Below are 144,179 nucleotides of genomic sequence, written 5' to 3' on the forward strand. Positions count from 1 at the left end.
AGTTCACTTCACCTATTTTGTGGTCTGAGTCCTCTTTGCATTCACATTGGTACTGTATGTTTAGAAAGGACATTCAGTCAAAGTGCAGGACAAGCCATTCCATCAGAATGCGTTATTGGACAGCTAGATATAACTAAATAAAATCAAATGTATCTATAAAGCCCCTTTTACATCAGCAGATGTCACAAAGTGCTTATACAGAAACCCAGCCTAAAACCCCAAATAGCAAGCAATGCAGATGTAGAAGCACGGTGGCTAGGAACAACTTCTTAGAAAGGCAGGAACCTAGGAAGAAACCTAGAGAGGAACCAGGCTCTGAGGGGTGGCCAGTCCTCTTTTGGCTGTGTCTGGTGGAGATTATAAGAGTACATGGCCACTACTTACATTTTGGAAACTAATAGATTGCAAATAAATTAAAATATGATAAATAATTGTAATCAGAAGATACTATTAACATTTAAATATTATTGGTAAAATAATAAATAACAGAAGAATAACTGCAGATTAAATAATGCTGTAAAGGGTTGCAGCGATGAGACAAGATTGAAAAAGGGGGTAAAATAAATAAATAAATAATGCTGTCATTGAAAATTGTACACTCCATGTAGGCTACTGCCTCTTTAAGAGCTATAATTGATTTGTACTCTGTTGTGATTCTCACCAAATATGCTGGTGTCTTCTCACACTATTCAAACCCTACAATCGAATAAACAGTTTATGCAGCTTTCTTAGCCTAAAGATCACATATTGTAAACAAATAATCTGAACTAAAAACTCATATTTAGGAATTTCTGTGCATCCTTGACAATCACTAATCAATAGGCCTGTCCAAAAACAGCACCCATTTTTTTCTGCCAACCTGCACATCATCAACGTCTCTCTTTTGTGGCACCAATGTGAGAGGGTTTATGGTAGGGGAAACGGCGTTGCAGTAGTCTAGTGATCACCGACAATGACGAGAGAGCCTATAGGGAGGTCAGAGACCTGGCCGTGTTGTGCCAGGACAACCTCTCCCTCAACGCGATCAAGACAAAGGAGATGATTGTGGACTACAGGAAAAAGAGCACCGAGCACGCCCCCATTCTCATCAACGGGGCTGCAGTGGAGAAGGTTGAGAGCTTCAAGTACCTTGGTGTCCACATCACCAACAAACTAACATGGTCCAAGCACACCAAGACAGTTGTGAAGAGGGCACGACACAACCTATTCCCCCTCAGGAGACTGAAAAGATTTGGCATGGGTCCTCAGATCCTCAAAAGGTTCTACAGCTGCACCATCGAGAGCATCCTGACTGGTTGCATCACTGCCTGGTATGGCAACTGCTCAGCCTCTGACCGCAAGGCACTACAGAGGGTAGTGCGAATGGCCCAGCACATCACTGGGGCCAAGCTTTCTGCCATCCAGGACCTCTAGGCGGTGTCAGAGGAAGGCCTTAAAAATTGTCACTCCAGCCTCCCTAGTCATAAACTGTTCTCTTTGCTACCGCACTGCAAGTGGTACCGGAGCGCCAAGTAGGTCCATGAGGCTTCTAAACAACTTCTACCCCCAAGCCGTAAGACTCCTGAACATCTAGTCAAATGGCTACTCTCTGTTGTCATTTATGCATAGTCACCTTAACTCTACCTACATGTACATATTACCTCAACTAACCAGTGTCCCCGCACAGTGGCTCTGTATCGGTACCCCACTGTATATAGTCTTGCTATTGTTATTTTACTGCTGCTCTTTAATTGCTTGTTACTTTTATCTTATTTTTTTGAAACTGCATTGTTGGTTAGGAGCTCGTAAGTAACCATTTCACTGTAAGGTCTACACCTGTTGTATTCGGCGCATGTGACTAATACAATTTGATTTGATAGTGTGTGGTGCAGGAATAATGACAAGCGAACCTGGGGAGCCTTGTGTTCACATTGTCCCCCAAAAAAGGGAACAGAACTCAGACCACCTCTCGAGATGTGCTCAGTTTGGTTCGCTTCAGGGGCTTTTGAGGGGTCTGAGTTCCTTTGGACTATTCACACTGCACACAAAAAATAAGCGAACCGTACGGAGTTCACAAAAATTGTCTGAAAGGAACTAAGTGTGAAAATACCCTGATACATCCCAAATGGGTAACTCGGGATCCGACACTGCAGCCTAGATTAGCAAATTGACATTTCCGAGATAACAAAAACGATGCATGAGCCCCAATAATTTATGCTGCGTTCAAATGCTAGTTGGAACTAGGAAATGCAGAATTGTCCTACTTATTGATTCATTGAACGCAGCACACGTATAACTACAACCAGTTAGAAAGTCGAACATTTCCGAGTTTCCTAGTTCCGACTAGCACATCAACGCAGCATTATATATTGGTGCTGTCACTTAGTTTTTGAACTACTGCTTCAAATACAATCGACACGGTGGCAAAAGCATTGATCCACTCAGCATTAGTGGGATGTATTAAATGTAAAGTGTTAGTCCCATGTGTCATGAGCTGAAATAAAAGATCCCAGCAATGTTCCATACGCACAAAAAGCTTATGTCTCTAAAATGTTAGTGAGTATTTCTGTCTGTAATAAAGCCCTTTTTGTGGGGAAAAACTCATTCTGATTGGCTGGGCCTGGCCCACCCATGGCTGCACCCCTGCCCAGTCATGTGAATCTATAGATTAGGGCCTAATGGAATTTATTTCAATTGACTGATTCTCTTAAAATGAACTGTAACTCAGCAAAATCTTTGAAGTTGTGTTCATATTTTTGTTCAGTTTAAGGAATGGTTAAGAATGCATATGACATTGATAACACATACAAAGTGAGCCTTGAATGTATGTCTTTATTAACCAGAAAATAAGAAAAAAAAACAGCCCTCTTGCACTCCACAACCATACGGAGTACCAGTAACATTTTCCTATGAAATCTGTTTGTATCAAAGTGTATGAAAAACATTTAGCAATTTCAAGACCGCCGCAACACACAACTAAATTGTGACTGGCAAAAAGTTAAATGCAATTAAGTTCTCTCCAAAAATAAATGTAATACTGAGAGTACATAACACAGAACACTAGAGTGTCTTCCCAATATGAGAAATCACAGTATTTTGCTATAAGTACTTTTTGGTTTCCTGTACTTGGCAAAAGGGTACCAATTTCTGACATGTGGCAAGACAATGCGTTGTAATGACATAAAAATGAAATTAATGCTCAAATTTAAACAAGCAATCATTTGCTACAGAGTGATCCTCATAAACCTTTCAAAAGATGCCATTCTCAATCCCATATATTTACACCTGATTCCATGACTAGAATACACACCACACATATTCCCCCCCCCCCCTAAAAAATGAAAACAAAGGGGAGGAAAACTAGGAATTCAAATTTGTACATTTTGGCTCATATCAACAAGTCACCTCACAATACAGTAAAGGATAATTAATGTGGATTTACAAAGGACTTGAAGTCAAAGGAGGGTGAAGTGGATTAGTTTTGTCTCAGTAAGTGTGCTTGGACTGAAACCGCCATCCTGGAAATGTTTATTGTCCCTACCTACTCTAGCTCCCAAGACTGAATGGCTGAGACTACAGTAAACTTAGTTGACCCCTGAGTTCCTAATGTGAAACTAGTGTATGAAATACCTCTTTACAGTGTGTTTCTTAGTGCAAGCCAGCAAAATATGCTTGATTAAACAGAGGTATATTAAGATAGCACCCAAGCTGACAATGCTCCCCCGAACAGTTATTTAGCTGGCCAAATCACAAAAGCAGAATGGGAGGTGGTTTGCGCTATATTTTATAAACTACTTTTTTTTTTTCATAGAAAATATAAATATCCCTGAATGAAACAGATTCACAGCATTTCCTCTTGAAAAAGCTCCAGTGCTACTACCTTTAATGTTGCGATCAAGTGTCTTCAAGGTCTCCAGTTAGTCTCTCTCGCTAAGCCTCTCTTGCTAAGCCTTCATTCGCTGTCGTGATATGTCACCGTTCGTTTGCCACGGTTTCGGGTCTTGATACGCGTTCCACACGCTCCTCTCTGGAATTCTGCGTACGACTGATCACTGTCTGCCTCAGAGGGGTCCCTCCGGCGTTGTCGGGCGGCACCCTTGTCGCTGACCCTTGACCTCCTGTTGTGTTTTTTTCTCTTTGGACTGCTCTGGGACCCTGAGCTGGCAGAGGACTTTTCGTCCTCCTCGCTTTCAGAGGCAGAACTGTGGGCACTGCTGCTGCAGCGTTCCTTTCGCTTGCGTTTGTGTCGCTCCAAACGTCTCTTCCCCCTTGGACACTCAACTTCCTTCTCCTCCTCTGACCCTTGGTGAGAAGAGGTGTCTTCCTGACTACTACAGTCCTCGGGTTCAGACTTGGATCTAGATTCCTTCTTGGGATACTTGTAGTTGGATCTTTTTGTTTCCCTCTCGTCCTCATCTTCGCAGTAGCTCTTAGCCTTGGGCATGCACCGTTTCTTTTCATAAGGGTTGTCTGAGGCTGTCTCTTATACACATCTAGATGTGTATAAGAGACAGGTTGATATCCTTTATGTGAAACAGTTTTGCTCTTCCCATTCTTACAACTGCCTTGCATCTCAGAGTTCAAGTCCTCCTCAGAGTCTTCATTGATGTATTTCTTTTTTGGTTGGGCTCGAAGGCAAGGCCGCCTGCTAGGGCTATGCTTCTCCTTCCCATCAGATTCTTCCTCTGAGGAAGCATGCAGTTTTCTCCTTGCTCTCCTGTTGGGTACAACTTCCTCCTCGCTCTCTGAAACAGAGTCATTGTGACTCTGTCTTTTGGGTTTGTTGTTGTTTCGCAACTGACGTTTATTGGATTCTCCCTTAGATTCATTATCTGAGTGGTTGCTGTCTTCTTCCTCCTCCTCTTCAGACCTCACTCTTTTTTTGCGTGAGCTTGATCTCTTTGGAGTGTCACTGAGTTCCTCTGATTCAGGGACATCCTGTTTGTGGGTTGAGGCAGATGTTTGTTCTTGGCTTTTTGAATGTAATTTACTATTTTTCTCAGAGCCTTCAGCATGTTCTTTCTCCACCTTTCTCCCGTTTTGGTGAGGGTGCTTTTGAGCATAGTGTTCTCGGTATTCCTCGTCAGAGCTTGCCAGAGATTTGGGCTGTCTCTTTCTGGAGCCAGTCTTCTCTTCCGCCATATAACTGGTAATGCAAGTTCTAATTTTGCTCACTGCAGCGGTTGTCAAGCTTCTGGAGGACTGAGACCTAACAGCTTCTTCCTCTATTTCTTCCTCTTCTTCACCATCAGAGCACTCCTCCTCCTCAGAAGTACTGTCATGTTTTGTGCTGTGCCCATTTACATGAGACATATCATCTGAAATAGAGATAAATACAAACATTAACACTACAGCAACACATGACTGAACTTGGAGAAGGCAGAGAAAGTAGCCATGACTGAAAGCATCTACAGTATGCCTGTAGCTCTTACCCTTACCACCCGTCTCTGCAGCTTGTCTGGTCGTTTTGCGGCTGCTGGAGTTCTTACTCTCTCCATTCTGATGGCAACGAGAGGATGAAGCTTCACTCTCAATACTGTCCTCATTGTTCTCCCAATCACCCAATGAATCCTTGTCTTTTTTAGAACCTAGGGGAAAGAAAGTGTATGTTACCCAACAGTGTTAAACGTTTTTTCAATGAACGCCCCCTTTTGTGGCTCTGGTACAGTAGATCCATGATCAATAAAAGTTGATTCAAACCAGTCTAAGCTGACTGTGCTCACACTGTGCTGATGACTGCTCCTCTGATTCAGAGCTGCTCTGGATCACGGCAATGCGTTTGCTGACTCGGGTCGCATGGTGGCTGCTATTCCTCCTATGTTTATCCTCTTCCTCAGAGGCTGAACCATAGTTTTCCTCAGAGGCTTCCAGAAGCTTCATCTTGTTGACGGCCGCCCTGGCAGTCTTCCTTTTCATTGTCCTGCGGCCAACATTCTCCTCCTCATCCTCCTCCCTGTAAGTGTCTGTACCCTGGGATGGTGATCTCTCAGATTCGCTGCTTATCTCTCGCCCAGATTTTCTGCTGTGACCATTCATCTGGGCACCCCTCTCTAGATACACACAGAGCAGCAACAACATTTTAAGTGGCTAATAATCATAATAACTAAAAAAAGATCTGCTCCTACGGGCAGTTCAGACCTTTAACCATAAGGGCAGTTGTCTGTCTATTTTTCATAATTTGTAAGGGCATTTGCCTGACCACTCCCTGCTCTAGTTACCTCTCCTTTTCCCTGCTCTATGGTGTGATGGTGTTTACCTGGCTGTTTGGTGCATTTCCTATGGGCAACAGCATTGTTCCTGGTCAGCCTGGTGCTCCTGCTGCTGGTCCTGCTTGGGAATCGACGAGACAAAGAGTTGGACAACTTCCCGCCATCCTCACTCTCCTCCCCCTCATTGGAAGACTCTTCCTCGCTCTCGGCAACTGAAATAAAACGTCAAAAACAGGGATTTTATTAGAGGGACAGAGACTAAGGGATGTCTTGCAAACTGCCTTCTACCAGATTTATGTGAAATCCTAACTTTTTTTCTTCTTTGCCCCCTTGTTCCTGGTGACTCTTCTGGTTCCCCTGGTCTCTCTGCTGTGATGGTGCCGTGAGGACCCCAGGCATTTCTCCTCTTCAGAGTCACTCATAGATAACTCACTCTCAATCTCAGAGTCTGACCCTGAGGAGGCTTCAGAAGAGCTGTGGCCTGAGCTGTCACTACTGTGGCTCCTTCTCCTGGTTCTCTCAGGAGCAGACACTTTGGCTGAGGTAGATTTGGTCGTTGACGCCGCTTCCACTTTTTCCTGAGTTTTTAGAGCAGCCCTCTTTTGGCTGAAGGGAAAGAACAATATCATTAGTAGTGCTGTAGGTCCTGTGGACCACACATGTACATTTCCTTAAGCCCAATGAGGTCTGTGGGCAGTAGAAGTGAGGTCTACCTTGTGGTGTTAGTGCTGGGTACAGCAGACTCGTGGTGCTGAAGCTTCTTRCGGAACCTCTGGCTGCGGCGGAGCTTCTCGCTGCTCTTGACAGAAGTTTTGTATTGCGATATGATTGTTCTGATTCGCTCTTCGAAGAATGCAGAAAGCCGCAAAGTCATACTGTAGATCTGGGGACAGAGGAGATAAAAATATGTAGAGCACAGCAACTTGGCATCAGGTCCTAGTCCCTACATTGATGACAATCCAGAACCTGACCAATGTCAAATCAACTCAATAGAAGATTGCTGAATTTCTTACACTGGAATCGCTTGTATGGTTTGGAAATGCAAGAGCGGAAATACCTTTGAGCGTTTGTTTGGCGTGAAGGCTTTAGCGTTGGCAAATATCAGACGTATGTCTTTGCAGAGCTCCATGGGGTTTTCATAYCGGTCCTCCTCAAGGGTCCCCTTCACAGTCCCAAAGTCCATGGGAGTGTCAATGATGCTAAGGTAGTCCTGCAAACAGACATGAGCCACATTAGATCAACAGTTGTCAAAGCCAGAGTCATTATTACAGTAGAACTCTGTGTTCTCTTACTGGGTAGGAGGTAGGATCCACAGGCTTTCTGAAGGGCTCGGAGTCCTCACACTCAAAGACATAGTTCATCAGGCGCTTGCACTGCCCCTTCCAGGAGTCCTGGTCAGGTACCTTCTCCACAGAGCGCTGGGGTGAAGGGAGACTCATACATAAGATATAAGACAACATCCCAGCCACTTCCCTACATTTTCATTGCTGATTTTAAGACAAAGATGTTCTGGTTTTTACATCATCATTCATTACTTACCTGGCGCAGTCTGTGTCCAGAAGAGGGGCCTGGTGCCTCTTCCAGGTCCTGGGAAAGACATTCAAATCAATATCAGTTCAACCCAAAAGTTACACAGCAAGGTTTGAATGATTTCATGATCAAACCTGATTTACCTCGTCATCCGTATAGTCCATGTCTTCAATAGCACTGTAGATCTCCATAATATCTGTACAGCTAGGTCGACTGAGGAAATAAAAAAAATCAACATAAGTTGTTAAATACAGATACATTTATCTGTGTAAGTTAAAGCTCAATAACACTTGGCCAACTCACTTGATAAATTTTAGCAGGACATCTGTGATAAGTTTTGCTGAATGGGCTATCTTGCTCCTTGGCTCATTGAAGGTCCGGGCGTTGTGCACAATGTATCTGGCATCCCAAACTAAAGAGGACAGTCGCCTGTAGAACCTATTTATAAGTCTCAGTCTGATGGTGCTCAGGTCTGTAGGGAAGGCTATCACCGTGCAGTAGGTTGGGTACTGAACTATGTCCACCGGGCCAGAAAATGGGGCTACAATATCTGTAAATAAAAAAAACAGAAGTACTGTGAATTTGAAATTCAAAACCTCACTAGCCCATCTAGGAATGGTATACAATCCGAGGTCTGCTGAGGAGGAAATAGTACCAAAATGCAGTGGTGAGGTGAGTGTTCTTACCGACGGTGATGAGTTGCTCAATGCCTGCTATGATGCGTTCACACTCGTTGTCTCTACTCCTCTCACCCCACTCTCCTGTCTGGGGTTTATACATGACCTCTCTCATCTCCTCTYCTGTCACTGGAACCCCTCCACCTACACACTCAGGTTGCTGGGCTGAAGAGCACAGACACACACCATTGTTACCATACAGTACTTCTGTCCTAGAATGAAACATTTCCAACAACAGAGTCTGTTAAATTACCATCCTCTGGAATAGCTTCCACATCCCAAGGACTTAGCTTCTCCGTTTCWCCATTGTCCCATCTGGCAACAAAGCAAAACCAAGCAGGTTAGAAGCATGCAATCCACCGCAGAAGGCATCAACCGTTGGGAGACCATTTTGACTGGTTTCCAACAACGCAGACCCAATCATACATTCTCACCTGACTTTGAAGCACTGGAAATGACTGTCCGGATATTCAAGCTGATATGGCTCCTGACAAACAATGATCCCAAACCACCAGGCATCATCTATTACAGACCGGAATCTGTCATCTGCAGTGAGGAATACTACCATTTTAGATGGGGGAAATGCAGAACATATTGCTTCGAAATGTTGACCCATTCATCTCACGCATTACTGTACCTTGAGTAGTTAACTTACTTGGCTGCCAGACTCTACTGCGTGCTTCGTCATAACTCTGCCGAAGCACGAGGAAGTCAATCACATCCGGCATGTCATGGTACCTGAGGGGAGGCGTACAGAAGAACAAAGTTAACAAATGTCTCTGGTAATGTCTGTAAAAACGTACATGTATCTTCAATGTTAGACACTTTGAAGTGGTTGCATCATTTACTTGACATAAAATGATTTGTCTGTGATTTTGCCCGTGCCATGGTCAATGAGCGTCAGTTTCAGGCGGCACAGTGTCGGAGGGCATACTTCATACTTGATCCCAGTTATTTTAACAAACTCTTGGTCCTGTAGCGAGAAGGAGAATTTCAAGTTACTCTTCAACAATGTCCTTTCAGACACTGGCCCTCTCAACACACTAACCCATTTTCTACTGCATCGGCAGAAGACAGATTTATCTGTTTCCTAGTTTGGAGCAGAGTGGATATGATGTTCTTACCCTCAGCTCCATCTTCCTCCAYGGCTGTTTCTCCATGTTAATGGGGTACAGGTTGTTCCTGTTCACRGCCTCCACATACGCCTCGTGACCCTGGCGGAAATAGATTACCTGAGGGAGAGAGGGTAACATTAATTAGACCAGAGGGGGCTGGTGGGGGGAGCTATAGGAGGACAGGCTCATTGAAATGGCTGGAATGTAATTAATGGAACGSGGTCAAAATTGGTTTCTATATGTTTGATACCGTTCCATTTAATCCATACCTATAGCTCTTCCCACCAGTCTCCTGATTTCAACCCCAAAGATGCACACAACAACAGTAGGGAAGCCATATGGTCTAGACAGTCACGTACCTCATCACCCATCTGGGGAACAAAGGGAGACTTCCTGGGAACGACATCAGTGATCCACGTTGAGGGTCTGAACTCATTGGAGACTTCTCTGTTGATCGACGGCCTGGCTTTAGGCCGCTGTGATACACATGTACAATTACATAAGATTGATTTAATATTCAATATGGAAGTGAAACTACTTTTTGTCATACGAGAGCAGGATACAAGCATTGACAAACAAAATATGCAGGTTAGTACAGTGGCTAACCTTGGGCATCTTGCTTTTGGGCTTCTTGGATTTCTGCTTGCTAGTCTGAGGAGGTCGTTCTTCCTCGTCACTTTGCTGCTTCTCCTCTTCCTCCTCATTATCTTCCTCCGAGCTGCTAAGCTGGCGGCGAACTCGTTTCCGTGATGACACGGGAGTGGAGGGCTGCAGGTTAATCCCAGCYTCTGCTGTCCAGTCAGAGTACTCACTGGACGAGTGGCTGTCATGGGAAATGCAAGTTATGTTAGCATTAAACCAAGGGAAACAACAATATGACATATGTCATGTACCTCTTGCAAGGAATCAAGAGAAGCAAAGAGCTTATCTGTACCTTGAACTGTCACTTTTCCATTCCTCTTCCTCATTGGATGAATCCAGTTCACTGCCCTCCATCTCATGGTCCTAGAGGAGGGATAGGAGATGGCAAGATTGACCTCTTTCACCAATATTCCAAATAGCTTGTTATTCTCTAACGGACATGTCAAAAGCATAGAATGTACCTCTGATGTTGTGGTCCCTTCTCCCTCCTCACAGGAGAACTCGATTAATTCCTCCACAATGCCATCTCTGCTCTGCTGGAAGACTTTTTGCTTTTTGCGGGACTGTGCTCGTTTGATGCAAGGCAGTTCATCTTCAGAATCATCCTGAGGCAGAAGCAAAGCAGAAATGCAGGTATGACGTCAGTATCATTTAAAAGTTCCTGTGGTCAGTCATGATCTTTAAAAGTAATAAATATATGTCTACTTACTCTACAACTGCCGTATGTCACACGGCGTTTCTTTGCATTGTATAAGGCAATCTCCTCCTCTCCTTTTGTAATTCGGAAGTCATCCTGGTAACTAAGATCATTTACACATTTAATTTAAACGTGCATTACAGGAATAATGTTCTAGAAATGAACCATTCAGGAGTAGACTTGTTAATATACATGACATCCTTTGTGTTATATAACTAACTATACAGATTATCTCCCCCTGTTGTTTGAGGGATGTCGGTCTCACCTGTAATTGCTGGATGAGAGCTCAGGTACCACCACCCTGCGTCTCCAGGCCTGCAGGTCCCTCTCCGTGGCCATCTGGCTGCGAGGGGCATTCTGGTGCATCTGTCTKACCCCCTCCACCTGCCCACTGCGCCTCAGACCCACGTTAGGGGATGACTGCACCTCAGCTGCACCTCGCTCATTCACTGATGCTGGGTACAGAGTGGGAGAGAAGGGAACACAACATCACTGCTTGTCCAGGACCCAATCATTCATTCAACCATAATGGATGATAAATTATTTTCCATTTCCAATAGAGTCCTCGACCATTAACATGTAGGAATACAAAGTTTTTGAGCATGCCCCAGAGCAATGGTAGCTTGTAGAAAGGAAAATAGCTAGGAATATGTTATCTTGCATGCCACCACACAATACTGCTAGTAGAACTGACAGTATGGGTGTGTTCCGGTACCTCTGCGTGGGGTGCTGGGGGCTGGGGCTAGTGTCCCTGGTCTGCTCTGCCTGTCTTGCTGCTCCTGCAGCTGCCTGATGGTGTCGTCCAGAATGCTGCGTCTGGCCGTGGCCTCCTCATGGTCTGTGGTCAGCTGACTGATCACCTGCTCCATCACCTCGCCATCACCTGAGGGGGACAACATGGACACAGTCTTAAGTAACAGGGTCTTAAGTAACACAACCACTTACTCAAACAGATTCACACATCCACCCACTCACAAACTCTCAGAGAAACAGATGGTAGTTGCACTGGTCAAACAAAATCCACCCGTGCCCAACTGCTATTTTAGTGTTGTTGTACTGGTCCAATAAACAAAAGGATCATATTGCCTTACAACTGTCTCGTAAATGCTAGTTTACATACTTGTGGCAACATATCCCAGCTGAGGCACCAGGTGTTCGTCTGCAATGTTCTCCCTCCCGGGGACCAGCCGCTGGTATCTAGGGGGGTGGGGGTTCCCATCCACATCCACCAGGAAGGGAGGGGGCATGAGGTGGGGTGCCTGCTGGGTCTGCTCATCCAACACAAAGCCGTTGGCATCCCGGATCAGTGGCCGATAGTCGGTGTGGAAAAACACCTGATCTGGAAGCTGGACAAAGACAGACAGGCAGTCAATCTCATACCATTGAATAAAGGACTCTTTCCTATGCATAGATGTAGTAGGAGCTCCAGCCTTACCTTCTCGTATGGCTTGGAGCTCCCAAAGCCGAAAATGACCAGATGACCGTGGGAGTCTGTGCAGGCAAAGCGCTGGCCGTCGGGAGTGAACTTGCAGTCAAAGACAGCACCATGACCCTGGCCCTCAATCTGTAGGGCAGACAGAGCAACCAAGATGGAGTCAGTCATAGTTGGAGAGAATGGATGTTACTGTCTTCTGTGGTGCATGGCTCCTCCTCACCATGTTGAAGTAGTGCTGTGTCTTTGTGCCCCGGACGATGTCCCAGATGAAGACGTTTCCGTCGTGGCCAGCAGACAGCATGATCCTGGGATCTGAGGGGTGGGGCTCCAGGACAAACACCTCAGCCTCATGGCCCTGCACAGAGCATCACACAGCTGTCAGGTCAAATCACTGTCGGATGCTATTCCGCTATTTTACCAAGTCACCGGACAAAATATTTTGAGGAAATGCTCCTGAAAAGCATGCTTACAGTGACAAGCAGTGGCAAGGGGAAAAACAGTACAACTATAATGTCCTCCTGACTAAGGAATCTAGGACTATCCCTCAACAGTTCTTTATATACAAATAGTTGAAGGATGGAAATTCATCTACACTACTAGTAGTCATAGATACAAAATCAGCTATCTTCGTGAGACAGCACTGTTCATGAAAATAGAATGTAAGACAATGCAGTTGCTCCTACTTTAAGGATATGTAGCAGCTGGCCCGTGTAGGAGTTCCACACTTTGAGGATATGGTTGTTGACCGCTGTGATTACTGAGTTGTCATGGCGATCCCACGCTACCATGGTGACCTTGGGTTTGAAAAAGCTTTCCTCATTGGTCGCGTGTTCTGAGCTGCGGAGAAAGTTGATATGAACGGATAAAAACAGATACAAGCATGTGTAGGTGTATGTAATGGTGCCGGCAAGCTGTTCATTCCTTACCCTGGTAGAGTGGCATTCATGTTGAGAAGAAGGCTCCTCCACTGCTGACGCTGAGTCAGCCTCCAGATGCGTGCTGTGCCATCTCGACTGCCACTCACAAACCTACGAGACGAGGCAAACCAAGACAATGGACTCTAGGCAATCCTCATGAAAACGGTTGGGCTAAGGTGAGTGCTTCAACTAATCACACTGCTCATACCTTTCTCCTGAGTGGCAAAATTGGATGCTGTCAACCTTGTCCTAAAAATTAGAACATATATTGACAACAATGGTTAGAATATTACATCAACGTTGTTTGTATTTGTTGTAAATTAAAGCTTCAATGGATTTAATTATTATTTGTTTTAGGAACTCATTATTTTCTTGTGTTCAGCTTTTCGCTGCTATGTGATGGTTTATCTGCTCTTCAAAAGGATCTTACCGTGTGTTCATGAAGCTCTGATATTTTTTCAGGGTTCCCACCTCCCAGGTAATATATTCTGATGACATCGTCAGTACTTCCCGTCGCTAAGAACATGCCACCTAAAATGTTTTATAAAACAAAAAAACGACTATCAATTTATCCCAGTTTGGTTCAGCCGTTAAATACCCATGTTAGAATAACTTGTTGGTGAGGTAAAAAGTTGAATCAATACTTCTGTTAAAATCGTATCAGCTATGGTTAGTGTAATAGTATGATCAATTTGTAGAAATGTATTTAAAGAGCCAAAGCATTCTTTTACACTAAACTGCCATCTTGACATCGTTACCTGGACTGAATGATGAGCACACCATCTGAACTCCCGGCCTGGGTCGCTCTGTAAACTTCTGCGGGCGATCACTTTACAAACAGAGTGTAAATGTTTCAGATTTATGTCATTTTCAGGATGCAATTACTATCTAAATCAAATTACCAGTAGTTGAAACTCACCTGAAATGTATGTTATTGACATCCCACTGCCAAAAGCAGATTGTTGCATCAGTTCCAGTGGACACCAGGTATCTCTTTGAGCCCTTGGCAAACGGTGAGAACTGAGACAGATGTAATTCACAAAGTTAAATGCTGTTCCAGATATACTTATGCAGCCACATCTATACTGGGGGATGTCTACGGTACAGACAGCAAATCACACTAGTGGTCAAATGTGAGCTGCTGAAGCAATAAGGTTTAGTATGTACATCATGAGTTAAAAAGTGCTGTGTGCAGTTAACGCATTACACTGTTGCATGGTGTCCTACATTTGCAAAACTGTGTACAGCATTAGCTTACATATTATTTGCCCGGCTAACATTACAGTCGATCATAATAAGGGTGTTGGAGGAATATGGAAGCTCCTACCTGTAGGGAGGTAATGGATCCACTGTGCCCCTGTAGGACAGCCATAGGGGCACAGGTACGAAGGCACCACACTCGGATGGTTTTGTCACAGCTGCCAGCTGCCATCAAGGTATTCTCAAAGCTGACAGCCAGGTCTGAGATCTCAGCAGAATGTCCTCGCAGGGTTGAGTGAAGCCTCCCGTCAAACGAAGACCATATCTTCACCAAGCAGTCGTCCGAGCCCTTGAAAGTGGGGTTTGATAAGGTAGATAAAGTGATGAGCCTCGGGTATACCACCTAACATGATTTCCCCCAAGAACTTGATCTTTATGACGACAAAACTCACGGTGAAAATCCTGAGACCGGTCCGATCAAAAGCAATGCAGTAGACTGCAGACAGATGACCCAGAATCCTCCTGTGCATCCGCATGTGCTGATAGTTGCTCACAGGGTTCACAGTGCTGAACCGTTGAGTACCTGTTAGCTCCCTTCCTCTGTACACCTCCACTGTGAAGGACAAAACACTATGACTCAGAGTCCAAACATGATAACAGAATCATGTTAACAGAAAACAACACAGAATGCGTTGAGTTATAAGCACACATTGAATTTACTGCACCGGCATGAATAGAAAATAATGTGTGAACATGTCAATCCTGTGTCAGGGAATACCCACCTAGATTTGGAGGATCCTTGCAGGTCAAAGGCATCTCTGGTGGTCTCCCTCTGTGCAGGGCAGCAAATGATGAGCCTTTCCTCCGAACATTGCCGTAACCTGGAAGAGATGGAAAGAAATAAGTAATTGAATCATTTCATCTTACAATTGMATTTCAGAAGGAATAGTTGCTGAAGTATACATTTAGAATGCACGCTCAATCAAGATGCATGTAAAGCTTTGCACCTTTTGATGTTCTGAGTAAGGACTGCCTCCCAGTTCCCAGTAGGGAATGTACGCCTGGAACACATGGCACTTCTTTGTCCAGAATCGGCCCAATCTGCTTACAGATCTGCAGCAAATGGTCAGGTGCAATGTGTCCGTTGGCTGCAACCTATGGGATCAAAAATAGTGTTGATGATGAGCAGAATGACTAATCCAGCTTTCATTGTTAAACCATTATGCATGCTTTGTTCTTTCTTCAATCAAGCCATCACAACATTTGTACATTTATATTTGGGTAGCTGTTAAGAGCGTTGGGCCAGTAACCGAAATTGTCGCCGTTTCAAATCCACGAGCCGACTAGGTTTAGTCGTTCTGGAGCGTCTGCTAAACGAAAAAAAAACAAAAAAAACACCAGGAATCATGAAACTACAGTACTGCAACCACACGGTCTATTTATTATCATTTAGGTCATCGTAGTCTTTCTGTCTTATAGACTGTCAGCCAGTGGCACTGTAAGAAAATTGCATTTATTTTTCTAGGGGGTAAAAAATGAATCACTGACATAACTTGGGTTCTTCATGTACATCGGATCTCATTCCACCAGTGTGCTGTATTCTTTGTGGGCAGAACGTTTTATGTAAAACACATTCATCAACCGACGAATCACAACACAGGTCACAAGGAAAATAACGCAACTACAGCCTTTCTAGGACGTGGATTGGTCAACAGTGGTGTCCTGACGTAGCCAGAACCCCAAGAGTCCCCACCCTATCTGCAGTACAACAGATACATTTAAATGTGTTAAATGTGTTTCTATACTACAGCGTTAAGCTTTCGAAACATACAACAATAAGTAATCCTACATACCGGTAAAAGTTTAAAATCAGGTTATTATGTAACAAGAATGTAACAACGAATAAAGCTGAAAAGAACAAAGAGTAAATGGCCCATGCATGGACACAACGTGGCTGTCATTCAACAATAACAGATATTCGACATTTAATTTACATCTATAGATTATAGACTTACCAAATCTTCGTAAGATCTTGGATGTTCATTTCCTTGCCAGTCTAATCTGCAAGGCAAAAGCTATCCAAAAAGGTGCGTGTTAGTGTAAATCTCAACACTCAAGATGCTAGAAATACTGCCAGAAATTAAGTTAGTAAAAACATGTGATGTCAAACGAGTGAGGCGGTCAGAGAAGCATTAAAACTCGTGAGTGATACAAGTTCTACGTTCCAGTCCATCGGGATAGCTAGTAGCTACATACACCGACGGCAGAACGCCGCTGCTACCGGAATACACACCTGATATTCTTCTAGTTCGCTCGCTAGAACCTGCAATAGATACAAAAATAGGTTTTTCGAATGTGTTCATTAACTTTTCGCCAACAATTTTGAATAGTAAGAAAAATGATGTCAATAAGGCACGCCAATTTACCTCAGCCGCGCTCTGACATGGACCCGTTGTTAGAAAACGTGAAATTAGGTAATATAGCTCTGTAAGTGAATAGAATAAAATAGTGAGCACAATTGGATATCAATTAAATCAAGATTTATATATAATTTAAGCAATGAATTAGGCAACTATATTCGCCTTACCTGATTCAAGGAGCGAAATATTCCGACTTTTGGCCATTGAATCGGCCGTGATTTGGTGGGTCTACAATTTTAAACTAACTTTATGACTAGTGAGAGTATGATATATTTATTTAATTTCGGTTACACTGCTCTGACCCCCTCCACAGTTGCTCCCGCTTTCTAATCAGCCTGTTTTCAGTCGCCATTGGAAGGATGAGGCCTCAGCAATACGAGTTACTTCCGCCACAGCAGAGGAAATAGGGGGTGGGGAACAACTCTTTATTTTTTGTTCGACTACAACAAAGACAAAGCGAAGCTCGCCCTATAAATGAACTGATATTCTATTTGAATACATTAGAAAGCTTTTGGTCAATGTAACGAAAGAAAGCTATTTATATATGCGAAATTATAGTATAAAGACGCATTGTTGTTGTCTTTGACAAGGTCGAGTGTCTTGTTGATGACGTCATATGTGATGGCAAAACAAAAATGTCAATCTGTCACATTTAATTTTACCCGGTGCAATTTGTCTTTGATACACTCACTTAGCTACACTAGTTAGGCTTTGTTTCAATAACTCAACTGAATAAAGAAGAACATCCATGCATCCATTTGAGAACAATGCAGTATTAGCCTGTGCAGTGCACGATAGGCTTCAATTGCATTGGRGAAATATTAGTGCTATGACAATATCAAGAATATTATCTTTTTATTTTTAGACATTTGTCTGGAGATATGACATGATAGACCCACATTTCTTACATCATGTAAATACACTACATGACCCAAAGTATGTGGACACCTGCTTGTGGAACATCTCAATCCAAAATCATGGGCATTAATATGGAGTTGGTTCCCCCTTTGCTGCTGTAACAGCCTCCACTCTTCTGGGAAGGCTTTCCACTAGGTTTTGGAACATTGCTGTGGGGACCTGCTTCCATTCAGCCACAAGGGCATTAGTGAGGTCGGGCTCTGATGTTGGGCGATTAGGCCTGGCTCGCAGTCAGCGTTCCAATTCATCCCAAAGGTGTTCGATGGGTTTGAGGTCAGGGCTCTGTGCAGGCCAGTCAAGTTCTTCCACACCGATCTCAACAAACCATTTCTGCATGGGCCTCGCTTTGTGCACGAGGGCATTGTCACGCTGAAACAGAAAAGGGCCTTCCCCAAACTGTTACCACAAAGTTGGAAGCACAGAATCGTCTAGAATGTCATTGTATGCTGTAGCGTTACGATTTCCCTTCACTGGAAAAAAGGGATCTAGCCCGAACCATGAAAAACAGCCACAGACCATTAGTCCTCCACCAAACTTTACAGTTGGCACTATGCATTCCGGCAAGAAGTGTTCTCCTGTGCACTGCACAGTAGGCTTCAATTGAATTGACAAGTAGGTGAAATATTAGTGCTATGACAATTTCAGGAATATTTATTTTTAGACATTTGTCTGGAGACATTACATGATATACCCACATTTCTTACATCATGTAAATACTGCATATTGTTTTCTAGTCTCCATGTGGTGTCTATCCTGCACTTGCATTTGAGGGATCTTGACTAGATGGGATATGCAGCTAATGTCAGAAGTGACTTTTTGTAGCAGGTCAGGAGAATTTACGCTGCAGGTTTGGAGAATTCTGTTAAGGTTAGTTAAAACGCAAAAATCCTCCCCGATGCTATTCAAATATGAAAGTTTTGATGTCACTGTTATTAGCGGCATCCCTTCAAGACACGACCCATTCTGTATTTACGGTACAACAAATGTCATGTGTTAAAAAAAAAATCATATTGAAAAAAGAATGACATATGCAACAGATATGAAAGTTTCATAAGTAGGTATAACTGAGTAGTTACTTATATAAAAAAGCATAACTTTATGGATAGTTATAACTGTTATTAATAGGTAACTAATTGGTTTAAATAGTTAATGGGCCATCAATTAGATCCAGCTGATTTTTGGCCGATTTTTTCCTGAGCGGATGGTCGGGACCGGAACATAAATATAAATACTGTGCACTCTGCAAATTTACACAAGAAGCCCAACGGATCATTGTAGGCTATTAGAATTTATTCCGAAAACTTGGGGGCGGGGGAATAAAATCAATAACGGGACGAATTCGGGCCACAAGTTGACAATCCCTGAAATATTGTGATTGTCATGCAGCTACTCGTCAAATAGCCTGAGGTGGTGTATGGCTACACTGGCCTAATAGAATTAGACATATGCTCAATATTTGGCAAGCACCAAAAAAAAAAATCACACATTTTCAATCAATATGGTATAAGAGATATTACAGAGTATTTAATCAATGCATAGTAAGTGTCTGTGAATTAGAATATCACGTGTATACAGGTTTTACTTCACTTGTGATCAATAAGAGAACAGAGAAAACAGAGAAATTACAACCATTTAATTAAATTGGCATGTTTATATCAATCATGACACAGATACAGCTACAAAAAAAAGGAGAAATACTGTACATAAAATCCTAAAACCACATGTAAATCTTGCTACAGCTGCTATGTTCACTTGAAAGATTAAGTGAAAGTACAGTCATGTTTATCAGTATCCCCAAAAGGATAAGCTACAACCAGTATGTTTAACACTGTAATGCATTTCATGTTATTAGCTTGGCTAAAAACACATGAACCATCCCCATTCCTCACAACGTACCATTACATACTGCATAGAAATTATGAAAAAACCTTAGTTTCACAGCAGCTATATCAAATGTTATTGCAATGCCATCACCGAACAGAGTCAAACAACATTTAACATAATGCACAGGCCTGACGAAAAATCCAGTACATGTACTAGGGAGGATGATGATGAACCATAACTGTGGATTCATAAAACAGTTAATATTCATAGAGCACAGCTTAAACAGTCACCACCTTCCTACCCATTATAAACAAAAATCAAACAAGTATTATTGTGTATAAACCCCCCAACCCTTCCCCATACAATACAGGTTAAATAAACTGTCCCTCATAAAGCCAATGGAATGTTAGTGTCAGACAAGCTCTCCCAGTTGAATAACAAATTCCTGATATTGACATGATTGCATGTCATTGCTGCAAACCTGCCCCCCTCCCTCTGACAACTGCCCCAGACTACAAAAGAAAAGGGAAACACACAATGACCATAACTTTTCTTCCAGAGGTGTAAAAAAAAAAAACAGGGGGGAAAAAGTGTTTATACAATCTTACTACTACACAACCTGCCTTTTCTTAAGAAAATAGTTGATAAAAATATTCCTCTGCATTGTACAAGAAAGGAGGTACGGGGAGCACTGGCAAGTGTAAGCATATTATTCTGCCTCATCCTCCTCTTTCTCAGGCTCATCTGCATCAGCCTCTTCTGCTGCCTCCTGGAGGATGAAAAAAAAAGAACATTCTCATATTATAGGATAGTTATTTTAGGTCTTGTTGGTTACACAATATTTCTGTGTGTGGGGGACAAACAGCTGTCAATGCCAATTATAATAGTTGGCCTGTTTGTAATACCTAATACTCCTGATTTTGAATGCTGTATATATCAGTGGCATGGTATATCGTATAATTGAAACTAAACCAACAAGTCTTGCCTCCTCATCTTTGGTCTCTCCATTTTCTGCCGGTGCTGCTTTTTCCTCAGGATCTTCTTTCTTCTCCTCAGGCTTGACCTTCTCTACTACCTCCTTTACTTTTTTGGGCTTGGCTGCTGCCTTGACTGGTGTCTACAAGAAACAGACAAACATGAGATACATGTCAATGTAAAAATGCATAGTACGCATAATAATTGGGTGCTTTTTGGTTTCAGCAAAAGTTGACAATTACAACATTTGTTTTTACCTTTGTCTTAGGCTCAGGTTTAGCCGGAGTAGTGGGTTTCTGCAAAATAATGAATATTTGATAATTAGTCCAATTACAAATAGACAATAGCATCTATTAATCGAAAACATCATAAATAGGCTATACAACATATAAATATTATGATATATAGTAAACTTACGGATGACAACCTCGTGGATCGCCTTTTTGGCTGGTGAGAAAAACAAAAAAGTTAAATCAGTTATTGCAGAAAAATTATTGATTTATAATGGACAAATATAATAGCATGAAATACTAACCTCGACTTCAGTGTCATTACTTGCCTGTGGGGGTGGGGGGAGAGAGAAAATAACATGTTAGTAAAAACCAAGAACAACAATCCCACATTCATGGATCGGGAGCGGCCGGGAGAAGTGGGAGTGTAATGCTTGGGGAGGGGGATGGGCTCACATGCTGTACCCCCGCCGCTCCACCCCCAAATTAACGAGGGAATTATGTAATCTGAAACTGTGTGGGGGAGGGTAGGCTAACGTATTTACATTACTATGCCATTTGACTTTTCCTATTGTCATGATGCAAAAATAGAGCCTTTGTGGTACCAGTTACCGGGAGAGCGACAAGTAAAACAGTATGTTATAGTCAGGCTTTAGTAGCCTGTACACATAAAGGGCAAATAGCAGCCCCCCCAATCCACCAGCAACACACGGAGATTGTGTTACATGAAGGCATCCATCCACCCGCCATGTCAACCAGTCTACTGTATGTTCCCGCCATTAGTAATATCTATAATTTCCTGATCCACCCTTATACGATCCCTTATGCGCTTTCGTGCATGTCCAGAGAAATTAAATAATGCAACATTGTTGCATTATGTAAGACAAGAAATACGCACGAACAAATATCAAAACATTTTTTTTATTACCGTGACCACCTATAATTTAGGTGGTCTTTTTCTTAAAAAAAAAAATATTCTATGACCCCATTTAAGTGATACATAACGCTGAGTTGTCGATGTCTTTCGTACTTCCAAGGGCTGCCATGACACTCCAAAGACTGTACCTTTCCATGCCATAGGGTGTCGCGCATTACACTACGCTTTACTGCACACAGGACACAAAGTGATAATATAGGATGCCACACGCGTCTGTTTTTTTTGGATTAAAACGGGGCTATTAAAAGTATTTGAATACAAAACGTGAACTTAATATGTAGGCGATTAAAGCACTTCCAATATTCACAAAATATCCTATAGTTCATGCACGCATTTCTGCAATGGCAACATGTAGCTAGCTTACTTACATCGCTGGTGGGTTACACCCCTTTGTCTGATCTCATTGCTGAGAAGGCTATTAACCTACTTTACATGAATGAAATACCCAATATATGCGTCAAATTAAATGAGATGATTACGTTACTTAAATAAAAAGCACAAGCTGCGATAGTTTATCATGTACGGGTTATTAAAAGGAGAAAGTGAGATCGAATGGGAAATGTTACCGCACTAAGTAAAAAGGCGCCACTTCCATATCAACAAGACAGACACACAAAAACACATTCAGACTTTAAAGCAAACGTGTTACATTGTATCAACCATATTTTAGCGTACATACAATTGTTGCAGCTATTTATAAAACACCTGTGTTAAATTATATATTGTAAAATAAGGTTTAAATTAAAGATACACAATCCAACTTACTTTGCTTCTTTTCGGCATGGCTGCTTTACTTGTATTGTCTAGATAATAAATTAGCCTTCTCAGTTACTGAACATTCAGTGCAGGCTTCTGAAAGTGTTCGATGTAACTCAGTCAGCACCTTCAGAACACACTGTAACTAACATAAATGTGCCATCAGTAGGCCTACGTACAGAAACGAGCTGAAACCGGATTGGATCCCCCTCTCTATATTATATTCCTTATCCTACCAACCTGACGGCCAATGCATTCTCCGCCCCTTGTTGCCATTGATTGGCTTTAAGGTCCAGGCAACATATTTTTAAACCATAGCAAGTTACCTGTGTGGGTATGTTTGTATGCCAATCAGTCGTTCCAACTTTACATTTTTATTAAAGGGGTGGGAATAGCTGGATTCAAAATTGTGTTATTTTCGTTGATATTATATTAGAATAATATACACATACTGTAAATGACCCTTATAGAATTGTCAATATTATTTTATTGAATAAAGTAATTTAGTAAATTTAGCCTATGTGGATGAATTGATATATTACATCTTCTTATGCATATATTTTGCACATTCTCATAATGATTTGAAGTTAATAAAATATGCTGTATTTGAATAAATAAGAGTTTCTAATGTGAAAATCAGCCCATAGTTCAGACTGGATGTGTCTTCCATTTATGATGAGCGCAGCAGCAACAAAGGTTGATAAGAAAAAATGGCTGCCGGGTGCGCTTGGTTCCTGGTGCTGGGATCTGTCTTTTTGTGCAATCTCTTCAAAATACTGTTGCCGACCATTTCCTCTTTCGTAAGTAGGGGTTATTTAGGCATTGGTAGTGTGAGAAATGCAGGGTTGGCTTGTAAATCATGTAATGTTTTGGCAGATTTGCACAGGTTAAATTAGCTAGCTTGCTATTTCACCTCTCGCGCCCCTCAAACAACGAAGCTAACCAACCATTCCATCCTGTTGGCAAATTGTTACATTGGATCATGGAAGGTGTGTTAGGCTGATAATATTGCCGGGTAGATAATGCCGTGTAGTTATCTATTGGGTACAGATTCAAATAGCAACCATAACATGTCAATACATCTGAGGTTATTATGGTATTTCTAGCCTATAGGCAAAGAATATGGGTTGTCATAATCTGGGTGGGTCGAGCCCTGAATGCTGATTGGCTGAAAGCCATGGTATATAAGACCATATACCATTGGTATGACAAAACATTTATTTTTACTGTTCTAATTAATTTTGTAACCAGTTTATAATAGCAATAAGGCACCTCTGGGGTTTGTGGTCATGGTATGACACATACCATGACTAAGGGCTGTATCCAGGCACTCCGCATTGCATCGTGGTTAAGAACAGCCCGTAGATGTGATATTTTGGCCATATACCACACCTCATTGTGCCTTATTAAGCAATATACTCTTAAACCAGGTGTTGCATGTTCTCATGCAATAAACCATAAATGACCCATGGAGGCAGAAAATACTTGTCACTTGCCAAGGCAATTTCATTACAAAGAAAATAGACTTTACAATTAGTAAAACATTTGGTATCCTACATGTGAATGCAATTCACGAACATCATTGACTATCAGAACAACACATTTATCAGGATGACGTACAGTGTTTATCGGACATAGTACAACTTTCCAATAATTTTGCACTTTTGTTGCACTAGCTCACAAACTCTAGGCGGCATTCTGCCTTCTCCCTACAGTTTTCAGCCATTAGCTTTGTCCATGACTACCTCATGTGAACTACAATCCTGACACTGTGTTTTAATGTTTAGGAACATCAATAATCATCACTTGCGATTCGGCTTTCGAAACATATGGCCCTTATCTTTCACCAGGGAGAAAGAATGTTTCAAATAAAAAATCTACACTTACTGTAGCAGTTTTGCACAGATACATACAGCTATGGGGGCCTCCATCCGAAGAAACTACACTTCCTCTACACTTCCCGAGTTACACTTACACACAGGTGTTCGGAGCATGCTAATTAGCACTGGTGGCCTGCCTCTTGGCTGCCATAAACAAGCGCTGTAATATGGAGATATGGCCGCATAGGAACACTAACCCTAAACCTATCAAGGTGTGTTTAAATTGACCTTTATTTCTCGCTGATATAAAAGATAAGGTCCTTTCTTATGCTTCCAAAACCGTAGCTTAAGCGATGCGTGTTAATGTTCAGATTGAGCGTCGGGGCTCTTAACAAAGTTCCACTGTATAGAAGACACCTTCGTCCAATGAATTATGTGTAATGAAACTGAGTCATGATCAAGGGAAAACTGGTAACAATCCCAAAGTTATCTCCTATCAGAAACCAGGCTAAACATGTAGTGTATTAGCCCTGCTGCAGCAGATGGTGCTTTTATTCCTTACGTATTTTGTCATTTCCCATTGAAAATGACAAAAAACATATGGAATAATAGCGCCATCTGTTGGCAGTAGGCCTAGTAGTGTGTTTTTGCAAAATATAAAATTAGCAAAATATAAGCAAAATATAAAATTAAATGTTTGTCTGTTGGGATGTGAAGCTGTCGAAGGTCCTTCAGAACGATGCTGAGCAGGAGAGGGATATGAGGGCTGAGATCCAGGAGATGAAGAAGGAGCACAACTCCGTTAGCATGATGGATGAGTTTGCCAGATACGCCAGACTAGAGCGCAAAATCAACAAGATGACTGACAAGCTGAAGACACATGGTAAGAGAGACACACAATTTAAAGTGGGTTTAGGTGGTCAGTGTGGCAGGGGGCGTGGTCGGGCCAGTTGGCTCTGCTGAATTTCTCTACACCCCTATCTTGGCCATGTAGAGAAATTTCCTGCAGTTCTACACATTTTCTCCATGGAGCTGAGATAAATTTACTTTAAAACTGCAAAAATGTAATGCAATTCCACATTCTGCAATGGAGCTAGGAGAAAATTGTTTTAAAGCTTATTTCTTGCAATTCGCCATTGCTAATACTGCTAAATTCATTGCTTTGGAATTTTCAATTCCACCTGATATTCTAGCTTTTATAAAGGTTATTTAATTTAAAAAGATATGTCTTTTAAATTTTCTACATACTTTATAGCTGGTTTTAGTTGTTTTAAGTTTACACTGAAAGTGTTTTTCCATCCCAAAAATGTATTGTATTATTATCATTTTTTTTAAATTTAACACTGTTCGGAATTAGGTGGCCTGAAAAAATGCTTAGGCTGCCCGGCCAGAGATTGCAATGGCAGAAAAATCCCTGATAGTGAGTAGGGTTGCCATTTTGGGGAATATTCAGAGGTGGAAACTCTCCATGGGAATATATGGGAATTAACGGAAATACATGCAAATTAATATTAATATAATTTAAATGTAGATGTTTTTTGCATTGGATATATTTACCATATCATATGGAGACAGAAACATAAACATTTTACCTTATCATAAGTAGACATAATTGCAAATTATTACATCCTTCCAATAGAAATAAAAACTATTTAGTTACAAATTGAACTTTAATTAAATGAGTTGACTCTTCACATGAGATGATTTCACTGAAGAACAAAAGAAAGGGGATATTGAATGATCCCCAATGATCCATCGCATCACCCAAAAACGTTTTCAACATACATCTGTAAAATGATAACCAAATCTTTCGTTTCTAGACTGTCTTCCTCTCAGGCTTCCATGTCTTCTCCCTGGACCTCCTTAATGTCCACCTCTTGAACATCAGACTTTGAGGCCTCATCTTCACTGTCTCTTTCCAACCTTGTTGAGGATGACTCGTTGTCAGGCTCAAAAAGCCTCAAATTTTCTCGGATGGCCACCAATTTTGCAACCCTTGTATTGGTCAGCCTGTTGCATGCTTTGGTGTGTGTGTTCCCAAACAAGGCCCAGTTGCGCTCTGAGGCGGCTGATGTTGGTGGGATTTGAAGGATGATGGAGGCAACAAGGGAAAGAGCCTCACATCCACAAAGTCCTTTCCACCAGGTGGCTGATGAGATATGTTGGTATGACTGCCATATTGCATCTCCATCCCAAAGCCCTTGCTTGGAAGTGTACTTTTCCAYACTGCCAAYAACCTTGCCCTCATCCAGGCCAAGGTGGTGAGACACGGTAGTGATGACACCATAGGCCTTGTTGATCTCTGCACCAGACAGGATGCTCTTGCCAGTATACTTGGGGTCCAACATGTACGCTGCGGCGTGCATGAGCTTCAGGCAGAAGTCTTCACCCTTTTTGATGTATTTCAGAACTGCAGTTTCCTCTGCATGGAGCAACAGTGAAATGGACAGGGCAGCAAGGATTTCTTCTCTTACATCTGCAAGCAGAGTCAACATCAGACAGGATGGCATTGTCTCCCTCAATCCGTGCAATGGCTACAGATTTCAGGAGTTTCAGGCTGCTTACCACTCTCTCCCAAAATACATAATCTAGGAGGATCCTCTTGATGGGGCTGTCCATATCGGCAGACTGTGATATGGCCATTTCTTGGAGAGACTCCTTCCCCTCCAGGAGACTGTCAAACACGATGACAACACCACCCCAACTGGTGTTGCTGGGCAGCTTCAATGTGGTGCTCTTATTCTTCTCAATTTGCTTGGTGAGGTAGATTGCTGCTATAACTTGATGACCCTTCACATAGCTAAACATTTCCTTGGCTCTCTTGTAGAGTGTATCCATTGTTTTCAGTGCCATGATGTCCTTGAGGAGCAGATTCAATTCATGAGCAGCACAGCCAATGGGTGTGATGTGAGGGTAGGACTCCTCCACTTTAGACAAAGCAGCCTTCATTTCCGCTGCATTGTCTGTCACCAGTGCAAATGCCTTCTGTGGTCCAAGGTCATTGATGACTGCCTTCAGCTCATCTGCAATGTAGAGACCGGTGTGTCTATTGTCCCTGTCACACCCTGATCAGTTTCACCTATCCTTGTTATTGTCTCCACCCTATCCAGGTGTCGCTTGTTATCACTGGTGTATATATCCCTGTGTTTCCTGTCTCTCTGTGCCAGTTTGTTTTGTATGTTCCAAGTCAACCAGTGTGTTTTTCCTGTGCGCCTGCCTTTTCTATCCTCTTTTACTAGTCCTCCCAGTTTTGATCCTTTCCTGTTTTCTGGACGTTACCCGCCTGCATGACAATTATGCCTGCCCTGACCTTGAGCTTGCCTGCCACACTGTACCTCCTGGACTCTGAACTGGTTTTGACTTTTTGCCTGTCCACGACCATTCTCTTGCCTACCCCTTTTGGATATAATAAATATCAAAGACTCGAACCATCTGCCTCCCGTGTCTGCACCTGAGTCTCGCCTTGTGCCTTTATAGTACGAACTGGCCATGACAGACCCAGCAGACTTGGACCAGCTCCGCCATGCTGTCTCCTTGCAGGGAGCCACCATTGGGTGGCATGAGGATCTACTGTTGGACCTTTTGGAAGGGCTTCGTTCCCTGACGGAATGTCACGACCAAGGGTTCAAGGCTATCATGGTGCGAATCAGTGAGTTAGCTCATAGGCAACCTGCCACCTCAGACCTCCCAACCACCCACTAACCTGTCTACTATCAGTGGTGGGTTTGTACAGCCTACCCCGGCTCCCCGAGAACCCCGCTTAACACCTCCGGAGCGATATTCTGGGGATCCTGGAACCTGCCGGGGTTATCTTTCTCAATGCTCCCTTATTTTTCAGCTGCAGCCATCTTCATTCCCTTCGGACCGGTCGAAGATAGCGTATATTATTACGCTAATATCAGGAAGGGCGCTCTCCTGGGCTACGGCAGTTTGGGAGCAACAATCCGCCATTTGTTGTCATGTGGAGGATTTCATTGCGGGGTGAGGAAGGTATTTGATTCTCTGGTATCCGGGAAAGAGGCGGCCAGTAAACTTCTTGAATTACTTCAAAACTCCAGTAGTGTGGCAGACTACGCGGTTGATTTTTGCACGTTGGCCGCCGAGAGTGCCTGGAATCCGGAGTCTCTTTTCGATACCTTTCTTCACGGATTATGTGAGGTGGTAAAAGATGTGCTAGCTGCTCGGGAATTACCGGTGGACCTCGACTCCCTCATCTCCCTCACCATTAGAATTGATGGACGCCTAAGGGAACGCAGGAGTGAGAGGTCTGGTCTCGGGCACACTTGTTGATCCGCTATGGCTCGCTCACCTTCGAAGGAATCCGGAAGTTCCCAAAGGCAGTTTTTCAGAGAGGATACGAAACCCCCCGAGTTCCCTCGTGAATCATCAATGATGGGTGAGTTGGATACTCCTGAGCCTATGCAATTGGGAAGAGCTAGGTTATCAGTTGGGGAACGCTCACGTAGGATGAGTTCAAACTGTTGTCTGTACTGTGGAGGGGCAGGACATTATATACTGTAGCTACCTGCCCTCTTAGGAAACCTTTGTCTCAAGTACTCTGGTGAGGCAGACTGGGAGTTCCCTATTTCCCATCACCCGCGCACCTTTTTTTTGTGCTTTTGCTGTGGGGAGACCAGTCTGTCTCTCCGATTGCTCATTGACTCTGGGGCTATATATTTCAGGTAACCACAGTGAGACCATACAGTTCCTCCTTATTGCATCTCCCCATGTTCTGGTTGTCTTGGGATTTTCATGGCTCCAAAAACACAACCCTGTTATTGACTGGACCACGAGCTCCATCCTGGGTTGGAACCAATTTTGCCATTCCCACTGTCTTCAAGCTGCACAGCCTTCCCCCAGACGTCTTGGTCAGGATGTTAGCAAGGCTTTGGATGTTTCTGCCATTCCCACTGAATACCATGACCTCCTTGAAGTTTTCAGTAAGCCACGTGCTACTTCCCTTCCCCCCGCACCGTTCTTATGATTGTGTCATTGATTTTCTCCCAGACACCACACCACCTCAGGGTCGGCTATATTCTCTATCCGGGCCGGAGACCAAGGCTATGGATGAGTACATAGAGGAGTCTCTGGCTACTGGGGCCGTCCGTCCGTCTGCATCTTCTGCCGGCGCAGGGTTTTTCTTTGTGCCCAGGCCCTAGGACCATGCCTCAGGACTACCTGGCATGATGACTCCTTGCTGTCCCCAGTCCACCTGGACGTGCTGCTGCTCCAGTTTCAACTGTTCTGCCTGCGGCTATGGAACCCTGACCTGTTCACCGGACGTGCTACCTGTCCCAGACCTGCTGTTTTCAACTCTCTAGAGACAGCAGGAGCGGTAGAGATACTCTCAATGATCGGCTATGAAAAGCCAACTGACATTTACTCCTGAGGTTCTGACTTGTTGCACCCTCGACAACTACTGTGATTATTATTATTTGACCATGCTGGTCATTTATGAACATTTGAACATCTTGGCCATGTTCTGTTATGATCTCCACCCGGCACAGCCAGAAGAGGACTGGCTACCCCTCATAGCCTGGTTCCTCTCTAAGTTTCTTCCGAGGTTTTTGCCTTTCTAGGGAGTTTTTCCTAGCCACCGTGCTTCTACACCTGCATTGCTTGCTGTTTGGGGTTTTAGACTGGGTTTCTGTACAGCACTTTGAGATATCAGCTGATGTAAGAAGGGCTATATAAATACATTTGATTTGATTTGACCCTGCATCCGTGCATTGACTACTGGGGACTGAATGACATTACGGTTAAAAATCGGTACCCCTACCACTCCTCTCCTCGGCTTTTGAACCTCTTCAGGGGGCCACCCTTTTTCCCAAGCTGGACCATCGGAATGCCTACCACCTGGTTTTGATACACGTAGGGGATGATTGGAAAACAGCCTTCAACACAGCCAGCGGACATTATGAGTACCAGGTCATGCCGTTTGGTCTCACCAACGCCCCGCTGTCTTCCAGGCTTTGGTAAACGATGTGCTCCGGGACATGCTAAACCGTTTTGTGTTCGTCTACCTTGACGACATCCTGTTTTTTTCCCGGTCTGCCCAAGAACATGTTCTTCATGTCAGGCAGGTCCTTCAGCGCCTCCTGGAGAACCAATTGTTCGTGTGAAAGCTGAGTAGTGTGAGTTCCACCGCTCTACAATCGCCTTTCTGGGATATGTCATTGCTGAGGCTAATGTCCAGATGGATTCTGGTAAGGTGAAAGCAGTGGTGGATTGGCCTCAACCTAAGTCCAGGGTGCAGTTGCAACGATTCCTAGGCTTTGCTAACTTCTACCACCGTTTCATTCGGGGTTACAGCACCCTGGCGGCCCACCTCTATGCACTCACCTCTCCCAAAGTACCGTTCACATGGTCTCCAGCTGTCGACAAAGCCTTTGTGGACCTGAAGCATTGGTTCACAACAGCACCCATTCTCATCCATCCGGACCCGTCTCGTCAATTTGTGGTTGAGGTTGATGCTTCTGATGTTGGCGTGGGGGCCAGACCAAAAGCTTCATCCCTGTGCCTTCCTGTCCCATCGTCTCAATCCTGCAGAGAGGAACTATGACGTAGGCAACCGAGAACTCCTGGAGGTCAAGATATCATTGGGAGAGTGGAGGCACTGGCTGGAAGGAACAGAACAGTCATTCTTGGTCTGGACCGGCCATAAAAATTTGGAATATCTCCGTACAGCCAAGCGCCTTAACTCCAGGCAGGCTCGGTGGGCTCTCTTGTTTACTAGATTCAACTTCACCGTTTCCTACCGCCCAGGGTCCAAAAATGTTAAGCCTGACGCTCTCTCCCGCCTATACAGTTCCTCTGCCACACCCTTGGTCTCCGAAACCATTATCCCTACCTCAAGCCTTGCAGCCACAGTACGTTGGGGTATTGAGATCCTGGTTCGCAAGGCACAATGCTCCCAGCCTGGACCTGAAGGGGGCCCGGCTAACCGGCTGTTGGTCCCTAACTCAGTCCGGTCCCGGTTCCTGGAATGAGCTCATTCCTCCAGGCTAACCTGTCATCCAGGTTCCCGTCGTACCCTAGCATTCCTCCGACAACGTTTCTGGTGGCCCACAATGGTTCCTGACGTCTCTGCCGTTGTCACCGCATGCATGGTGTGCGCCCAGAATAAGACTCCACTGCAAGCTCCTTCTGGCCTTCAGCCACTACCGGTTCCTCATCGTCCCTGGTCCCATATCTCTCTGGACTTCGTTCACTCGGCTTCTCCCGTCTGATGGCAACACCGTCATTCTGACAGTGGTGGATCGGTTCTCTAAGGCCACTCATTTCATCCCTCTCCCCAAACTTCCCTCTGCCAAGGAAACGGCCCAGCTCACGGTTCAGCACATCTTCCGGATCCATGGACTCCCGGTGGATATGGTTTTCGACTGGGGTCCTCAATTCTCATCTCAGTTTTGGAAGGCGTTCTGCACCCTAATTTGGGCGTCGACCAGCCTATCCTCCGGATTCCACCCCCAGTCGAACGGCCAGTCGACGCGAGCTAACCAGGACCTTGAGACCACCCTAAGATGTCTGGTCTCAACCAACCCCACTACCTGGAGCTGACAACTGGTCTGGGTGGAGTATGCCCGGAACACCCTTCCCTGTTCAGCAACGGGACTCACCCCATGGAGCACTCAAAAGGGGAATCAACCTCCGCTCTTCCCAGAACAAGAACCGGAAGTCAACACCCTCGGCCCAGATGTTCGTCCGCCGCTGTCGACGTACCTGGAGAAGAGCTCGGGTAGCACTTCTCAAGACCAACTCGAGGTATCGTCAATAAGCGGACCTCCACCAGACTCCAGCTCCGCACTACCGCATTGGCCAGGGGGGTATGGCTGTCCACACGGGACCAGCTCCTTCGGGTAGAGTACCGCAAACTGTCCCCCCGTTTCATTGGTCTGTTTCCATATCTAGAGTCCTTAGTTCCACTGCTGTCCGTCTCCTTGTTACCCCGTACCCTCCATATTCACCCTACGTTCCATGTGTCTAAGATTAAGCCAGGGTCTCACTGTCCTTTGTCTTCTGTCCCCATGTCTCCACACATCATATAGTGCCCATGGCATTTTCCTGTAAAGATTAAAATAAAAATGTAAAAATCCAAATACAATTCCATGTACAGATAAATAGTTAAGCAGTTAGATTAAACAAGTCCAAACAGCTGAATTAACACTCCTCAGTTAGCAGGCTCAAGCAAGCTAAAACCCACATGGTAGCAAAAACTAACTAGCAGAAGTTGTTAAGTTAGAAATGATTTAAACACACTTTGCCATAGGCTACTAGTTTACAAAAAATCATGTATCTCATTATAAAATATATTCAACCCTCCCAGTATTGTAATCAAAACTTACCAGAAAGCATGTAGTCCTTGGCTCAGACAGTGTAGTAGTGTGGACTCATCATCTTATTCCTGTGCAAGATCTTGAGAATCAGCTGTACATGTGATGGAAGAGTGCACTGTACATGTGATGGAAGAATGCACTGTGCATGCAGAGGGTTGCAATTCCATTGAATTGGGGATAGTTTAACCAAAATATGCCACAAGACCTAGAGTTGCCTTATGTGTATCCCACAAAAAAACGTCACTGTTATAAGCTAACTTTTTTGATGAATTTAAGCAAAATTCCCGGGCTTAACATCCCATGGTAAATTTCCGACCCTTTTTGGAACCCTAATAGTGAGACATTATCACACCTTTGGGGGGGTTAGATGAAAGTCAGACTTTTACTATAGCTCAGTGCAGGCTGGTGGGAGGAGCTATAGGCTGTTTGATACTGTTACATTGATTCCATTCCAGCAGTTAAGATGAGCCCCTCCTGTAGCTCCTCTCAAATCAGCAGATCTCACAAAGTGCTTATACAGAAACCCAGCCTAAAACCCCAAACAGCAAGCAATGTAGATGCAGATGCTATAGCTCCATCATTTACCTTCTATATAAGATAAGGGGCAAAAAGGCAGGAAACCAAATGATCCATACCTCTAGGTTTTTCAAACTGCTCTCTGCTGCCTATAGGGGACTTGCATGTTAACGCACCATGTGTGGACAGTGGGAGGTGGGGTTTAGATAACAGACTGAGTGTTCACTTGGGGGCCTGTTGTTGCAGTTGCTGCTTGTTGCGCTCCTTCATGTCCAGGCCATAGCTCTGAACTCTACAGAGGCAGGAAGCATAGTATAGAGCTCCATTACGAGTGTGTCATACAGACACACACTCCATTGACTATCAGACAACAACCACATGTCTCCAACAGCCATTTGACGAGTTAATGTCATATGAATGACAGCCTTTGCATTACACTATGGCGCCTGCCCTGTAACCGTAAGGGCTATGACCAAGCAAACAAGGAAATACAATACTCAGATGGATTTTTTTTTTTTTTGGAAAAATTATGTTAAGGACAAATTCTCAGGAATGAGAATTTGTTTGTTTGTTTGGAAAACATTCCTCAGTGGATTTCTGTTACAGTATTATTTTGTTTTTGTACAGGGGCAAATACAGGTTGTGGCAAAAACCCAAAGGCAATTTTTGGGGTTCTGTTTAAAATAACTAGTTTTGAATTTGTCAAAATGGCCAAAAAAGTCCACACGTTCACTCTTTACCACATTGTTTAAATGAGTCACAACGCAGGTGACCTTGATATATGGTGTTTTATATGTTGTCTCAGTTCAGGGCCACTGCCTATCAATCAACATGCCTTCAAGTTCAAATCCTGTTGTTCAACGACAGGAATATTTCACTATTTTGGAATCAAAAGCATTTTCACATTGAAATGCACCACATGTATTTCTCCAGTCATACCCGAGTGGCGCAGCGGTCTAAGACACTGCATCTCAGTGCTAGAGGCGTCACTACAGAGCCTGGTTCGATTCCAGGCTGTATCACAACTGGCTGTGATTGGGAGTTCCATAGGGCGGCGCACAATTGGCCCAGCGCCGTCTGGGTTAGGGTTTGGCTGGGGTAGGCTGTCATTGTAAATAAGAATTTGTTCTTAAATGGCTTGCCTAGTTAAATAAACAGACTTTTTTTTTTTAAATGCACTGTATACACTGGTCACACATCAGTCTTATTTGTCCATACCATACAAAGCAGGTTCTATTCCAATGCATGTTGTGTAGTATACACTGAAATTAATTGTGAAGAACACACAAGGCAACTGTTATTAGATCTGCCAAAATTCCTAACATGTAATGTATGTCTGTAGGCATTTTAGTGGATATTTCTTTGATATTTATAGAATGGATACCAATAATTAATTTAGATAGTTCCTGTGCAGATTGGTCATTTTTGTTTTTTCTTCTTACAGTCAAGTCAAGAACTGCTCAACAAGCCAAAATGAAATGGATGGTGAATATAGGTTTTTATATCCTGCAGGTTAGTTAAACATATTTAAATGAGAAATACAGTATGTCCTATATTCTTTAATAGGTACAAAATATACATACACATTTTAAAATGTCAGTTGTCACCACCAGAAGACATGCACAAGTAATTCTGATGCACTGAATCAGGCTGTTTTCTCGTGTCTCTCTAGGCTGCTCTGATGATCTCACTGATTTGGAAGTATTATGCTGACCCAGTGACTGTTGTACCCAGTAAGTGGATTGCCCCCCTGGAGCGGCTGGTGGCTTTCCCATCTAGAGTAGCAGGTAAATTGTGTGATTTCAACACCTGAGAATTGAGGCCCACACTTGCTTTCACTGTGGGTAAATGAATTGTAATCATTGTAAAGTTTAGTGTTTAATGTGTAAAATACCTAGTCTTGGCTAATTATAGACAACTACTGAATGTCCCTTTTATTCGGTCTCTATAAATACTGAAGATAGAATCACATGACTCTTTTTCATCTTAACATGGAATTCAAAACTCTGTTGTATCCAAATTACACTTTCTTTTCTTTTGAAAACTGTTATCAAATACTGCTAACCGACAACTCTGACGAAACCTATTTGAAACCAGTCTTTTTATCCTTTCAGGTGGTGTTGGAATCACATGCTGGCTGGTGGTGTGCAACAAAGTGGTGTCTATTGGTCTACATGCTGTTAGCTAAGGAATGGTATCTTCTCATGTCTTATTTATTCCCCAAATGTTCTGAGAATGAAGTCAGGCAGTGTTACTCAGCGCTTTGATATTAAAGTTTAAACCGGTACTGTTGGTAAGCACTTTTTTACAAAGCACTCCATATTCAAACGTTGCCTTACATTGCCAGTGTTATTGCACATATTTGACGGTCTCTCATGTTGGCTTTGGAATTGGATGTTATTTCATAAGTTGCTACTCTGCGTAATGATTGTATGAGCATGTTTTAATGACCATGTATTTAAATCTCATTCCAACTTATTGAGATGAGTTGAGCAAGAAGTGTGAAAATTGTTTAATTGTTATGTCATTTTGTTATTCATGTTAATTGTAGGCATGGTATGTGGCACATTTTCATTTGCTGAACTAATATCACAAAGTTTACTGTTTGGGTTTTGGAAGTGTTGAAGTTTGCATGAGAAAATATGCGTACTTCAACACAATAAAGAATTTGAAATCCGAAGGCCTCAAGTGTTGGTTGTTCTTAGCATCTTGGGTATTTTACAGAAGCTGTTACAAAATTGTACAATGTACCATTGTGGCATGGGAATGGTCTTCATTGAATGTTGCTTTCATTACAATCTGATTTCAAGGGAGTTAAGGAATTCGTCATGAGCAATAGTGTCAGAGAATGTTTGATGCTCTAATTATAAACAGATAGCTTAATATTACCTCTGTAACAAATAGTTAAACAATACTTTCCAGGTATATAACTCACTATAAATATCACGTATACAAATACTCCATTTAGCAATGCGTTGAGTTGCCATGGCAGATGAAAGATTTATTAAAATAATCAACTTGTGAAAATAGATTATCATTTTGTATTGTTCTTGGGTCAATCAAAAATGATCTTGGTCTCTCCCAGGTGAGACCGGGCTAGCATCTCCTGTATGGTGAGATGACATTCTGTCCAGGTCTGTGCTTTGAACTCTGGATCTGCCTGTCTTCGTGGCAATTGGATCAGTGATTGGGGCCTGGCCGAAAAGCTCTTTCATCAAGCTGCTCTTCTTGCTGCGGACTACACCATCCTCCGGTTGAGGGCCCCTGGTGTCACGCCTTTGCCACTTCTCTGCTGGTAGAGGGACAAAGGAGGGCTCATATGCCCCAGACCCAAGGTTCTCCACCCTGGCCTGGCTCTTGATGTATCTAGGAGGGCTCTTTCTCAGGCTGTGGGTATGGCTGGTATAGGCAGGCTTTCCACTGTGTAGGTTCTGGATGGTTTCTTTGAATTTGTAGAAGCGTTTGGTCCTGGGAGAGGATTCAAGGGCCTTGTTGGCACGTTCTGTATTCAGAAAATCCTCCAGAGTGTACCGGACCTGGCTTTCAAATGGCTCTGTTTGATCTCCTGAAGCCTTCAGGGAACTCGCTGCCTTCTCTGCAATGCAATCCTCCTCACCCTGAAGCTGAGGATCCTCCTTGTCAGAATCACCATCCAACTCTCCATCCTCTGTGGATAAATATGATAGTTGCTTGCATTTGCGGTTGTTATTCCCCCAGATTGTTTTGGGATATAACATGACACAGGAAAGGTTATTTCAGTCCTGTTAATTACTATGACACGTGAGCTTGAATTATTCCCAATATTGGAGTTTTTTGTGTTTGCATATACTGTGACTGGAGAGTACATACAAGWCTCTTCAGAATGTAATTAACCATTTATTTCCCCAATATCCCCTTCGCTTTGCAGCTGTCCATTGGTTCTCCCAATAGTCTGTAGTAAAGTTTAAAAAATCCTTACCAGCAAAGTCTTCATTATTGTTTGATCCTCTGTCATCCACTAACGTGTCTGCTGCGTCACTTCTGTCTGTGAAGTTGATGGCAAAGGACTCCTGAAAAAAACAACCAGATATCAGCTTTACACTGGAACTCACTACACAAACTTTTATCAAGGAGTTACTCTCTTGCTTTTATCAGTCAATATTGAATAAAAGTTTTATTGACCATTACCCATTTATACAGCGTTCTGCACAGAATGTGAGAGAGAACGAAATCCATTTACATACCCAGCTCAAACTCTTCTGCTTCTCCAACTCCAGATGTTGGAGTGAACAGGCATATTCTAGTTCAAGTTGGCATGGAGCCTCAATGGGGAGAGAGGATAAGTCATCTGTTTGAACATATTTAGTTTCTCTTGCCCCTGTAAATGTGAAAAGATATTCAGCCTCAAGTAAAAACAAATAGTTTGATCTGGATCATGGGTTGAACATGTTAAAAGTAGCTCATAATGTCTTTGTACCTTTTCCGTTCCAGCCATTTGGAAATCTATGTGAGTAGATATTGTGGATCTCCAATTCTCTCTCTTTTTCCTATATTTCATGTTAAATGCGTCAGTAAACCATTTCTCAAGAATGCAATATGTACAATAAATGTTACTTTCTCAAATGTAGTGTAATCATCCTGATATCTGTTACCAGGCTGGTTTGTTGCCAGTTGACTGACGACTCAAACTGAATTAGTCCGCTTCTCTGATTACTTTGTTTTGTTGAACAAAACAAAGTAATCAGCGATTGGATAATTTCTTACCAATTAGATTAGAGTATCAAAGCCAATGACACATTTTCAAAACGCTGCCTTACCCATGTGTGTTCTGGCTCTGGCCCAAACCATCGGTTTCTGGGACCAATCAGAAGGGTTAGAATGTGTTTGCGTTCTAGAAATCGTCGGGGAGGTACTCAGATCCAGGTTCATTGRGGAGAAGAAACTAACGTCTATGGGTGTGGCATAGCGTTTGGGTAGCCAGGCAAGTTTACAAGAGGGAAAATGGGTATTTCGCTTCATTAAATTATGGCTTTTGAAATACAGCTGTATTAGACACCCTCTTGTGTTTACATTGCAGTACTGCGAGTTAAATGACTGTCACTCTTTCAAACAACAGTACTGTTCCAAATCTACTCAGATCTGGAACAGTTTACCTACACTGATTGTACAAAACATTATGAACACCTGCTCTTTCCATGATATAGACTGACCAGGTTGCGGGTGGGGTGGGGTACAACTCAATATTAGGAAGGTGTTCCTAAAGTTTTTTACACTCTGTATGTTGCTGCTCTCAAGTACTTATAAACTTACTTTGATTTTTTGGGTCAACAGACTGATCTGTGCCTGGAGGTAATCAGACATCTTTCTGGCCTCATTCGTCTTCCTTGTTTCTGTGGCAAGATGGCGATTGAAGGATATCTGGCTCAGCTCAAAATTTCTTTCCAAGTCCTGCAACACACAATATATGTAAGTTTCACTACAGATATAACATTGTGATACTATGTGTACAGTATCAATCTAGCATAACTGTATTGACCCTGTCCACCTATATTGGTTTCCCCGTAGAAGACCAATACAGATGGACAGAGTTGAAAACCCAATCAGTTTCAATACAGACATCCACCTGGCCTGTGAACATGGAGTCAGCCCTGCCTTGTGAGTGCATGTACTGTACCTGTATCCTCTTGTTCTTCCTGTTCAGGTCCACACTGATCAGGGCCAGCCTGTGGCTAAGCTCTTCCCTCTCTTTCAGGCTGCGGTCCTCACTGAGCAGCTGCAGCCTGTGCAGAACGTCCTTGGTACGCAGCAGCTCCTCCTCCGTGCCCCGCAGACGCCTGGACAGACTGTTGCGGCGGATGCGGGCTTTGCGCAGGAGCTCCTGCAGACCGCGCACCTCATTGCCGTGCTTGGCCAGGACCTGAGGGTGTGGGTGGGTGCAAAACATTATGATCTTAGCCAATGCTACAAGATCAGATTAATGTTGTTAGCTGATGAGTTTGTTATAGCTGTGTTACAGATCAGAGTTTGTTATAGCTGTGTTACAGATCAGAGTTTGTTATAGCTGTGTTAGAGATCAGAGTTTTATTATAGCTGTGCTACAGATCAGAGTTTTATAGCTGTGTTACAGATCAGATGTTTGTTTATAGCTGTGTTACAGATTAGAGTTTGTTATAGCTGTGTTACAGATCATAGTTTGTTATAGCTGTGTTAGAGATCAGAGTTTGTTATAGCTGTGTTAAAGATTAGAGATTGTATAGCGGAGTTACAGATCAGAGTTTGTTATAGCTGTGTTACAGATTAGAGTTTGTTATAGCTGTGTTACAGATCAGAGTTTTGTTATAGCTGTGTTAGAGATCAGAGTTTGTTATAGCTGTCTTACAGATCAGAGTTTGTTATAGCTGTGTTACAGATCATAGTTTGTTATAGCTGTGCTACAGATCAGAGTTTGTTACAGCTGTGTTATAGATCAGTTATTAAAGCCCCCAGAAAAACTGTAGCGTACCTGAGGAAGGCCACTCTGTGAGTCTTGGAAGCGCTGTAGCGCCACCGTGTGGCGGACCTGGAGCTGCTTTAGCAGTTTGTTCTCTGTGGCGACACCACTCAGCTGCTGCTGTAGCTCCCACACTTGGCTGTTGAGCTCCTTGATGCGGTGCCTGTGGGCAGACCTAATGCGGTGGTTTGGGCCCTCCAGGAGCTTGATTGGAGGGATGAGAGAGGCCTTGCGGTTCCTTAAATTAGTGTTTTTCTTCTTTTTGCACCACTGCCCTCCCTTGTTTTGCGCTGAGAGGAAAAATGTGCCTAAGTGTGATGCGTACATGGGAATATGCTGCAAACCATCTCTGCCTATAGGCCTACACTTACGGTACATTTGGAAAGTATTCAGACCCCTTGACTTTTTCCACATTTTGTTACGTTACAGCCTTATTCTAAAATGGATTAAATTGTTTTCCCCCCTCATCAATCTACACACAATACCCCAAAATGACAAAGCGAAAATAGGTTTTTAGAAATGTTTGTATTATGTATTAGAAATAAAAACTGAAAAACTTTATTTACATAAGTATACAGACCATTTGCTATGAGACTCGAAATTGAGCTCAGGTGCATCCTGTTTCCATTGATCATCCTTGAGATGTTTCTATAAATTGATTGGAGTCCACCTGTAGTAAAGTCAATTGATTGGACATGATTTGGAAAGGCACACACCTATCTATATAAGGTCCCACAGTTGACAGTACATGTCAGAACAAATATTAAGCCATGAGGTTGAAGGAATTGTCCGTAGTGCTCCGAGACAGGATTATATCGAGGCACAGATCTGGGGAAGGGTACCAACAAATGTCTGCAGCATTAAAGGTCCCCAAGATCACAGTGGCCTACATCCTTCTTAAATATAAGACGTTTCGAACCACCAAGACTCTTTCTAGAGCTGGCCGCACGGCCAAACTGAGCAGTCGGAGGAGAAGGGCCTTGGTCAGGGAGGTGACCAAGAACCCAGAGTTCCTCTGTGGAGATGGGAGAAACATCCAGAAGGACAACCATCTCTGCAGCACTCCACCAATCAGGCCTTTATGGTAGAGTGGCCAGACGGAAGCCACTTCTCAGTAAAAGGCACATGACGGCCCGCTTGGAGTTTTACAAAAGGCACCCAAAGGACTCTCAGATCATGAGAAACAAGATTCTCTGGTCTGATGAAACCAAGATTCAACTCATTGGCCTGAATGCCAAGCGTCACGTCTGGAGGAAACCTGGCACCATCCCTAAGGTGAAGCATGGTGGTGGCAGCATCATGCTGTGGGGATGTTTTTCAGCGGCAGGGACTGGGAGACCAGTCAGGATCGAGGGAAAGATGAACGGAGCAAAGTACAGAGAGATCCTTGATGAAAACCTGCTCCAGAGCACTTAGGACCTCAGACCGGGGCGAAGGTTCACCTTCCAACAGGTCAACGACCCTGACCACATAGCCAAGACAATTCAGGAGTGGCTTCGGGACAAGTCTCTGAATGTCCTTGAGTGGCCTAGCCAGAGCCCGGACTTGAACCCGATCGAACATCTCTGGAGAGACCTGATAATAGCTGTGCAGCAACGCTCCCCATCCAACCTGACAGAGCTTGAGAGGATCTGCAGAGAAGAATGGGAGAAACTCCACAAATACAGGTGTGCCAAGCTTGTAGGGTCATACCCAAGAAGACTTGATGCTGTAATCGCTGCCAAAGGTGCTTCAACAAAGTACTGAGTAAAGGTTCTGAAAACGTATGTACATTTTTCCTCCCCGTTTTTTATGTGTTTTTTTTAAACATTTGCAAAAAATCTGTTTTCGCTTTGTCATTATGGGGTATTGTGTGTAGATTGATGAGGGGAAAAAACGGATTAAATCCATTTTAGAATAAGGCTGTAAAGTAACAAATGGTGGAAAAAGTCAAGGGATCTGAATACTTTCCAAATGCACTGTATGTCATTAAAGCTAGGCTGTCTGTAGTAATGAGAAGATATGAAATATCAGATATCACATACTTCGTGTTTTAGCTGTCTTCGTGCCTAGACCTGGCTTCTTGCTTGGTGAGAGGGCAAAGGTCCTATTTGCAGTAGTGTCAGCCTCCTCCTCGTAGTCTGACTGGGTGCATGACCCCTGAGAGTCTACCCTGCTGCCTGTCCTACTGCTGTATCCCCTGCTTGACCTGGAGGGGGTGGACTGGCCTGAGGAGCAGCTTGAGTCTACATCCCCTGCTCCAACTTCATAGTTAGCATCGTCCTGCTGCACTATGCCTCTGGTGTGGTGTCTCAGACCCAGAGACATGTCTCCCATGCAAAAGATGAGCCTGCACCAGTTTCTGTAATATAGCAGAAAGATATCCAATTAGTTGAAGTAGTTCATTTAGCCACACTGTATGTTAAATTATAAGAATCAAAGCAATCTATACTTCCAACTATAGCGTACTTACATTATTTAATACTATAATCCGTTTAGCTAGCTATCTAACGTTATCTAGCTAGGTCTAGCCAATTGAAGACACAGAGAGAGTGAAGACAATCATAAGCTTGATTGAAAACCTTTCCTGACTTCAACTATTCTACATAACTAACAACCAAGCATAATAATTCCCCATGCCAAGGCTATCCCTACATTCAATTATTAAAATATCTCAATGTTTTTCCCCCCCTACTCGCATTCAGTTGAGTTATTATTTATCTTCAATAGCAAGAGACAGTCATTGACGATTATGTTGCTGGCTGGCTTTCTCTGAAAATGTATTTTTGGTTGCCCTAGAAACAAGCGTTCTCATAGAATAGAACAATGGGAAATGTAGTTGTCTGTCTACTGAACCGCTTTGGAATACGTTCTAATTATATGGTTAAATCACAGCTCATAGGACATTTATTTGAACTGACAGCTTTTGGGAGAATTTAAAAACACGCCATCCTAATTTGTAAATAAACTCAAACTGTTTTCAACTAAACCAATTATATTAGACTTAGTACAAGTTAGTACTTAGTACAATTGTTGTTTTGATCAACTTTCAGGATATACTACAATAAAAAAACGACACACTAGCCTATAATAAACATGCACACTGTAGATCTACAAAAATAACTGTTAGGCCTATAGATAATCATGGTCCAACAGCATACATTTCACCTGCCGCTTTAACTCTTGGTTTTGTTTTCACTAGTTGCTCTGTTGGGCAGTGGCTATTTCTGTCCATATATGCACTATGCATGTAGCTGCGAACTAACTTTGTGGTCCCCATGCCGACAGACAGCTGAAGTTGCCAATCACTCGGTCAGCGCTGCACCCCTAAAACCTGGCCCACCAATCCTGCGGTGATGGAGAGTTCGGGGACAAAAATAGCCTCAGTGGTGTGGCTTGGGTGCGCTCTACTATTAGGGGAGGCAGCCTTTATCTTTACTAACCTACGTTAGTACCTCATTCTACAGAACACATTGTAACAAAATGGTTATAAAAGTATTTCTAGCTTCTTCATCAGGATCGACAGCGGTAAGCACTTACCCGAGTCTTTGTTTTTAAATGCTATTAACTTCGTGGCCGGTTTACCACGACTATTGTTCAGCTCTTAATTCATGCGTTTATGTGACTGGCAAACAGATTCAAATCGCTTGAAGTTATTATAGGCCTAGGCAATTTAGCGGTTTGTCAACGTTTAGTACCGTTATTTGCGTCTAACTTCACATTTGAGGAGCACTAGAACTACCCGAGTTCCTTATATATATCTACCGTCGCTGAGATCATATTTCTAACCTGCAACAGCAATCTGTTGAAGATGAATCACCATGCATTCACTTGCAGAACCTTCTGGAATATATTTGGATTACCTCAAACCTAATCTACAATATCAAAGGAAATGTACACTACATGACCAAAAGTGTGTGGACACCTGCTTGTCGAACATCTCATTCCAAAATCATGGGCATTAACATAGAGTTGGTCCCCCCTTTGTTGCTATAACAGCCTTCACTTTTCTGGGAAGGCTTTCCACTAGATATTGGAACATTGCAACTGGGACTTGCTTCCATTCAGCCACAAGAGCATAAGTGAGGTCGGGCACTGATGTTGGGCGTTTAGGCCTGTCTTGCAGTCAGTGTTCCAATTCATCTCAAAGGTGTTCGATGGAGTTGAGGTCAGGGGTCTGTGCAGGCCAGTCAAGTTCTTCCACACGGATTTCGACAAACCATTTCTGTATGGACCTTGCTTTGTGCACGAGGGCATAGTCATGCTAAAACAGGAATGGGCCTTCCTCAAACTGTTAACACAAAATTGGAAGCACAGTATCATCTAGAATGTCATTGTATGGTGTAGCGTTACGATTRCCCTTCACTGGAACTAAGGGGCCTAGCCCGAACCATGAAACACAGCCCCAGACCATTATTCCTCCTCCATCAAAGTTACAGTTGGCACTATGCATTGGGGCAGGTAGCGTTCTCCTGGCATCTGCCAAACCCAGATGCATCAGTAGAACTGTCAGATGGTGAAGCGTAATTCATCACTCCATAGAACGCGTTCCCACTGCTCCAGAGTCCAATGGCGGCGAGCTTTACACCACTCCAGCCGACGCTTGACATTGCACATGATGATCTTAGGCTTGTGTGCAGCTGCTCAGCCATGGAAACCCATTTAATGAAGCTCTCGACGAAACAGTTATTGTGCTGACGTTGCTTCCAGAGACAGTTTGGAACTCGGTAGTGAGTGTTGCAACCGAGGACAGGCAATCTTTACGCGCCTCGGCACTTGGCGGTCCCGTTCTGTGAGCTTTTGTGGCCTACCACTTCGCGGCAGAGCCCTTGTTGCTCCTAGATGTTTCCACTTCACAATGACAGCACTTACAGTTAACCTGGGCAGCTCTATCACGCCAGAAATTGGACAAAATAACTTGTTGGAGAGGTGGCATCCTATGACAGTGCCACGTTGGAAGTCACTGAGCTCTTCAGTAAGGCCATTTTACTGCTAATGTTTGTCTATGGAGATTGCATGGCTGTGTGCTCGATTATATACACCTGTCAGCAACAGGTGTGGCTAAAATAGCCAAATTCACAAATTTGAAGGGGGTGTACACATACTTTTGTATACAGTTGAAGTCGGAAGTTTACATACACCGTAACCAAGTTCATTTAAACTCAGTTTTTCACAATTCCTGACATTTAATCCTAGTAAAAATTCCCTGTCTTGGGTCAGTTAGGGTCACCACTTTATTTTAAGAATGTGAAATGTCAGAATAATAGTAGAGAGAATGATTTATTTCAGCTTTTATTTCATCACATTCCCAGTGGGTCAGAAGTTTACATACACTCAATTAGTATTTGGTAGCATTGCCTTTAAATTGTTTAACTTAGGTCAAATGTTTCAGGTAGCCTTCCACAAGCTTCCCACAATAAGTTTGGTGAATTCCGGTCCATTCCTCCTGACAGAGCTAGTGTAACTGAGTCAGGTTTGTAGGCCTCCTTGCTCGCACCCACTTTTTCAGTTCTGCCCACAAAATTTCTATAGGATTGTGGTCAGGGCTTTGTGATGGCCACTCCAATACCTTGACTTTGTTGTCCTTAAGCCATTTTGCCACAACTTTGGAAGTATGCTTGGGGTCATTGTCCACTTGGAAGACCCATTTGCGACCAAAGATTTAACTTCCTGACTGATGTCTTGAGATGTTGCTTCATATATCCACATCATTTTCCATCCTCATGATGCCATCTATTTTGTGAAGTGCACCAGTCCCTCCTGCAGCAAAGCACCCCCACAACATGATGTTGGCACCCCCGTGCTTCACGGTTGGATGGTGTTCTTCGGCTTGCAAGCCTCCCCCTTTTTCCTCCAAACATAACGTGGTCATTATGGCCAAACAGTTCTATTTTTTTTCATCAGACCAGAGGACATTTCTCCAAAAAGTACAATCTTTGTCCCCATGTGCAGTTGCAAACCGTAGTCTGCTTTTTAATGGTGGTTGTGGAGCAGTGGCTCTTCCTTGCTGAGTGGCCTTTCAGGTTATGTCAATATAGGACTCGTTTTACTGTGGATATACAATACTTTTGTACCTGTTTCCTCAGCATCTTCACAAGGTCCTTTGCTGTTGTTCTGGTATTGATTTGCACTTTTCGCACCAAAGTACGTTCATCTCTAGAAGACAGACGCGCCTCCTTCTGAGCGGTATGATGGCTGCATGGTCCCATGGTGTTTATTTTGGTATATACGTGGTATTTTCAGGCATTTGGAAATTGCTCCAAGGATGAACCAGACTTGTGGAGGTCCACAATTTTTTTTCTGAGGTCTTGGCTGATTTCTTTTGATTTTCCCATGATGTCAAGCAAAGAGGCATGAGTTTGAAGGTAGGCCTTGAAATACATCCACAGGTACAGTACACCTCCAATTGACCCAAATGATGTCAATTAGCCTATCAGAAGCTTCTAAAGCCATGACATCATTTTCTGGATTTTTCCAAGCTGTTTAAAGGCACAGTCAACTTAGTGTATGTTAACTTCTGACCCACTGGAATTGTGATTAAGTGAAATAATTTGTCTGTAAACAATTGTTGGAAAAATTACTTGTGTCATGCGTGAAGTAGATGTCCTAACCGACTTGCCAAAACTATAGTTTGCTAACAATACATTTGTGGAGTGGTTGAAAAACTAGTTTTAATGACTCCAACCTAAGTGTATGTAAACTTCCGACTTCAACTGCATATAGTGTATGATATGTGAGTAGATTTTTGACAACTATAAAACAAAAAGTAAAAAGCTTTCATTAATGTATTAGCCTTCTACTCTGCTCTCCCAACCTAGTGATAGAAAAGAAATCTGCCAAACATGTTCTCATGAAGAAGAAGCCTATCTATACTGGTGTTGTTGTCTGTCTGTACACCTGTGTGATGGTCCAGATCAAAAAGAAGCAACAGGATGTGCTTGGGTTCCTGGAGGCCCTGAAAGTGGACTACGCTCCATTGGACATTGCCTGCAATGAGGACAACCGCATGTGGATGAGGGAAAATGTCCCTGTGGAGAAAAAGCCCACCAACGGGATCCCCCTACCCCCTCAGATCTTCAACGAAGAGAGCTACTGTGGGGTGAGTATAACAACATAATATAGAAGGTGTGGTGACCAATAAGCCTACTCCCTACTGAATGGTTCAGGTAAAGGTGAGGGGAAGTGTCCATTCAAATGCTGAGAGAACGATTGGAGAATAAACTGAAATGTCTAATTTGCCTTTTACCTTAGGACTATGAGACATTCTTTGACGCCAAAGAAGACAATGCGGTGTATGCCTTCCTGGGTCTGCCACCTCCTCCAGGTTCCAAGGTTGGAATTCAACMTTCACTTAATTTTCTAAAATATAAATTGTGATTATATAGCTTTTTAGCTATAGAATTCAACCACACAATGTGTTTTCCACTCAATGGATTTTATTATGCAAATAAACTCACCCCAATATTGTTCATCTCAATGTCAGAGACAGGCTGTTTTAATGTTTGTTTAGCTGAAATGCTCAGGCATGTATTGTCCTCCTAATTTGTTTTTGCTCAGGTTGAGACGTGTCTGAGTGCACTCCACATAACATATTCCTTTGGAGGGCAAGTAGGAGTTAGTGAGGTTAATTGTGTGAGAGGGATACGATGTGACATGTAGGCTAACGTAGTTGAGCATGTTGCAACTTTGTTAATTGAACAACCTGCCAATTTTCCTTGGTGCAGGAAGCGAAAGAGGCATTTATCCTTGAAAATGGGCCTGTTGAGAATGGAACCGTTTTAAACGGAACTGATGATGCTGAGGATGAAGAGAACCTTGAAGCTGAGGAGGAGAACCTTGATGATGACACACTAGTAATGTCTTTCTCTTATCTCTCAGTCCCTGTCTCACCTTTACCATTTCTCCCCTGGTTTCCTCCCATCCAGCATAACCTTAACCATTTCTCCAGTTAACTCCTGTTGGATTCATTTTCCAGTTACCCAGTTAAATCTTGTTGGTTTAATTTTCCATGGATGTTTACCAAGTTTTAGTTTTATTTAACTAGGCAAGCCAGTTAAGAACAAATTGTTATTTACAATGACGGCCTAGGAACAGTGGGTTAACTGCCTTGTTCAGGGGCAGATCGTCAGATTTTTTACCTTGTCAGCTCTGGGATTCGATCTAGCAACCTTTTGGTTACTGGCCCAACGCTCTAACCACTAACTGGGCTACCTGCCGCCCCAAGTAACCAGTAATGTTGCTAATCCTCTCATTGCATGGATGAGTGGCAATTTAGAGTTGGTTTAAAAACAGTGTACCCATCTCTCATTAATTAACATGTGTACATTTCTCAGTTTTTATAGTGTTTCATTGTGTTTATATTTCATCTGTAGTTTTTGCAAAGCATATAAAGTATTTATAATAATTCTATGATATTATATAGGATTTATACTCAATAGAAAGCAGACGATTGGGAATCAGTTAATTATTTTTCTAATTAATTATTTGTATAATAGGACTATTCTTATAGAAGAACATGCTGATGCTGTTGTAAAAAATTATATGAACATTTAAACGTAGATATATTAAGAAAAAACTTAAACTTCTCAACTCACTTTGGGATGCTGCCAAACTGTAGAGATAGGCCTGGTGCATGAGCATCAGAGAAATGATTTGTATCTTTTTTCCAAAAAGGTGACAAGGGACAGCAGAGAAAGTATTGCCCAGCTGAACCTGTGATATTCCTCTAACAAATCCCACAGGCTTTTAGAGGGTGCTGTTTCAAGAAGGGTGCAAATTGAGTTAATTTTACTGGACCAGCTTCATGGGTATTTCTGGGAAAAGAGTTCAGACGCCCTCTGCTTTCGCTGTTCTCCAGAGTACCAGGCCGGTTTATTTTCCATTTAAGTTGCAATGTTGTTGGAATGACAGTTTTTTTTATTGATACTGTTGACTGGACTGATTTAGCTGGCTCCCGGCAGTGTTATAATATGCAGTCTTCCTCGCTACAGCATACATCATTGAAAACCTCTAATTTATCTCCGCAGCACCACTATGCTGCTATTCATCACCTTGCAACCATATGTAATTGCCCTTCATTTATTCATGCATTTTACTTTACTCAGAGGGGCTGCTGATGCTGATGCCTTACTCTGTGATGTCTTTGAACATGTGACTCCAGCAGTAGGGCTGCCCCCCTCCTGGTGTTTGATGTGTGCCCATGACAGCTGCTGTGTCATTATTATTCTAACACGTCGTTTTTTCCCCCTTGATGGCACATGGTTGTTTTCACTCTAGAAAAGAGAGGTTCCGATGGAGGAGTGCAATGGAGATGAACACACAGAGGAGGTGGGAGGAGAAACAGGAGAGGAAGCAGCAGAAGAGGCCGCAGAAGAGAAGGTGGCAGAGGAGAAGGAGGCAGTCGAAGACACAGAGGAATCCTTAGAGGATACTGTAATTGGCTCCCAGAATCCCATGCTGTGTCCTCCCGTGACATCTCCTCTCTCCATCTCTTTAACGTTTTCTTTTTCTCGACCTCAGGGTTTTGTTTCCCTCGAGCTCCTGTTATTCTTGTATCCTCCTCAACTCTGGACCATACTAACCCACCTGTATTTTGTTATATTGACTGTCCCATAACTGTTTCAATTGACTGTTCTGTTTGTTCCTTAGATCTGTTGGATGTTCAACCACTTCTCTGTTCTGTAGCAGTTAACTGTAATGTTGTCTCAATGACTACATAATCGTTGGTCTTGATTTTCTTTGATATGTACTATGTCCTTTGTTCTACAACTATGTCTAGGTGTGTATATGTTGTATGTTTCCATGTCTAGGTGTGTATGTGTCGTTCCACTGTCCACCCATGTCTAGGTATGTTAAATGTGTCGTTCGCTGTCCATCCATGTCTAGGTGTGTATGTGTCGTTCCACTGTCCACCCATGTCTAGGTGTGTATGTGTCGTTCCACTGTCCACCCATGTCTTGGTGTGTATATGTTGTTATGTTTCCATGTCTAGGTGTGTATGTGTCGTTCCACTGTCCACCATGTCTAGGTGTGTATGTGTCGTTCCACTGTCCACCCATGTCTTGGTGTGTATGTGTTGTATGTTTCCATGTCTAAGTGTGTATGTGTCGTTCCACTGTCCATCCATGTCTCGGTGTGTATGTGTCGTTCCCGCTGTCCATCCATGTCTAGGTGTGTATGTGTCGTTCCACTGTCCACCCATGTCTAGGTGTGTATGTGTCGTTCCACTGTCCACCCATGTCTTGGTGTGTATGTGTCGTTCCACTGTCCATCCATGTCTAGGTGTGTATGTGTCGTTCCACTGTCCACCCATGTCTAGGTGTGTATGTGTCGTTCCACTGTCCACCCATGTCTAGGTGTGTAATGTGTCGTTCCACTGTCCCCCATGTCTTGGTGTGTATGTGTTGTATGTTTCCATGTCTAGGTGTGTATAATGTTTGTATGTTTCCATGTCTAGGTGTGTATGTGTCGTTCCACTGTCCACCATGTCTAGGTGTGTATGTGTCGTTCCACTGTCCACCCATGTCTAGGTGTGTATATGTTGTATGTTTCCATGTCTAGGTGTGTATGTGTCGTTCCACTGTCCACCCATGTTCTAGGTGTGTATGTGTCGTTCCACTGTCCACCCATGTCTTGGTGTGTATGTGTTTGTATGTTTCCATGTCTAGGTGTGTATATGTTGTATGTTTCCATGTCTAGGTGTGTATGTGTCGTTCCACTGTCGCACACCATGTCTAGGTGTGTATGTCGTTCCACTGTCCACCATGTCTAGGTGTGTATGTGTCGTTCCACTGTCCATCCATGTCTAGGTGTGTATGTGTCGTTCATGTCCATCCATGTCTGGTGTGTATGTGTCGTTCCATCGTCCACCCATGTCTAGGTGTGTATGTGTCGTTCCACTGTCCACCATGTCTAGGTGTATGTGTCGTTCCACTGTCCACCCATGTCTAGGTGTGTATGTGTCGTTCCACTGTCCACCCATGTCTAGGTGTGTATGTGTCGTTCCAACTGTCCACCCATGTCTAGGTGTGTATGTTGTCGTTCCATGTCCACCCATGTCTAGGTGTGTATGTGTCGTTCCACTGTCCACCCATGTCTAGGTGTGTATGTGTCGTTCCACTGTCCACCCATGTCTAGGTGTGTATGTGTCGTTCCATGTCCACCATGTCTGGTGTGTATGTGTCGTTCCCGCTGTCCATCCATGTCTAGGTGTGTATGTGTCGTTCCACTGTCCACCCATGTCTAGGTGTGTATGTGTCGTTCCACTGTCCACCCATGTCTAGGTGTGTATGTGTCGTTCCACTGTCCACCCATGTCTAGGTGTGTATGTGTCGTTCCACTGTCCACCCATGTCTAGGTGTGTATGTGTCGTTCCACTGTCCACCATGTCTAGGTGTGTATGTGTCGTTCCACTGTCCATCCATGTTCTAGGTGTGTATGTGTCGTTCCACTGTCCACCCATGTCTAGGTGTGTATGTGTCGTTCCACTGTCCACCATGTCTAGGTGTGTATGTGTCGTTCACTGTCCACCCATGTCTAGGTGTGTATGTGTCGTTCCACTGTCCACCCATGTCTAGGTGTGTATGTGTGTTCCACTGTCCACCCATGTCTAGGTGTGTATGTGTCGTTCCAACTGTCCATCCATCGTCTAGGTGTGTATGTGTCGTTCCAGACTGTCCATCATGTCTAGGTGTGTATGTGTCGTTTCCACTGTCCACCCATGTCTAGGTGTGTATGTGTCGTTCCACTGTCCACCCATGTCTAGGTGTGTATGTGTTGGTGGGGGTCCTCTGGAAATCCCACCATGTTGTTGTTCAATGTGCGTAATCTGTGAGATCTGTTCAAGTTACATGACCTCCAATGTAGAAGTGTCTCATCCATGTTTGAGGAGAGGTTCTCTGTTTCCCATAAGCCTCCTTGAGGTCATGCTATCATTCTAAAAATCCTGATACACAATCTTTTCTATTTTCTCCCCTTTCTGCCAGAAGGCCCCCGTGAAGGAGGAAGAAGCCCAGGTAAATTGTTTTTACATTTCTGAAAAGTATTGAAATCAAATAGAAATTTCGGAGTCATGTCCCAGTCTCACTGTTTTTCTCTCTTATCCTAAACAGGAAGAAGTAGATGATGAAGAGGCTAAGGTAACAGGCGACACTGTGTCCACCGGAGTAATGACTGATATGAAGGGCATTGTCATTAATAACAACAGCCACTGCTCGCTGCATTGTGCCATCTGCCCCACTAAGAAACGATCTTAGCCTGGATCTCATAGACCTGACACATGGTTTCATACTACATTGTGCCTTTATTGAACTCTAATATTCTGGAATTAAGTAAATTATTAACTTGTAGATATTTTAGTCATCCAACTATTCTAAACAAAGCACATACATGTACGTCTAAAAGGGACATACAGATCTTAGGTCTATGTTTTCCTGGCCATAGTCACTGATTATCAGTACTATGAAGTTTCTCTTCCAATGCCCAGGCACAGCTATGTCTGCTAGCCATTGTAACAAAACATGATTACATCATACATGCTATATACATTTGCAAAGTTTCACAACTCACCAGTAGCTTAATTAATCAATAAATGCTTTTATTGTGACTTGAGAGCTGTATTGAGAATGGTAAAGGTTAAAGGAAGGCAAAAGCCTGACTGATCAGCAAAGGTCAAATATCACATTGTTTTAATGTCTCATACCACTGTTGTGTTCTTTTGGGCTCAGAAGTGGCACAGAAGCTAGCTAATGCTGGTATTGAATACAAAGTGCTGTGGTACAAACAAACAGACGCAGAGTAAACCGAGACGGGTTAGTGTTACCCAGGGCACTATTGTTCATTACAGAGTGAACCACTATCAACTCTTTATTGATAAGATATAAAGTTATAAACTTCTGAACAAGTTCATCTGAATATATCCATCAGACTTATGTGCAATGTGTCAATAGATAAAGCACTTGTGATGTTATTGGAATGTAGTAATAGTCAATTTGTTAAAATCTCTATTTCTTAGTTACAGTAACCTGGTGAAAGCTAGTGAGTTGATCCAAAGCTAATCATTGCTATTCATTGTTTTAGGGAGAAGACGATCAGCCGGTTTCTGAGGTAGATCTACTTATTTTTTTTATGTTTTTTTTTTTTATCCCTTTTTCTCCCCAACTTCGTGATATTCAATTGGTAGTTATAGTCTTGTCCCATCGCTGCAACTCCCTAGCGGACTCGGGAGAGGCGAAGGTCAATAGCCATGTGTCCTCCGAAACAAAACCCCGCCAAGCTGCACTGCTTCTTGACACACGGCTCGTTCAACCCGGAAGCCAGCCGCACCAATGTGCCGGAGGAATCACCGTACAGCTGGCGACCGAAGCCAGTGTGCATGCGCCTGGCCGCCACAAGGAGTCGCTAGAGCGCAATGGAACAAGGACATCCCAGCCGGCCAAACCCTCCCCTAACCCGGACGACGCTGGGCCAATTATGTGCCGCCTCATGGGTCTCGCGGTCGCGGTCGGATGCAACACAACCCGGGATCGAATCCGGATCTGTAGTGACGCCTCTAGCACTCTAGCATTGCCTCTAGCATTGCCTTAGACCGCTGCGCCACTTGGGAGGCCGAGGTAGATCTACTTTGAATTGTGTTCCATGTTCTATAGCTGTAGTGTTCAGTCCTTAAATCGAATTCATTATATACTGTTTTCTCAATTTCTGTGCTAAGGGCCTTGGGTTTTCAGTTTTAATGTGTGGTTTGTTTGCATCCTTGTGATTGTGGTCTGTGTCTGATTGTCCAGACAACTAACCTCACATATTCTTCTTTGTTGTAGCTTTTCTTGTGCAGTATTGAATGCTTGAAAACCCCTCTTCCTTCGTAATCCCATGACTTGCAACTCCAGATCCACTTTTATCGTTTTTGCCCCCTTCTCATTTTCCACAGGTCTCCTATGGAGGGATTTCTGTATGTTTGGATGCATTTCATCTTAATCTTTGACACAGTTTTAGAACACTACTGATCTTTTCTATGGCATGCCACCTTAGAGATATAATCATTAGATACCCTAGTCATCAACATTCATTACCTTCAGAAAGTATTTAGACCCCTTGACTTTTTTCACATTTTGTTACGTTACAGCCTTATTTTAAAGTGGATTACATTTTTTTAAATCTCAGAAATCTACACACAATACCCCATAATGACAAATTGAAACAGGTTTTTAGAAATGTTTGCAAATGTATTAAAACATTTTTTTTTTTTTTATATCTTATTTACAGAAGTATTCACACCCTTTGCTATGAGACTCAAAATTGAGCTCAGGTCCATCCTGTTTCTATTGATCATCCTTGAGATGTTACTACAACTTGGAATCCACCTGTGGTAAATTCAATTGATTGGACATGATTTGGAAAGGCACACACCTGTCTAATATATGGTCGCACAGTTGACACTGCATGTCAGAGCAAAAACCAAGCCATGATGTTGAAGGAATTGTCCGTAGAGCACCGAGACAGGATTGTGTCAAAGCACAGATCTGGGGAAGGGTACAAAAAATGTCTGCAGCATTGAAGGTCTCCAAGAACACAGTGGCCTCCATCATTCTTAAATGGAAGAAGTTTGGAACCACCAAGACTCTTCCTAGAGCTGGCCGTCCGGCCAACTGAGCAATCGGGGGAGAAGGGCCTTGGTCAGGGAGGTGACCAAGAACCCAATGGTCACTCTGACAGAGCTCTGGAGTTCCTCTGTGGCGATGGYAGAACCTTCCAGAAGGACAACCATCTCAGCAGCACTCCACCAATCAGGCACTTAAAGACTCTCAGACCATGAGAAACAAGATTCTCTGGTCTGATGAAGCCAAGATTCAACTCATTGGCCTGAATGCCAAGCGTCACATCTGGAGGAAACCTGGCACCATCGCTACGGTGAAGCATGGTGGTGGCAGCATCATGCTGTGGGGGATGTTTTTCAGCGGCAGGGACTGGAAAACTAGTCAGGATCGAGACAAAGATGAACGGAGCAAAGTACAGAGAGATCCTCGATGAAAATTTGCTACAGAGTGTTCCAGACCTCAGACTGGGGCAAAGGTTCACCTTCCAACAGCACAACGACCCTAAGCACACAGCCAAGACAATGCAAGAGTGGCTTCAGGACAAGTCTGAATGTCCTTGAGTAGCCCAGCCAGAGCCCAGACTTGAACCTGATTGAAACATCTCTGGAGAGACCTGAAAATAGCTGTACAGCAACACTCCCCATCCAACCTGACAGAGCTTGAGAGGATCTGCAGAGAAGAATGGGAAAAACTCCCCAAATACAGGTGTGCCAAGCTTGTAGCGTCATACCCAAGAAGACTCAAGGCTGTAATCGCTGCCAAAGGTACTTCAACAAAGTACTGAGTAAAGGGTTTGAATACTTGTGTAAATGTGATAGATCACAAGACACAAGACAAGCTATCTGCCGTTCGTTCCCTCATCAGTAGTCCATGTTCACTCCCTCTGAACCTCTCTTTCTCCCCTCTCTCTTAGCCTTCCTCCTCCTCATTTCTTCCCTAGTTTGTAGCTGCTTCCTTTCTGTCAGCCTGAACTATCCCTGTAGATAAAAATTTTAAACACAGACTTTTCCTATCGCGCATGCTTCTGGTGTCACCTCTGACCAGACCAGACCATCCACACCACTGACACTCAATCTCATCCTTTCTAGGAGGAAGAAGAGCTGCGACAGCTTGAGGTAGATTGATAAGTGTTTTTTCCAACTACACTCATCCCCCCTCTGCATCTTCACCATTCTATCAATGCTGCTTTTCTTGCTTCCACATCTTGCACAGTTTATTCAGCATTCCTTCAATTTCCTCCTTCACTACTTTTTGTGTAGATGGAACAGACCCTGTCTCACCTATGGCATCTGAACAGACTGTAGCCCTTTACTATATTTCTTTAGCCCTCTGTCTCATGCCAGATAATGATATCTCAATCACATAGTTGGATGAGCAACATGGTAACTCTGGTAGCCATCAGAACACAGACCATGATAGAGAAACCCAGTACTGTCATTCATCCTGATTTTAGAATTTCTCTCTCACACACTCACTCACTCACTCACTCACTCACTCACTCACTCACTCACTCACTCACTCACACAGAGCCTCTCCAACATTCCTTACTGCCCCTGCCTGCCCTCTCTTCTCTTCCACACAAGCTTCACTGCTTTTGCTCTCTCTGCTCTTATTCTTTCTCCCCTTTCTTGCTCTCCTCCACCTCCTCCTATACCTTCTTGCTCTCCTCCACCTCCTCCTATACCTTCTTGCTCTCCTCCACCTCCTATACTTTCTTGCTCTCCTCCACCTCCTCCTATACTTTCTTGCTCTCCTCCACCTCCTCCTATACTTTCTTGCTCTCCTCCACCTTCTCCTATACTTTCTTGCTCTCCTCCACCTCCTCCTATACTTTCTTGCTCTCCTCCACCTCCTCCTATAATTTCATTGCAGGAGCAAGAAGAGTCAGTCAATGAGGTTGAGAGTTTCCTCTGGTTGTAATTTGTGGCGTCTTCTGTGGATCTTAGATTGGAAAGACCCTCTCTCTGTCTCTCTCTCTCTGCTGCATGGGTGGTGGTCTCTGTGGTACAGATAACTGATGGTGTGCAGCATGGCAGACACAACATCGCCAACACCGTCATTCGGTTCACTTATGGTAATAATAATGGGAACATTAAGTAACACAGGGTTTTCCTCCCTCTTGTAGTCTCCTTAGTGACATGCCGATTCGCTTATCTCAAATATAGGCTGTTGTATCTCTTGCGTTTGTTCCCTCTTTGACATTGAAATGCTTAAAACCCCTGATATCCCCTACCTTAGGAAGAAGAAGAGGCCCCAGAGGTAACAGAGGTATATTCTGGCTGTGCTCCAAGCCCATTGCATGGTGTGGCCCCTGACGTGGAGTAAATGGATCTTATGCATGACCCTACTCCTTCATATGTGGATTTAGTGTGGGTTGGTTTGTGAAGAGCTCTCTACCCTCTTATTCTTCAAGGCTGCCAGCATCCCTCCTGTGGTATGCTGTCTTTAATTTGGGGAAATTATTGAGCTCTCTCTGGACTCTGGTTGTGGTTTTGATGCTGTGTGACTGGGATGACGTCATTACCCGTTGGTTTACCTGGAGGCTTGAGGATTCTGCAGCATTGTGCCAGTGGATGTTTCATAACAGGTGACATTCATTGTTTGGTGTCAAGATCTGCCTCTGCGCACATGAGTACAAGTCTGACACAGACATGCTTGTGAATTGGATCTTACAGTGTTGCGTAGGGATCCCTAGTGACTTGACCAGAACTCCATGACAACCAGGATGTTTAAATAGCCATTGGCATGGCTTCACTTTGCGAGGAGAGTCTTGAGACTGAATGTGGACAGGACAAGCACAGCAGAAGATTAATGGACTGTTTGTTATTGTGTAATGCTCCCCCACAACAAGATCTTGGCAGTGTCAGATATGTTTCACCAAACTACACTGCTTTAAATAATGTGTTAATYTGGACATCATTTATCAAATCTTGAATACATAGCAAGCACTATATCCACAAGCAAGTTTTCTGTAAAACTTAGTCATTAAAAACAGTGAATTAATTGGTCACAGGGCTAATTAATTGCACTTCACCACCTGTTTTAAGTGTAGCATATAGGGTAAAGGCTTTTTACATTTGTAGAAATGTATCTAATTGCAACACCATGCTCAACCCAACAGATGCACCTCGGAGTGAATGTGGTCTGATGATTTGAAGAATGCAGTGCCTTGCAGTTTCACGTCATATGATACCACCTCATAGAGGGCCTTGCTTAAAGGCCCACACTACTCTTACTACTTCACTAGCAGTTAAGGGAATGGTGCACTATCCCTGTGGCTAACTTGTTCCATTGACCTAAGTAATGGTGATATTCCTAGTGTTCCTAGTGTCTTCCCAGTCTCATCTCTACTACCTGTTTTCTTGATGCCTCCCCTGGATGGTTTAACTCCCTTTTAACCCAACTATACACGCTACTTTTTCCTTTTCCCCTATGCTGGACTCTTCCCTTCACAAAAAAACAACAACAAAATTGTCTTTTTTTTTGCTATGCCAAGGAGGAAGAAGAAGAAGTGACAGAGGAATCAGAGGTAGTATATCAACCAGCAAACACACTGATGTTCTCACCAGTGTTCTCCTTGATACAAAGACTCACCAGTGTTCGCCTTGATGCAAAGACAAATTGCCTTATCGAATGAAATCAGTTTCTCCACTCCTCAGTAATCTTGTTCAACTGTAATCAAGTACAGCTGAGAGATAACACTTAATTGAAGAGGAAAGCTTTGTTCTGGCTGCTCTATTAAACTAGCACTGTAAGATGAGTTATCTGTGCTCTTTTTTAAAATGAAACTAATATGGATTTAAACAACGGTCTGGCTCTTATATTCTTATATTGATAGGACTGAGTGGGATATCTTGGTTCTCCTTTCTTCTGTTGTCTTGCTTTACTTTGTCATCAACGTTGTCATTACTCAGTTTTATTTTCTCAGCAGGAAGAAGAGGATGAGTAGTTACAGCCAAGAAAGGTTTAGGATGTGATTTACTACTGCCCAGGTAAAATACACTACTTTATTACTTAATCAGAATTCTCTTCTCTGCCACTGAGTGGCAGTGTTAGAACAGTTAATTTGCCGTGAACTGATGGCTGCATTGTAAAACTCGTAAACATATCTTGTTACTGAATATCTTTCTAGAGTCATTTAAAAAATACAACTATTCAGTACATGTATTACTTTGTGCCTTTTTGACCCTTTTATCAAATGTCTCCTCATACTGGCATTATTAAACCATTGTATTGTTTAGTGCCCTACATGTACCCAGATTACAGATACAAATCCTAAAAAACACATAACCCAACCAGTGTAAAGTGAGGATATAATCCCTGTATTTAATGTACACTGTGTTGCTGTTCTGTATTGGTAGCTGTGTGTTTTCAAGTGTTCTATCAGAGAAGCTAGAGAGAACAGAGCATTGGGCATTGGGCATTGGGACTGTCACCAGTCTCTTTACACCGAAAGCTTCAGTGAGCACAAAATGCCTGAAGGATCAAGTGAACAGCCATATAAAACGATATCTCATGAACTGTCTTTTATTTTCCTGCGGCAGTGATGATGATGATAATAATAACCGTAATCTTCAAAGCTGCGCTCTTCGCCCCTCTCTAGTAGTGTAGAAAAAGGCGCTGCAGGAGATATTTGGGTTGAGGAGAGGGAACAGCCTGAGACTTTGATCGGATGGCACAGCGCCCCCCCCCCCCCAAAACAAACCTGTCACGCCCAGTTAGAGAAAGCAGTTAAGTGAGCTACTGAAGGGCCTCGAGAGGGACCGGCACTCAGGATGGCATGGGCAGTTTGGGCACAGTGGTGACTAGAAGCTTAGGACCCACAGCCACTAGCAGAGGCCCATTGGTGACCTTTTTTTTGTCTTCCAGCCTAGAGAGACCCCTTGTTCCGGCCCTTCCTGACCCCTCTGATCCCTCAGACCGTCCACCACCGGACTACTCACATTGCCCCCAACTGCTCATTGGGAACGCACATGTCCCCCTGCTGGAACCTGCTGGCTGAAACCTGCCAATTACACACTGTCTGTACGGCCCACCCATACTCCAGAGATACCCCCTGTTTTACCAGATGTTTATATTGCATTCAGTGTGTAGCTCAATTAAATAGTGTTATCAGTTTGTCGTTTTTAGCAGCTTTTCTAATTGTACATACACAGTCATATGTTAAGCATTTAAATATTTCAGACATACTTCTCATGTTTCAAATTGAAAAGGGTAGTTTTATACCACAGTTTGTATAGGATGATGAGCATCTTACCACCAACACCTTAGCAGTCAATGACCGACAGCTTTAACCCTGCGAGTATCTGAGTGAAGATCACTCTACTGTGAACTGCAACCAGTGAATGGACTCTCGGACTGAAACTGATCTATCAATGCAGTGCCTCTCACTCGATGCCGGCAAAGATGTTAGATCTATATGTGTGAATGCAACCCAGTGACTCTCAATGCCTCAGTCCAACATGAGAAAGACCCTCATGTAGGGTTTCCACTAGCTTCCATAGCCACAAAGTCAGATTCCACAGCCACAAAGTCAAATAAGGTTAGGGTTAAGGATAAGGTTAGCCGTGTGATTAGGGTTAGGTTTCAAATAAAATGTTAAGAAATTGTAGAAATGGGCGGGGTTTAGCCATAATGTGGCTATGGAAACTAGTGACGACCCTCATGTAGTGTGCCTTATGACAGCTACTGGACACCATTCACTGAACATTACTGTTTGCTGATTTACTCTGCAGTTTGTTGAATGTAAAAGGAAGTGGATGACTAAGAGATCCTCCCTAGATGTAAGAGAAGTGAAATGCCAATAAAGTTACATGGCCTATTATGTTCTATTTTCAATTCATTGGGTTTTGTTTATAGATCAGTGTGCAATGTTAGGGCTGGGCAGAGCAAGGTCAAGTCAACAGGATGTAGCTCTGTGTAAAGCCTTTCTCTGGGGGACTGCAGAAAGAGGTATGGAGGAGGGTATTGCACAGTGTAAAAGTACGTTTATGTGTACATTTTGAGAGAGTATTATTAGTTTTGTGAATTTGTCCTGAAATGTGATATTTGGTGCTCTCCTTTGAAGACATACCTATATTGAAAGATATATGCATTTGAATGGAAGAGACCTGAGAAATCGATATCATCTGTGGTCTCTCCCTTGGAACACAGCATACTTTTGGTCGGTTGGCATTACAGTGATCAATGCTCTCCCTCTAAATTCACACACAGGTCATCATGTCTGTCCAGACCCATTCTCCTGAAGAGGGAGGGGAGCTGCCATAAAGCCCCTGTAGACTGGGGGAATTTCAATGGCATTGTTCTCTCTGGGACTGTGGGAGTGAATCATGATGTACAGTTGAAGTCGGAAGTTTACATACACCTTAGCCAAATACATTTAAACTCAGTTTTTCACAATTCCTGACATTTAATCCAAGTAAAAAAATCCCTCTTTTAGGTCAGTTAGGAGCACCACTTTATTTTAAGAATGTGAAATGTCAGAATAATAGTTTAGAGAATTATTTATTTCAGCTTTTATTTCTTTCATAACATTCCCAGTGGGTCAGAAGTTTACATACGCTCAATTAGTATTTGGTAGCATTGCCTTTAAATTGTTTAACTTGGGTCAAACATTTAGAGTAGCCTTCCACAAGCTTCCCACAATAAAGTTGGGTGAATTTTGGCCCATTCCTCCTGACAGAGCTGGTGTAACTGAGTCAGGTTTGTATAGGCCTCCTTGCTCGCACACGCTTTTTCAGTTCTGCCCACACATTTTCTATAGGATTGAGGTCGGCTTTGTGATGGCCACACCAATACCTTGACTTTGTTGTCCTTAAGCCATTTTGCCACAACTTTGGAAGTATGCTTGGGGTCATTGTCCACTTGGAAGACCCATTTGCGACCAAGCTTAACTTCCTGACTGATGTCTTGAGATGTTGCTTCAATATATCCACATAATTTTCCATCCTCATAATGCCATGTATTTTGTGAAGTGCACCAGTCCCCTCTGCAGCAAAGCACCCCACAAACATGATGCTGCCACCCCCGCCCTTCACGGTTGGGATGGTGTTCTTCGGCTTGCAAGCCTCCCCTTTTTCTCCAAACACAACGATGGTCATTATGGCCGAACAGTTCTATTTTTGTTTCATCAGACCAGAGGACATTTCTCCAAAAAGTACAATCTTTTCCCCATGTGCAGTTGCAAACCGTAGTCTGGCTTTTTTATGGCGGTTTTGGAGCATTGGCTTCTTCCTTGCTGAGCGGCCTTTCAGGTTATGTTGATATAGGACTCGTTTTACTGTGGATATAGATACTTTTGTACCTGTTTCCTCCAGCATCTTCACGTCCTTTGCTGTTGTTCTGGGATTGATTTGCACTTTTCGCACCAAAGTGTGTTCATCTCTAGGAGACAGAATGCGTCTTCTTCCTGAGCGGTATGATGGCTGCGTGGTCCCATGGTGTTTATACTTGCGTACTATTGTTTGTACAGATGAACGTGGTACCTTCAGGCGTTTGTAAATTGCTCCCAAGGATGAACCAGACTTTTTTTCTGAGGTCTTGGCTGATTTCTTTTGATTTCCCATGATGTCAAGCAAAGAGGCACTGAGTTTGAAGGTAGGCCTTGAAATACATCCACAGGTACAGTAACACCTCCAATTGACCCAAATGATGTCAATTAGCCTATCAGAAGCTTCTAAAGCCATGACATCATTTTCTGGAATTTTCCAAGCTGTTTAAAGGCACAGTCACAGTGTATGTAAACTTCTGACCCACTGGAATTGTGATACAGTGAATTATAAGTGAAATAATCTGTATGTCAACAATTGTTGGAAAAATTACTTGTGTCATGCACAAAGTAGATGTCCTAACCGACTTGCCAAAACTATAGTTTGCTAACAATAAATTTGTGGAGTGGTTGTTAAAACGAGTTTTAATGACTCCAACCTAAGTGTATGTAAACTTCCGACTTCAACTGTATGTTTGCCGCCATTTGTTCGAGGCAGGGAGCAAAGTTGCCACTGGTCTGTTGTAATGTTTAACAGGCTGATTTTGGGTGACAGCCTGTGGTGCAGCTGTCAGCCTGTGGTGCAGCTGTCAGCCTGTGGTGCAGTACCTGTCAGAAATCCCCAAAGTCACACTGAGGTAAGTGAAATAGATACTGTAAAAAAAGAAGAAGCTGTATTTAGTTCAACAATAAATTCACCCAGTCAACATATTTCTGTGGTATCGACCATATACAGTACAATAGGAGGACAAACATAGCATATTACCATAAAGATCCTGTAATTAATGAATAGTAGGATATTAATGTTATTACAACATATAAATTTGAGAAGTTGCATCGAGATTATTTTTTTAATTTTATTATAGTACCAGTGGTGTAAAGTACTTAAGTAAAAATAATTTAAAGTACTACTTAAGTAGTTTTTGGGGGTATCTGTACTTTACTATGTATATTTTTACTCTTTTACTTCACTATATTCCTAAAGAAAATATTGTACTTTTTCCTCCATACATTTCCCCTGACACCCAAAACTACTTTTGAATGCTTAGCAGGACAGGAAAATGGTCCAATTCACTCACTAATGCCTGGTCATCCTGACTGCCTCTTATCTGGGGGACTCACTAAACACACATGCTTCATGTGGTACCGTCTGGTTTGCTTAATATAAGGAATTTGAAATAATTTATACTTTAACTTTAACTCTTGATACTTAAGTATAAAACCAAATACTTTTAGACTTTTACTCAAGTAGTATTTTACTGGATGACTTTCACTTTTACTTGAGTCATTTTCTATTAAGGTATCTTTACATTTACTCAAGTACTAGAATTGGGTACTTTTTCCACCACTGTATGGGAAATATTGGTGTGTATCTCTTGGGACTTACTTATTTTACTATGATTGTTTCTTCTCGAGCTATACCATAGGGAAATGTTTGTTTAATCCTTGTCAGTGCACATAAATTCAGGTTGGTTGAAATATAACTATTCAAAGGAACAATTAGAAAATAACATTTTGCGATCTGTTTTTCTTATTTGAGATAATTAAGTCAATTTAATTGATATGCAATAAATATACTCTGAAGCGGAAAAACTGTTTGAATTACCTTGATTTATTTCTTGGTCCATTTAATCAGAGGTAGTAGGTGTTTACATTTGAATAACATTCATTACACAAAATAAATTCTGTTTTACCTTTTACCATTCTGTTTTAATTTAGAAAAGAAAGCAAATCAAGATTACTGCCAAAACGGTGGGCATAAGTGTAAATGTAACACACTCCTACATTCCTGTAATGAGTAAGGGTTTACCATCAACACGCATTGAAGGTTTACCATCAACACACCCACCCACCACCACCACAATGTGCTTGGTCATTGTACCCCTTGGTATTAAACCTACAGCCACACTAATTAACTTCCTAATGATCTATGTGCTCTGCATAATTAATTTCCTCAAAAGGGCTGTGTTTCTTGTTAGTGGGAGGATATAGTGGTCAGGAACAAGAGTGTCACTGAATCCCATCTCAAATTAGAGCATGAAAATGTTCATTACTTCATTCATTCTCCTATTTGGAGGAAAAGTATGAGCTACATAAGCTGCCCTAGATATTTCTCAGACCTAATTTCCTAAACGGATACATCATTTATGACTCCACACAGGCCATATCGGCTAACACAGTTAGCACTGCACAAACAATTTATAGATCACCCAGATTACTTGGAAACGAGCATATTACGATATTATATTCCAAAGTCGCACCTGACCCACAAATATTCTCCCCTTTCACCTCCATCTGTCAATGGAATTAAGCTCTATGAAGCACCACTGAAATCCAATTGGGGGATGACTTTTCTAAAGGAGGAGTGTAATGTAAATGCCTCACAACAGGGTATAGATCTTCTCTCCTCACAGACTATACAGTCTATCTATTCTTAATCAGGTACATGGTCTTGTGGGCTATTAAATCTAACATGGCACTTCAGCTGTTAATGTGTTTGTTTAACCATCCCAGCGCAGTGCTACTTATAGAGCGCCCACCCGCTGCCTGCTGCTGCTATGGGCCCTAATTTACTCAACCCTTTTGGTCTGTACTCTACTCTGTAAGTCCTGGTTCCCGAGACAGATCCTGCTTGCCATCTGGACAGCTCGGCATAGATTTAGAGTTGCTCTCCTCATTTGGACCCACTGGTTTAACATGTGTTTGTCACACTGATTTAACATGTGTTTGTCTCACTGGTTTAACATGTGTTTGTCGCACTGATTTAACATGTGTTTGTCTCACTGGTTTAACATGTGTTTGTCTCACTGGTTTAACATGTGTTTGTCTGGAGCTGACAAGCATGTGACTCATGTTTTACGTCTGTCGGCAATCAAAACAGATTTATACACAGATTTGGGGTAAGACGAAGAGAGATAAGCTTGAGTAGGTCACATTTCAAAAGTCTTCTCGACTCAGTTTTATGTAATGTTTTCAGAGGATGAATCTTACAGTCAGATCGTGCATGTTTCTAACAGCTTCCCAATCAACAAAGACGGTCACACCTCATGTACCATACCAGAGAATAATTCAGTGGAATTCAAACACTTTACTACTCCTTTAGGTTAAATGGAAATGTGTCATTGTTTTCCATTATAACTCAATCATGATTTTATCACAACACCCCAATGTCACCCACATTCCCCGACCACCATGCTTCTGARGCCCATGTCTCTATGTCTGTCCCTGTCAGTGCTGGAGGCCCGGGTGCAGCTGGAGCCCAGAACCATCCCGGTGCTGCGAGGTTTGGAACCTCAATGGTGGCTCTGTGTTGACCATTTCAGCCCAGTACGGTATTCTCTCAAACAACTCCAATGCGACTGCCATAAACCGCTCCACCAATCAAGTCTTTAGCTGGGAATTTGTCCTGAAGAGAGTCCAGTGCAGCCACCAGGGACAGGTGACCTGTGACCTCCAAAACATCCAGAGGCAAACTGATGATCTGTTTGTTCAAGTTTTGTGTGCTTTTCTCATTTGGCTGTCCTTGAGCTGGCTGCCTACTGGCAGGCTGACAGTATTCAGTATGGCAGAGAAACTAAGGAAAACAGAAAGGAAAACGCGACACACTGCTGCTCATGCTCCCAGGTGATACTTATTTATAACGGTCTTCATCAGTTATCCACATCCCAGGTGGGGGTGGAAGGTCCTATATATAGGGGCAGTACTTAGTGACAAAATGTCAAAATTATTGTGTGCCCTAATTGAATATATATTACTGTAAATATTGATCACATTCCTTGTGTATGATCATATATTTTGATGAATTGAATGTTAATAATGTGAACCTATGTTAGATATTTTTTACCTCCTGTTTCAGGAAGTGATGTCACTAAGTACTGCCCCTATATATAGGACCTTCCACCCCCACCTGCGATATGGATGCCTGATAAAGACCTAAATATCACCTGGGAGCATGAGCAGCATGCAGTGTTTTCCTTCCTGTTTTCCATGAGTTTGCCTACAACTCCAGCACCTGCAGAAAGTACCTGGATGTGTGTATGTTGTTCAGCTTTTGTAGAGAAACAAAGGAGCCACAGTACTGCAAAGGTTTTTCAAGAGAGGATTTCAAAGGCCAGCTGGGAAGTAGGATTTTCATTTCTTATGGATTCTCTCTCTCTCTCCTTGTTTCTCACACATGTATCCACACTCACATGTACACGTGCATACACACACAAAGAAAACAAAACAGGTGGAACCACTTTTGAAAATAATGGCAGAATGAAAGAAGACAAAAAGGGGGAATTTAACCTTGACTAGGAGAAGAAAAGCAGAATAAACAAAAGTTTAACCTAATCCTTGATGATGCCACCCACACACTCCCTGACACTAGAGATAAAAACTGTTTTCCTAAGCCATATTGGCCTGTTGCTTTAATTGAAAACCTTTGTTTAAATCTGTTTGAGGTTTCATGCATGCAGTAGATTTTCTCAAATTTTTCTCAAAGCAGCTGATTTAGTTGTTGGGCATCGATCCAGGTGTATATCAAAGAGGAGGACTGCTGCAGTGGCTGTTTTGATGGGCTGTATGACATTGTTGATGCAGGGCTGAAGGGTGTGGGATGGGAATCGATTGGGCCAGTTATAAATACAAAGTGGAGGGAACTCTCCTGAGCACCAGTCACACACCACCCGGTATTTAGAGTCTGTGATCCCTCACCTGATATGCCCTACTGTCACGCCCTGACCTTAGAGCCGTTTTATTTCTCTATTTGGTTAGGTCAGGCTGTGATTTGTGGTGGGCATTCTATGTTGTCTATTTCTTTGTTTTGGTCCGAGTATGTTTCCCAATCAGAGGCAGCTGTCTATCGTTGTCTCTGATTGGGAATCATACTTAGGCAGCCCTTTTTCCAACTTTCTGTTGTGGGATCATGTTTTTGTTAGTTGCTGGTTTAGCGCTACAATACTTTACGTATCGTTTATCTTTCTTGTTTTTTTGGTGTTCATTTAATACATTCAAAATGTACGCCTACCACGCTGCACCTTGGTCTCATTCCGACGACAGCCGTAACACCTACCTCTATCCCTGAATTCCTCTATTGCTCTATCCCTGCTTCCCTTTTCCCCCTCTATCTCTCTTTCCATATCTTCGACTTGGATGTCGATTAAGGCAGCCCCCCGCACCTCTCTGATTCASAGGGGTTGGGTTAAATGCGGAAGACACATTTTGATTGAATGCATTCAGTTGTACAGCTGACTTTCCCTTTTCCCCTCTATCTGTCTGTCCATGTTTCCCTGTGACCCTGTTTCCAGTATGCAGATAAACTCTGTTCCACAGGGGCTAAAGGTGTGGAGAGATTCAGTGTCAAAATAGTTATCTGAAATTGTTCTCTCTCCAAGCCAAAAGTATCCCAGTGAATCATCTCCGAGAGTTTGCTGGGGATACCCTGCATGCCACAAAGAATACTCAACTAGAAATGAAGAAAGATGAAGAATGATTACAACCCATACACTGCCCCAGAATTCACCAAAACTGATAAGCTGTTAAGACAGTAGCAATGCTAGGAGGTGTTGCTCATATCTCTTCTACATTTTTCATATAATCTTATTTTAAACTCCACTCATATTGGAAAGTTGGACCGAAGACAAATAGGTTGTAAACAACACAAGCTGAGAAATGTATAATTCATTTTTTGATAAAAACATAAGTATTGTATTAATGATGTTAACTCTGGAACGTTTTAGCATAAAAATTAATGAGATGGTTATGATGATGATGTGTAAAAAAAATAGCATGATGATGACATCACTGGGTGATGAATCTTTATTACACCATAGAGGATATTCACGTATTCCCCTTTCCTCTCATTATTCAGCTAATTTCACCCTGCTGCAAACTGAGAGCTCAACTAAAAGCCTGAGCAATGTCCTCCATGCAAAAAGGAGGGAACAAAGCAATGACCCATTGCCTTCAATATATTACAGGAGGAGTCCTCCTGTATTGCCAGAGCTACACATTATCACTGACGTACACTGAGTATATCAAACATTATGAACATCTTCCTAATATTTAGTTGTTTCTCCTTTTCGTTCAGAACAGCCTCAATTTGTCTGTGCTTGGACTCTACAAGGTATCGAAAGCGTTCCACAGGGATGCTGGCCAATGTTGACTCCAATGCTTCCCACAGTTGTGTCAAGATGGCTCGATGTCCTTTGGCTGGTGAACCATTCTTGGTACACACGGGAAACGGTTGAGCGTGAAAAACACAGCGGCATTGCAGTTCTTGACACAAACCGTTGTGCCTGGCACTTATTACCATACCCCGTTCAAAGGCATTTAAATCTTTTGTCTTGCACATTCACCTTCTGAATGGCACACATGCACAATCCATGTCTCAATTGTCTGAAGGCTTAAACATCTTTCTTTAACCTGTCTCCTTCCCTTAGGGCTCCCGAGTGGTGCAGCGGTCTAAGGCACTGCATCTCAGTGCTAGAGGTATCACTACAGACACCCCTGGTTTGAATTCAGGCTGTATCACAACCGGCCATGATTGGGAGTCCCATAGGGCGGTGCACAATTGTCCCAGCGTCGTCCGGTGTATGCCGTCATTGTAAATAAGAATTTGCCTAGTTATATAAAGGTTACATTTTACGTGGATTTAACAATTGACATCCATAAGGGATCATAGATTTCACCTGGTCAGTCTATGTCATGGACAGAGCAGGTGTTCTTAATGTTTTATATACTCAGTGTATGTAACCACTACCCATTAACAATAGTGCATGGTGGATCAAGCCCTCCAGTGTGGATGCAGAGGATCTCAGAGCCTTTGAATTAATTGTGCATCTAGGCCTTTTCCAGTTAACCATCAGCAACTCTGCTGGTGATTTGTGGCCCGTTGGTCCAAATATTCCATTGGAGGAGAACCACAAATCTACACTGGAGACTGGTCTCACTCCTTCGTTCTAATTGTCTAATATGAGTATGATGCAAACACGCCCACACAGAACATACACACACATACTGCTTGCAGACACACAAACACACATACATGCATGAACATAGTGTTCACACTCACACTTTTTAACATGAAGAAATCAATATGTCTGTATGGGGTTGTTGAATATGAACAGAATGTGCTGTAAGGGCTAGAGCCGAGGATGAGGCCACTTTGATGTAAATCAGAGGCGAGTGAGCGTGCCTTTGGTGATTGGGCTGGAGAGGCGCAGTGTGCTGTTCATCAGAATAAATGCACTAACACGCACACATGCACACAGACAGACACACATAGACAGCTACTAGTGCTGTTGGAGAGAGACAATACTGCTCATCCGAGTAGAAGGCGCCCATACTTTTTCCAGATTAAAGGCTGTCCCTCAGAGTGGCAATTTCTCTGCCAAGGGCCCTGTTGAAAAATCACAGGAATTAAAAAGAGTTGTACTCCTCACCAGCATCTTCTCAGGGAACAGTCACAAAGCCTGTCTTAGATGGCTAGGCTTACTGTGATTAATGAACCATATGAAACCTTATTTCAGAGATCACTTAGATTGGAATGATGGGGGAGGAGCCTAATGTTGTAAGGGACTGACTATCTTTCCTCAAATGTATCAATTTTCCATCCATGATTAGTTGCAGTAGTTTATTAGTCCATGGAAGTGAGATACTGTTTTCTTCTTCTGATCCTCTTTACTTTATTGCACTGCTGAGATTTTCAATGGGGAGACAGCAAAATAAAAGTTATCAACTCATATGACACCAAATCAAATATCAAGATGCAGCCTATAAGGAACAAGGGAAGCCATCATTGTGCACAGAACATTGAGAGCTTTGATCCTGAATCAACATAGACATGTAATTTGGTTAGACAAAGCGACAAAGCTTCAGTAATTATCCGTCTATCTATAGCAATTCTCTACTGCACCCTCTGCCTTTCACTCTGCCAGACAATAGACTTCACAGAAGATAACGCCCAGTCTAAGTGGCTTATTTGGCTGCCAGTGTATGAGATAGGGGAAAAGAGGCTTTCTCCCATCAGTCTTTTGAGACCTCGAGGCACACGATTGATCATTTAGGAAGAGTAAGAAGCCTCTAAGTGAGCAGGTCAATTCCGATCAGAGAATCCCTATCCGTCTCAGGATACACTTGGCATGCATACAGTACACACTCATATGGCGTACTACACACAGCGCCTTCCTCTAATCCAGAAACACACAGCTATGCATGTGACCGAACCAGCTAAATACTACACACACTCTTGCAAAATAGCACAATGGACTAGAATGACCTGGCAAACTGTAAGAAATACATACAGTATCCCAAAATGCTTTCTCTTTTATTTCCAGAGAAGGGTAACGTGGTGAAGGGGAAGAGGTCCTGTTCCAGTACCTGACTGTAGGCTGGTACCCAGAGCTCAGTCTGACTTGGCTGGTGAATGGCAGAGAAGTGGACCAGGGTCAGTACAACATCAGGGCTGAAGGGACTGTTGATGTGGAGTGCCTCCACAACCTGATCAGTAACTTCAGCGTCCAGGCAGCAGAGAGCTCTCATGTGGAGTGCCTAGCCTCTGTGTCTGCCCTCCCCATGCCTCAGTCCAGCAGTGTGCATCTGACAGTGGGTGAGAAACACAAAATTGCTCGCTCTCTCTCTTTCCCTCTACTCAGAGCTGAGATTTGTCTACATCCTCATATTCATCAGTGAAAACAGACTGTGGGGGTTTGTTATTGTTGATGAGAGGAATGACAAGAAAGGCATTGCAGGAGAGACATCTTTTATCACCATTGAAGTCATCCTACATAAATAGAGTATTGGGAGCAGGATTTGGTACGCTCACTGTGTTATGTTGCATACTGAGTTTCCCCTCTGTGGTTTGGGTAATCTTGAATTACATTCAATAGTGTAAACAAAAGACAAGACACTCTCCCTGCCACAATCACAGCAAATGCTGATAATAGATTTGATCGATTAAAATATTAAATGACGAATTACATTTTTCGGCTTCTTTGGGACTAAACCTCATAAATGACCTTCTTTGTTTAGTTGCAGAGGTGATGGTGGAGAATGTATGCGACGACTGCACTGTTCTAATTGCAGATGACAAAGGAGATGATTGTGGACGACAGGAAAAAGAGGACCGAGCACACCCCCATTCTCATCGACGGGGCTGCAGTGAAGCAGGTTGAGAGCTTCAAGTTCCTTGGTGTCCACATCACCAATGAACTATCATGGTCAAAGCGCACCAAGACAGTCGTGAAGAGGGCACGAACAAAACCTATTCCCCCTCAGGAGACTGAAAAGATTTGGCATGGGTCCTCACATCCTCAAAAGGTTCTACAGCTGCACCATCGAGAGCATCCTGGTATGGCAACTGCTCGGCCTCCGACAGCAAGGCACTACAGAGGTTAGTGCAAACGGCCCAGTACATCACTGAGGCTAAGCTGCTTGCCATCCAGGACCTCTATACCAGGCGGTGTCAGAGGAAGGCCCTAAAAATTGTCAAAGACCCCAGCTACTCTAGTCATAGACTGTTCTCTCTGCTACCGCATGGCAAGCGGTACCGGAGCTCCAAGTCTAGGTCCAAGAGGCTTCTAAACAGCTTCTACCCCCAAGCCATAAGAGTCCTGAACATGGCTACCCAGACTATTTGCATTGACCCCACCCCCACCCCCCTCTTTTACACTGCTGCTACTCTCTGTTGTTATCATCTATGCATAGTCACTTCAATAACTCTACTTACATGTACATAATACCTCAACTAACCGTTGCCGCGGCACATTGACTCTGTACCGGTACCCCCCTGTATATAGTCTCGCTATTGTTGTTGAACTGCTCTTTAATTACTTGTTACTTTTATCTCTTATTCTTATCCGTATTTTTTTTTTAACTGCATTGTTGGTTGGGAGCTCGTAAGTAAGTATTTCACTGTAAGGTCTACAGCGGTTGTATTCGGCGCATGTGACTAATAAAATGTGATTTGATTTGAGTAACAGCCTCAGTGTCCACTGTCCTCCTGCTCCTGTTGCTAAGCATCTGCATTGTCCTCTGTTACAGACGGAGGAGAAGAGCAAGTAAGCGCCTTTCTTTTCTTTTTGTACCGCTCAGTGAAAAATGTCCAACCCCCCACCCTCACGGGAACAATTATTAAAGTATAATGAAGGAGTTAGGCGGTCACGCGCAGTGATTCTGCAATGTGTTCCACGCCTGCGTCGGCAAGGGCATAGGGTTTTTGAACGTATACAGAACTTCCACTGTCAGCAGAATGATCCAGTTCTAAAGTGCTGGCTTGGCCTAACCCCCCACCTGTCCACAACACACAGGAGCACCCCCATGGAGAGACAGTTGTCCAGAAGAGAGACACACCTGGTGGTCACTATATGGAAATGCAGTTATTCTGTCACTAAGTAACACAGGTAGACATACTCATGAATATGGGTGAGAATGTCATTAGGCAGAAATTAGCATATTCAGTTTACTTTCCATTTGCTATGTTGAATAATCGGAGAGTTATGTCAATCATCAAACAGTCTTATGATCTGGTGTTACAAATACCAAGACAGATTCATAATGACTCTAATAGGGGCCACAACCCACAAACATGTCTCTGAAGTGACCCCCAAAAATCTTAAACTTCCCACCTCTGGGATTAATGTCTTACTGGGTTACCAGCAGACAGTGAATAGAAGGTTTTGTGAGTCTTTGGCGGCTTTCAGAGTAGAGACGGATGGTGAGGAGTTTCTGGAGAGCCATCTCAGAGGGGATCGTTGTTGTGTGCGACGAGGCGTCCGTCTGGCTGTTTGTGTACGATAACAAAACCTGCCCCTGAGTCATGCATTAGACTGCTCTAATCCCTGTGACTAATTTCAGACCAGTGCAAACCAGGGCCATGATTGGGAGCTGTAGGATTATCTTAATAAAGCAGGTGTGCCCTCCTTTGTACATTTACAGTATTCACCCAATAGTCTGATATCTTTTTCACTGTCCTTGATTTGGTCCAGTTCCTTTCCCCGCTTTCCTTACTATAACTCACAGGCAGCAAAGCATCAAATCAACATAATCAGGATTTTTCACATTTAACAAAATGGCATGACTCCAAGTCAGTACTGCTCTCAGTTGGCTAATCCAACACACTGAAGAGTAATGCATGCATTGCAATTATTCGTACAGAATGGGGATTAAATATATTCACCTTAATAACGTTGGACAGTATGGGTTTAAAACATCAAGACAGAGGCAATTTCTCCTCCTGTAAAGAGTCTGGTTTATCCTTCTCCTGGGCTGGCACCATCTGTACCGCCATTGTTATAGGATTGTTTTGGCTCTGGCCAGGACCTTGGGCTAAGAAAGGTAATGATGCTGCGTGATAAGATTCATTAACAATCAGCTCAGGCTTTCACTCTAACATTTCTAAAGTGACCTCAGGCTTGAGTGAGTGTGTGCTGGCCCAAAACTAATTAACGCTGCATTTACAGCTGTCATACATACCTTAGAAAAAAGGTTCTATCTAGAACCTTAAAGGAACACATTTTGGTTGTAGGTAGAACCCTTTCTAAATGGAACCCAAACCCTGTGCGGACAGCCGATGCTGTGGTCTATGCAACCACAAGGAAGGTCAGGATTACTCTATTAATCTAGATTGAGCATTGAGACAGTGAAAATCCTGTACGATAGCTGTAATATAAATTCACATAAGATACTGACTGTTGTAATTTTCTGTATTTGGTTGTCTTTCAGAATCAAGCCAACTGGAGACAATAAGGTGAGTGTTTGACGCTCTTTGTACCATTCTTTCCAACCTCTCAACTTGCTTGTTAATGTAGGATTATACAATATTTGAAAAGGTACAGACCTTGGCATTTTTTTATTGGCAAGAGCTGCCGAATGAAGATCCAGGATCAAGTATGGCTACTTTAGAGGATATGACTAACCATCCATGAAATGATTCATTGGAAACATTTGTGAGAGGGTACTAATACAGTGTCATCCTATTCATTCAAAATTCCATTAGTCCTTTARATAAGTTACTGCTGGCACTCGGCATAAATCTTAGTAAATAAGTCTACCCAAAGGCATGTATTTAAATGTCTCCGAGTCTGCCTTGTGTCTGAGAAATATACTGGGATTTTAGAGTTAATTAAAATAAAGAATTGAGAATAATTATTTGGAACATTAGATGGTTATTAGATTATAACATCCACATTAAGATTGAAACTCTAGTTTACCCCCCAAAACATTCAACTTGAATGTGTTACTGCAATGTATTTCTGTTTCATTGACTGCATTAACTTCCATGTGGATATCAGTAAAAACAAGTGAAATTCATGACAATATGTACAGTACATTCAGAAGACTCAAATAAATTTGTATAGGTATGGAATGGGACACTTTTTATATTTGTCAGTCCTGGCCTGTGGAATTGAAAGCAGGTGTGTGCTGTGGGTGGAACTTCCTAACACTTGTCCCCAGCAGGCAGGTTACCAGTCTCTCAAGGGGGACTTGAAACAAAGTCCAGTCACAGTTTCTCTCTTCTCTCATGAAGTGAGGGCAATGATAGTGATGGCAGAGCATTGTCGTATCCAGGATATGCCGTGCCAACAATGATTCTGCAAGTACGCTTCTGTATGCTCTCGAGATGTTCAGAGAGGGCTTGAGTCAAGGAGCTGTGCCAAGCTGGTGCGGTATACTCTAGGCAGGGTCAAGCATTGCTAGTAGATCTAGTTTTATACCATTTGTCAGCAGTTTTAATGTCCCTCATGATACGATTTTACTATTGAAGCAGTGAACACACTGACTTAAGAGTGGTTAAGTCTAAATTAATTGAATAATGATGTTGGATTTTTCGTAGGTATCAGCTTGTACACCGGCAAGACAATTGATAGTACCAACATAAAGCTCCCAAAACTGTTGATTCTTTCAAGGTTGCACCGTTTTCCTTTTGTAGGGTAGGAATTGGTCATATTTTCTATTGAGCTGTTACTCTGGGTTTCCACAGGATAGACGAATCACAGAGTGGGAGAAGCTCTGTTGCCAAGGCAACAGGGGGGAGGTCAACCTGGGATACACCACAGAGGGCCACTCAGGTGAGAGTCAGTGTGACAAATACCACTGCTCCTCATTAGGACACATTATCTTCAACATCTAATGAGATCAGTGAGGTATGTTGGCATAGAAAACCAGATTGGATAGGCTATTTTATTTTATGTGATTTTTTTTTTTTTTAAGTATTATAGGCTACTAACAGCATTAGAGGCTATAATTGACTATGATGTAATCATAATGCCATGTTCTATGTTGGAGCCGCTGTACTATACTTCCTCCCCTGAGCATACAGTGTGGTCCAGTGAAAAGGTCAGGTCAGATGATGTCAGGTCAGGTAAACACCTATTTCTCTCTCGACAGAAGCTGGCCGCAGTGACCTCATCATCACTGGGGGAACCCACAGCCAGATGAGCTCCATCAGCACTCACAAGGTAAGGAGAGGGAGAGAGCAATTTACCGCAGTTGAATAATGCAGTCAGTCTCCATTCTGCAGCCGGAGCCCCTGACACCTCCCAGGCTCTCACTGACGGGGACTGCAGGGATTACCAAGATCCTCCCCCTACCGGGGGACAGTTAACTCTCAATGGCTGTATTCGAAATTACATCCTATTCACTATATAGTGCACTAGTTTTGACCAGGGTCCATGAGTCACTCATAATGCTGAACTTGACACATTTATGAAATTGCTTATTCCAGTTACTAATAAGCATGCACCCATTAAGACAATTACTGTAAAAACTGTGAAATCCACTTGGATTGATGAGGAATTGAGAAATTGCATGGTTGAAATGGGATGAGGCAAAAGGTATGGCAAATAAGTCTTGCAGCACAACCGATTGGCATACGTACTGCAAATTGAGATATCATGTGACTAAATAAAAATAAACTATACTATGAAACAAAAATAAATCATATAAAGAATGATAGTAAAAAGCTTTGGAGCACCTTAAATGACATTTTGGGAAAACAGGTTAACTCGGCTCCATCATTCATTGAATCAGATGGCTCATTCTTCACAAAACCCACTGATATTGCCAACTACTTTAATGTTTTTTCATTGGCAAGATTAGCAAACTTAGGCATGACATGCCAGCAACAAATGCGGACACTACACATCCAAGTATATCTGACCAAATTATGAAAGACAAGCATTGTACTTTTGAATTCCTTAAAGTGACTGTGGAAGAGGTGTCAATCAACAATGACAAGCCACTGGGGACTGACAACCTGGATGGAAAATTACTGAGGATAATAACGGACGATATTGCCACTCCTTTTTGCCATATCTTCAATTTAAGCCTACTATAAAGTGTGTGCCCTCAGGCCTGGAGGGAAGCAAAAGTCATGCCGCTACCCAAGAATAGTAAAGCCCCCTTTACTGCCTCAGATAGCTGACCAATCAGCCTGTTACCAGCCCTTAGTAAACTTTTGGGAAAAATTGTGTTTGACCAAATACAATTCTATTTTACAGTAAAACACTGACAACAGACTTTCTGCACACTTATAGGGAAGGACATTCAACAAGCACAGCACTTAAAAAAATTAATGATACAAATATTGTGGGGGCTGTTTTTGTTAGACTTCAGTGCAGCTTTTGATATTATCGATCATAGTCTGCTGCTGGAAAAAGGTATGTGTTATGGCTTTACACTCCCTGCTATATTGTGTTACCTGTCTAACAGAACACAGAGGGTCTTCTTTAATGGAAGCCTCTCCAACATAATCCAGGTAGAATCAGGAATTCTCCAGGGCAGCTGTTTATGCCCGTTATTTTTTTCAAACAACATGCTTTGAGTAAAGCCAGTGTGTCTATGTATGCGGATGACTCAACACTATACATGTCAGCTACTACAGCGACTGAAATGACGGCAACACTTAACAAAGAGCTGCAGTTAGTTTCAGAATGTGTGGCAAGGAATAAGTTAGTCCTAAATATTTTTTTTAAAACTAAAAGCATTGTATTTGGGACAAATCATTCACTAAACCTCAACTAAATCTTGCAATGAATAATGTGGAAATTGAGGAAGTTGAAGTGACTAAACTGCTTGGAGTAACCCTGGATTGTAAACTATCATGGTCAAAACATATTGATACAACAGTAGCTAAGATGGGGAGAAGTCTGTCCGTAATAAAGCACTGCTCTACCTTCTTCACAACACTATCAGCAAGGCAGGTCCTACAGGCCCTAGTTTGGTAGCACCTGGACTACTGTTCAGTAGCGTGGTCAGGTGCCACAAAGAGGAACTTAGGAAAATTGGCTCAGAACAGGGCAGCACGTCTGGCCCTTAAAGTACACAGGGAGCTAGCATTAATGATATGCATATCAGTCTCTCATGCCTCAAAGTGGAAGAGAGATTGACTTCATCACTACCTGTTTTTGTAAGAAGTGTTGACAAGCTGAATGTACCAAGCTGTTTGTTTAAACTACTAGCACACAGCTTGGACACCCATGCATACCTCCCTTGACATGCCACCAGAGGTCTCTTCAAAATACCCAAGTCCAGAACAGACTATAGGAGGCGCACAGGTAACTGATGCAAGCAGTTTTTTTTTAACTGGTAAAAATACACCTTATGGAACAACGGGGAATGTGAAGAGACACACACGCACAGGTACAGCCACAAGTATATGCACACAAGCGCTAGCACACGCACTCTACACACACGCACATTGTAATATTGTTGTATGGTGGTATTATACATTTAGTATTGTAGATATCTAGTGGTGTAATAATGTTATATGATGTACTGTTTTATATTTTGTTTGATACTGTATGTAATGTAAGTGCCTTAATGTGTCTTGGCAACAGCTGATAGGGATCCTAATAAATACAAATACACCTACTGTACTGTATATGATAACTAACTGACTGTTGAAAATGTGATTTGCTGGATATATAGATTAAAGTTTGTTAGTCGATAATACACTGCTCAAAAAAATAAAGGGAACACTTAAACAACACAATGTAACGCCAAGTCAATCACACTTCTGTGAAATCAAACTGTCCACTTAGGAAGCAACACTAGAGATGTGAGCAGAATAAAAATTCGCTTCATACATCACATGCACTGTATAGTGGCCAAAATCGCGAAAATGACAAACAGGAGTGGAAAATTATAGAGAGGGGCTGTTAAGTTTAGCTAAAAGACACCCACCATAAAAGGTAGTGGTCTCCTTCGGACTGCAGATGGTCTGACCAGGCAGACCACTTTCATTCCTTAATGCTTCCCGGCTGGCTGATGTTTGTTTTTGGTTACACTATTGATCGAGAATGCTGGCGGTGCTTTCACGCTAGTGGGAGCATGAGACGGAGTCTACAACCCACACAATGTCAGGGCTCAGGTAGTGCAGCTCATCCAGGATGCACTTCAATGCGAGCTGTGGAAGAAGGTTTGCCGTGTCTCTGTCAGCGTAGTTCCCAGAGCATGGAGGCGCTACCAGGAGACAGGCCAGTACAACAGTACAGGAGACGTGGAGGAGGGCCGTGGAGGGCAACAACCACGGCAGCAGGACCGCTACCCTCGCTTTCGTTTAGTGCAGAAGGAGAGCCCTGCACAGCCCTGCAAAATGAACCTCAGGCAGCCACAGGCACAAATGTGCATGTGTCTGCTCAAACAGTCAGAAACAGACTCCATGAGTGTGGATGATGAGGCCCGACGTCCACAGTGGGGGTTTGTGCTTACAGCCCAACACCGTGCAGGACGTTTGGGCATTTGCCAGAGAAAACCAAGATTGGCAAATTCGCACAGTGCCCTGCGCCTGTGCTCTTCACAGATGAAAGCAGGTTCACACGCACATGTGACAGACGTGAAAGAGTCTGGAGACGCCGTGGAGAACGTTCTGCTGCCTGCAACATCCTCCAGCATGACCGGTTTGGCGTGGGTGTCAGTCATGGTGTGGGGTGGCATTCTTTGGGGGGCCGCACAGCCCTCCATGTGCTCGCCAGAGGTAGCCTGACTGCCATTAGGTACCGAGATGAAGATCCTCAGACCCTCTTGTGAGACCATATGCTGGTGCGGTTGGCCCTAGGTTCCTCCTAATGCAAGACAATGCTAGACATCATGTGGCTGGAGTGTGTCAGCAGTTCCTGCAAGAGGAAGGCATTGATGCTATGGACTGGCCCGCCGTTCCCAGACCTGAATCAAATTGAGCACATCTGGGACATCATGTCTCGCTCCATCCACAACGCCACGTTGCACCACAGACTGTCCAGGAGTTGCGGATGCTTTAGTCCAGGTCTGGGAGGAGATCCCTCAGGAGACCATCCGCCACTCATCAGGAGCACGCCCAGGCGTTGTAGGGAGGTCATACAGGCACGTGGAGGCCACACACACTACTGAGCCTCATTTAGACTTGTTTTTAAGGACATTACATCAAATGTGGATCAGCCTGTAGTGTGGTTTTCCACTTTAATTTTGAGTGTGACTCCAAATCCAGACCTCCATGGGGTTGATAAATTTGATTTCCATTGATAATTTTTGGGTGATTTTGTTGTCAGCACATTCAACTATGTAAAGAAAAAAGTATTTAATAAGAATATTTCATTCATTCAGATCTAGGATGTGTTATTTTAGTGTTCCCTTCATTTTTTTGAGCAGTGTATATTGGATATTAGTTAATCAATGTTGATGAGTTAATGGAGCTTCTTTAGATATCTTATAAAGATTTGTTTAAGAAATAAAAACCAGTAACTGATTGGTATATTGGATCAAAGGAAATGTTCAGAGTTGTTGCATGATCACTAATGGTGATGGGAGAAACGATATGGCAACTACACCGTCCTTAGATTGTGCTGAGTTTTCTTTTGCCCCCTTGCATTGTTCTTGAAGTAACTTTGCACAAGGTCTCGTTTGACTGTGGATATAGATACTTTTGTACCTGTTTTTCTCCCAGCATCTTCAACAAGGTCCTTTGCTGTTGTTCTGGATTGATTTGCACTTTTAACATTAAAGTACATTCATCTCTAGGAGACAGAACGTGTCTCCTTCCTGAGCGATATGACAGCTGCGTGGTCCCATGGTGTTTATACTTGCGTACTATTGTTTGTACAGATGAACGTGGTACCTTCAGGCGTTTGGAAATTGCTCCCAAGGAGGAAACAACTTGTGGAGGTCTACAATTTTTTTTCAGAGGTCTTGGCTTGATTTCTTTTGATTTTCCCATGATGTCAAGCAAAGAGGCACTGAGTTTGAAGGTAGGCCTTGAAATACCATCCACAGGTACACCTCCAATTGACTCAAATGATGTCAAATTAGCCTATCAGAAGCTTCTAAAGCCATGAATCATTTTCTGGAATTTTCCAAGCTGTTTAAAGGCACAGTCAACTTAGTGTATGTAAACTTCTGACCCCACTGGAATTGTGATACATGTGAATTATAAGTGAAATAATCTGTCTGTAAACAATTGTTGGGAAAACTTGTGTCATGACAAAGTAGATGTCCCTATCGACTGCCAAAACTATAGTTTGTTAACAAGAAATTTGTGGAGTGGTTGAAAAACGAGTTGTAATGACTCCAACCTAAGTGTATGTAAACTCCCGACTTCAACTGTACCTTCGTGTTCATCGATGAATGATGCCAACATTAATAATGTATGCTATCCCCTCCAGTGAAAATGGATACAAGAGACATTCAACAAAAAGGAAGACAGAAATACATTTTTATTACATGCAATATGCAGACGTGCTCTTCAAAAGCTGTCTATGATATAAAGCATGTCCTATATTATATGAGAGGAAAGCTATGTTACACAATATGATCATGCTGGAACTCAATAATCCAATAATGTATGTATTCAATACACACTACTGGCATGAATAGGAAGAACATTCACTGTCTCTATCTACCCATTAATAGAGCTAAGCAACCAAGGAGCAACCAAACCCCAGTAAACTTGCAGAAAAACAGTGTTTGGTCAGTCGGTGTCCCTAAAATATTCAATGAGGAGGAACCAGAGTGTCATAAAACATTTAAGCCGAAATAACCATTTTCCCCAACAATAGCTAGTCAGAAAGGATTGTTTCCCCCTGTTCCCTTTCCTTCATAGAATCTTTTTTTTTTTTTTTTACAACTAAACCGTATTCCAATATGTGTCAGCACCTCTACCCCAGCCTCCTTTAATTCCCTTATGAGGAGAGGAAACGGCTACAACAGCCATGGAAAAGCTTTGAGTGGTATGCTGCTGCTGCTCCTGTGAGAGAGAGGCTCAGCAATGCATTGGAAAGTGGATATTCTTCCAGAAGGGAGGATATAACATCAGCATATTATAATGGTGAAGGACAATAGTCGCGAGTGGTGGAGGTATATGAACCTGTCATAGCAATTCTATAGTCACACATACGTTGCTGTCATTTACAGAGTCGGTATGCATAAAAATAATGACATGCCTATGACTTCTATCTCAGAGGTAGAGACGCTTGATTTGCTACATCTTTTAACAGCATGGGAGCAGAAAGTGACAAGGAATGCAATTCAGTGGCTTATGCGTTGTGAATAGAAAATACGCCGACATCTCAGTGTATGTAAGCATTTTTAAAGACCTGTTTAGCACATTGATTTGACTTATCAGTACCTGTGACCTTGGTGGAGAACAAGGGGCCTGAAATCTTTGGTGAGTGGCGTAATAATGACCAAGACTATCAAATTGTAAGTGCTACCTCAACTGGACCTAAAAACACAACAAAGCAAAATGTTTGGGCCCTGACCTTAATACCTCTATTTGCAGATGAGGGGTTTCTAGTCTACATTATCTATCTGTAAATGGTACAGTAATTGTATCTGTGCTGCCTGCAGCTGGAAGATTACACTTAGTGTCAGAGAGTGAGTGAGAACTTTTAATAGAAAGTAAATGAAAAACATAACATCCTTATTGGGTGGCGTCTGAGGGAATATGTTTCCCCTATTGTCAATTATGCAGTGACAACATCCATTGCATTATTGAAGCATATTCCCTCAGACACCCCCCAATAAGGATGTGACAATGGCGCCGGAGGGGGTGGCTTCCGTTTTACGGTCTCCTAAACAACTGTGATACTTTTTTTTTTGTTCACATTGTTTGTAACTTATTTTGTGCATAATGTTGCTGCTACAGACTCTTATGACCGAAAATAGCTTCTGGATATCGGCTACGAGGGATATACTGCAGTCACCCGACCAGGCCCGATCCCCGTGATTCGCTGGAGAAGGAAACTGAGATTGAGGCAAAAGATCCAGGTGCCTTGAAAGGATCAGGCGACGAGTGGCTAATCTGCCCTTGCCTTCCATTCTGCTAGCTAACGTTCAATCGCTGGAAAATAAATGGGACGAACTGAAAGCACGTATATCCTACCAACGGGACATTAAAAACTGTAATATCTTATGTTTCACCGAATCGTGGCTGAACGACGACATTAAGAACATACAGCTGGCGGGTTACACACTCTATCGGCAAGACAGAACAGTAGCCTGATTTTCAACACCGACACCCCGGTCAACCAGGTATGCGCCCAGGTAGGACGCATACCTGGTGTCCACATCACCAACGAACTATCATGGTCCAAACACACCAAGATATTAGAGAAGAAGGTACGACAATGCCTTTTCCCCCTCAGGAGAATGAAACGATTTGGCATGGGTCCCCAGATCTTAAAAATAAATCTACAGCTGCACCATCGAGAGCATCCTGACCGGTTGCATCACCGCCTGGTATGGCAAGTGCTCGGCATCTGACCGTAAGGTGCTACAGAGGGTAGTGCGTACAGCTCAGTACATCACTGGGGACAAGCTTCCTCACATCCAGGACTTATATACTAGGCAGTGTCAGAGGAAGGCCCAAAATATTGTCTAAGACTCCAGTCACTCAAGTCGTAGTCTGTTCTCTCTACTACCGCACGGAAAACGGTACCGGAGCGCCAAGTCTAGGTCCAAAAGGCTCCTTAACAGCTTCTACCCCGAAGCCATAAGACTGCTGAGCAATTAATCAAATGGCCACTGACTATTTAAATATTTTATTAACTCTATTTCTTGAACTGCATTGTTGGTTAAGGTCTTGTAAGTAAGCATTTCACGGTAAGGTCTACACCTGTTTTATTCTCCGCATGTGACAAATATAATTTTAATTGATTTGAAATAACATTTTGTTCACCGTAATTCTATTTCACCAGATGGGTGATAGTACAGATCTTCTCCATCTTAAAAATCACATAGTGCCTGTGCCTGAGAGGAAAGTCGCCAAACATACCAAACTCCTGCCATACCGTCAAAGCGGCAGCTATTAAATAAATTAAACATCCTCCAGTGACAAAGAGAGGCGTGATATAAGAGGCCTATTACATGACCCTGTTCTGTGTTTTGTTTTCCAGACTAACGTAACCCTTTCTGGAACTCACTTGAGCTCCAAGGTTTTCAGTTACCCTTCACAAACAATGTATTCATTTCGCTGTGAGCCATCTAAAACACCAAGAGTTTTTCAGGCAAGGTGTGCCTTTCCAGCATCAACGTCTTGGCAGTCTCTTAAAACCTCTCTGGGATATGTGGGACGGTAGCGTCCCACCTGGCCAACATCCAGTGAAAATGCAGAGCGCCAAATTCAAATAAATTACTATAAAAATTTAACTTTCATGAAATCACACATTCAATATACCAAATTAAAGCTACACTTGTTGTGAATCCAGCCAACGTGTCAGATTTCAAAATGCTTTACGGCAAAAGCAAACAATGCTATTATCTGAGGATAGCACCCCAGCTAACAATCACAGACCATCATATTTCAACCCTCCCGGCGCGACACAAAATGCAGAAATAAAGATATAATTCATGCCTTACCTTTGACGAGCTTCTTCTGTTGGCCCTCCAATATGTCCCATAAACATCACAAATGGTCCTTTTGTTTGATTATTTCAGTCGATATATATCCAAAATGTCCATTTATTTGGCGCGTTTGATCCAGAAAAACACCGGTTCCAACTTGCACAACGTGACTACAAAATATCTCAAAAGTTACCTGTAAGCTTTGTCCAAACATTTCAAACTACTTTTGTAATACAACTTTAGGTATTTTTTAATGTAAATAATCGATAAAATTGAAGACGGGATGATCTGTGTTCAATACCGGAGGAAAACAATGTGTAGCATGCTTTCTGGTCACTCGCCTCTAACAAACAGTACACTTCACTGGAGCCTCATTCTGAACATGGCTACTTCTTCATTTCTCAAAGGAAAAACCTCAACCAATTTCTAAAGACTGTTGACATCCAGTGGAAGCGATAGGAACTGCAGGAAGGTCCTTTAGAAATCTGGATTCCCAATGAAAAAACATTGAAAAGAGAGTGACCTAAAAAAAAAAAGAATCTGAATGGTTTGTCCTCGGGGTTTTGCCTGCCAAATAGGTTCTGTTATAGTCACAGACATGATTCAAACCGTTGTAGAAACGTCAGAGTGTTTTCTATCCAATACTAATAATAATATGCATATATTAGCATCTGGGACTGAGTAGGAGGCAGTTTACTCTGGGCACTCTTTTCATCCAAACGTGAAAATGCTGCCCCCTATCCTAGAGAAGTTAAAAGCCATCTCTGTCTCTCCTTCACTCATTCTCCATCTCTCCTCCTTCCTTTGTTAGCTCTCCACCTGCTCAGGTTCTTGTGTGAGGCGGTCACGTTGCACAGTCTCTCTCAGGTGCCGTCCTGTCTCTCAGCTTTTGGGTGTAGCTCTTGCGTAATCAACACTCCTCTCTTCAAGGGGCTTCTGTAATTTCGGCAGTTGTTTTTCCCCTCATACTCGAACAGAACACAGGAGATCTCAGCAGATGTTCCACAATTAAAAGCAACCAATGAGGAGAAGCAGTGATAAGGGTTCAGCTCCCAGGTTCCTTTCATAGCTTACCCTCGCAATTACCCAGGGTGCCCAAGACCTTTCCTAATGTATGAATCAATAAATAGAGCCTTTGATAATGGCTCTCTGAAGCTTTTTAGGTTCTCTCCAGTGGCTTGTTATGTGGAACTTTTACTTCCTGTAGGACTGCTGTGTCCATTATGGAGAACTGAGTCAGTGAGGAGGGAGCAGAGACGAGCACTGATGCAACAGAAAAACAGAAACAGGTGACCTCAAAACGCCACAGTACCATTTAGAGCTGTGTTTACTGCTATGTCAGGCCAGTTTAAACATTGTACATACAGTAAGTATCTCCTTAATCTTGAACTGCTGTTGCCTGAGAGAAACATGGCTTGCACAGATATAGGAAAACAGATTATTCTATTGAGTCAATACAAGGCAAGGTGGCACCAGATTCATCTCTCCTTATTGATCCATGAATGTAGATAAGAGTGCAACTCTGTCACTCCAATATTAACATAATACTAGGGTATAAAGCCTGAGTTCTTCACCATTTCTATAAACATGTATTCATTCATATTAGACCACAGCGACATACAATACTTTGTCTCTTCAGGATGGGTCCTGAGTTTATATAATTGACTTGAATTAAATGGGCCCTCTTGGCATTGGTCAGGGCAAATAAAACAATCGTGCTCGGTTTGTGCCTCTCAGGGCCAATGCTGATGAATAACTTAGCACGCCCTCCCTCTCCTTATTGAAAGCCAATGCTCTCAAGTGCGTCTTTCACTGGCCTGGGCACGAGTGAAGGGCTTCCAAAACCAGCCCTTTGCTACTGTATTATGTGCCTGGGCTATTAAAGGCAACTGGAGCAAAACATCCTTGACGTGACCCTGTTAACATAATCAAGTCTCTCTTAATTAGCTGATTAATGCAATTTAGAAATAGATGCGGCAGCCCTTTACCGGAGTGCAACAGAGTGAGAGCTACATGTGGTGGTCAATTCTCTGTGAGAGATCTCTGTGAGAGATCTCTGTGAGAGGCAGAGTGGTACACGTCTCTTCGCTTCCCTCCAGGCCCCAGTGGCTGATTGAAGGTGCAGTCTGGGATCTTAAGCATTTAGGAATTTGTAACATATCATACGAATTACAAAAAAAGTTTACAAAAAATTAGAACGGACCCATTTTGGCTCATGAGCACTACTTTCAAAACTACTGGCTGAAATTATACAAAAGCTCTGGAGCATCACTTTAACTGGTTGTGGCTGAATTTGGAGCAGGGTCAAGGGATGGCCACAATCTGATTTCTAGCTAAGCAAGGCACTTCCACTTTTAAGTCTGTGAGGCATCTCCAATCCTCCCCAGCCTTCCCTCTACATCCAGTATGTGTCTCTGACTCACAGTGCTTTGTCAGATTCAATTTCATATCCTACCATTAACATTAGCCATAGCCAAACACACATTTTTAGCTGCATGAGGGTTATCACCAGAATAAAAACAACAAGCCCTCTAGTGGGATGCATCTTGAACGAGCATGGGATGAATGTCAAGGTCACCTTTTAGCCATTCTAGGAAGAATATTAATATACAGTATACATACAGTATAGTGCTCCCTATACTCTAATGGTACATTGCTAAATCATAGCAATATCATTGCATGACAACTCTTTCATCTTAGCTTTGTTTTTCTCCTTTTCCTATGTGTCAACAGACTTTAATCACATTAATGACTCAATGGTAGCTGGCAAGAAAGCGCTATTCGACTTATGTGGTATCGTCCCCAAGTTAAGCCTTGGGAACGATTCATGTCATGTGCACTCAAATAATTACTTGCAGTCCAAAATGTTCTGGTTCATTTCTTCAAGAGTGCAAGTTATTATTTATTTTTTTGCAGCATGTTTTTATATTACCCCTGGCGATTCTCTGGGAAGCATAAGTAAACTGGATAGAAGTATTTTGTTTCTGTAGACAAAAATATAAAATAAATACAGTCCCTAATATCTTGATTTTGGGGAATTGCTTTGTAGTGTGTTGCTAAGGGCAACCTGATGTTTCAAACGAGGGTGTAGAATCGATTATATCACCAGCCAACCAGGGATGGATATCATTTTTATATCAGTGTAGACTGCATTTGATTCACATTTTTCTGTTGTTTTTTATCACTTGAATTTCACCCGTTTTGGGAAAATAAGAACATATTTTATCTAACAGATGTTATCTCCTTATGTCCAGTCTATTGTATTTGTTTTACCCTGTACACATTTGAATATTAACACAGTGAGATTGGGTGCATGGACACTTCACTGAAATCTCATTTCATCATACCACCCATACTTACATTGAGTCCACCCAGAGTTGCTCCGATGAACTCTCTGCAGATTCTGTGGACCCTTTTCCATATGTCCTGACCTGCTCATCTGTCACTGCTGGGCTCAGATGGCAGGGACTTTGGCAGAAAGTGGGCAGCAGTTCACGTACCCTGACAGCTCTCGTCCTGATAAATGACACCCAGGTGTCACTGGGCAGCAGGCAAAAGACATGCAATACTAAAGCCCCTGACAGAAAGCCTTTTCATAACAGATCTGCATTGACTCATCATTGTTCACTCCACATCACAGAAGTAACTTAGTAAAACAACTCCCAAATGGAGACCTACAGCATTAGGTAGAATGTTAGACCTCATACAGTATGTGTGGATTAGTTTGCTAACTCCGGTATTAGCCCATGAGCAACAGATTAAAGACACATACCGTGACCAATAATGGCACCTACCGATACCTGGATTGGAATTATCTAGTACAGGAGGTTATGAGAGAGTTCACCTCTGGCTCTGCTAGGAAAGTGAACCTCTCTCACAGACTATGTTCTGTCACATCAAACCGAAATGAAACCGTGAAGGCAGCTGGGCAGGACACCCCCTGTAAAGTCTTGTCAAGATAGGGATGCATACATGCCAGTACAGTACATTGGGTACCAATCGAGGTGACAGTTTTCAAGCGTTTTTATGAATTTACTCTATGTTCTCTTCCTGAACTTCGAGTGCTGTGTCAGGTATTTTAAAAGGTTCACACTGGTCTGGAAAATGTTGATGTTTCTGAAAGAAGCTTTCCAGGTTTATCACAACATGCTAGCAGAGCTTAGCAATGGGCAGTATTTTATCAGCAGCCACAGCTGTCCATTTTGATGATCCTCTCTGCTCTCCACTTGAGCAGCACATGCCCAAAATTCATGTTTGTCAAAACCCAAAGCCAAGTTTGCCCCACCCCCCAATTAGAAGCACCTAGACGGTAGCCATGCCCTAAGGTTAGTGCGTTAGACCGGAACCACTCTTCTGCACACCAACACCAATACTTCATTTGAAGTGCATCTATTTTAGCTGTAAATGTAAATTTGTCCGGTCCGCTAAAATTACGCTCTTGACTAACCACTGGCATTTGTTTTGGTTCAGCAGCCTAAACAATCTTTAAATCCCTGATCTGAATGATCATCATTGCAAATCATAATGTCAACGCCTTGCATTTTGAGTAATCTGCATGGGTTTATCAATGACAGAAAGCCTAGATACTGCCAAACCGCAAGGCTGTGTGGAATTAGTGTGTAAGGGGTTTTTCTCAACACTGCTTAATCATCAATAAATCAAATCAAATGTTATTGGTCACATACACATATTTAGCAGATGTTATTGTGGGTGTAGCGAAATGCTTGTGCTCCTAGCTCCAACAGCGCAGTAGTATTTAACGCAAATCTAAAAGTAAAAAATGGAATAAAGAAATATATAAATATTAGGATGAGCAATGTCGGAGTGGCATTGACCAGAATACAGTATGTACATATGAGATGAGTAAAGCAGTATGTAAACATTATTAAATTGACTAGTGTTCCATTATTAAAGTGGCCAGTGATTCCATGTCTATGTATATAGGGCAGTAGCCTCTAAGGTGCAGGGTTGAGTAACCGGGTGGTAGCTGGCTAGTGGTAGCTATTTAAATGTCTGATGGCCTTCTGTCTCTCAGTCCCAGCTTTGATGCACCTGTACTGACCTCGCCTTCTGGATGGGAGCGAGGTGAACAGACTGTGGCTCAGGTAGTTGATGTCCTTGATGATCTTCCTATGACATCGGGTGCTGTAGGTGTCCTGGAGAGCAGGCAGTGTGTCCCCGGTGATGCGTTGGGCAGATCGTACCACAATTGTGCATCTGTAAAAGTTTCTGAGGGTCTTAGGGGGCAAGGCGAATTTCTTCAGCCTCCTGAGGTTGAAGAGGCAATGTTGAGCATTTGTCACCACACTGTCTGTGTGGGTGGACCATTTCAGATCGTCAGCGATATGTATGCCAAGGAACTTTAAGCTTTCTACCTTCTCTACTGCGGTCCCGTCGATGTGGATATGGGCATGCTCTCTCTGCTGTTTCCTGAAGTCCACGATCAGCTCCTTCGTTTTGTTGATGTTGAGTGAGAGGTTATTTTCCTGGCACCACTCCGCCAGGGCCCTGCCCTCCTCCCTGTAGGCTGTCTCCTCATTGTTGGTAATCAGGCCCACTACTGTTGTGTCATCTGCAAACTTGATGATTYAGTTGGAGGCGTGCGTGGTGACGCAGACATGGGTGAACAGGGAGTACAGTAGGGGGCTGAGCAGGCACAATTGTGGGGCCCCTGTGTTGAGGATCAGCGAAGTGGAGGTGTTGTTTCCTAGCTTCACCACCTGGGGGCGGCCCTTCAGGAAGTCCAGGACCCAGTTGCACAGGGCGAGGGTTCAGACCCAGGGCCCAAAGCTTAATGATGAGCTTGGAGGGTACTATGATGTTGAAGGCTGAGCTATAGTCAATGAACAACATTCTGGCGTAGGTATTCCTCTTGTCCAGATGGGATAGGGCAGTGTGCAGTGCGATGGCAATTGCATTGTCTGTGGATCTATTGGGGCGGTAAACAAATTGAAGTGAGTCTAGGGTGTCAGGTAAGGTGGAGGTAATATTATCCTAAACTAGCCTCTCAAAGGACTTAATGACGACAGAAGTGAGTGCTACGGGGCGATAGTCATTTAGGTCAGTTACCTTTGCTTCTTGGGTACAGGAACAATGGTGGACATCTTGAAGCAAGTGGGGACAGCAGACTGGGATTGGGAGAGGTTGAATATGTCTGTAAACACTCCAGCCAGCTGGTCTGTGCATGCTCTGAGGTCGCGGCTAGGGATGCCGTCTGGGCCGGCAGCCTTGTGAGGATTAACACGCTTAAATTACTTACTTGTCATTTCGAAAAGGCGAATAGCAGTGATCTAATGCTTTTCCTAAGCGAGTACTACAATCAATGTGTTGATAGAACTAGTTAAAAATCTGACATTTCCAGCTACAATAGTCATTGACAACATTAACAATGTCTACCCTGTCACGTTCCTGACCTTATTTTCCTTTGTTTAGCTTTGTTTAGTTGGTCAGGACGTGAGCTGGGTGGGCAGTCTATGTTATTTGTTTCTTGTGTAGGTTCATTGTTAATTAGCCTTATATGGTTCTCAATCAGGGGCAGGTGTTTGACGTTTCCTCTGATTGAGAACCATATTAAGGTAGGCTGTTCACACCGTTTGTTGGTGGGTGATCGTGTTCCTGTATCAGTGTTTGTGCCACACGGGACTGTTTCGTTTGTGAGTTTGTTCCTGTTCGTGTGTTCTTCGTTGTCTGTAAGTTCTCATGTTCAGGTCTGTTTACTTCGTTTGTTATTTTGTAGTTTCTTCAAGTGTTCTTCGTGTTCGTCTTAATTTAATAAATTATTATGTCTTCACAACACGCTGCGTTTTGGTCCGATCCATGCTCCTCCTCAGACGAGGAGGAGAACAATCGTTACAGAATCACCCACCAACAAAGGACCAAGCAGCGTGGAGAAAAAGCAGCAGCAGCGCAAGAAGGAGGAATGGACATGGGAGGACGTTTTGGACGGCAAGGGTTGCTACACATGGGAGGAGATCCTGGCTGGAAAGGATCGCCTCCCATGGGAACAGCTGGAGGCAGCTAGGAGAGCAGAGGCAACCGGAGAGAGGAACCGGCGTTATGAAGGTACGCGGCTAGCACGGAAGCCTGTGCAAGTCAAGCCAAAAATTTCTTGGGGTGGGGCTAAAGGGTAGTGTGGCGAAGCAGGTAGGAGACCTCGCCAACTTCCCGATCTTACCGTGGAGAGCGAGAGTACGGGCAGACACCGTGTTATGCGGTAAAGCGCACGGTGTCTCCTGTACGTGTGCTTAGCCCGGTGCGGGTTATTCCACCTCCCCGCACTGGCAGGGCTAGAATGGGCATTGAGCCAGGTGCCATGAAGCCGGCTCAACGCGTCTGGTCTCCAGTGCGTCTCCTCGGGCCGTCATACATGGCACCAGCCTTACGCATGGTGTCCCCGGTCGCCAACACAGCCCAGTGCGGGTTATTCCACCTCCCCGCACTGGACGGGCTACGGGGAGCATTCAACCAGTAAGGTGGGCAGGCTCAGTGCTCAGGGAGCCAGTACGCCTGCACGGTCCGGTATATCCGGCGCCACCTCCCCGCCCCAGCCCAGTACCACCAGTGCCAACACCACGCACCAGGCTTCCGTTGCGTCTCCAGAGCCCTGTCCTCCCTCCACGCACTAGCCCTGTGTGTCTCCAGCCCGGTACCACCAGTTCCGGCACCACGCACCAGGCCTACTGTGCGCCTCAGCCGGCCAGAGTCTGCCGTCTGCCCAGTGCCTCCTGCACTGCCCGTCTGCCTAGTGCCGCCTGCACTGCCAGTCTGCCCAGAGCCGCCTGCACTGCCGTCTGCCCAGAGCCTTCAAAGCCGCCCGTCTGTCCTGAGCCTTCAAAGCCGCCCGTCTGTCCTGAGCCTTTCAAAGCCGCCCGTCTGTCCTGAACCTTCAAAGCCGCCGTCTGTCCTGAGCCTTCAAGCCGCCCATCTGTCCTGAGCCTTCAGAGACGTCCGTCAGTCAGGAGACGCTAGAGCCGTCCGCCAGACAGGAGCGCCAGAGCCGCCGCCAGACAGGCGCAGCCAGAGCCGCCCGCCAGACAGGAGCAGCCAGAGCCGCCAGCCAGACAGGAGCAAGCCAGAGCGCCCGCCAGCCAGGAAGCAGCCAGAGCGCCGCCAGCCAGGAGCAGCCGAGCGCCCGCCGCCAGGAGCAGCCAGAGCGCCCCGCCAGCCCAGGAGCAGCCAGAACGCCGCCGTCCGCCAGCCATGACCAAGCCAGAGCCGTCGCCAGCCATGACCCACCAGAGCCGTCAGCACCATGACCAGCCCAGAGCCGTCACCAGCCCATGACCAGCCCCAGAAGCCGTCAGCCAGCCATGACCAGCCAGAGCCGTCAGCCAGCCATGACCAGCCGCCAGAAGCCGTCAGCCCAGCCATGACCAGCCAGAGCCGTTAGACAGTCCGGAGCTGCCCCTCAGTCCGGTGCTCCCGCAGTCCGGCTGCCCTCAGTCCGGTGTTGCCCTCATTCCGGTGTTGCCCCTTAGTCCGGTGCTGCCCTCTTAATCCAGTGTGGTTAATTTGGAGGGTGGTCAGTAGGAGGAAGCTACGGAAGCGGGGATTGACTATGGTGGGGTGGGGACAACGTCCAGAGCCAGAGCCGCCACCGTGGACAGATGCCCACCCAGACCTCCCCTATAGGTTCAGTTTTGCGCCGGAGTCCGCATCTTGGGGGGGGGGGGGGGGGGGGGGGGTACTTGTCCCCTGGACCTTATTTTCTCCTTTTTAGCTTTGTTTAGTTGGTCAGGACGTGAGCTGGGTGGGCAGTCTATGTTATTTGTTTCTTGTGTAGGTAGGTTCATTGTTAATTAGCCTTATATGGTTCTCAATCAGAGGCAGGTGTTTGACGTTTCCTCTGATTGAGAACCATATTAAGGTAGGCTGTTCACACCGTTTGTTGGTGGGTGATTGTGTTCCTGTGTCAGTGTTTGTGCCACACGGGACTGTTTCGTTCGTGCGTTCTTCGTTGTCTGTAAGTTCTCATGTTCAGGTCTGTTTACTTCATTTGTTATTTTGTAGTTTGTTCAAGTGTTCTTCGTGTTCGTCTTAATTTAATAAATCATTATGTCTTCACAACACGCTGCGTTTTGGTCCGATCCATGCTCCTCCTCAGACGAGGAGGAGAACAATCGTTACATACCCTGTATTTCTGATCAATTTGGTGTTATTTTAATGGACAAAAAAAGTGCTTTTCTTTCAAAAACAAGGACATTTCTAAGTGACACCAAACTTTTGAACGGTAGTGTATATTGGAAATGTATAGTTGATCCAGTAGTTACCTATTGCACTAACCAGAGAGGGTTGATCAATTGCTGTTGAAGTCATTGTCGATGTAGGTATTGGTTTCAATACACCTCCGCTAAACTATGCAGACCATCATCAAGGATCAGCCTAAGTGTGAGGCTGTAGGGGAGGGGCTGGGGTAATCCCGTCTCTAGCCATTAGCAGACAGAAAGAGAGATAGAAAGCAGCATCCCTGGGTGAATCCCACTCCACAGTTAATCATCGGCCTCAATTATTAACACATAGTTAAATAGACAATTTGTATGCATCACCCTAGCCATAGACTGTTCTCTCTGCTACCGCACAGCAAGCGGTACCGGAGCGCCAAGTCTAGGTCCAAGAGGCTTCTAAACAGTTTCTACCCCCAAGCAATAAGGCTCATGAACATCTAATCAAATGGCTACCCAGACTATTTGCATTGCCCCCCTCCCCCCTCTTTTACACTGCTGCTACTCTCTGTTGTTATCATCTATGCATAGTCTCTTTAATAACTCTACCTACATGTACATAATACCTCAACTAACTGGTGCCCCCGCACATTGACTCTGTACCGGTACCCCCCTGTATATAGTCTCTGCTCTTTAATTACTCTTTACTTTTATTTCTTATTCTTATCTGTATTTAACTGCATTGTTGGTTAGGGGCTTGTAAGTAAGCATTTCACTGTAAGGTGAAATACACCTGTTGTATTTGGCGCATGTGACTAATAACAATTGATTTGATTTGATTCTAGAGGTGAGTACCTTAGCTTAGGCCTCTCCCTTTAGCATCACCTCTGGCTCCTATGCTAGGTGTCAGCCCTGGCTCTGAAGACATGCATCCCTATAGCCTTTCGTCCACAGATGAGCGGACAGAGCTGTTGAAGACAAGGGCTGAGCAATGGGGCAAGAAGGACTTGATTGACTCCCAAATGTGACGTTCCTTTTACAGGACCCACTGGAGCCATTGATTCTCTGTGTTGCTCCTTTCACCGTCTGAGGTCTCATTCGGGCTAAATAGACTAACCTTGTTTCTAGAACGTATATATTATCTCCTCTTTTTTAGCGAAAACAATTGTCAGGGCAGCAGGGAATGAGAAATGGCTAATGGCTATTGGTAGACCATCAGTCATATAACCTCTGCTCCCCAAGGCTTTTTAACTCCTGGTCTGGGTCTTTGCTTACGTCAGTATTTTCACATCTCATAAAAAACTGCTTAAGGTAATCTTCAGAAACATTTTTCAATAAAGCTATTGGGATAGTGGAGAAACCCAAGGTCTTCTGACTGGGCAGTAATTAAGCATTGACCCATCTTTCACTTTGATCTCACTATGCTGACTGGGAGATGGCAGTCATTGCTTCTCTCTGTCAGCACTGCATGGGCTTTGTGTTCAGCTGTACCAGAACTAAAAGTAGGAGGATGAGATAGGTAGATTGTCTGAGGTTTCTTCTCTTCATCTATTACCTTCTCTCTCTAACTTAATAGCACACCTCCATAGCTACTCTGCCTGGACTATCCAATTCAACATGTACATTTCACACCCAGACCCTTCATGGAGGAAATTAAAAGCAAACACTGGAGCCATTCCCTGGGTAAAAGTGGATGAGCAGACTTCCTCTAGTCTAACCTTTCCCTCTCTCTCCTGCTCCCTCTCTCCTGCTCCCTCTCTCCTGCTCCCCCTCTCCTGCTCCCTCTCTCCTGCTTGGTAACCTTAAAGGCTCACTTCACAATCTATTGTTATCTCCAAATTTTGTCATCTTCCATAAATTGTGGCCGCCAATCCACCATAAAAATATAATAGTTAGAAAGAATAATATGGTTAATTAATGAACGATATGGGCTAGACATGCGGTTTTATACATTGTAATGGACAAGGTGCAACTTTTGGTTGGCTGCTGGTAGGATATTTGGCTGCAGTACTGCAAAGCCAAGTCAGCCAGTACTCATGGTTCCCACAGGGGAAGTGAAATGATAGGCTACAATGACTTTGCTCATGATGCACACTGCTCAAATGATATGTAATAACACCCTGAGCGCATCGGACAAAACACCAATAAAAAATGTAACAGCACAACAAAATATAATTTTCCTTCACGGGTGCCTTTCATTATAAGATCAACAATCATGAAATAGTGCTTTCTAGCTGCTCCAATGAAAGCAGTGGCGTGTGTAGAGAAGCAAAACTGGAGTGGTCAAAACCATTCTTCTTGGGGCGACGGGGGAGCAGGGTTACAGAATGCAATTATTTAATTTAGTCAAATATCATTTTAATACAGACTAGCTCAAAAATAAGTGAAAATTAAAAAATTATCCAATGGATTATGTTATGTTAATTATCTGGTAAAAAGTGCAGGTGAAAAAAGATGTTTGCACCCCCTATTTTAATCTGCTCCAGGGCTCATAAGCCAAAGTGAACTTCGAAAGGCTGTTTGGCTCAGCTCAGTCACAGATAGAACAATGAGACAGATATTTCACTGGATGTATAAATGTGAAGCATCCGCTTGGCGTTTCCACTCACTACCAAATATGGTAGTGAGAGGAAACCCACTGGGCGGCATTGGGAGAAGATGGAAAGAACTTGATTTTGGCTGACATTCTGCAAATTTTCTCATCGATTAAATATTTAATCTCAATACAGTTCTGTTCCTAAACTAAAATCTTTATGAACAGAGCGGACTAAGTTTTTAAAAAACGCGTTAAATTAGGAGTGCAAAGGCTTAGGAAACGCCTACACTTCACAGAGTAGGCGTTCCCTAACGTAAATATGCAGATGCTGCCAATAGGATCTCGCTAGCTCGTGCTCYGCTCTGCCCACCTCCTTGCTTGTTCTGCACACCATGACTCATTTGTTCCCATTGGAAACAACAGGTTGTGGTCAATCTTGGTTTAGTTATAAAAATATTTGACTCAGTCACAACTTGCAAAGAGGAAGAATTTTGCATGTGTTTCTGATTAATAAACAATGACATGCTGGTGGGTGGTGACATTCAAATAAAACCCAGGCCTAAAAAGAAACGTAGTCTGAAAGGTATTTGCACGTCATCTCATAGGGGAAACACATAGCATTGACACAGATATCCACAAAGTTCCCACTTTGGATTCCCACTTCAAGCCCAAATACTTCATACTTTGACTAAAACAATGACCTATCAACTTAAATTGTTGCCCAACATCAAGCTCTGGGTATGGTCTTTCCTCTGGAACTTTGCTGTTGTGGTACTTTAAAAGCTGTTCGGACACTCAACAGTGGTGGGTGTTTGTTTACATCTAAAGGGAACACTGTCTGTTTACAGTTAGACAATAATGTAGGGGCAAGGGCTGATTTATGCAGACATCAGTGCTGTTAGGGTATGCATAATGCATTTCATTTCGAGGGAGAACAATAGGGGTGTCTTTATTTTAGTTGGTCAGGGCGTGAGTTGGGGTGGGCATTCTATGTTGTTTTTCTATGTTTTGTTCTGTTGTTATATTTCTATGTGTTTGGCCTAGTATGGTTCTCAATCAGAGGCAGGTGTCAGTCGTTGTCTCTGYTTGGGAGCCATATTTAMGTASCCWMTTTTCTATTGTGTTTTGTGYGTGGTTGTTTCCTGTGTTAGTACCATACGGGACTGTTTCGGTTGTTTGTTTGTACTTTTGTTATTTTGTTCAGTGTTCTGTGGATTTATTAAATATCTCATTATGGACACTTACCACGCTGCACATTGGTCCGATCCTTGCTACTCCTCCTCAGACGAAGAGGAAATCCGTTACAAGGGGAGAGTGGGGTAAGTTGACCCACCCCTTGTTTCTAGGAAACCATACACAAAATGTATAATGTGACCAAATATTTAGGAAGATGTCATAATTTCATGGAGTCTGTGGAGGAAGAAACCAAATGGAAAAAGTTGTAAGTTAGGTAAAAAAACAAAACAGGTTATCAGGATAAGGTAAGACCCAAGTGCAGACTGTGTGAAGTAACAATGTTTATTGTAACACCAGGGGCAGACAAACGACAGGTCAAGGCAGGCAGGGGTCGATTATCCAGAGTAGGAGCAAAGGTACAGGATGATAGGCAGGCACAGGCAGAGTTCAGTAATCCAGGGGTGGAGCAAAGGTACAGGACGGCAGTCAGGATCAGGGTCAGGCAAGGCAAGAATCAAAACCAGGAGGGTGAGAAAAGAGAAACTGGAAAAAGAAGGAGGTGAGACAAACCGCTGGTAGGTTTGAACAAACAAGATGAACTGGCACAGACAGACAGAAAACACAGGTATAAATACCCAGAGGATAAGTGGGGAAGATGGGCGCCACCTGGAGGGGGGTGGAGACAAGCACAAGGACAGGTGAAACAGATCAGGGTGTGACAAGGTAGATTTAAGATTGTTTAATACATCATTTGGGGTCTCTGTAATCTACAATATGAGGTCCTAAAACGAGCATTAAAGTGCATCCTTGTAGCTGTGTTGACTAATATAGTGAAAATGTTTGCCATGGGGTAAGTTGAGCCAATGGCCACACTTTATGATTACATTTGGTCAGTTTTATGCATAATATGCATAGTAGTTTTGCAATGTCTCATGCATATGAACTCAAGATAGTGCATTTTTATTGTTACAAAGTAGACAATCATTCCCAGTGTATACAAACGTAAAAGAAGCAGGGGTCAAGCCCCCCTTAATGTTCTTGAGAGAGCAGCCAAGGAAGTTAGAGAAATGAAGAAGTCCATTCGAGCAGCAGGAAGGGATGAAAAAAGACAGAATGACACTGAAGAGGTACATTGACAAAGGAAAATGAACATGTACCTGTGTGAAAGAGAGGCTATAATAGGCACTTATGTGCAAGGCACATAAGGTCTTATATGATGACATGGAGTCTGAGCTTGCTAAATATACAGTTGAAGTCGGACGTTTACATACACTTGGAGTCATTAAAACTCGTTTTTCAACCACTCCACAAATTTCTTGTTAACAAACTAGTGTTGACAAGTCAGTTAGGACATCTACTTCACGCATGACACAAGTCATTTTTCCAAAAATTGTTTACAGACAGATTATTTCACTGTATCACAATTCCAGTGGGTCAGAAGTTTACATACACTAAGTTGACTGTGCCTTTAAACAGCTTGGAAAATTCCAGAACATGATGTCATGGCTTTAGAAGCCTCTGGTAGGCTAATTGACATCATTTGAGTCAATTGGAGGTGTACCTGTGGATGTATTTCAGGCCTACCTTCAAACTCAGTGCCTCTTCGCTTGACATCATGGGAAAATCAAAAGAAATCAGCCAAGACCTCTGAAAAAAAATGGTAGACCTCAACAAGTCTGGTTCATCCTTGGGAGCAATTTCCAAACACCTGAAGGTATCATGTTCATCTGTGCAAACAATAGTATGCAAGTATAAATACCATGGGACCACGCAGCCGTCATACCGCTCAGGAAGGAGACGCGTTCTGTCTCCGATGAACGTACTTTCACGCGAAAAGTGCAAATCAATCCCAGAACAACAGCAAAGGACCTTGTGAAGATGCTGGAGGAAACGGGTACAAAAGTATCTATATCCATAGTATAACGAGTCCTATATCGACATAACCTGAAAGGCCACTCAGCAAGGACGAAGCCACTGCTCCAAAACCTCCATAAAAAAGCCAGACTACGGTTTGCAACTGCATATGGGGACAAAGATTGTATGTCAGGAATTGTGAAAAACTGAGTTTAAATGTATTTGGCTAAGGTGTATGTAAACATCCGACTTCAACTGTATCAAGATTTGTGCAGACTAGTTTCATGGGCTTAGTAGCCTCAAATGCAGAGAATTTGCTTATAAATTGGCACATTGAAACAGCATCCCTGTCTCAGACAACTGGTCAGGAAATGGAAGGATAAGTGATATTTAACAGAGATATCTATATCTGAATGTAGACATACATTTCAGATATACAATATACCACACCCCTATTCTATGAATTAAACTTTAACCAACCAGCACTATCACCCACTTACCTCAAGGCGTCTCAACTTACGCTGTACGCATATGTGGGAACTCCTTCAAGACTGTTGGAAAAGCATTCCAGGTGACTTCCTCATGAAGCTGGTTGAGAGAATGCCAAGAATGTGCAAAGCTGTCATCAAGCCAAAGGGTGGCTACTTTTGAAGAATCTCAAATCTATGTTTTTTAAAATTGTTTAACACTATTTTGGTTACTACATGAGTCCATACCATATGTGTTATTTCTGTCACGTTCCTGACCTTATTTCCTTTGTTCAGTCTTTGTTTAGTTGGTCAGGACGTGAGCTGGGTGGGCATTCTATGTTATGTGTTTCTGTTTGGTTTAGGGTTGTCTAACTAGCCTGATATGGTTCTCAATCAGAGGCAGGTGTTTTACGTTGTCTCTGATTGAGAACCATATTTAGGTAGGCTGTGTTCACTGTTTGTTTGTGGGTGATTGTTCCTGTTCGTTGCGTTCTTTGTTTTGTAGATTCACATGTTCAGGACTGTAGCGTCGTTGGTTTCGTTTTGTTTATTGTTTTGTTCGTCTAGAAAAGTATTCTAATAAATATGGATACATACCACGCTGCATATTGGTCTGATCCTTGCTCCTCCGACGAGGAGGATTACGACGATTGTTACAATTTCATAGTTTGATGTCTTCACTATTATTCTACAATGTAGAAAATAGTAAAAATAAAGAAAAACCCTTGAATGAGTCGGTGTTTCCAAAACTTTGACTGGCACGAAACGAAACAGTCCTGTCTGGTGAATTACACAAAGACAGAAAATAAACACCCACAAAACACAGGTGGAAAAAGGCCACCTAAGTATGATTCTCAATCAGAGACAACTAACGACACCTGCCTCTGATTGAGAACCATACCAGGCCAAACGTAAAACACAACATAGAAAACGGAACATAGATAACCCACCCAACTCACGCCCTGACCATACTAAAACAAAGAAATAACAAAAGAACTAGGGTCAGAACGTGACAGCTGGTCTGTATATCGTACTTCCGGTTTTTATTTTCATTGCTGATGCAATTTGCATGTGACATACACTTGCACAATATGGCCTAACCAAACCACAGACCAAAAGGCAAACACATCCAGCTGATTGCAAGGAAGCTTGTTTTGGTGGACTACGTTCGGTTACATTCGGCTGTTTTTTACATATTGTGCATCACATGCAATGAGTCAAGAAGAGATTTAAAAAATACATGCGACAGAAACTACAAGCGCCACAAAAAGTTGGGTAAACAACACTTTCCTGTGGATACCCTATCTCCACCTCCTAAAGCCAAAAGGACCAACATCATGTACAACCGGTAATGTAAGTAATGTCAAATATAATTGTATTGAACATTCTGGCTTATAGATACTATTGCGATACTTTTGTCATTACCAACATTTCCGTGGTTGGAACGTTAACTTGAAAAAACGACAAYCGAGCAAGAGTTTGAGAGTTGCAGGTGTAAAATGAAAGCAATCAATCCAGCGAGATTTAAGTGACAAGTAGATTTTTTTTACCCCTCAAACACAGGAAATAGATGTCTGAAAAAGACAGATCCTCAGGTGGGCGGGGTATGCGCGTTGCTAATTGAAAGGACGTGGAAACAACATTGATTCAACCAGGGTGTGCCCTGTGGGTCGAGCTGCATTCAAATTCTGAAATATCTTCAAGATATGTTTTGAGTTTCTGTGTTAGATATCATGTCTCTCTAAATTGTTGTTTGCATGCTTTTGTTCGGGTTTTTGTTGACCTGAGTTCTCATTGGATGTATCAGGCAACTCAATATCATCACTCAAATGCAATCAGAAAATGTCTATTGACCCCGTTAACAATCCGCAAGACATACACACTGTAAGGACCGACGCTGGAGAAGAGAAGCAGGTACGTGGAGTTGAACATTTAATGTAGAACAGACATCAAACAGGACAGGAACAGCGTCAGCACCGGGAAACATAACGGCATACGAACATTAATCCTGAAGCAGGGAACAGAGCTTGGGAATAGACAGATATAGGAGAGGTAATGACACAGGTGATTGAGTCCAGGTGAGTCCAATAATTGCTGATGCGCATGACGGGCGACGGAACCTGTGCGTAATGATGGTGGCAGGAGTGCGTAATGCTGGGGAGACTGGCTCCTTCGAGCGCCAGGGAGGGGGACCAGGAGCAGGCGTGACACACACAACAATAATCACTGATATCGATGCATTTCCTGAATGAAACCGACATGAAATGGATCCAATTACAATTTGAGGGGTTTTGCATGGAATGACTTAATGAAAGCCAGCTGCCATTTGGATGGGGGAAATACACAGCTTATGCCAATATTTCTGGACACATCAATCAATACACAACTGCTGACAGTGCAAATAAGCTTGGCACTGCTCCACTTGTGATACAATTGGTATTGATCATGAACTCAGGAGGGAAGACAAATTGCATTGCATTAAAGCCACCCTACTTTTCCTTCAATGAGCTTTGAGGTAATGGGAGCAGATGCACCCATCCACTTAGAGCGCCAAAGAACAGTTGTTAAGCCAATCACTGTGCACATTCTGATGAAGAGGATTCTCCAGAGAAGGGACTTCGCCCAAAAAACACTTGGGCTTCACTGACCAAACGGGGTCTATCTGACTGAACAACAGTGAGGCACACGACTAGCAATTAGGGAACACAACAGGCTAGGATGAAGGGAGGCAGAGGAAGAGCGAACGACAGAGACAGCAGACAGCCCACAGAGCCTTAAAATAGTTCTGGGCCCAGCATGGCCCAGGGAAGGCTGTCAGGCTTTCCCTGTGTGAGGTTTCATTAGGTTTCATTATGCTGTCTCGGGGTTGCTGGCAGTGCCCATGCTCACAGGATTAAATTAAGTTTCCTGCCATAGTCATGAAAACACTAAGAATGTCCCCAGGCTTTTTGGTCACATTGTTTACTTGGAGAGTGCACAGATAGGCACACCAGTGTTGGATGTAGGATCTCTGGATGCAGGGCAGTATACAGAGAGGAGAGAGGTTATGTAGGGAGGGTAAAGGTTAAGGCACACACACACAAGACATGCACAGACACGTGCACATAAACGCACACAAACACCCACATACCATCCTCAAGGTTATGTGGAAGGCATGGAGAGAAAGTGCATGGACATATTACCAAGCTCAGCTAATACCGGTCTAACTGTCCCGATATTGAGGACGACAGAGATAGCAATAAGGCCTGGACTGTGTACATCCTGTCTCTTATACACATCTAGATGTGTATAAGAGACAGTATGTAGGGAGGGTAAAGGTTAAGGCACACACACACAAGACATGCACAGACACGTGCACATAAACGCACACAAACACCCACATACCATCCTCAAGGTTATGTGGAAGGCATGGAGAGAAAGTGCATGGACATATTACCAAGCTCAGCTAATACCGGTCTAACTGTCCCGATATTGAGGACGACAGAGATAGCAATAAGGCCTGGACTGTGTACATCACTGTGTGTCAATCCATATGGAGATGTTTTTCCTTAAATGTTCAGAATTTTATCAATCAGTGTTCTAAGGCACTGCATCTCAGTGCTGGAGAAGTCACCACAGACCCTGGTTCGATCCCAGGCTGTATCACAACCGGACGTGATTGGGAGTCCCACAGGGCGGCGCACAATTGGCCCAGCGTCATCCGGGTTAGGGTTTGGCTGGGGTAGGCCATCATTGTAAATAAGAATTTGTTCTTAACTGACTGGCCTAGTTAAATAAAGGTTAAATAAAAATGTTATTAAAATCATTTAGGTACAACAACAAAAAAGCATTTAAATGTGATGTTAAATTATCAATGAAATAAATATTTGCATGTAGCAGTAACTAATCTACCCCTTGACCTTTAAACATCAGCATTACATTAGATCTAGAATGAACATTGAATATTACCATATAAGTAAAACCAAAGCGATTAAGCCAACAAATTAAACTCTCATTATGATGAGAAAAACAACAACAAACCATTAAGATCCATTCCACGATCGATGATCGAGCTAGGTAATTTCATTGCTATAGACCAAATGTCCCCACCATATTTGCAGTGGAGATACATTTCCATGATAAACTAATCTAAATGAATGAATTAAAGGAAGATAACATTAGTGGTTAATTTTGGTTAATCAAAGACAAGTATTTATCTGTGAGAAAAGCCAAGAGCATTCCCCTAATGATGTCACTGATTAAACTCTCTTCTGTCGATAACTACATACGTAGGATCTTAATTTGATCAGCCTGTTGCAGGATACATTTTCTGAAATGCAGGAAATCGAAAACGTGTGGTGTATTTGAGGTTTGAAAAGCCTTCTGAAYTTTGTAATTTCCACATGAAATTTCAGACTTGATTTTCGCATATGAAAAATGTATCAGCCCCTACAAAAATGTCCATTGAATATAATCCATGTAATAATTCACATTTCCTGTTGCTGCATGATCATTTTCCTGCTGTGGCAAACTGGCTAAAATTCAAATAAAATAAAATTGTATTTGTCACATGCTTAGTAAACAATGGGTGTAGACTAACAGTGAAGCGCTTAGTTGCAGGCCCTTCCCAACAATGCAGAGAGAAAAAATAAATTAAATAAATACACAATGAGTAATGATAACTTGGCTATAGACACTATATAACTATTTATGGCTTGGGGGTAGAAGCTGTTCAGGGTTCTGTTGGTTCCAGACTTGGTGCATCGGTACCGCTTGCTGTGCGGTAGCAGAGAGAACAGTCTATGACTGTATGAGGTTTGAAAGACATTAAAGTCACACTTATAATGACATTTCATGTGCCAGAAATAGGGTCTGAAGTGCTGAACTGGTGTCACCAAATCTCATTCTCTTATCGCTCCTGATTTATTGTGGGAAGCCTTATATCCTTATATCCTATATTCTTTCCCATCATTCCATGTGTAGTTTATCTTGTAACACTTTCAAAATGGACACCGACAGAAATTCAGAAAGATGTTAGTTCAGATAAATTCAGCTAGATGTTGAGGCCTTAACTTTACTGAGAGAGAGAGAGAGAGAGAGAGAGAGAGAGAGAGAGAGAGAGAGGAGAGAGAGAGAGAGAGAGACGAGAGAGAGAGAGAGAGAGAGAGAGAGAGAGAGAGAGAGAGAGAGAGAGAGAGAGAGAGAGAGAGAGAGAGAGAGAGAGAGAGAGAGAGAGAGAAAGAGAGAGAGAGAGAGAAGAAGAGAGAGAGAGAGAGGAGAGAGAGAGAGAGAGAGAGAGAAGAGAGAGAGAGAGAGAGAGAGAGAGAGAGAGAGACGAGAGAGAGAGAGAGAGTGAGAGAGAGAGAGAGAAGAGAAGAGAGAGCAGAGAGAGAGAAGAGATGACGAGCGAGAGAAGGAGAGAGATGAGGAGAGAGAGAGAGAGAGAGAGAGAGAGAGACTCGGTTAGCCTACCATTTGCAGTATTTTATTAGGCCTATGTGGTCTAAAAAGGAAGGAAAATACAATCATGAGGGTCCACTTTTATATACAGTATACCAACGCACAGACAGTAGATTGCGCAAACAAATCAACCCTTGCAACATCAACTGGAATTACATGGGTCTATTATGGAACATTTTGTTGAAAACAAATATTTGAATGAGAAGAGACTGTCACTGGCAAACATGGTTACAGACACAACAACATTATATAGTATCTCTTCCTCGTCAAGAAAAGAACATGAGCTAATTATAATACACAAAGTAAGAAAAACAATTAAATAATTCCAACATTGCCTAAAATTATGAAAAAGGTACTAATGAGATTATCCTATAGAAGCAATAGGCCTATAACAATTGAGATGTACAAACTATGACAAAGGGAACGATGAGCAGATAAGAGGCAATCTGTCATTTAGATTAAGACATTAATGAGCGAACTAAAATGGATGTAGTCAATATAGCTATTGGTCCATCACTTTTGAAATGTACAGTGACATAATTCAGAACATGGGCCGTTCTTACAGTAGTCTCTTTGTACACTAAGCCAGAACCGTAGGATAAATAAAGGGGGCATGTAAGCAGACAAAGTAAGCCCTTACAATATTTGATGATGACATTTTTCTAAAACAGACTATAGGCTACATGTGCACCACCAAGTCAGAACAGTAGGCTAATTTCAGAGGGGGATCAGAACCAAATTAATATGGTGAGGCACTTGGGCTAGTAACAGCTTACAACACAACATACACTTAGTATTACTTTCTTAGCTACAGTATACATATCTCCCTGGCATATTACATAATTTATGCAGCAGCATACAATACCTTTTTGGACTCACCGTTGTTGTGCTGTGCTCACTTGAACAGGAAGGTGGCGTGGCGGATCAAACTAGTGTCATCAAAGTCTGGAATTTTCTGGATTTATGGTGCTTTCAAGACAACTGGGAACTCGGAAAAAAACAAGGTCGAATCATTATGTCAGTGATCTTCAGGTCGGAGTTCTAGAAAGAGGCCCGAGTTCCGGACTTCGAATTCTGAGTTGGATGATCGTTCAAAACTCATTTTCCCAGTCAGAGCTTGTTTTTCCGAGTTCCCAGTTGTCTTGAACTCACTGAAGTCTGAGATTTCCTAGTTCCGAGTTTCCAGTTGTTTTGAACGTGGCAGAACGTCATGCTGGATTGACAGCATGGCCAATGTATTCAACCTTTTCTGGCCCATGGTGTTGCATATAAATGTTTATTCATTTAACCTTGGAAAATAGACCCTTTCAGACAGATGTTTTAAATCCTTAAAACCAGACTTGGACCACACATCCTCTCCACCGAATAGCAGGCAGGGGAAGCAAAATAGTGATTGCTTTGCAACTCTTCCAGTTAGCCGCTGACTCCTTCCAAACCACTCAATGTTGAATTTGCGATTTCCAACTTGTTGTGTAATATTTATGTCTATTGGCCGATGAGCACCGATACGTTTTATCTATAATTTCTCTTCATATGACAAGGATTGAAAAGGATTTGCCAGTAGATTGTCGACGTGATTCATTATGATGGGTCCGTAATGTGTCCGCTGTCAAACGACCACCCCTCATCACTGTCAAACGCTCCCTAAAACACTTCAGCGAGCAGGCCTTTCTAATRGACCTGGCCCGGGTATCCTGGAAGGATATTGACCTCATCCCGTCAGTAGAGGATGCCTGGTTATTCTTTAAAAGTGCTTTCCTCACCATCTTAAATAAGCATGCACCATTTAATAAATGTAGAACTAAGAACAGATATAGCCCATGGTTCACTCCAAACTTGACTGCCCTTGACCAGCACAGAAACATCCTGTGGCGGACTGCATTAGCATCGAATAGCCCCCGTGATATGCAACTTTTCAGGGAAGTTAGGAACCAATATACACAGTCAGTTAGGAAAGCAAAGGCTAGCTTCTTCAAACAGAAATGTGCATCTTGTAGCACGAATTCCGAAAAGTTCTGGGACACTGTGAAGTCCATGGAGAAAAAGAGCACCTCCTCCCAGCTGCCCACTGCACTGAGACTAGGAAACTGTCACCACTGTCACCACTGATAAATCTACAACAATCGAGAATTTCAATAAGCATTTCTCTACAGCTGACCATGCTTTCCACCTGGCTACCCCAACCCCGGTCAACAGACCTGCACCCCCCGCAGAAACTTGCTCAAGCCCCACCCGCTTCTCCTTCACCCAAATCCAGATAGCTGATGTTCTGATAGAGCTGCAAAATCTGGACCCCTACAAATCAGCTGGGCTAGACAATCTGGACCCTCTCTTTCTAAAATTAACCCGCCGCAATTGTTGCAACCCCTATTACTAGCCTTTTCAACCTCTCTTTCATGTCGACTGAGATCCCTAAAGATTGGAAAGCTGCCACGGTCATCCCCCTCTTCAAAGGGGGAGACACTCTAGACCCAAACTGTTACAGACCTATATCCATCCTGCCCTGCCTTGCTAAAGTCTTCGAAAGCCAAGTTAACAAACAGATCACCGACCATTTCGAAACCCACCGTACCTTCTCCGGTATGCAATCCGGTTTCCGAGCTGGTCACGGGTGCACCTCAGCCACGCTCAAGGTCCTAAACAATATCATAACTGCCATCGATAAAAGACAGTACTGTGCAGCCGTCTTCATCGACCTGGTCAAGGCTTCCGCTATGCAATCTGGTTTCCGAGCTGGTCATGGGTGCACCTCAGCCATGCTCAAGGTCCTAAACGATATCATAACTGCCATCGATAGAAGACAGTACTGTGCAGCCATCTTCATCGACCTGGCCTTTCGACTCTGTCAATCACCGCATTCTTATCGGCAGACTCAACAGCCTTGGTTTCTCAAATGACTGCCTCGCCTGGTTCACCAACTACTTCTCAGATAGAGTTCAGTGTGTCAAATCGGAGTGGGTGTTGTCTGGACCTCTGGCAGTCTCTATGGGGGTGCCACAGGGTTCAATTCTCGGGCCGACTCTTTTCTCTGTATATATCAATGATGTCGCTCTTGCTGCTGGTGATTCTCTGATCCACCTCTACGCAGACGACACCATTCTGTATACTTCTGGCCCTTCTTTGGACACTGTGTTAACAAACCTCCAGATGAGCTTCAATGCCATACAACACTCCTTCCATGGTCTCCAACTGCTCTTAAATGCTAGTAAAACTAAATGCATGCTCTTCAACCGATTTCTGCACCTGCCCGCCCGACTAACATCACTACTCTGGACGGTTCTGACTTTGAATATGTGGACAACTACAAATACCTAGGTGTCTGGTTAGACTGTAAACTTTCCTTCCAGACTCACATTAAGCATCTCCAATCCAAAATTAAATCTAGAATCGGCTATTTCGCAACAAAGCCTCCTTCAATCATTCAAACATACCCTCGTAAAACTGACTATCCTACCGATCCTTGACTTCGGCGATGTCATTTACAAAATAGCCTCCAACACTCTACTCAGCAAATTGTGTGTAGTCTATCACAGTGCCATCCGTTTTGTCACCATAGCCCCATATACTACCCACCACTGCGACCTGTAAGCTCTCGTTGGCTGGCCCTCGCTTGATATTCATCGCCAAACCCACTGGCTCCAGGTCATCTATAAGTCTTTGCTAGGTAAAGCCCCGCCTTATCTCAGCTCACTGGTCACCATAGCAACACCCACCTGTAGCACACGCTCCAGCAGGTATATTTCACTGGTCATCCCCACAGCCCATCTGTAAATAGCCCACCCAACTACCTCATCCCCATATTGTTATTTATTTTTGCTTTTTTGCTCCCCAGTATCTCTACTTGCACATTACCATCTGCACATCTTTCACTCCAGTGTTAATGCAAAATTGTTATTATTTTGCCACTATGGCCTATTTATTGCCTTACCTCCCTAATCTTACTACATTTGCACACACTGTATATAGATTTTTTCTATTGTGTTATTGACTGTACATTTGTTTATCCCATGTGTTTAATTTATTTTATTTTTTATTTCACCTTTATTTAACCAGGTAGGCAAGTTGAGAACAAGTTCTCATTTTCAACTGCGACCTGGCCAAGATAAAGCAAAGCAGTTCGACACATATAACAACACAGAGTTACACATGGAGTAAAACAAACATACAGTCAATAATACAGTAGAAAAATAAGTCTATATACAATGTGAGCAAATGAGGTGAGATAAGGGAGGTAAAGGTAATAAATAGGCCATGGTGGCGAAGTAAATACAATATAGCAATTAAAACACTGGAATGGTAGATTTGACAGTAGATGAGTGTGCAAAGTAGAAATACTGGGGTGCAAAGGAGCAAAATAAATAAATAAATACAGTAGGGGAAGAGGTAGTTGTTTGGGCTATTTACAGATGGGCTATGTACAGGTGCAGTGATCTGTGAGCTTCTCTGACAGCTGGTGCTTAAAGCTAGTGAGGGAGATAAGTGTTTCCAGTTTCAGAGATTTTTGTAGTTCGTTCCAGTCATTGGCAGCAGAGAACTGGAAGGAGAGGCGGCCAAAGGAGGAATTGGCTTTGGGGGTGACTGTCACGTTCTGACCATAGTTCTTGTGTGTTGTGCTTGTTTTAGTGTTGGTCAGGACGCGAGCTGGGTGGGCATTCTATGTTGTGTGTCTAGTTTGTCCGTTTCTATGTTTGGCCTAATATGGTTCTCAATCAGAGGCAGATGTTTTGTGTTGTCTCTGATTGGGAATCATATATAGGTGGCTTGTTTTGTGTTGGGATTTTGTGGGTGGTTGTTTCCTGTCTCTGTGTTTTCTCTGCACCAGATAGGGCTGTTTTGGTTTGCCACGTTTGTTATTTTGTTTTGTAAGTGTTCACGTTTATTCGTCGTAATTAAACATGTTGAGCACTGGCTATGCTGCGTGTTGGTCCGATCCTTGCTACACCTTCTCTTCTCTTGAAGAGGAGGAAGGCTGCCGTTACAGTGACAAGTGAGATATACCTGCTGGAACGCGTGCTACGGGTAGGTGCAGCTATGGTGACCAGCGAGCAGAGGTAAGGCGGGACTTTACCTAGCAGGGTCTTGTAGATGACCTGGAGCCAGTGGGTTTGGCGACGAGTATGAAGCGAGGGCCAGCCAACGAGAGCGTACAGGTCGCAGTGGTGGGTAGTATATGGGGCTTTGGTGACAAAACGGATGGCACTGTGATAGACTGCATCCAATTTAACTCTGTTAAATAAATAATAATTAAATAACTCTGTGTTTTTGTCTCACTGCTTTGCTTCATCTTGGCCAGGTCGCAGTTGGAAAGGAGAACTTGTTCTCAACTGGCCTCCCTGGTTAAACAAAGGTGAATTATTATTTTTTTAACAATGACTGCTTGTCTAGCTTGCTAGCTAAGATTTTGAAAGTATGTTGACATGATCCGTCCAATCAAAGCTACGGTTGATATAACGTTATTTGACGTAATTTTATATGTGGCCAATGACCTTGGGCCTTCTTGGATGGGAACTTGTAATGTAAATCTATGGCAGCACTCAAGGGGGCTTGAACTGGCTAGCTCTTCCTGTAGATTTTGCGGTGACGTAGTATCCCCATGAGTGACAGAACACTGAGCCAATCCCGGCACAACTAGAGAAGATGACCAATGCCTACGGTCTGTATTTTCTGCTGGCTGCCTCTCTACCATACAAAACACTGAGTTAGGCTGAAACACCTACATTTTGGAGCTGCCTTACTCACGAAAGCAAGAAAGAGACCATGTTTGTATGCGGCTTTATTCAGTCAATAAATGTGTTTTTACATTGTTCGCTAACTGATATGTGATACGAATTAATGCCAAATTATCTTGCAAAACAGAAGAAAAAATTTGAATTTAAAAAATCTATATTTTTTAGCTAAAGTGCCCCACCTAGCCTGAATGACAGGTTGCCGCTGTATAGACAGGGAAGCTATGACCAATTACGATAGTAATAAAACAGCATATGGGTGTTCATTCAACTGTTTTCTACAGTATTTAAACTCAGCTCATACTGTACATGCATGAGTCTGGTTAGACCAGGAGGTTGTATTATGCAATAACATCCCACACAGTCAACAAGGGCATGCAGTTACATTTCAGGCATARGTACCTTGCTCAAAGGAATATGGACAGAATTTATACTTAGTTGGCTCGGAGATTCGAACCAGCAATTCTTCGGTTACTGGCGCAACACGCTTAACCGCTAGGCTACCTGCTGCCTCTCTCAGTTAGCTCTTGTCTTTGTTCCTCTGTTCCTCCACTCTTCTGCAGCGTAAGGTGAGCTCTTTCTGCTGGAGATAAAAAGAGAAGCTGTCTATTTATGGTCTAATAGCTTCCTCGGGCTCGTGTATTAAAGAGGAGATTGATTCTGAACCGTGTCTGAGCCAGGAGCACCTGACTTGGGACCAATGCTTTTATCTTACCTGGGAATGAGAGGAGCAGTGCTCACACGCACGTACAACGCACACGCGCATACACGCACACACACATACGTACACACACACCTCTGAAATAGACACTCTATGCAACCCACTGAGGGATGAGAAATGCTCAGAACTAACGAAGCAAATACAATCAAATACAATGCTATCCCTTAAAAGACACTATGGAGGTCACACTTCATGTTTACAAACATAAAGATAAGTATACAAAGTTATTAATGAAGAGCTAAGTCTCCTACATTATCATTATAAACTCATTGTGGGGTGCAAGACATTTAGTACCTTTAAGATCTGGGGTTTCTCATTGGCACATAGTGAATATGAATGTCCTTTGGCTTCTCTTTTCATGTATGATAATAAGGACGATATGCATATTTACAATGACAGCCTACACCGGCCAAACCCTAAAGACGCTGGGACAATTGTGMACCACCCTATGGGACTCCCAATCACAGCCAGTTGTGATACAGCCTGTAATCAAACCAGGGTCTGTAGTGACACCTCTAGCCCTGAGATGCAGTGCCTTAGACCGCTGCGCCATTCGGGAGCCCATATGGGTCTCACTGGATGGAAATGGATAGATATTTCCTCTAGATGAGGTGATGCCCTCATCAGAAGGACACAGACAAGAGGCCTAGGCTACATTTGTAATCATTCTCCCTTCCATCTGTCATCACTCTTCAGAGACTTCACTGGCACTCTGATGACAGTCCCGGTCTCAGGATGCTACAGTATCTATAGGAGGACAGACTCATTGTAATGGCTGGAATGGAATTAATGGAACTGAGTCAAACACACGGTTTCCATATGTTTGATGTGTTCGATACGGTTCCATTAATTCCATTCCAGCCATTACAATGAGCCCATACTCTTATAGCTCCTCCCACCAGCCTGCTCTGCTGTACACCCTTACAGTGAAAACCAACTACAAAGGCACTGAGAATATCGCTCATCCGCAATTCCTCCTTGTCCAATATTATTTCTGTTAAAGAAAAAGATACAAAGAGATGAGTGTGAATGGGGAGCATGCTAAATGTGGGTGAAATCTTTCCTTCCCTATTGAGTGAATGGAATTTGCCATTGCTTAATTTCTGTCCATTATGTTCAGAGATAAACATTTACAGCTTTGAAGCAAATTAAATGATTATAAAGGGGGGTGGAGTAATAGTGGATGTTTTCATGCCAATAGGCCTATATGCAATGACATGCAATGGCGTTGAGGACTAGCCTACTAATAATCATAATAATATGACAAATAACATCTGAGTTTTTCAATCCCTTAGCAGAATTGTTTGGGGAAATGTCCTGATTGTCAAACAGTTGATATAGCTCGTCATAATATGAATTACCATATCCTTATAACACCAAGAAAACTGTCCTAAAGAAAGATCCCTTTAAACACAATTGTCACTCTGACTCTACCAATTTAATCTAAACCCTGTGACTGAGGATATGCCAAAGGAATTCTAATTGATTCTGAACAAAAAAGGCAAATACAGTTTTATGTCTGAGTTCACCTCAGAGATTCTGTAAAGCCATAAAACTCAAACACTCACGCATGGTGAGATCATGCGGAACTTTGTACAATTTACTCTCATTAGCTCTCTGATGCAAGTGTTCAAACCTCTCAACACAACCTATAGCCTAGTCTTGAAATCAAAGTAAAAGTGTGAAAAGTACTAGCCTACATACAGTACCAGTCAAAAGTTTGGACACCTGCTCATGTACTCATGGCAGGGTTTTTCTTTATTTGGACTATTTTCTACATTGTAGAATAATAGTGAAGACATCAAAACTATGAAATAAGACATATTTAATCATGTAGTAACCCAAAAAGTGTTAAACAAATAAAAATATATTTGAGATTCTTCAAAGTAGCCACCCTTTGCCTTGATGACAGCTTTGCACACTCTTGAAATTCTCTCAACCAGCTTCATGAGGTAGTCACCTGCAATGCATTTCAATTAACAGGTGTGCCTTGTTAAAAGTGAATTTGTGGAATTTCTTTCCTTTTTAATGCGTTTGAGACAATCCGTTGTGTTGTGACAAGGTAGAGTTGGTATACAGAAGATAGCCCTATTTGGTAAAAGACCAAGTCCATATTATGGAAAGAACAGCTCAAATAAGCAAAGAGAAATGACAGTCCATCATTACTTTAAGACATGGTCGAATTGCTGCAAAGAAACCACTACTAAAGGACACCAATAATAAGAAAAGACTTGCTTGGGCCAATAAACACATGCAATGGACATTAGACTGGTGGAAATCTGTCCTTTGGTCTGATGAGTCCAAAACACACCTCCAGGCTGTGTAAGGGCTATTTGACCAAAAAGGAACCTGGTGGAGTGCTGCATCAGATGACCTGGTCTCCACAATCACTCAACCTCAACCCAATTGAGATGGTTTGGGATGAGTTGGACTGCAGAGTGAAGGAAAAGTAGCCAACAAGTGCTCAGCATATGTGGGAACTCCTTCAAGACTGTTTGAAAAGCATTCCAGTTGACTACCTCATGAAGCTGGTTGAGAGAATGCCAAGAGTGATCAAAAGTGTCATCAAGGCAAAGGGTGGCTACTTTGAATATGTGTTATTTCATAGTGTTGATGTCTTCACTATTATTCTACAATTTAGAAAATAGTAAAATAAAGAGAAACCCTTGAATGAGTGTGTGTCCATACTTTTGACTGGTATTGTATGTGTCAAGATAGTCATATACATTGTCGTTCCTGCGCTCTGTATATGATGCGATGCGCAATGATGAAATAATGACTTCTATGTAAAAAAATAAAACATTCATAAAATGCCTCCCCCTGTTTTAATTCATGACCTGACGTTTATCAGAAAGAATCAGAAGCCCTGTTTTTTTATTATAATTTTTAAAAAGCTTTCACACTCTATGAATATTTCAAGAAGTTGGGTGGTGACTTTCGAGACAAATTTGCCGACGGCATTCCTATTGGTTTAGTGGGAACGTGATGACACTGAGGACTTCGGCATAATATTTTATAAAGCTTCTCTGTCCGTGGTGAGCCATTGCGAAAAATACGACAGTTAACTCCTAATAGGTGAACTCAAGCGTTGGAAACCGAGAGCAACCTCGAGATTACTACTGTACATCATGAGTGAGGTAGGATAATTTTTTATTTTGAATGAACATTTTTAGAATGGAGAAGTATTTACACACGAGCACAGCTCTTGTGTGAATAGCCTAGTTATGAATAAATTGAAATACATAAGATAGGTATCTTTCAATATTCCTCATGCTCCATAACCGACAGATTGCTACAATACTACCAAATGATGTGGTTTATTTACCTTGAATCCACTGATGCTGCGAACAGACATGATTCACGTTTGCAGAATTGGATGCTGCACCATAAAAGTCTGTACTATTCTCAACTCACCTGCCGTTTACAAAGGTTTAAATGGGTTTACGAGTGGACTAAAAAACTTTAGCCTAATCTTCATTCATGGGCACTGAGTTGCAATATGACCACGAAACTCTTGTTTATGACTTTACAATAGATATGTCAGAAGCTTAATTGTTTTTCGATTAAATGTGACATATAAGCGGGAACTGTACCAATTGGAACAGGTTTTAAGTAATTGTTGGATGGACAGGTGAATTCCGGGTGCCTAGAGTATAGTAATTAATTTCCAGTCTTAGGCTAATGAGTGTATTGAGAATATCACAGTTCAAAATGTCTTATGAAGAATAACTTTTATTAAGATACAATGTCAATGATTCCTCACCATGAATTGCAATGGCCAATATACTATAGCACCATGTAAACATGTCTTAACCATTTCCTTGAGAAACAAATAACTCGATGACTGCCATGAATAGGTTTCTTATCATTCATTCAAGAACGAATGATCTTTTCCTCTCAATTCATATAAGCTACTGTACCACTGGCAGTCTATATGTTAGGTGATTATTGAGATGGTTACTAGCTACTCAATATACAGCACGGTCATAGGCAACAAGAGCACTTCCAACTTCACAGGGGTTTACAGCTTGGAATGGGAAACTGCTGTTAGGTTTTCCCACAGCTAACTGGCCTRTGATCCTTAGTCACAGATGTTCTGGCTTGATTCATTTCAAAGTGGTTGGAGGGGGATATTAATAGCCATTTTTGCTGCCAGAGCAAGAACATTTTATCAGGCAGAGTTTCAAAAGTTCGTTATTGAATATTCACACTGGTGGAGGTCACCAATCCCTTTTGCAGCTATGGTGTTAATAGCTTGCCTATATGTAACAATGTCATAAACTTTAGTGTTAATAGAGTGTCATAATGCCATAAACTTTGGCACTGTGCACATTACAGTGTTAAAGGTCCAATGCAGCTGTTTTTATCTCAATATCAAATTATTTCTGGGTAACAATTATGTACCTTACTGTGATTGTTTTCAATAAAACATGTTTTAGCCTTTATTTAACTAGGCAAGTCAGTTAAGAACAAATTCTTATTTTCAATGACAGCCTAGGAACAGTGGGTTAACTGTCTTGTTCAGGGGCAGAACGACAGTGTTTTACACTGTCAGCTCGGGGATTCAATCTTGCAACCTTTCGGTTAATAGTTAAACGCACTAACCACTAAATGCTCAGTACTGTTGAGCGATTAGTGCTTTCTGAGGTCGTTTCTGTTGAATTATGCAAAAATAATTACGGTTTTTGATTTCGGTATAACATTTTATTTTTTTACATCAAAGGCATGAAATATAGCATTTTTTTTAGGTAGCATTCAATTGCCAAAACTTTGAAAATATTACATTGTCTCTGTTAGGTCTACATTGGGTAGACATCAATAGGAAAATACTATAAAATAATACAATATTTCAGTTGTGTATTTTACTTAATTTTTATTTGATTACTTTATTATCCAAAAATTCCTTAAATTCATCTCATCTCTGTTCAGGCAGTAGCAGTCTGCCAGCCAAACCTAACGTTATCTATGTGCTCCCCATACTGCACTGTCTTTAGTCATCCTATTTAGCTAGCCTGCCTAATTAGCCTATGCTGCAGAGCTGTCAATGTACTTTTTTGAATTAATTCTTCAAAGTAGAGAAGGGATACTTTCACGAACCGTCTCTGTCCCTCTCGTTGTTGTGTACATTCATCTCTCATGCGGTCTGTGTGTTTCTAACCTAATATAGCAGGCATAAACGTGTATCCGTCCAGAGATCTGTATATAATGATGGGATGCTCATGTCTCCGCCCTAAAAATGGGAGTCGTTGTCCCAAAGACGGGAAGGCAGGCGACAAATGTAGTTCCAAAATAAGCCTATAGAAACGCATTGGGCTTATTTTGGACAGATTTGGGCGAGAATGAAAGCTCTCGTTTTGTCTCTTTCTCTCTGATCCATCTCCGGCCGAGACTGAAAAACTGGTTAATTAGTTAATTACCACGTTTCTGAGCTGAACTAGGTTGAATATTTGCTTAATGAAAACTCCCTTCAGTCCAGCGTCCCACATAGTTCTTGACTTGATTTCTGCCGTGAATGATTTGATTTCTCTCTAGAGCTCACAAAAAAACAGAACTTAATGGAATTGAAGTAATTGAACAGATGTCGGTCAATTAGTTGTTTGATAACCCCCAAAAAACGAAATGTCGGTTAATCGCTCACCAGAAATGGTAAAAAATAAACCAAAATAGCTTCTTAGCAAGAGCAATTTCTCAATAAATAATTTTGCTAGGACTGTCTGGGAGTGGTCTGAATGGGCAGGGGAAACTGAATACTAGCAGAGAGGCTTGGAACTCTCTTTCTTATTGGTCTGTTAACTAATTTACTGCCTGGTGATGTCAAAACTCCATCCCACCAAAAAAGGCTGAAAACAGCCCTTACATTAAAAGGGCATTATCATAATTTTCACAATTTCACAGTATTATTCCAACCTCATAGTGTGTAAATATATATAAAACACAGATAAATCACGTTTTTGACTGCACTGGGCCTTTAAGTAATTTGACTGACAGCATGCAATACACATTTGCTGACCTAATGTTGAATAACCGTGTTGTAATGGTGTTTTCCATGCTTTGTCCACCCATATACTCTTTACATACTGTAGTAAGCTATAGCCATATCCCAACCAAGTATCTGACATTTTGTTAGTTTGAATTGGGGCACAAGTATTATGAATTGTCTGTCAGCTTATTGTCTGTAAAGTCAGATGTCCAGCTCTCAATTCTGCTGTCACAATTGTGGAAAAATAAAGAGTGAAAGATTAAAGAAAGCTTTTCTACCACCCAGGGAATTAACAGGCTTTGTGCTCTTACTGTGACATTCTGTCTTCAGAACACGAGTGACAAGTTAGTATTTGAGTTTACTCACACATTTAGGCTGGTAGCACATAGACTCTGGGGTAGACTGAAGCGAGGATGACACTGTCACTTTACGGACATTTTGTGCTGAAAATACCATCTGAGTTGTGGAAGAAACCCGCTGGGCGTGTGTGCCCGTGCGTGTGTGTGCACGCCTGTGCCCAACCGTGTGTGTATGTCCGCCCGTGTGTGTGTGTCCGCCAGTGTGTGTGTCCGCCGGTGTGTCCACCCATGTGTGTGTGCATGTTTAGGTTGCCTGAGAGCACTGTAATCCCTGAAAATCTGCATCAGCAGCAGACTGTTAACCTCTCCAGACACTGTGGATCCTCTCTTAAGACTAGAGGTCGCCCGATTATGATTTTTCAATACCGATACCGATTATTAGAGGACCAAAAACAGCCGATACTGATTAATCCGACGATTTTTATATATATATATTTGTAATAATGACAATTACAACAATACTGAATGAACACTTATTTTAACTTAATATAATACATCAATAAAATCAATTTAGTCTCAAATAAATAATGAATCATGTTCAATTTGGTTTAAATAATGCAAAAACAAAGTGTTGGAGAAGAAAGTAAAAGTGCCTTATGTGCCATGTAAAAAAGCTAACGTTTAAGTTCCTTGCTCAGAACATGAGAACATATGAAAGCTGGTTGTTCCTTTTAAGATGAGTCTTCAATATTCCCAGGTAAGAAGTTTTAGGTTGTAGTTATTATAGAACTATTTCTCTCTATACCATTTGTATTTCATATACCTTTTGACTATTGGATGTTCTAATAGGTACTTTAGTATTGCCAGCCTAATCTCGGGAGTTGATAGGCTTGAAGTCATAAACAGCGCAATGCTTGAAGCACAGCGAAGAGCTGCTGGCAAATGCACGGAAGTGCTGTTTGAATGAATGCTTATGAGCCTTATGAACCACCTCTCAGTCAGACTGCTCTATCAAACCATAGACTTAATTATAATATAATAACACACAGAAATACGAGCCTTAGGTCATTAATATGGTCAAATCCGCAAACTATAATTTCGCAAACAAAACGTTTATTCTTTCAGTGAAATACGGAACTGTTCCGTATTTAATCTAACGGGTGGCATCCATAAGTCTAAATATTGCTGTTACAATGCACAACCTTCAATGTTATGTCATAATTATGTAAAATTCTGGCAAATTAATTACGGTCTTTGTTAGGAAGAAATGGTCTTCAAACAGTTCGCTACGAGCCAGGCGGCCCAAACTGCTGCATGTACCCTGACTCTGCTTGCACAGAACGCCAGAAAAGTGACACAATTTCCCTAGTTAAAATAAATTTGTTTGCAGGCAATATTAACTAAATATGCAGGTTTAAAAATATATACTTGTGTATTGATTTTAAGAAAGGCATTGATGTTTATGGTTAGGTACACATTGGTGCAACGACAGTGCTTTTTTCACAAATGCGCTTGTTAAATCACCCGTTTGGCGAAATAGGCTGTGATTCAATGACAAATGAACAGGCACCGCATCGATTATATGAAACGCAGGACAAGCTAGATAAACTAGTAATATCATCAACCATGTGTAGTTAACTAGTGATTATGTTAAGATTGATTGTTTTTTATAAGATAAGTTTAATGCTAGCTAGCACCTTACCTTGGCAGCCTGCCACGCAGTCTCCTCGTGGAGTGCAATGTAATCGGCCATAATCGGTGTCCAAAAATGCCGATTACCGATTGTTATGAAAACTTGAAATCGGCCCTAATTAATCGGCCATTCCGATTAATCGGTCGACCTCTACTTAAGACACAGGCTAAGGGAGGCTTCCATTCGAACAATGCCCTGGGACAGGAAGCTGCTCCAAGTTGACACGAGAACAAGCAGAGGTTATTCAAGTGCATATTTATTTACAGTCTAGTGCTCTTCATTTCTAATTTCTTATTGTTAGTTTGGTTTCAAAATTTAGATTTGGAAAGGAAATTAAAGGAATTTGCCTCATTGTGCTTAGGCTATAGTTGTTTATTTATCTTTGTTCACCACAATGAAAATTACATTTTTATATTACACAACAGGAATTATAATGGGTTTTGAATTATTGGAAGCTTGCCAGCCCTGAACTACGGGAAATTAAACGTCCCTTGTAAGATATGCAAGGCAACCTGAGCCTCCCATCTCCCGCTGATTCAGAGAAGTGTAATTTCGGTGAGGATACGTTCAGTGCAGTTGGTGTACAGAATTCAAAGAGGTTTTTCTGCTTAGTTGATGTGTTTTGTCAGGCTCATGCAGAGCAGAGTTGTTCTCAATCAAAGTCAACTGCCTCTCCCCCACCAAGTTTGGCATGAAGCCAGTAGTTGAAGCAGAGCAGCCAGCACGTTCTGGATGGAATAGCCTAGCACTGGTCAGTAATGCAGCACTTTGCTCTCTCCCCCTCCTCCTCCCTTCCCATCGTCCACACGTACTTCCTCTCAGCACATTGTAAAAGTGCACAACTCTGGGCTATTATTTTGACAGCGTGTGAAAGCCTGTCAAAAAATATATTTCTTAGCCAGGCTTTTAGTCTAGTGAATCTACTTTTCATTTATCAGGGATTAAACATTCAGCTGAATAACCTGAATGTCAAGAGCTTTAGACTTGTCAAAATAATGAAATTATGAAAAGACAAGCTGGTCTGAAAACTAGCATTCTCTGGGGTGATGGAGGACTATTATTGGGAAATGCTGATGTAGCTACTTTCCCGATACTCCCAGTCTTTCCATTACCTAGAGCAGGGCTCTCCAACCCTGTTCCTGGAGAGCTACCCTCCTGTAGGTTTTCAGTCCAACCCGAGTTGTAACTAGAATCAGGTYCGCTAGATTAGGGTTGGAGCAAAAACCTACAGGACGGTAGCTCTCCAGGAACAAGGTTGGAATCCTGACCTAGAGTGGAGACTATGTGTACTGTAAATTACTGACACAAAAAAGAAACTGTATGGCTGTGTCGGTTGATGTGCAACACACAGCCCCACTCAAGCAATTGGCCAATCAATCATACCTGTACATCCTATACAACCTGTTGCTTGGCCTCAGAAATCATGTTCCTATCTTTTGTGGCCCCCGTTTTATGATGAAGATAAATACCATCGTCTCCTCGTTTGTGTGTAATGACAAAGCTCTTTTAGAAAAAATCCAACATTACTTCAGGGAGGATAAACTTCTTACAAGACTCATTTTCCGTCCATTTTGAATCGCCTTAAGACATCAATGCACATTTGCATGTAATCCAATATCATTGCAACATACATGTACAGTAGCACCATGAATCGTAACATCTTACTGTTAAATCATTAGTGTCAGTGGTCATGGGTGTTATCCTCCTGCATACAGGGTTCCAACTAATTTCCTATTCGGAACAGAACGTTCAAATGAACTGCAGGATATTCTTGGATCTTATTCATCTTACCGCAGCACCCCCCCTCAACATCTTAGTATATACTTATTAAGATCAAAGAGGTCTTGTATCACAGTGCTGTAACCTAATGCAGCAACACAGACGTGTTCGATGCTGAAGTCAGTGTACAGTATGTGCAGGAACTGGGGGTGTTCTTATGTGGGGGGTTTTCTCACCTCAAATTTTTACGACCTGCAACACTTTTGAACAAGTCAGCCCAGCTGTAGAATGGATAGGGAAGCTAATTACGTGACAGTAAATTAGCATACGCTCAGCCCAGATCCATCCTGCCAGGTCATTACCACATGTTCCAGCTCCTTGGAGTGTTAGAGTTCTTAATATCTAAAGAACGCTGCCAATTATTTTGAGGACTGCAGTAAGAGACCATATGCCGTGTTCCACCAATTTGCATTTGCCTCTCCTTATTTCCTATTTCAGAGTAAATCCAAGAATCCTTGATGTTCATTCATCGAAAAAGCTGTTTAAATCCACTTTAAGGGACAATAGGAATTTGACACTTGTCTTCAATAACCCCAAAACATTTAAACTTGGATGACAGAGGTGTCGTGCGATATTCACTACCCCTAAATCTACAGACAATGTGACCAGGCTAGGACTGAATTTAAGAGACCTTAGCTGGAAGACGTGGCGGGTTTACTAGAATCGCTTGGCTTTGCTTGAAAAACAAGTGAATCACTTATATAGGTCTATCTATCAAAGCATCCTCCCTTTCTGCAGATCCTATCAGTTTGCATGATGGCAGACATGCCAAATAGGATCTTTCAGCGAGGAGAAATAGTATTTCACTCAGTTCATGAACCCATCTAGATACCCACCTCCCTATCTATTCATGACCAAAATCACATTACTGCTCATACAGTGCCTTCAGAAAGTATTCATACCCCTTGACTTATTTATTCCACATTGTGTTGTGTTTTTTCTCACCCATCTACACACAATACCCCATAATGACAAAGTGAAAACATGTTTTTAAACATTTGTGCAAATTTATTGAAAATGAAATACAGAAATATCAAATTTACATAAGTATTCACACCCCTGAGTCAATACTTTGTAGAAGTACCTTTGGCAGTGATTACAGATGTGAGTCTTTCTGGGTATGTCTCTAAGAGCTTTCCACAGCTGAATTGTGCAATATTTTCTCATGATTATTCACAATATTCTTCAAGCTCTCAAATAGGTTTTTGATCCTTGCTAGACAACCATTTTCAGATCTTGCCATAGATTTTCAAGTAGATTTAAGTCAAACTGTAACTCGGCCACTCATGAACATTCACTGTCTTCTTTGTAAGCAACTCCAGTGTAGATTTGGCCTTGTGTTTTAGGTTATTGATCTGCTGAAAGGTGAATTAATCTCCCAGTGTCTGGTGGAAAGCAGACTGAACCAGGTTTTCCTCTAGGATCTTGCCTGTGGTTAGCTCCATTCTGTTTCTTTTTTATCCTGAAAATTCACCAGTCTTTAACGATTACAAGCATACCCATAACATGATGCAGCCACCACTATGCTTGCAAATATGGAGAGTGGTACTCAGTAATGTGTTGTATTGGATTTGCCCCAAACATAACACTTTGTCACCATTGGCCTCGTGGTGAAATCCCTGAGGGGTTTCTTTCATCTCTGGCAACTGAGTTAGGAAGGACGTCTTTATCTTTGTAGTGACTGGGTGTATTGATACACCATCCAAAGTGTAATTTATAACTTCACCATGCTAAAAAGGATACCATTGCGAGGCATTGGAAAACCTCCCTGGTTTTTGTGGTTGAATCTGTGTTTGAAATTCACTGCACGACTAATGGACCTTACAGATAATTGTATGTGTGGGGTACAGAGATAAAAAAAATCATGTTAAACACTATTATTGCACACAGAGGCAATGCAGCTTATTGTGTGACTTGTTAAGCACATTTTACTCCTGAACTTATTTAGGCTTGCCATAACATAGGGGTCGAGTACTTTTTGACTCGAGACTTAATATGTTATTATTTGTAAAAATGTCAAACACAGTTCCACTTTGACATTATGGCGTATTGTGTGTAGGCCAGTGACAACAAATCTAAATGTAATCTATTTTAAATTCAGACTAGAACACAACAAAATGTGGAAAAATTCAAATGGTGTGAATAGTTTCTGTATGGATAGAATCACAGAGGACCCATAGAGTTTTAATCTGATTATGACAGCCCCCCAATAATTGGGGGGGCATCTTCACACATCATTGCACTCCCATTCCCCAGATTGGATTGCTTTATGCTACTCAAGGGGCCTTGCAGAGCAACCGAGCAGGCTAGCAGCAATCAGATTGGACACATCCTGCCATGAGCTACTGTAGATCAATTGTCTTGCAGTTTGCAATCTGTTACCTTCCTGCTACAGTTTGATGTATCATTTTTAATAACTGGGTTGGGGGGGAGGGGTCTGTACTGAATGGGTCTGTTTGGCTCAGTTAGTGTAGAGACGTTCAGCTGTGATCAGTAAAGCTATTATTTTGTGTGGAAAAGGAAATTTGAGAATAATAATTTGCATTCATCTACCTATATTACCATGAGTTGAGAGGACAGAGTACAGGGATATCAGATTTGGCACAGAGATATCAGATTTGAAGGCACTTTTTCAGATTTTCTCTGAAAACTTTTCATCCTAGTTCAAGGGTTTGCACTGTAATCGATTCAAGTAGGAGACTGCTGGTAGTCGAAGGCTTTACCAAGAGTTCAGAAGGCAGTTATTTCATCTTCAAAGCACAGGCTGTATTTTAGGGTACAAATCTGCATATATGGACCAGGCCACAGTTAAAGGATAAGCAGAACATCTCAATCTCTCCAGATTGATTGCCTTCAAGAGACTGGAGGGCTGCCGCTTCTCTCTACTCTACAATATTAAGCTGCTTTAGGGGATACTTTTGTTGCAGGCCTGGATTATGGGGACTTTTGTGGATTGTATAGAATAAATGCTCTGCTGTTGTATTGTGTGGCCTCCCACATTGCCGGACTGATACTCGGGACAGTGTGTACAACAGGCAGGCAGAGCAAGTTGAGGGATCTTCCTTCTCTAATGACACACAGGTTAAATAGGCTTAGCCTGTCCAAATGGCAACGTCCTGCTGCCGGGATAAAGTGCAACATCTCAAGAATACATTTTTACCCTGACCATGATTTTATGGGGAAGCTAAGCAGAACCCCCCTGGATTATTACTGTTGAAATGTTGGGTGATGTAACTGACACAGATGGTTAGTATCCAGGAAACATTTAGCCTTATTCTAAACCTAGTGGCAAACAACATTTGTGTAGTTTTTCCACTAATATCTGTTTTTTTTGGTATTTTTAGTAAATAGTATATGAACTATCTAGACCAGGTATTCCCAAACTGGGGTACGCCACGCAATGCCGTCTTGGGTACATCAAATAAAAATGTGATTCACCTAAAAAATAGACACTACAGTGAAAATGGTTAACTTTGTTAAAGCAAGGCCCCTGAACTCTCGTGTATTTTCTGCACTATGCAATGATAACAGGGATGCAAACTAGTCACCTTTCGGTGAAATTCGCATGTTTTGAATCCAAAATAGGTGACCTAGGTGATTCGTGTAGATCCGTTGAGAAAAGGGCCTTTGGATGACTACTGGCTGTAAGCGAACGAGTGGTGTGCCTTTGGAGCAATACTGGCTGTATCCAAGGTTCATCCAATCATTCACATAACATTAGAATGAAGCACGCGACTGAAGAGAGAAGAGACAACCAATGTGCCAGTTACAGCATCAGCGAGAGCGGAGGGTGGAATGGCAGTTTACCAGCTACAGCAGCGCGTCCACTGAACGATAACAAAGAGGTAGGTGAGAAGCCTGACTACGGAGACAGGGGTGAGAAGGTGATGAACCGTACTTCATGAGCTGTAACCGAAAAACAACTGGCATTTGGAAAGTTTGAGATGAGGGAGAAAGTGTGGTGGAACAAGTATTGTTAGCATTTTTAAGTATATTGCTACAGTAGCTGAATAGAATACTCCGTTAGCTATCCAGAGAAATGTTGAGCAACATTAGCCAACTTAACTGATCAAATAATTGATGGTGTGAAAATTAGCTGGCTAATAAGGTCAGACAGCTACATCAGATAAGCTAACGTTAATAACCTAACTATTTCGCTATAGTATTAACTGGTATTGCCGTTGTTGTGCCGAAAATCTCCCCCCTGCCAGAATTCTCCACCCCCTTTCGCTTGAACGCACACACACTCAATTCTTCATTGTTGCTACTTGCTTGCTAGTTGAGATTTCTGCTCTTCACGTGTCAGTTTAGCTACCAAAATGATTATGAAGTGTGCCAGGCCTTGCAGTCCCAAAATAGAAGGGTGAGGGGGAGAATTTCGGCAGGCAAGAAAATGGCCTTGCCGAAATCCCCCCCTTCTAATTTCCTTAATTTTGTAACTGATTTGATAGGATTTGTATAAGGAGTCAAATACTTTCTGTGGCACACATCAAAGTCAAAAACTTTCTATAGAATTAACTTCACGTCAGGATAGGCAACCAAAATTAATAATAATAATGAATGTATGTGTGTTATATTAAACATAGAGGAGGGAGTACAATGTAGGCAAGCAATAAACATTTCAGAACAACTACTAGTCGAATAAGACATGGGAGAGATGATTAATTTTGGCAAAGATATTTATTTATAGACTAATACACTTGAAACAAATAGCCAAACCGAAAACTGCAGACATTACTAGTGCCTCCCCCGCGATTAAATCGGCATAAAAAAAATCTAATTAAACGCAGCCTAACGTGATCATTGACAGCTGCCTTTGCTTACTGGACCCTGGCAATCTGTGTGAAATGTTAACAAGTTAGCGAACTAACTAGAGTACTATCTGTGAACTAATGTTTTCCCTCTACAGTATGTGGTTCATTTTCAGAATTAGAGAATTAGGTGAAAATTAGGCATTACTTGTTAAACAAGTGGATTCAGGGATCAAGTGTATCTGGAGCTGGGCCTGGCTTAAGCTGGATGCCACTATAGAGGTGAAAGGAACACCACACACTTTCCCTCTTTCTCACTTTTTCAATACAGTGGAATTAAAGGGGTATGTCAGGTGTACTCTCGGCCTGAAAGAGATCAATTATGCCAACAAAGGGTATCATGCTCTGCTGGCACATTGTAGAACAGATGTCCAAAGCCAGAAAGTGTACACTGTAATAATGTGCAGTGTAGCCCAAAGATATTGCTTTTGTTGTGTTGAACTTGACAGTAACACGAGTGAGGGGTGATTATAACATTTTTTACTCGGTGAACGTTATTTATGCACACATGTAGCCTTGTGCACTTGATCGATGTCTACTATAGTGGCCACTATAATAGAGCAAAAATAGAATGCCTGTTTATTTCATTCTATTTCTACTTTAAGATATATTTAGATGTGTGTGGTCACAAGCGTTCTATTATAAAGGCTGTCATGGTCACAAGCATTCTATTATAAAGGCTGTCATGGCTAACTGCAATATTAGTGTATTGTTTTTTCTCAAGACTTGAGTGTCATTTGCAGTAAAGTCTAGGCAACAAATAACATTGGATTGCTTTCTATACATTTTTTAGCTGTGAGTTAGGTTCACATTAACCACTTTTTATTTTACACACAGAGACTGATCATGTAGATCATATTCTTTGTTGTTTAATTAGTTAAACCTACATTTCCCCCAAGCAGGGATTTTTTGCATGTTTCATTGCAACAACAAAAAAGAGTCACCCTTTTGGGCCATCAGCAGTTTGCAACCCTGTGATATAGGCAGCGACCATGTACCGCTTTAACAACATACAGAAGTGTGCTGGTTATCAAGGGGCAAAATATAGACCTTTTTTAATTTTTTTTATTGAGAGACGAGCTTAAAGTTTTCTGACCATAATTTTCACTTGTCTGGCGGCTTGCATGATGACGAGTTTCTCGCATGACTGGCCTATATGGGTGATGGTTTTCCTCGCCTGAATGATCTGAATCTAGGATTACAGGGACTCTGCAACTATATTCAATGTGTGGGACAAAATTGAGGCTATGATTAAGAAGTTGAAGCTCTTCTCTGTCTGCATTAAAAAGGACATCACACAGGTCTTTCGCTCATTGTATGATTTTTTTTTTGTACAAATGAACTCAAGCTTACGGACAATGTCAAATGTGATATAGCGAAGCACCTGCGTGAGTTGGGTACGCAATTACGCAGGTACTTTCCCGAAACAGATGACACAAACAACTGGATTCGTTATCCCTTTCATGACCTTCCTCCAGTCCACTTACCGATATCTGAACAAGAGATTCTCATCGAAATTGCATCAAGCGGTTCTGTGAAAATTGAATTTAATCAGAATCCACTTCCAGATTTCTGGATAGGGCTGCGCTCAAAGTAACTCGCCTTGGCAAAACGCGCTGTTAAGACTAGAGGTCGACCGATTAATCGGAATGGCCGATTAATTAGGGCCGATTTCAAGTTTTCATAACAATCGGAAATCGTTAATTTTGGACGCCTATTATTATTTATTTTTTACACCTTTATTTAACTAGGCAAGTCAGTTAAGAACACATTCTTATTTTCAATGACGGCCTAGGAACGGTGGGTTAACTGCATTGTTCAGGGGCAGAACGACAGATTTTTACCTTGTCAGCTCAGGGATTCAATCTTGCAACCTTAGTTATGCGAATGCAGTAAGAAGCCAAGGTAAGTTGCTAGCTAGCATTAAACTTATCTTATAAAAAACAATCAATCAATCATAATCACTAGTTATAACTACACATGGTTGATAATACTACTAGTTTATCTAGCATGTCCTGCGTTGCATATAATCGATGCAGTGCGCATTCGCGAAAAAGGACTGTCGTTGCTCCAACGTGTACCTAACCATAAACATCAATGCCTTTCTTAAAATCAATACACAGATGTATATCTTTTTAAACCTGCATATTTAGCTAAAATAAATCCAGGTTAGCAGGCAATATTAACCAGGTGAAATTGTGTCACTTCTCTTGCGTTCATTGCACGCAGAGTCAGAGTATATGCAACAGTTTGGGCCGCCTGGCTCATTGCGAACTAATTTGCCAGAATCTTACGTAATTATGACATAACATTGAAGGTTGTGCAATGTAACAGGAATATTTAGACTTATGGATGCCACTCTGCATCTGGCAGAGGCAATGCCTATTGATAAATTAAATCAATAAAACAAATTGACGTCTTTATTTATTAAGCCTGTTGCTTAGGAGAAATGCATTGGTGGTCAACAACACCACTTTGTTTTCTTGAACACCACTGAGTCTCACCCATCGGATGATGGGTGAGACTCAGTCAGCAAGTAGAACATATCAAGTATGTAAATGTGTCTTTCATTGTAATGGGATTTCTATGGGGGTAAATGGTTAGCAGAACACTGAATGGGAATCGCTCACATTAGCATCCATGTGGGGGGACTTTGATACTCTTTGTATTGTAAATGCATGAATCAGGAAACAATGGGCGTGGCTGTTATTACAATGTTATGGTGTTCCAGTCTGGTGCTTTATGTGAGTGCTTTACAGTATGTGTGACATGAATTAGTGTGAAACCTAAATCATGGTAGATGTGAGGACTAACAGGTTTGAAAGGTTTTGACAACAATGGATTGCTTGACTAGTGTGTATCCATCTGACAGTATGAAACACTGCAAAATGAAAACAGCTATCATGGAATTCCACAAAGTCATTTCTTCTCACCACATGCGTGTGAATCATATAGCCGTTTCAGCTGTGTCAGCAACACTGCATTGCCCTCCCTGTGTATGCTGGTCTCTCACCACACAAGATGAGTGGGTGGGTGGCGATGGGGGGGGGGGGCTGAATTAGCAGAGCGACAGTTCTTGCCATACACAACATCTTTTTCCTCCCGGAATTCATTACAGCCGTACACGCCACGGATTTGGGGCAGAAAACATCACATCGGGGATTGCAAGGGTCTCCGGACCAATGTAATATGTAATGGAGACAAACAACATCCGGGAACATCATAATGTACAGTTCTGTAGAAGGTCTGGCCGGCATTTAAACTATACATTTAAAGAATCATTTTAAAAGACTCTTCTGTTTGGGTGTGATTGGGAATAGTAAATTATGAGTATACATATGTTCCTGTTAATTGGATGTGCATATACTGGTATCAGGAATTGTATTTTCATTATTTGTTAAAACATCAAGCCCAGATCAAGATGTTCTCTTTGCTTCACATGCCGTGCATGATTTTTTTGATCAGATCTTCCAAACAGCAGTATAGGTTGCAAGGCAGAAACAAAACTTGGCTAGCATCTTTTGCAATTCTGTAGTTCTCATTGCAATAACAATGCAAGGGAATTTAATGTAACCCACTTTTTCAATTTTCCCTAAATATGTTCAAGAGATTTGAAAATGTCCCAGTATCGCTTTGGTATTTTCAGGGAAAGGGATTGAAGCTAGCCTAATAGTTCTTATGGGAAACATGTAATTTTAAGTTTTGTTAATTGTCTTGTATCCATTTTACGGACGTTACTCAACACTGAATTCACAATGATGAATGATGTGCCTGAGAGGATTTGTGCATTTTAAATGGAGTTGCATATTGGAAAGTAAAGCTGTTTGCTTTTTATGGATGGGGAGTAATCTCCATTCAAACGAGCTAACTTAATCTGACAGCAGAGAGGTGGAACTTCATTGGGTTGTTTGTGTCTCAGTGGCCTAAAAAGCATCTACTGAGTTATTTTAAAACTCAAGTGTAAAGTCAGAGAGATGATCTTAAATAGGGTTTTATTAATTATATTCTGATTGCGAGTTGACAACCAGCTTAATTTAAAGACACTGGTAAATGGTGTAACGGATGTTGTGGTAAATTATCTGAGCTCGACTGGTAATGACTCTGACGAGGGAGCACAGCTTGAGCTCCAGACCGACCTTCCCCTCAGAAGATTTAGAATCCTTCCCTAAATCTACTGGCAATTTTCCACCAATATCAGGGTAGCACAGAAATTAGGTATAGAGCTGGAAAATGCAGCACAGGCGAGGGTTAATGTTGGTGTCTACTACGGCTGTGGAATCGGTGATGCAATTGCGCTGTTTTTCTTGAGGGTCATTGGCCTCTCATCTCCCCTAAAACTACCAGTAGGCAAGGTTACTGAGGTGAAACAGAAAGTTGCGTGAGATGTCTCCAAACGGTCGCTGGTACATTCTCAGCCGGCCTGGTTGGGTGGCTAGAGTTAGTATTATTGATGGCATTTTCAACTCCCATTACTGGTAAATGGAGCAACACTGGTGTGCTCATTTCTAAACTCATTAAAGTGGAAGAGAAATCTGCTGCCAGGACTGAAATGATCTGGATGAATTAGCGATAGACGAAGATTGAGTAGACACAGGCTACGATGTGGTTGGAGATTTMAAGCGTTTCCTGTGGTGTTCCAGGGGACTGCCTGACAGGCGGCCATAAATCATCTCTTCTGCTGACAGTCAACATCTGTCAATCAAACTCTCTCAACTCTTAATTCATTTGGGAGTTACCTGTCTCTTGGATGCGCACAGAAGAGATCCCTGTTGTGATTTTGATCGCATCAGACTTGTTACGTTCTCTAACTTTTATTTTACCTTTATTTAACCAGGTAGGCCAGTTGAGAACAAGTTCTCATTGACAACTGCGACCTGGCCAAGATAAAGCAAAGCAAAAACAACAACACAGAGTTACACATGGGATAAACAAACGTACAGTCAATAAGACAATTGAAAAATCTGTATGCAGTGTGTGCAAATGAAGTATGGAGGTAAGGCAATAAATAGGCCATAGTGGCAAAGTATTTACAATTTAGCAATTAACACTGGAGTGATGGATGTGCAAGTGGAAATACTGGTGTGCAAAAGAGCAGAAAAACAAATATGGGGATGAGATAGGTAGTTGGTTGGATGGGCTGTTTACAGATGGGCTGTGTACAGCTGCAGCAATGGTAAGCTGCTCTGACAGCTGATGCTTAAAGTTAGTGAGGGAGATATAAGTCTCCAACTTCAGGGATTTTTGCAATTCATTCTAGTCATTGGCAGCAGAGAACTGGAAAGAAAGGCGACCAAATAGGTTTTGAGTTTGGGGATGGCCAGTGAAATATACCTGCTGGAGCGCGTGTTGCACTGGTGACCAGTGAGCTGAGAAGGCGGAGCTTTACCTAGCAAAGACTTATAGATGACCTGGAGCCAGTGGGTTTGGCGACGAATATGTAGCGAGGACAAGCCAACGAGAGCATAGAGGTCGCAGTGGTGGGTAGTATATGCGGCTTTGGTGACAAAACAGATTGCAATGTGATAAACTGCCTCCAATTTGCTGAGTAGAGTGTATTTATAGTTGTCCACATATCCTAAGTCAGAACCGTCCAGAGTAGTGATGCTTGTCGGGCGGGCGGGTCGGGCAGAGATTGGTTGAAGAGCATGCATTTCGTTTTACTAGAATTTAAGAGCAGTTGGAGTCCACGGAAGGAGTGTTGTATGGCATTGAAGCTCGTTTGGAGGTTTGTTATCACAGTGTACAAAGAAGGGCCAGATGTATACAGAATGGTGTCGTCTGCGTAGAGGTGGATCAAAGAATCACCCGCAGCAAGAGCGACATCATTGATATATACAGAGAAAAGAGTCGGCCGAGGATTGAACCCTGTGGCACCCCCATAGAGACTGCCAGAGGTCCGGACAACAGGCCCTCCGATTTGACACACTGAACTCTATCTGAGAAGTAGTTAGTGAACCAGGCGAGGCAGTCACTAGAGAAACCAAGGCTGTTGAGTCTGCCGATAAGAATGCGGTGATTGACAGAGTTGACAGAGCACAGTACTGTCTTTTATCGATGGCAGTTATGATATTGTTTAGGACCTTGAGCGTGGCTGAGGTGCACCCGTGACCAGCTCGGAAACCGGATTGCATACCGGAGAAGGTACGGTGGATTTCGAAATGGTTGGTGATCTGTTTGTTCACTTGGCTTTCGAAGACTTTAGAAAGGCAGGGCAGGATGGATATAGGTCTGTAACAGTTTGGGTCTAGAGTGTCTCCCCCTTTGAAGAGGGGGATGACCGCGGCCGCTTTCCAATCTTTAGGAATCTCAGACGATATGAAAGAAAGGTTAAACAGACTGGTAATAGGGGTTGCAACAAATGCGCGGATCAATTTAGGAAGATAGGGTCCAGATTGTCTTGCCCAGCTGATTTGTAGGAATCCAGATTTTGCAGCTCTATCAGAACATCAGCGGTCTGTATTTGGGTGAAGGAGAAGTGTGGGGGGGGGCTTGGGCCAGTTGCTGCGGGGTGTGCAGAGCTGTTGTTGTCCGTGGTTGGTGTAGCCAGGTGGAAAGCATGGCCAGCCGTAGAGAAATGCTTATTGAAATTCTAGATTATCGTGGATTTATCGGTGGTGACAGTGTTTCCTAGCCTCAGTGCAGTGGGCAGCTGGGAGGAGGTGATCTTTTTCTCCATGGACTTTACAGTGTCCCAGAACTTTTGGGAATTTGTGCTGCAGGATGCAATTTTCTGTTTGAAGAAGCTAGCCTTTGCTTTCCTAACTGACTGTATATATTGGTTCCTGACTTCCCTGAAAAGTTGCATATGGGAGCGTAATGCTCACCATATGGAGACAAGTGAATTCTTCCAAGAAGTAGAATAACTCACTCCACTGTTTGGATTAACAGAAGTGAAATTAGAGTCTCAGAAGTGATGATGTGATTTGCGTCAGGGAAATCCAAGGACCTTAGATCCTTAGAACAGCTTTGTCTCTTGTCTTCGGAAAGGTCCATTCTAACCTTTCTTGCAATCCCGCTCTGACATCGGCATTTCTCAAAGTGACTATGTCAGGATCCCCCCTGGGATTAATAGACCATCTGAGCCAGGAGCCTGATAACGTCCTCTCTGGATGTCACAGAAATGATACAAACTTTTGAGGCATTATTTTGTAGGTGGCTACATAGTCCTATGAGAGTTGGAGTGAATACTAATGCAAGCTGTATACCTTGGGAACACTACATATTTATCATTAATCAAAGGAAGTGATGGGAGTGAGACATTTCTAGTTTTCTCAGTGCAGCTCAACACAATTTAATGATTGACAAACTGTCACTTCCCCTTGTGCATTATAAAGCCCCTCAGTAATTGTGATCTGTCAGAACGCTATACATACAAAGTAGATTGTCAAACATCAAAAAGTCATTACCTGTCTAGATTTATAACCAGTCATTGTATGGAAAGTTGATGATTTGTTTTTGTTATAGTGGCCCAAACAATCTTTATGGTTTACAAGGTTTCCCCTCATGGCTTGTTTCAAGAGCCCTGCTGAACTGAACTTCTTATTCCACGGTAGTTGCCACTCTGAGTTTGTACAGTAGGCGTCAATGGGAATTTAATTGAGCTCTCTACCCATCCAGCTCAGGATGTGGAGTTGACTGTCTCTCTCGGTGTGACCCACAGCTAGACTCACATGAGGTAAGTGAACTGGCATTGTGGTGCCAGGACAACAACTTCTCCCTCAACATCAGCAAAACAAGGGAGTTGATTGTTGATTTCAGGAAGCAGAGGGAACATGCCCCAATCCACATCAACGGGACTGCAGTAGGAAGAGTCAGCAGTTTTAAGTTCCTCGGCGTCCACATCACCGAGGACTTGACATGGGCCAACAACACCACCACTCTTGTCGATAGGGCGCAACAGCGCTTCTACTTTCTTCTGCATAAATAATAGTCCACAGACACTGAGACGCGATAGTCCGGCTTCCCATTATGACATAGCTATGCGGCTGAGACCACCATCCGCGGGGAACGCACCTCCCCACAATTCCCAACCAACTTGTCTCTGGTACACATTGTCTGTTCATTTGAATGTGTTGACAGTTGGAGAAATTGCATGAGCTGCGCTGAGAATTTGAAAAGTATGAATGCCAAAGGTTCAATGTTCCAGAACACTGCTGTGCATACACGTACACGTTTGGTACTCTGATAGAACCTTAAGGCGGCTGAAGAAATGCGGCATCCCACCCCGGGTCCTCTCCAAATACTACCACTGAACCATCGAGAGCGTCCTGACCGGTTGCTTCATGGCCTGGTACGGGAATTGCTCCGTCCACGACCGCAAGGCCCAGTACATCAATTGCTCTCACCCATCCAGGACATCTACTTGAAATGGTGCCTGAGGAAGGCCCGCAGCATCATCAAGGACTCCACACACCCCAGCCACGATCTGTTCACTCCCTTACTGTCGGGCAGATGGTATCTGAGCATGAGCCTGATACCAACAGTCTCAGAGACAGTTTCTATCTACAAGCCATCAGACTGAACAAGAGGGAGAGGAAGCGATCGAGCCTTGTGTTTTTTCTTCTTGAATTTTCTGTGGCCTAGTTCTGAATCTCCTCTTTAAATTCTTAATGGACATTGAGTGTTGCATGGAACTCTTTCAGACCGCTCAAGCTGCCAAAAGCCTTAAAATAGCACTACAAACGGCTGTGTGGGATTATTTATTTATTTGAGTAATTCCACCCTTGCCACTAGATTTGCTGTGCATTTGGATAGAAGATGTGCCATTTTCTGCCCATCCACTGAGGTTTGGAATTTGCTAGCATTATACACTAGGTATTATTAGTATAACCACAATAGTATGAAAAATAGTTATCTTGTTCCCAGACACGACAAATAGTAACAACAACAAAACGACATCTTTCAAGGATTGCAAGAGTTTGAGAAGGATGTAAACATTTTGCTGTAGATTCATGAGATCATCTTCTTCCTCTAGCATTCTCAGTTCAGGGAGAGGGCTATCTTCTCCCCTGGGGACACTATGTGGGATGCTTCCGGTCCAGCCWTCTTCAAGGGGCAGCACATGTTGGAGGACGGATTCATAATTTCACATAATTAGGGGCCTAAATTTAACACCTTGCTCTTTTTGGCTAATTTGCAAGCTATTCTCCTGCTGCGTGGCCCACAAAGACAGGCAGAGCGCTATCTGGGTCGTCCGGTTCTGGTGAGGGATGAGGGAGGAGTCACATGAGTTTGGTGGCGATGACGTGTGACAGAATGTCTGTCGGTCCGACTCTAAATGAGTGCTTCTCTGGGACTGAAAGCGACTCAAAGTGGTGGGTGTTAGCTGATCCAGTAACATTGGCCAAACATCCATAAAATATCCATCTCTTCATAATGCCAACTGTGTTTATGCATCAGGCATTACAGATTAGCAAACTTAAAGGGGTCTGGCAGGGGAAAAAGGCTATTGATTTTCACATCCAGTAAGCCCAGGAGGCTTCCAGATCGTCTGTGTTGTCATACTGTAGTGGTAAACATGGGGATGGACTGTGGGAATGTCCTCATTGTCTCGGTCTGAACAGCATCTCTAAAGGACAGGATAGTTTACCAGGAACGGTTTTCATTGAAGAAGTCGAATCAAGCATTGCAGGCGTAGTAGTAGGTCTTGAAAATAGTAATCTGACCCTGAGTCACCTGAGTGGCACCTCCAAAGTGACACCTTCATCTTTTTTGCCAGGACTTCAACGCAACATGTAGGTCCTGAAGTAAATCAGATGGCTAATGGCACCCTCAACTGCACTGTGATCAGGGGGAATCCCTCACCTATTTCTCAGACCAGTGGTTACTTACTCTCTGTAGCACTGCAGTGCTATGCTCCCTCACGTGATCTGCAGCTGCACGCACGCAACATACTGTATACAGTCGTCATCGTCCAGGGGGAAACCAATCCCACTGAAACTGGAGACGCTCGCTATTGAAATAAACGTACAAAAAAGTAATCTCACCAATTTCAAGGCTCATTAAGCTGTGTAATAAACACAAGTTCGAAGAAATCATTTGAAGAAGAGCGTTAACCTGATTTTTCTCTCCCTGCACATGGTAATTGGCGTGAATCAAAGCATTCTTACTGTAGCAGTTGTGTGTAAGAAGGAAAACAAATGTTTTTTTGAAGGGATAGCTACCTTTGTATGGCTTTCCTGACCATGTACGTGTGACGGGTACTCACCAATTATGTTTCTTTAGAAATTGTGCATCACAATTCACAAACAGATTAAATCAGTATGAAATAGTAAAGGTATGACGTCTGAGTCTGCGTGTGTGTGTTTGTTTATGTCTTTTTCCCTTATGAGCTCTGTGGGTGCGTAATACACATAATTTCTGCACAAACATTCTGCAACCCCCTTCAGTTTAAAGTAGGAAGGGACATTTTTTAAACTGTTATATGCAAGTCTATGCTCTTTGTTTGAAAGTGTGTGTCACGCCCTGGCCTTAGTTATCTTTGTTTTCTTTATTATTTTAGTTAGGTCAGGGTGTGACATGGGGGATGTATGTGTTTTGAATTGTCTAGGGGTTTTGTATGTTTATGGGGCAGTGTCTAGTCTAGGTGTATGTATGTCTATGGTTGCCTAGATTGGTTCTCAATTAGAGACAGCTGTCTATCGTTGTCTCTGATTGGGAACCATATTTAGGCAGCCATATTCATTAGGTAGTTCGTGGGTGATTGTCTATGTCTAAGTTGCCTGTGTCTGCACTTATTGTTTATATAGCTTCACGGTCGTCGGTTTATTGTTTTGTTTAGTTTGTAAAGTGTTCTTTGTCTTCTGTCTTTGTGTTCATTGCACCAGATAGGACTGTTCCGGATTTGTTATTTTGTATTGTGTTCATGTTCAGTTGTTTATTATTAAAATATGGACACTAACTACGCTGCGTATTGGTCCGATCCCTGCTACACCTCCTCTTCAGACGAAGAGGAGGAAGGCTGCCGTTACAGTGTGTGCATCACTTGTTGTTCGGGCTTCACCCGAAGCCAGCCAAAGAGGTTGTCTGTGTGTACAGATGCCGTATGTTAATTTGATCATCCTTTTGTTGCAGGAATTTTCATGCACAGCAGGAAATGCACATTTGTAGTGTATTAGAGGTTTTAAAAGACTCCAAAAGTTTGTAATTTCCACTTTAATTTCAGACATGATTTTCCCAAACAAAATATGTATCAACCCCTTCAAAAAATGTCCATTAATTTTAATCCACATAGCAATTGACATTTCCTGTTGCTGCGGGATTATTTTCTTGCTGTGTGAAACTGGCTCAAATTTAGATATGGCATGTGTATATGTGTGGGTGGATGTAAGAGAGAGAAGTGGGGGGGTTACTCTTGACGTGGACTGACAGAACAGTTCACTTCAGAATGCGGCAGGAGTCTTTACTACCATGAAATAGAAGAACACAGCTGAGCAGCGCGCCACCCGGGATGCCTGCAGACTGCGCCTTGGCTGAGCCTTCGCCAATCAATGTCAAACAGCTGATATTTATGACACCCAAATCTGCCACTCTCCCTTCAACTTAAGCGAGACGCTGTCTTACTGTCCCGCTCTACCTCTCCCCAAAGGGTACCTAATTACAAGAACCTCCAGCCTGCCTTGTTGATATTAGGAGATATGATACAGCCTTCCATTCACCACCTCCCAAGAGGCCTCTCTAGCATGAAATGAATGAACACTGATTACATTTCGTGGTAATCATTTGTTCAGCTCAAGCCCCAGTAAGAGCAGAGAGTTCTACCTTTCTGGTTACATGCATGAATACAAAATAGAGAACCAAAAACCATTATGAACCATTACTGACATGATGATGTTCCACCTCATGCCTGAAAGGCATGATGACAGCATGGTTTATGTAACAGCCTCTCTCACAAAGAGAGATGAACAAATCAGGAACCTCTCCGTGTGAAGCCCTCTCGTTTCACAGCCAACACGGGGAGTAGCATACTATGATGATTGCTGAAATGTTAGGTAGGAGGATAAGGTGTCTGGAGGATTAAACTGGCTTTCCACAGCTACATTTTGTATGTCTTTTTTGAAACTGTATCTCTTAACCAGCATACTGGCATTCTCATAACTGTCCACTTCTGTCAGTAGTCTCAACTTCCCAACCACTGTGTCTGTTGGTCAAGTGAGGCTACTGTCCAGCGGATGTTAGCCAGGTGGAGAGGCATCGTGGAGGTGGGACTGAGGCAAGAGTATAATTAATGGTGATGAAGGAGTGTAACCAGTCTAGACAACATTCCTCACCGGCTATTATGGACCCAGTCAGAGCCATCCTCCTCTTCCACTACACCACCAGGTAACAGCAGAGTGACAGAATGAATAGGTTCTATGGGATTCCCAGACCTAGTCCAGCTGAGAAAAGGTAGAGGACCTTTAAGACTCTGCAACACGTACACTACTGCAGAGGACGACTAAATAGGAAGCTCTCAGCAGAAAGGAGGTTGAAATCATGTAAAAAGATTCTCTGTGTAAAGCTCTATTCTGACTGCCCTTTCGAAGACCACAGCCCAGTCGGAGGAAACATATTTACATTTTTCTGATCATGTGTACATTAATTCCTGCACCTGCCTTTTGCCTCTCAAGGGAATTGTTTCTTTCTGTGTGTGTGTGTGCGTTTATTTCCTTGAAGTAATTGACAGCCCAGAGGTGTGAATGCTGCTGCAGCCACCATGGAATTTGCAGTGAGTGTGCACATTCATTTGTGTATGTGTTTGTGTATGGATGTGTGTCTGTGTGCAGACACGTGTAACGGCCTAATGTTTGTGTGAGTATGTAACTCTAAACGCCTAATGAAAGGCCCACTGTATCCCTCTCTTCCCTGTCATTGCAATGTAATTAGTGTCTCTTTGCACTTGATGGGTTTCTACCCAGCTTGCTCTCCCCCATATCTCTAACTGTAGTATAGCTTTGTGTGTGTTTTGTGTGTGTGTGTGACATCGTACGGAGGATATCCCTGCCCCTGTGCATGTGTGTATGTGTATTAGAATGTGTGTGTGTGCATACTTTTGTAAATCTGCAGACTGAGGATAGCCCTTTCCCCATCAGTAATCACACTCACCAAGCTGCTGTTATTGCAATTGGCTCAGCCTCAGCCCTAATGGTATTTCCTCTCCCCTGTCTTTCAGTGCATTAGTCTCTCATCACCTCTGGAGTGATCTGAAGCCCTGTGCTGTGTTGTCCGAGGATGTATAACTCCATTATTTATCCCTATGTTTAAAGGAGGTGCGCTGTGCTGCTCCACAGTCTTGGTTAAGAAACCACAATGGCTACAATGTTGCTGAAATGTCATACAGGGTCTGCATAGATTACCCCAAAGTTCTTGCAATGATTCTGCAATGTTGCTGCAACCTCACTGCTCCAATAACACAGATACTCTGTTGTGGTCGAGCTGAAGGGCTGCCTCCTGCCTCCAGCTTCAGTGCCTTTTGATCTGTTTTTTGTGTGTTTTTTGTTGTTGTTGTGTGGGCGCCTTTGCTGTGCTCTCTTCTCCTAATCAGAGTGCTGCTGATTCTAGTGATGGGAGCCACGTTAGCGTAGCCCAGGCATACAGACAGGGCAGTCAGGCAGGCATCAGTTCATTTCATGGGCATTACAGGGCCCTGATGCAGAGACACGGCTCTTCCCTTTGAACTGGGATTAGCAGCCATCGAGAACAAAACAGCCTCCCTATCTACTGGGGATTGTTTGGAGCTGCAGGGAGGAAGGCAGGAGGGAGCCTTTCAACTCTGACTTCATAAGAAACATCAGCCTATCCGTCTATTATGATAACTGTTTTGAGACAGGAGTTGCAGCTCCTTGTATTGTGACAAGGTAATGAGAGATTGTGTCCCGGGTGAGAGCTGGGAAGTGTTTTTACAGGTAAACAACAACAGTGATTTCACATCTGCATATTTCACAGCCAGTAGAATAATAATGTCTTATGCAATTTTGGATTTTATAAGAGACTTTTCTTGAATTAGACTGCTTCCCCATAAGGCTGGGTTGTTAGGCTTGTAAGGACGTTTCAATCCCCCATTCCCCCCTCCCCTCCACCCACCCACCCACCCCCTCCACTCCAACTACCTCCTCCCTTCAGCATCAAAGCACTGCACACACTGTTGGAAATTGATTGAAAGCATTCCATTACTGATGCAGGAAGAGATGTGCAGAAGGAGAACATGTAGCACTGTGCCTCCTCACCTCCTCGGCTATTAAAGCATGGAAGCCTCTCTGACATGACCAAATGGGGAACCTGTGGGCGAAAGGGAATGGGTTATAGGGGTGAAAGTACTGGTGAGAATAGCTCTATGGGTGAATCCCTAGAGTCCAGAATACAAGATAGCGACATAAACAATTTCCTCCTGTGTTTGTGTTGCAGTGTAAACTCCCCATCCAATAGCATTTCCTCTGATTTGTTTGGAATTGGGAAGAAAAATCCTCATGAAATGTTTCATAGATACACACATGGATGTTTCATGGATACACACATGGATGTTTRATGGATACACACATGGATGTTTCATGGATACACACATGGATGTTGTCACGATCGTCTTCGGGTGAAAGAGAGGACCAAGGCGCAGCGTGATATAAATACATATTTTTAATAGAAGATGAAACGAACACTAATACAAACTAGACAAAACAACGGCCGTGACGCTATCAAACGAAAGTGCCGACACAAGCAACTAACMTCAAGACATAGACAATTACCCACAACCTACCTAATGCCTATGGCTGCCTAAATATGGCTCTCAATCAGAGACAACGATAGACAGCTGTCTCTAATTGAGAACCAATCCAGGCAACCATAGACTTACATAAACACCTACACTGAACACAACCCCATGAACTCTACAAAACCCCCTAGACAATACAAACACCCTAGAATAGACAAAAACACACAAACATCCCCCATGTCACACCATGACCTAACTAAAATAATAAAGAAAACAAAGATAACTAAGGCCAGGGCGTGACAGAGGTTTCATGGATGTTTCATTGATACACACATGGATGTTTCATGGATACACACATGGATGTTTCATGGATACACACATGGATGTTTCATGGATACACACATGGATGTTTCATGGATACACACATGGATGTTTCATGGATACACACATGGATGTTTCATGGATACACACATGGATGTTTCATGGATACACACATGGATGTTTCATGGATACACACATGGATGTTTCATGGATACACACATGGATGTTTCATGGATACACACATGGATGTTTCATGAGACACAAAGAATCATACAATATATATTGATCCATCCAGATTTGACTGTTTTTTCAGTACCAAGCTTTAAAACATGCCCAGCACAAATATCAGTCAGTGGCTAACTTAAGACACTGTCATTATGGCTCAGATTCTGGATAATCAGTTGAAAACCCTGCAGAGAGAGGAGGAAAGCATAGATGCTGCAGTCCCACCCAATTGAGCACATCTTCTCCTTGCCAATGTTTGTCTGTGCTAGTCTTGGAACTGCAGGAGGTATCGATCCCCCTCTACTTATGTTCATGAGGAGAAATTCCCTTCATCAGACAGCCCTGATTAGCCATAGGGAAACATGAGCTGACAACCCCTCCATCCGGAGGGGAGACAAACTGGGATACTGGGATATATGGTGATGAGGAAGGTGACTTTGCAAGATCTGAAATACCTTTATGACGCCATTGGGTAGCTAATGCATGAGAGAAACCATTTCAAATAGATAATGTTGTAGTAATGCAAGGACTCATATAATACACGATAGGCATAGCCCTTTTAATATTTCAGGTGGAATAATTCAATTGTGGTTGACCGTGAGCAGTGGAGTTGTTGTAGTCCTTATGAAAGTTATATAGAGGGAAGTTTCTCCAGGGTGGTTGCTTGTAAATGATGTACATATTGAATGAATGGTGTGGTAATGTTTGCGGCAGTGACCGAGTATTGGAATTTGGTTCCTTCGTGCTCCTCTCCATTGAATCCCTCTAGCTATTATTTGTTGTGACTCTAAAGATAAATGAAGACACCAACACAGTCCTGAGCACAGGCGCAGGGACATCAATTACAGGAGAGATGCTTAGTGTTGAATTAGCATGGTTAGATATGGTGGAGTAGAAAACGACAAGATCATCTGATGTAATCACCTTTTCTTGTTGCATTTAACATCCTTCATTGTGGTAAATGAGCCTTGGTATTACAGCATGATCTTTTTCAGTGGACTATACTGTAAACATATATATATATTTACAGTCCGTTGATGCTTAACCTTTCATTGCAATAAATTAAGAAAATGTCCCAAACTGTGTAATCATCCCTTAGTCAGACCGATTGCTAAATGGGGTTGGTTAGATGCATAGCTACTGTATAATCTTGCTCGCTTGAGAGACACCCATCATTCACACTTTGGAAAACATTCACACTTTGGAGAACATCTTGTGACACATCATTAATAGAAACATTTGCCACTTTTAATTACACTATTTATTTACATTGAAATTATTTGAAACGTCTCACCAGAACATGCCTGCTGCTGTTAACAACCCTAATGCCTTACAGTTTGTAAGAGTCTCCTCCTTTGTCATTCCCTGTGATATCCCTTCTCTCACTTGCACCGCTGCGGCATATTAAAAGGATGAGTATAATATGATTCTAAGAATAGCATCCCTAATCTCTCCATTGTGAAAGCGAGTGTCACTCCTGTACTCCTCTCTAATGTAATATCTGCTTTTACCGTGCCTGGGTCTTTTAGTGTACAGATGTAGGATCTTACTTTGATCAACCTGAGCTCCTGCAATGCAGGAAATGTAAAACATGTAGTGTATTTGAGGTTTAGAAAAAGGCTTCTTACGTTTGTAATTTTGACTTGATTTTCCTTATGAAAAAATGTCCATTAGTTATAATCCACATAATAATTTAGATTTCCTGTTGCTGCAGGATTATTTTTCCTACTGTAGCAAATGGGCTCAAATTAAGATCCTACATCTGTAGGATCTGGACAGTACCTGCACTCAGAAGCTCAAACAGCACATTGTGTCTGAACCCGGTTCACCTCGTAGTGGAGCCTCGCTACCCAGAACGCTCTTGCTACCCAAATCAGAGCAGATGAAGATACCTTTTTACACACCGCTTCTGTATTTCCCCAGAGCATGGAGCTGATTTGCAAGTTAATGTGACGAAAGGTAGAGCTTTTGTAATAGAAAGTGATTAAAATCAGCATCATCCATCAGAATGTAGACAAGATGAGCTGTGATTTCACACTGTAGGTGACTTATACTGTTATTTTGCATCAGATATGGAAAGACATTAATTATAGTGTACCCATGATATTTAAGAGGACTGTGATGGTAGTGTCTGTAAACCCAGAGGATCATGGGAATTGTCACATTTTCCTGATGGAGTCTAGAGGGGGTTTTCCTTGAACAACGCTTCTAAAAAATACTATTAATACAGATTGGAAGTCCTAAACCTAATATTTTTTGTGTACATTGTGTGTTTTACAGAGACAAGGATCTGGTACAGCGGGCGGAAACAGCAAAACATCTGGAGGACAAGGTAACCGAAACATAATTTTAAAGTACCAGTAATTATAAATCTTTAAAAGTCTTGCAATATGGAACGGAGGACTTACTACAGTTGAAGTCGGAAGTTTACATACACTTTAGCCAAGTACATTTAAACTCAGTTTTTCACAATTCCTTACATTTAATCCTAGTAAAAATTCCCTGTCTTAGGTCAGTTAGGATCACCACTTTATTTAAAAAAAAAAAAAATGTCAGAATAATAGTAGAGAGAATGATTTATTTCAGCTTTTATTTCTTTCATCACATTCCCAGTGGGTCAGAAGTTTACATACACTAAATTAGTATTTGTATTTGTAGTATTGCCTTTAAATTGTTTAACTTGGGTCAAACATTTCGGGTAGCCTTCCACAAGCTTCCCACAATAAGTTGGGTGGATTTTGGCCCATTCCTCCTGACAGAGCTGGTGTAACTAAGTCAGGTTTGTAGGCCTCCTTGCTCGCACACGCTTTTTCAGTTCTGCCTACAAATTTTCTATAGGATTGAGGTCAGGGCTTTGTGATGGCCACTCCAATACCTTGACTTTGTTGTCCTTTTAAGCCATTTTGCCACAACTTTGGAAGTATGCGTGGGGTCATTGTCCATTTGGAAGACCCGTTTGCGACCAAGCTTTAACTTCATGACTGATGTCTTGAGATATTGCTTCAATATATCCACATAATTTTCCTACCTCATGATGCCATCTATTTTGTGAAGTGCACCAGTCCCTCCTGCAGCAAAGCACCCCCACAACATGATTCTTCAGCTTGCAAGCCTCACCCTTTTTCCTCCAAACATAACAATGGTCATTATGGCTGAACAGTTCTATTTTTGTTTCATCAGACCAGAGGACATTTCTCCAAAAAGTATGATGTTTGTCCCCATGTTCAGTTACAAACCATAATCTGGCTTTTTTTATGGCGGTTTTGGAGCAGTGGCTTCTTCCTTTCTGAGCGGCCTTTCAGGTTATGTCGATATAGGACTCGTTTTAATGTGGATATAGATACTTTTGTACCTGTTTCCTCCAGCATCTTCACAAGGTCCTTTGCTGTTGTTCTGGGATTGATTTGCACTTTTCACACCAAAGTACATTCATCTCTAGGAGACAGAACGCGTCTCCTTCCTGAGTGGTATGACGGCTGCGTGGTCCCATGGTGTTTATACTTGCGTACTATTTTTTGTACAGATGATTGTGGTACCTTCAGGCGTTTGGAAATTGTTCCCAAGGATGAACCAGACTTGTGGAGGTCTGCAAAAAATGATTTTTTGAATTTTTCCATGATGTCAAGCGAAGAGGCATTGAGTTCGAAGGTAGGCCTTGAAATACATCCACAGGTACACCTTCAATTGATTCAAATGATGTCAATTAGCCTATCAAACGCTTCTAAAGCCATGACATCATTTTCTGGAATTTTCCAAGCTGTTTAAAGGCACAGTCAACTTAGTGTATGTCAACTTCTGACCCACTGCAATTGTGATACAGTGAATTATAAGTGAAATATTCTGTCTGTGAAC

At 42.7% G+C, this 144,179-nt stretch overlaps 5 protein-coding genes and 1 pseudogene across 59 annotated transcripts; 3 read left to right on the top strand and 3 right to left on the bottom strand.

The window, feature by feature from the left end:
- Positions 1-3,265: 3,265 nt before the first annotated feature.
- Positions 3,266-17,195, bottom strand: brwd1 (bromodomain and WD repeat domain containing 1). Of its 5 annotated transcripts, XM_070442682.1 has the most exons (42): positions 16,989-17,195; positions 16,828-16,886; positions 16,695-16,724; positions 16,417-16,476; positions 15,409-15,556; positions 15,184-15,282; positions 14,854-15,014; positions 14,529-14,750; positions 14,121-14,221; positions 13,960-14,030; positions 13,632-13,732; positions 13,410-13,450; positions 13,211-13,312; positions 12,968-13,121; positions 12,505-12,639; positions 12,285-12,413; positions 11,970-12,195; positions 11,565-11,732; positions 11,115-11,304; positions 10,862-10,952; positions 10,614-10,757; positions 10,445-10,515; positions 10,117-10,333; positions 9,870-9,986; positions 9,520-9,627; positions 9,244-9,368; positions 9,051-9,133; positions 8,830-8,941; positions 8,649-8,710; positions 8,405-8,560; positions 8,022-8,268; positions 7,862-7,931; positions 7,728-7,775; positions 7,481-7,606; positions 7,246-7,398; positions 6,902-7,071; positions 6,499-6,794; positions 6,236-6,400; positions 5,703-6,029; positions 5,418-5,567; positions 4,492-5,297; positions 3,266-4,459 (listed from the first exon to the last, which is right to left on the bottom strand). In XM_070442682.1, the coding sequence occupies exons 1-42, from the start codon at positions 17,023-17,025 to the stop codon at positions 3,932-3,934; spliced, it is 6,606 nt and encodes a 2,201-aa protein (XP_070298783.1). In that variant the 5' UTR covers positions 17,026-17,195; the 3' UTR covers positions 3,266-3,931. The 5 variants fall into 5 exon arrangements, with proteins under 5 accessions (XP_070298783.1, XP_070298782.1, XP_070298781.1 ...); XM_070442681.1 differs by having other exon boundaries at positions 3,266-5,297; XM_070442680.1 differs by having other exon boundaries at positions 3,266-5,297; positions 5,412-5,567.
- A 2,429-nt stretch (positions 17,196-19,624) lies between these two features.
- LOC112080735 (high mobility group nucleosome-binding domain-containing protein 3) lies at positions 19,625-22,713 on the bottom strand. Its single transcript, XM_024146578.2, has 6 exons — positions 22,471-22,713; positions 21,074-21,097; positions 20,956-20,985; positions 20,796-20,834; positions 20,549-20,680; positions 19,625-20,332 (listed from the first exon to the last, which is right to left on the bottom strand). Exons 1-6 carry the CDS (start codon positions 22,486-22,488, stop codon positions 20,273-20,275), a joined length of 303 nt encoding a protein of 100 aa, XP_024002346.1. The 5' UTR covers positions 22,489-22,713; the 3' UTR covers positions 19,625-20,272.
- Positions 22,714-23,134: 421 nt separating this feature from the next.
- LOC112080737 (guided entry of tail-anchored proteins factor 1) lies at positions 23,135-35,420 on the top strand. 2 transcript variants are annotated; one of them, XM_024146627.2, is made up of 5 exons: positions 23,135-23,261; positions 24,999-25,164; positions 34,578-34,618; positions 34,806-34,920; positions 35,248-35,420. In XM_024146627.2, the coding sequence occupies exons 1-5, from the start codon at positions 23,172-23,174 to the stop codon at positions 35,319-35,321; spliced, it is 486 nt and encodes a 161-aa protein (XP_024002395.1). In that variant the 5' UTR covers positions 23,135-23,171; the 3' UTR covers positions 35,322-35,420. The 2 variants fall into 2 exon arrangements, with proteins under 2 accessions (XP_024002395.1, XP_024002394.1); XM_024146626.2 differs by having other exon boundaries at positions 23,137-23,261; positions 34,578-34,645.
- Positions 35,421-35,806: 386 nt separating this feature from the next.
- LOC112080738 (lebercilin-like protein) lies at positions 35,807-41,937 on the bottom strand. Its single transcript, XM_024146628.2, has 8 exons — positions 41,627-41,937; positions 39,615-39,892; positions 38,787-39,029; positions 38,423-38,560; positions 37,590-37,659; positions 37,357-37,490; positions 37,092-37,182; positions 35,807-36,800 (listed from the first exon to the last, which is right to left on the bottom strand). The coding sequence occupies exons 1-8, from the start codon at positions 41,916-41,918 to the stop codon at positions 36,193-36,195; spliced, it is 1,854 nt and encodes a 617-aa protein (XP_024002396.1). The 5' UTR covers positions 41,919-41,937; the 3' UTR covers positions 35,807-36,192.
- A 1,014-nt stretch (positions 41,938-42,951) lies between these two features.
- LOC112080736 (adapter SH3BGRL) lies at positions 42,952-59,996 on the top strand. 50 transcript variants are annotated; one of them, XM_024146579.2, is made up of 13 exons: positions 42,952-43,109; positions 46,495-46,680; positions 46,833-46,913; positions 47,306-47,434; positions 48,858-49,013; positions 51,566-51,595; positions 51,692-51,718; positions 52,659-52,685; positions 55,261-55,287; positions 56,411-56,440; positions 57,669-57,701; positions 58,101-58,164; positions 59,042-59,996. In XM_024146579.2, exons 1-12 carry the CDS (start codon positions 43,065-43,067, stop codon positions 58,119-58,121), a joined length of 792 nt encoding a protein of 263 aa, XP_024002347.1. In that variant the 5' UTR covers positions 42,952-43,064; the 3' UTR covers positions 58,122-58,164; positions 59,042-59,996. The 50 variants fall into 50 exon arrangements, with proteins under 50 accessions (XP_024002347.1, XP_024002350.1, XP_024002355.1 ...); XM_024146582.2 differs by having other exon boundaries at positions 56,411-56,431; XM_024146587.2 differs by lacking the exon at positions 57,669-57,701.
- Positions 59,997-64,850: 4,854 nt separating this feature from the next.
- LOC139027469 (uncharacterized) lies at positions 64,851-78,445 on the top strand (annotated as a pseudogene).
- The last annotated feature ends 65,734 nt before the right edge of the window (positions 78,446-144,179 follow it).

The sequence above is a fragment of the Salvelinus sp. IW2-2015 genome, unplaced genomic scaffold, assembly GCF_002910315.2.
Source record: "Salvelinus sp. IW2-2015 unplaced genomic scaffold, ASM291031v2 Un_scaffold16467, whole genome shotgun sequence".
NCBI classification, from domain to species: Eukaryota; Metazoa; Chordata; class Actinopteri; order Salmoniformes; family Salmonidae; genus Salvelinus; species Salvelinus sp. IW2-2015.

Excerpts from the sequence above, each read along its gene's own strand:
- LOC112080737 (XM_024146626.2), top strand. The coding sequence starts at position 23,172 with ATGGCTGCCGGGTGCGCTTGGTTCCTGGTGCTGGGATCTGTCTTTTTG. Across the intron at positions 23,262-24,998 it reads TGCCGACCATTTCCTCTTTC|CTGTCGAAGGTCCTTCAGAA; the intron begins GTAAGTAGGGGT and ends TGGGATGTGAAG. Across the intron at positions 34,646-34,805 it reads TAGGTTTTTATATCCTGCAG|GCTGCTCTGATGATCTCACT; the intron begins GTTAGTTAAACA and ends GTGTCTCTCTAG.
- LOC112080736 (XM_024146579.2), top strand. The coding sequence starts at position 43,065 with ATGGTTATAAAAGTATTTCTAGCTTCTTCATCAGGATCGACAGCG. Across the intron at positions 46,914-47,305 it reads CACCTCCTCCAGGTTCCAAG|GAAGCGAAAGAGGCATTTAT; the intron begins GTTGGAATTCAA and ends TCCTTGGTGCAG. Across the intron at positions 49,014-51,565 it reads AGGAATCCTTAGAGGATACT|AAGGCCCCCGTGAAGGAGGA; the intron begins GTAATTGGCTCC and ends CCTTTCTGCCAG.
- LOC112080735 (XM_024146578.2), bottom strand. Across the intron at positions 20,835-20,955 it reads GATCCACGAGGTTGTCATCC|AAACCCACTACTCCGGCTAA; the intron begins GTAAGTTTACTA and ends ATTATTTTGCAG. Across the intron at positions 20,333-20,548 it reads GAGAGACCAAAGATGAGGAG|GAGGCAGCAGAAGAGGCTGA; the intron begins GCAAGACTTGTT and ends TTCATCCTCCAG.
- LOC112080738 (XM_024146628.2), bottom strand. The coding sequence starts at position 41,918 with ATGGGAGACATGTCTCTGGGTCTGAGACACCACACCAGAGGCATAGTG. Across the intron at positions 38,561-38,786 it reads GGAAGAACAAGAGGATACAG|GACTTGGAAAGAAATTTTGA; the intron begins GTACAGTACATG and ends TGTGTGTTGCAG. Across the intron at positions 37,183-37,356 it reads AGCAGAAGAGTTTGAGCTGG|GAGTCCTTTGCCATCAACTT; the intron begins GTATGTAAATGG and ends TGTTTTTTTCAG.